The sequence below is a fragment of the Meles meles genome, chromosome 6 (assembly GCF_922984935.1).
Source record: "Meles meles chromosome 6, mMelMel3.1 paternal haplotype, whole genome shotgun sequence".
Classification (NCBI taxonomy): Eukaryota; Metazoa; Chordata; class Mammalia; order Carnivora; family Mustelidae; genus Meles; species Meles meles.
Window position 1 is genome coordinate 29,664,992 of NC_060071.1, and position 141,715 is coordinate 29,806,706.

Genomic DNA, 141,715 nt, shown 5'->3' on the forward strand with positions numbered 1-141,715 from the left:
TGTTCCCGGTTCTGGAAAGAGCTTAGAACAAGGGCAGACTGGAAGCCAGTTGAATACTCTGCGTTAAGTGCACGTCCAGTCCCTTCGACTTCCAAAATGGGTCAACCCTCTTAAGGCGAAGAGGCCTATACGGCCGTTTGTTCCCAGTTCAAGAAAGAACTCAGAACAAGGGTAGACTAGAAGCCAGTTGGAGACTCTGAGTTAAGTGCACATCCAGTCCATTGTGCTTCCAATACGTATAAATGTTCTTTAGGCGAACAGGCCTGTGCGGCCGTGTGTTCCCAGTTCAGGAAAGACCTTAGAACCAGGGCAGACGAGGAGCCAGTTGGGTACTCTGAGTTAAGTGCACTTCTAATCCCTTAGGCTTCCAAATGTTATAAACGCTCTTAAGGCGAACAGGCCTATGCGGCCGTGTGTTCCCAGTTCTGCAAAGAACTTAGTACAAGGGCAGACAGGAATCTTGTTGGATACTCTGAGTTCGGGCACACAACGACGCTTATGCTTCCCAAACCTAAACGCGATCTTCAAGTGAAGATTCACAAATGGCAGTTTGTTCCCAGTTATGGAATGAAGTTAGAACCTGGGCGCACTGAAGGCAAGTTGAATACTCTAAGGTAAGTGCACGCTGTCCCTTCTGCTGCCAAAACGCGTATAATCGCTCTGAAGGTTAAGTCCCATAAGTGGCAGCCAGTTCCTCGGTGAGGAAAGATCTTAGAACAAGGGCAGACTAGAAACGTATTGGACACTCTGAGTTCAATTCAAGTGAAGGCCCTGATGCTTCCCAAACCTACAAACGCACTGAAGATGAACACTCCTAAACGGCAGGGTTTCCCCAGTGGAGGAAAGGTGTTCGAACAAGGGCGTTCTCTAGGCAGGTAGGAGACCGTGAGTTAAGTGCCGGGCAATGCACTTCTGCTTCCAAAACGTAAAATCCCGCTGAATTCTAAAACCCATTCTGGCAGTGTTTTCCCAGTTGAGGAAAGAAGTGAGAAGAAGGACGGTCTGAACGCTGCTTGTATACTCTGAGTGAACAGCACACCCAGTCCCTTTGACTGGCAAAACGTATCATCGCTCTTTAGGTGAAGTCTCATTGGAGGCAGTGTGTTCGCAATTCAAGAAAGAACGCAGAGCAAAGGTGGACCACAAGCAGTTGTAAGCTCTAAGTAAAACCAGGCTAAGGCCGTAGGCTCCCAAAATGTATAAAGGCTCTTACGGCGAGGAGGCCTATTCTGCCGCGTGGTCCCAATTCAGGAAAGAACTGAGAACAAGGGCAGACTAGAAACTAGTTGCCTACTCTGAGTTTAGTGCACGTCCAGTCCCTTACGCTTCCAATACGTATCAATGCTCTTACGGCGAACAGGCCTAGGCGGCCGTGTGTTCCCAGTTCAGGAAAGAACTTAGAACAAGGGCAGACTAGAAGCCAGTTGAATACTCCGAGTTAAGTGCACGTCCAGTCCCTTAGGCTTCCAATACGTATAAATGCTCATAAGGTGAAGAGGCCTATGCGGTCGTGTGTTCCCGGTTCTGGAAAGAGCTTAGAACAAGGGCAGACTGGAAGCCAGTTGAATACTCTGCGTTAAGTGCACGTCCAGTCCCTTCGACTTCCAAAATGGGTCAACCCTCTTAAGGCGAAGAGGCCTATACGGCCGTTTGTTCCCAGTTCAAGAAAGAACTCAGAACAAGGGTAGACTAGAAGCCAGTTGGAGACTCTGAGTTAAGTGCACATCCAGTCCATTGTGCTTCCAATACGTATAAATGTTCTTTAGGCGAACAGGCCTGTGCGGCCGTGTGTTCCCAGTTCAGGAAAGACCTTAGAACCAGGGCAGACGAGGAGCCAGTTGGGTACTCTGAGTTAAGTGCACTTCTAATCCCTTAGGCTTCCAAATGTTATAAACGCTCTTAAGGCGAACAGGCCTATGCGGCCGTGTGTTCCCAGTTCCGCAAAGAACTTAGTACAAGGGCAGACAGGAATCTTGTTGGATACTCTGAGTTCGGGCACACAACGACGCTTATGCTTCCCAAACCTAAACGCGATCTTCAAGTGAAGATTCACAAATGGCAGTTTGTTCCCAGTTATGGAATGAAGTTAGAACCTGGGCGCACTGAAGGCAAGTTGAATACTCTAAGGTAAGTGCACGCTGTCCCTTCTGCTGCCAAAACGCGTATAATCGCTCTGAAGGTTAAGTCCCATAAGTGGCAGCCAGTTCCTCGGTGAGGAAAGATCTTAGAACAAGGGCAGACTAGACACGTATTGGACACTCTGAGTTCAATTCAAGTGAAGGCCCTGATGCTTCCCAAACCTACAAACGCACTGAAGATGAACACTCCTAAACGGCAGGGTTTCCCCAGTGGAGGAAAGGTGTTCGAACAAGGGCGTTCTCTAGGCAGGTAGGAGACCGTGAGTTAAGTGCCGGGCAATGCACTTCTGCTTCCAAAACGTAAAATCCCGCTGAATTCTAAAACCCATTCTGGCAGTGTTTTCCCAGTTGAGGAAAGAAGTGAGAAGAAGGACGGTCTGAACGCTGCTTGTATACTCTGAGTGAACAGCACACCCAGTCCCTTTGACTGGCAAAACGTATCATCGCTCTTTAGGTGAAGTCTCATTGGAGGCAGTGTGTTCGCAATTCAAGAAAGAACGCAGAGCAAAGGTGGACCACAAGCAGTTGTAAGCTCTAAGTAAAACCAGTCTAAGGCCGTAGGCTCCCAAAATGTATAAAGGCTCTTACGGCGAGGAGGCCTATTCTGCCGCGTGGTCCCAATTCAGGAAAGAACTGAGAACAAGGGCAGACTAGAAGCCAGTTGAATACTCCGAGTTAAGTGCACGTCCAGTCCCTTAGGCTTCCAATACGTATAAATGCTCATAAGGTGAAGAGGCCTATGCGGTCGTGTGTTCCCGGTTCTGGAAAGAGCTTAGAACAAGGGCAGACTGGAAGCCAGTTGAATACTCTGCGTTAAGTGCACGTCCAGTCCCTTCGACTTCCAAAATGGGTCAAGCCTCTTAAGGCGAAGAGGCCTATACGGCCGTTTGTTCCCAGTTCAAGAAAGAACTTAGAACAAGGGTAGACTAGAAGCCAGTTGGAGACTCTGAGTTAAGTGCACATCCAGTCCATTGTGCTTCCAATACGTATAAATGTTCTTTAGGCGAACAGGCCTGTGCGGCCGTGTGCTCCCAGTTCAGGAAAGACCTCAGAACCAGGGCAGACGAGGAGCCAGTTGGGTACTCTGAGTTAAGTGCACTTCTAATCCCTTAGGCTTCCAAATGTTATAAACGCTCTTAAGGCGAACAGGCCTATGCGGCCGTGTGTTCCCAGTTCCGCAAAGAACTTAGTACAAGGGCAGACAGGAATCTTGTTGGATACTCTGAGTTCGGGCACACAACGACGCTTATGCTTCCCAAACCTAAACGCGATCTTCAAGTGAAGATTCACAAATGGCAGTTTGTTCCCAGTTATGGAATGAAGTTAGAACCTGGGCGCACTGAAGGCAAGTTGAATACTCTAAGGTAAGTGCACGCTGTCCCTTCTGCTGCCAAAACGCGTATAATCGCTCTTAAGGTTAAGTCCCATAAGTGGCAGCCAGTTCCTCGGTGAGGAAAGATCTTAGAACAAGGGCAGACTAGAAACGTATTGGACACTCTGAGTTCAATTCAAGTGAAGGCCCTGATGCTTCCCAAACCTACAAACGCACTGAAGATGAACACTCCTAAACGGCAGGGTTTCCCCAGTGGAGGAAAGGTGTTCGAACAAGGGCGTTCTCTAGGCAGGTAGGAGACCGTGAGTTAAGTGCCGGGCAATGCACTTCTGCTTCCAAAACGTAAAATCCCGCTGAATTCTAAAACCCATTCTGGCAGTGTTTTCCCAGTTGAGGAAAGAAGTGAGAAGAAGGACGGTCTGAACGCTGCTTGTATACTCTGAGTGAACAGCACACCCAGTCCCTTTGACTGGCAAAACGTATCATCGCTCTTTAGGTGAAGTCTCATTGGAGGCAGTGTGTTCGCAATTCAAGAAAGAACGCAGAGCAAAGGTGGACCACAAGCAGTTGTAAGCTCTAAGTAAAACCAGGCTAAGGCCGTAGGCTCCCAAAATGTATAAAGGCTCTTACGGCGAGGAGGCCTATTCTGCCGCGTGGTCCCAATTCAGGAAAGAACTGAGAACAAGGGCAGACTAGAAACTAGTTGCATACTCTGAGTTTAGTGCACGTCCAGTCCCTTACGCTTCCAATACGTATCAATGCTCTTACGGCGAACAGGCCTAGGCGGCCGTGTGTTCCCAGTTCAGGAAAGAACTTAGAACAAGGGCAGACTAGAAGCCAGTTGAATACTCCGAGTTAAGTGCACGTCCAGTCCCTTAGGCTTCCAATACGTATAAATGCTCATAAGGTGAAGAGGCCTATGCGGTCGTGTGTTCCCGGTTCTGGAAAGAGCTTAGAACAAGGGCAGACTGGAAGCCAGTTGAATACTCTGCGTTAAGTGCACGTCCAGTCCCTTCGACTTCCAAAATGGGTCAACCCTCTTAAGGCGAAGAGGCCTATACGGCCGTTTGTTCCCAGTTCAAGAAAGAACTCAGAACAAGGGTAGACTAGAAGCCAGTTGGAGACTCTGAGTTAAGTGCACATCCAGTCCATTGTGCTTCCAATACGTATAAATGTTCTTTAGGCGAACAGGCCTGTGCGGCCGTGTGTTCCCAGTTCAGGAAAGACCTTAGAACCAGGGCAGACGAGGAGCCAGTTGGGTACTCTGAGTTAAGTGCACTTCTAATCCCTTAGGCTTCCAAATGTTATAAACGCTCTGAAGGCGAACAGGCCTATGCGGCCGTGTGTTCCCAGTTCCGCAAAGAACTTAGTACAAGGGCAGACAGGAATCTTGTTGGATACTCTGAGTTCGGGCACACAACGACGCTTATGCTTCCCAAACCTAAACGCGATCTTCAAGTGAAGATTCACAAATGGCAGTTTGTTCCCAGTTATGGAATGAAGTTAGAACCTGGGCGCACTGAAGGCAAGTTGAATACTCTAAGGTAAGTGCACGCTGTCCCTTCTGCTGCCAAAACGCGTATAATCGCTCTGAAGGTTAAGTCCCATAAGTGGCAGCCAGTTCCTCGGTGAGGAAAGATCTTAGAACAAGGGCAGACTAGAAACGTATTGGACACTCTGAGTTCAATTCAAGTGAAGGCCCTGATGCTTCCCAAACCTACAAACGCACTGACGATGAACACTCCTAAACGGCAGGGTTTCCCCAGTGGAGGAAAGGTGTTCGAACAAGGGCGTTCTCTAGGCAGGTAGGAGACCGTGAGTTAAGTGCTGGGCAATGCACTTCTGCTTCCAAAACGTAAAATCCCGCTGAATTCTAAAACCCATTCTGGCAGTGTTTTCCCAGTTGAGGAAAGAAGTGAGAAGAGGGACGGTCTGAACGCTGCTTGTATACTCTGAGTGAACAGCACACCCAGTCCCTTTGACTGGCAAAACGTATCATCGCTCTTTAGGTGAAGTCTCATTGGAGGCAGTGTGTTCGCAATTCAAGAAAGAACGCAGAGCAAAGGTGGACCACAAGCAGTTGTAAGCTCTAAGTAAAACCAGGCTAAGGCCGTAGGCTCCCAAAATGTATAAAGGCTCTTACGGCGAGGAGGCCTATTCTGCCGCGTGGTCCCAATTCAGGAAAGAACTGAGAACAAGGGCAGACTAGAAACTAGTTGCATACTCTGAGTTTAGTGCACGTCCAGTCCCTTACGCTTCCAATACGTATCAATGCTCTTACGGCGAACAGGCCTAGGCGGCCGTGTGTTCCCAGTTCAGGAAAGAACTTAGAACAAGGGCAGACTAGAAGCCAGTTGAATACTCCGAGTTAAGTGCACGTCCAGTCCCTTAGGCTTCCAATACGTATAAATGCTCATAAGGTGAAGAGGCCTATGCGGTCGAGTGTTCCCGGTTCTGGAAAGAGCTTAGAACAAGGGCAGACTGGAAGCCAGTTGAATACTCTGCGTTAAGTGCACGTCCAGTCCCTTCGACTTCCAAAATGGGTCAACCCTCTTAAGGCGAAGAGGCCTATACGGCCGTTTGTTCCCAGTTCAAGAAAGAACTTAGAACAAGGGTAGACTAGAAGCCAGTTGGAGACTCTGAGTTAAGTGCACATCCAGTCCATTGTGCTTCCAATACGTATAAATGTTCTTTAGGCGAACAGGCCTGTGCGGCCGTGTGCTCCCAGTTCAGGAAAGACCTCAGAACCAGGGCAGACGAGGAGCCAGTTGGGTACTCTGAGTTAAGTGCACTTCTAATCCCTTAGGCTTCCAAATGTTATAAACGCTCTTAAGGCGAACAGGCCTATGCGGCCGTGTGTTCCCAGTTCCGAAAAGAACTTAGTACAAGGGCAGACAGGAATCTTGTTGGATACTCTGAGTTCGGGCACACAACGACGCTTATGCTTCCCAAACCTAAACGCGATCTTCAAGTGAAGATTCACAAATGGCAGTTTGTTCCCAGTTATGGAATGAAGTTAGAACCTGGGCGCACTGAAGGCAAGTTGAATACTCTAAGGTAAGTGCACGCTGTCCCTTCTGCTGCCAAAACGCGTATAATCGCTCTTAAGGTTAAGTCCCATAAGTGGCAGCCAGTTCCTCGGTGAGGAAAGATCTTAGAACAAGGGCAGACTAGAAACGTATTGGACACTCTGAGTTCAATTCAAGTGAAGGCCCTGATGCTTCCCAAACCTACAAACGCACTGAAGATGAACACTCCTAAACGGCAGGGTTTCCCCAGTGGAGGAAAGGTGTTCGAACAAGGGCGTTCTCTAGGCAGGTAGGAGACCGTGAGTTAAGTGCCGGGCAATGCACTTCTGCTTCCAAAACGTAAAATCCCGCTGAATTCTAAAACCCATTCTGGCAGTGTTTTCCCAGTTGAGGAAAGAAGTGAGAAGAAGGACGGTCTGAACGCTGCTTGTATACTCTGAGTGAACAGCACACCCAGTCCCTTTGACTGGCAAAACGTATCATCGCTCTTTAGGTGAAGTCTCATTGGAGGCAGTGTGTTCGCAATTCAAGAAAGAACGCAGAGCAAAGGTGGACCACAAGCAGTTGTAAGCTCTAAGTAAAACCAGGCTAAGGCCGTAGGCTCCCAAAATGTATAAAGGCTCTTACGGCGAGGAGGCCTATTCTGCCGCGTGGTCCCAATTCAGGAAAGAACTGAGAACAAGGGCAGACTAGAAACTAGTTGCATACTCTGAGTTTAGTGCACGTCCAGTCCCTTACGCTTCCAATACGTATCAATGCTCTTACGGCGAACAGGCCTAGGCGGCCGTGTGTTCCCAGTTCAGGAAAGAACTTAGAACAAGGGCAGACTAGAAGCCAGTTGAATACTCCGAGTTAAGTGCACGTCCAGTCCCTTAGGCTTCCAATACGTATAAATGCTCATAAGGTGAAGAGGCCTATGCGGTCGTGTGTTCCCGGTTCTGGAAAGAGCTTAGAACAAGGGCAGACTGGAAGCCAGTTGAATACTCTGCGTTAAGTGCACGTCCAGTCCCTTCGACTTCCAAAATGGGTCAACCCTCTTAAGGCGAAGAGGCCTATACGGCCGTTTGTTCCCAGTTCAAGAAAGAACTCAGAACAAGGGTAGACTAGAAGCCAGTTGGAGACTCTGAGTTAAGTGCACATCCAGTCCATTGTGCTTCCAATACGTATAAATGTTCTTTAGGCGAACAGGCCTGTGCGGCCGTGTGTTCCCAGTTCAGGAAAGACCTTAGAACCAGGGCAGACGAGGAGCCAGTTGGGTACTCTGAGTTAAGTGCACTTCTAATCCCTTAGGCTTCCAAATGTTATAAACGCTCTGAAGGCGAACAGGCCTATGCGGCCGTGTGTTCCCAGTTCCGCAAAGAACTTAGTACAAGGGCAGACAGGAATCTTGTTGGATACTCTGAGTTCGGGCACACAACGACGCTTATGCTTCCCAAACCTAAACGCGATCTTCAAGTGAAGATTCACAAATGGCAGTTTGTTCCCAGTTATGGAATGAAGTTAGAACCTGGGCGCACTGAAGGCAAGTTGAATACTCTAAGGTAAGTGCACGCTGTCCCTTCTGCTGCCAAAACGCGTATAATCGCTCTGAAGGTTAAGTCCCATAAGTGGCAGCCAGTTCCTCGGTGAGGAAAGATCTTAGAACAAGGGCAGACTAGAAACGTATTGGACACTCTGAGTTCAATTCAAGTGAAGGCCCTGATGCTTCCCAAACCTACAAACGCACTGACGATGAACACTCCTAAACGGCAGGGTTTCCCCAGTGGAGGAAAGGTGTTCGAACAAGGGCGTTCTCTAGGCAGGTAGGAGACCGTGAGTTAAGTGCTGGGCAATGCACTTCTGCTTCCAAAACGTAAAATCCCGCTGAATTCTAAAACCCATTCTGGCAGTGTTTTCCCAGTTGAGGAAAGAAGTGAGAAGAGGGACGGTCTGAACGCTGCTTGTATACTCTGAGTGAACAGCACACCCAGTCCCTTTGACTGGCAAAACGTATCATCGCTCTTTAGGTGAAGTCTCATTGGAGGCAGTGTGTTCGCAATTCAAGAAAGAACGCAGAGCAAAGGTGGACCACAAGCAGTTGTAAGCTCTAAGTAAAACCAGGCTAAGGCCGTAGGCTCCCAAAATGTATAAAGGCTCTTACGGCGAGGAGGCCTATTCTGCCGCGTGGTCCCAATTCAGGAAAGAACTGAGAACAAGGGCAGACTAGAAACTAGTTGCATACTCTGAGTTTAGTGCACGTCCAGTCCCTTACGCTTCCAATACGTATCAATGCTCTTACGGCGAACAGGCCTAGGCGGCCGTGTGTTCCCAGTTCAGGAAAGAACTTAGAACAAGGGCAGACTAGAAGCCAGTTGAATACTCCGAGTTAAGTGCACGTCCAGTCCCTTAGGCTTCCAATACGTATAAATGCTCATAAGGTGAAGAGGCCTATGCGGTCGAGTGTTCCCGGTTCTGGAAAGAGCTTAGAACAAGGGCAGACTGGAAGCCAGTTGAATACTCTGCGTTAAGTGCACGTCCAGTCCCTTCGACTTCCAAAATGGGTCAACCCTCTTAAGGCGAAGAGGCCTATACGGCCGTTTGTTCCCAGTTCAAGAAAGAACTTAGAACAAGGGTAGACTAGAAGCCAGTTGGAGACTCTGAGTTAAGTGCACATCCAGTCCATTGTGCTTCCAATACGTATAAATGTTCTTTAGGCGAACAGGCCTGTGCGGCCGTGTGCTCCCAGTTCAGGAAAGACCTCAGAACCAGGGCAGACGAGGAGCCAGTTGGGTACTCTGAGTTAAGTGCACTTCTAATCCCTTAGGCTTCCAAATGTTATAAACGCTCTTAAGGCGAACAGGCCTATGCGGCCGTGTGTTCCCAGTTCCGAAAAGAACTTAGTACAAGGGCAGACAGGAATCTTGTTGGATACTCTGAGTTCGGGCACACAACGACGCTTATGCTTCCCAAACCTAAACGCGATCTTCAAGTGAAGATTCACAAATGGCAGTTTGTTCCCAGTTATGGAATGAAGTTAGAACCTGGGCGCACTGAAGGCAAGTTGAATACTCTAAGGTAAGTGCACGCTGTCCCTTCTGCTGCCAAAACGCGTATAATCGCTCTGAAGGTTAAGTCCCATAAGTGGCAGCCAGTTCCTCGGTGAGGAAAGATCTTAGAACAAGGGCAGACTAGAAACGTATTGGACACTCTGAGTTCAATTCAAGTGAAGGCCCTGATGCTTCCCAAACCTACAAACGCACTGAAGATGAACACTCCTAAACGGCAGGGTTTCCCCAGTGGAGGAAAGGTGTTCGAACAAGGGCGTTCTCTAGGCAGGTAGGAGACCGTGAGTTAAGTGCCGGGCAATGCACTTCTGCTTCCAAAACGTAAAATCCCGCTGGATTCGAAAACCCATTCTGGCAGTGTTTTCCCAGTTGAGGAAAGAAGTGAGAAGAAGGACGGTCTGAACGCTGCTTGTATACTCTGAGTGAACAGCACACCCAGTCCCTTTTGACTGGCAAAACGTATCATCGCTCTTTAGGTGAAGTCTCAGTGGAGGCAGTGTGTTCGCAATTCAAGAAAGAACGCAGAGCAAAGGTGGACCACAAGCAGTTGTAAGCTCTAAGTAAAACCAGGCTAAGGCCGTAGGCTCCCAAAATGTATAAAGGCTCTTACGGCGAGGAGGCCTATTCTGCCGCGTGGTCCCAATTCAGGAAAGAACTGAGAACAAGGGCAGACTAGAAACTAGTTGCATACTCTGAGTTTAGTGCACGTCCAGTCCCTTACGCTTCCAATACGTATCAATGCTCTTACGGCGAACAGGCCTAGGCGGCCGTGTGTTCCCAGTTCAGGAAAGAACTTAGAACAAGGGCAGACTAGAAGCCAGTTGAATACTCCGAGTTAAGTGCACGTCCAGTCCCTTAGGCTTCCAATACGTATAAATGCTCATAAGGTGAAGAGGCCTATGCGGTCGTGTGTTCCCGGTTCTGGAAAGAGCTTAGAACAAGGGCAGACTGGAAGCCAGTTGAATACTCTGCGTTAAGTGCACGTCCAGTCCCTTCGACTTCCAAAATGGGTCAACCCTCTTAAGGCGAAGTGGCCTATACGGCCGTTTGTTCCCAGTTCAAGAAAGAACTCAGAACAAGGGTAGACTAGAAGCCAGTTGGAGACTCTGAGTTAAGTGCACATCCAGTCCATTGTGCTTCCAATACGTATAAATGTTCTTTAGGCGAACAGGCCTGTGCGGCCGTGTGTTCCCAGTTCAGGAAAGACCTTAGAACCAGGGCAGACGAGGAGCCAGTTGGGTACTCTGAGTTAAGTGCACTTCTAATCCCTTAGGCTTCCAAATGTTATAAACGCTCTTAAGGCGAACAGGCCTATGCGGCCGTGTGTTCCCAGTTCCGCAAAGAACTTAGTACAAGGGCAGACAGGAATCTTGTTGGATACTCTGAGTTCGGGCACACAACGACGCTTATGCTTCCCAAACCTAAACGCGATCTTCAAGTGAAGATTCACAAATGGCAGTTTGTTCCCAGTTATGGAATGAAGTTAGAACCTGGGCGCACTGAAGGCAAGTTGAATACTCTAAGGTAAGTGCACGCTGTCCCTTCTGCTGCCAAAACGCGTATAATCGCTCTTAAGGTTAAGTCCCATAAGTGGCAGCCAGTTCCTCGGTGAGGAAAGATCTTAGAACAAGGGCAGACTAGAAACGTATTGGACACTCTGAGTTCAATTCAAGTGAAGGCCCTGATGCTTCCCAAACCTACAAACGCACTGAAGATGAACACTCCTAAACGGCAGGGTTTCCCCAGTGGAGGAAAGGTGTTCGAACAAGGGCGTTCTCTAGGCAGGTAGGAGACCGTGAGTTAAGTGCCGGGCAATGCACTTCTGCTTCCAAAACGTAAAATCCCGCTGAATTCTAAAACCCATTCTGGCAGTGTTTTCCCAGTTGAGGAAAGAAGTGAGAAGAAGGACGGTCTGAACGCTGCTTGTATACTCTGAGTGAACAGCACACCCAGTCCCTTTGACTGGCAAAACGTATCATCGCTCTTTAGGTGAAGTCTCATTGGAGGCAGTGTGTTCGCAATTCAAGAAAGAACGCAGAGCAAAGGTGGACCACAAGCAGTTGTAAGCTCTAAGTAAAACCAGGCTAAGGCCGTAGGCTCCCAAAATGTATAAAGGCTCTTACGGCGAGGAGGCCTATTCTGCCGCGTGGTCCCAATTCAGGAAAGAACTGAGAACAAGGGCAGACTAGAAACTAGTTGCATACTCTGAGTTTAGTGCACGTCCAGTCCCTTACGCTTCCAATACGTATCAATGCTCTTACGGCGAACAGGCCTAGGCGGCCGTGTGTTCCCAGTTCAGGAAAGAACTTAGAACAAGGGCAGACTAGAAGCCAGTTGAATACTCCGAGTTAAGTGCACGTCCAGTCCCTTAGGCTTCCAATACGTATAAATGCTCATAAGGTGAAGAGGCCTATGCGGTCGTGTGTTCCCGGTTCTGGAAAGAGCTTAGAACAAGGGCAGACTGGAAGCCAGTTGAATACTCTGCGTTAAGTGCACGTCCAGTCCCTTCGACTTCCAAAATGGGTCAACCCTCTTAAGGCGAAGAGGCCTATACGGCCGTTTGTTCCCAGTTCAAGAAAGAACTCAGAACAAGGGTAGACTAGAAGCCAGTTGGAGACTCTGAGTTAAGTGCACATCCAGTCCATTGTGCTTCCAATACGTATAAATGTTCTTTAGGCGAACAGGCCTGTGCGGCCGTGTGTTCCCAGTTCAGGAAAGACCTTAGAACCAGGGCAGACGAGGAGCCAGTTGGGTAGTCTGAGTTAAGTGCACTTCTAATCCCTTAGGCTTCCAAATGTTATAAACGCTCTTAAGGCGAACAGGCCTATGCGGCCGTGTGTTCCCAGTTCCGCAAAGAACTTAGTACAAGGGCAGACAGGAATCTTGTTGGATACTCTGAGTTCGGGCACACAACGACGCTTATGCTTCCCAAACCTAAACGCGATCTTCAAGTGAAGATTCACAAATGGCAGTTTGTTCCCACTTATGGAATGAAGTTAGAACCTGGGCGCACTGAAGGCAAGTTGAATACTCTAAGGTAAGTGCACGCTGTCCCTTCTGCTGCCAAAACGCGTATAATCGCTCTGAAGGTTAAGTCCCATAAGTGGCAGCCAGTTCCTCGGTGAGGAAAGATCTTAGAACAAGGGCAGACTAGACACGTATTGGACACTCTGAGTTCAATTCAAGTGAAGGCCCTGATGCTTCCCAAACCTACAAACGCACTGAAGATGAACACTCCTAAACGGCAGGGTTTCCCCAGTGGAGGAAAGGTGTTCGAACAAGGGCGTTCTCTAGGCAGGTAGGAGACCGTGAGTTAAGTGCCGGGCAATGCACTTCTGCTTCCAAAACGTAAAATCCCGCTGAATTCTAAAACCCATTCTGGCAGTGTTTTCCCAGTTGAGGAAAGAAGTGAGAAGAAGGACGGTCTGAACGCTGCTTGTATACTCTGAGTGAACAGCACACCCAGTCCCTTTGACTGGCAAAACGTATCATCGCTCTTTAGGTGAAGTCTCATTGGAGGCAGTGTGTTCGCAATTCAAGAAAGAACGCAGAGCAAAGGTGGACCACAAGCAGTTGTAAGCTCTAAGTAAAACCAGGCTAAGGCCGTAGGCTCCCAAAATGTATAAAGGCTCTTACGGCGAGGAGGCCTATTCTGCCGCGTGGTCCCAATTCAGGAAAGAACTGAGAACAAGGGCAGACTAGAAACTAGTTGCATACTCTGAGTTTAGTGCACGTCCAGTCCCTTACGCTTCCAATACGTATCAATGCTCTTACGGCGAACAGGCCTAGGCGGCCGTGTGTTCCCAGTTCAGGAAAGAACTTAGAACAAGGGCAGACTAGAAGCCAGTTGAATACTCCGAGTTAAGTGCACGTCCAGTCCCTTAGGCTTCCAATACGTATAAATGCTCATAAGGTGAAGAGGCCTATGCGGTCGTGTGTTCCCGGTTCTGGAAAGAGCTTAGAACAAGGGCAGACTGGAAGCCAGTTGAATACTCTGCGTTAAGTGCACGTCCAGTCCCTTCGACTTCCAAAATGGGTCAACCCTCTTAAGGCGAAGAGGCCTATACGCCCGTTTGTTCCCAGTTCAAGAAAGAACTCAGAACAAGGGTAGACTAGAAGCCAGTTGGAGACTCTGAGTTAAGTGCACATCCAGTCCATTGTGCTTCCAATACGTATAAATGTTCTTTAGGCGAACAGGCCTGTGCGGCCGTGTGCTCCCAGTTCAGGAAAGACCTCAGAACCAGGGCAGACGAGGAGCCAGTTGGGTACTCTGAGTTAAGTGCACTTCTAATCCCTTAGGCTTCCAAATGTTATAAACGCTCTTAAGGCGAACAGGCCTATGCGGCCGTGTGTTCCCAGTTCCGCAAAGAACTTAGTACAAGGGCAGACAGGAATCTTGTTGGATACTCTGAGTTCGGGCACACAACGACGCTTATGCTTCCCAAACCTAAACGCGATCTTCAAGTGAAGATTCACAAATGGCAGTTTGTTCCCAGTTATGGAATGAAGTTAGAACCTGGGCGCACTGAAGGCAAGTTGAATACTCTAAGGTAAGTGCACGCTGTCCCTTCTGCTGCCAAAACGCGAATAATCGCTCTTAAGGTTAAGTCCCATAAGTGGCAGCCAGTTCCTCGGTGAGGAAAGATCTTAGAACAAGGGCAGACTAGAAACGTATTGGTCACTCTGAGTTCAATTCAAGTGAAGGCCCTGATGCTTCCCAAACCTACAAACGCACTGAAGATGAACACTCCTAAACGGCAGGGTTTCCCCAGTGGAGGAAAGGTGTTCGAACAAGGGCGTTCTCTAGGCAGGTAGGAGACCGTGAGTTAAGTGCCGGGCAATGCACTTCTGCTTCCAAAACGTAAAATCCCGCTGAATTCTAAAACCCATTCTGGCAGTGTTTTCCCAGTTGAGGAAAGAAGTGAGAAGAAGGACGGTCTGAACGCTGCTTGTATACTCTGAGTGAACAGCACACCCAGTCCCTTTGACTGGCAAAACGTATCATCGCTCTTTAGGTGAAGTCTCATTGGAGGCAGTGTGTTCGCAATTCAAGAAAGAACGCAGAGCAAAGGTGGACCACAAGCAGTTGTAAGCTCTAAGTAAAACCAGGCTAAGGCCGTAGGCTCCCAAAATGTATAAAGGCTCTTACAGCGAGGAGGCCTATTCTGCCGCGTGGTCCCAATTCAGGAAAGAACTGAGAACAAGGGCAGACTAGAAACTAGTTGCATACTCTGAGTTTAGTGCACGTCCAGTCCCTTACGCTTCCAATACGTATCAATGCTCTTACGGCGAACAGGCCTAGGCGGCCGTGTGTTCCCAGTTCAGGAAAGAACTTAGAACAAGGGCAGACTAGAAGCCAGTTGAATACTCCGAGTTAAGTGCACGTCCAGTCCCTTAGGCTTCCAATACGTATAAATGCTCATAAGGTGAAGAGGCCTATGCGGTCGTGTGTTCCCGGTTCTGGAAAGAGCTTAGAACAAGGGCAGACTGGAAGCCAGTTGAATACTCTGCGTTAAGTGCACGTCCAGTCCCTTCGACTTCCAAAATGGGTCAACCCTCTTAAGGCGAAGAGGCCTATACGGCCGTTTGTTCCCAGTTCAAGAAAGAACTCAGAACAAGGGTAGACTAGAAGCCAGTTGGAGACTCTGAGTTAAGTGCACATCCAGTCCATTGTGCTTCCAATACGTATAAATGTTCTTTAGGCGAACAGGCCTGTGCGGCCGTGTGTTCCCAGTTCAGGAAAGACCTTAGAACCAGGGCAGACGAGGAGCCAGTTGGGTACTCTGAGTTAAGTGCACTTCTAATCCCTTAGGCTTCCAAATGTTATAAACGCTCTTAAGGCGAACAGGCCTATGCGGCCGTGTGTTCCCAGTTCCGCAAAGAACTTAGTACAAGGGCAGACAGGAATCTTGTTGGATACTCTGAGTTCGGGCACACAACGACGCTTATGCTTCCCAAACCTAAACGCGATCTTCAAGTGAAGATTCACAAATGGCAGTTTGTTCCCACTTATGGAATGAAGTTAGAACCTGGGCGCACTGAAGGCAAGTTGAATACTCTAAGGTAAGTGCACGCTGTCCCTTCTGCTGCCAAAACGCGTATAATCGCTCTTAAGGTTAAGTCCCATAAGTGGCAGCCAGTTCCGAGGTGAGGAAAGATCTTAGAACAAGGGCAGACTAGAAACGTATTGGACACTCTGAGTTCAATTCAAGTGAAGGCCCTGATGCTTCCCAAACCTACAAACGCACTGAAGATGAACACTCCTAAACGGCAGGGTTTCCCCAGTGGAGGAAAGGTGTTCGAACAAGGGCGTTCTCTAGGCAGGTAGGAGACCGTGAGTTAAGTGCCGGGCAATGCACTTCTGCTTCCAAAACGTAAAATCCCGCTGAATTCTAAAACCCATTCTGGCAGTGTTTTCCCAGTTGAGGAAAGAAGTGAGAAGAAGGACGGTCTGAACGCTGCTTGTATACTCTGAGTGAACAGCACACCCAGTCCCTTTTGACTGGCAAAACGTATCATCGCTCTTTAGGTGAAGTCTCAGTGGAGGCAGTGTGTTCGCAATTCAAGAAAGAACGCAGAGCAAAGGTGGACCACAAGCAGTTGTAAGCTCTAAGTAAAACCAGGCTAAGGCCGTAGGCTCCCAAAATGTATAAAGGCTCTTACGGCGAGGAGGCCTATTCTGCCGCGTGGTCCCAATTCAGGAAAGAACTGAGAACAAGGGCAGACTAGAAACTAGTTGCCTACTCTGAGTTTAGTGCACGTCCAGTCCCTTACGCTTCCAATACGTATCAATGCTCTTACGGCGAACAGGCCTAGGCGGCCGTGTGTTCCCAGTTCAGGAAAGAACTTAGAACAAGGGCAGACTAGAAGCCAGTTGAATACTCCGAGTTAAGTGCACGTCCAGTCCCTTAGGCTTCCAATACGTATAAATGCTCATAAGGTGAAGAGGCCTATGCGGTCGTGTGTTCCCGGTTCTGGAAAGAGCTTAGAACAAGGGCAGACTGGAAGCCAGTTGAATACTCTGCGTTAAGTGCACGTCCAGTCCCTTCGACTTCCAAAATGGGTCAACCCTCTTAAGGCGAAGAGGCCTATACGCCCGTTTGTTCCCAGTTCAAGAAAGAACTTAGAACAAGGGTAGACTAGAAGCCAGTTGGAGACTCTGAGTTAAGTGCACATCCAGTCCATTGTGCTTCCAATACGTATAAATGTTCTTTAGGCGAACAGGCCTGTGCGGCCGTGTGTTCCCAGTTCAGGAAAGACCTTAGAACCAGGGCAGACGAGGAGCCAGTTGGGTACTCTGAGTTAAGTGCACTTCTAATCCCTTAGGCTTCCAAATGTTATAAACGCTCTTAAGGCGAACAGGCCTATGCGGCCGTGTGTTCCCAGTTCCGCAAAGAACTTAGTACAAGGGCAGACAGGAATCTTGTTGGATACTCTGAGTTCGGGCACACAACGACGCTTATGCTTCCCAAACCTAAACGCGATCTTCAAGTGAAGATTCACAAATGGCAGTTTGTTCCCAGTTATGGAATGAAGTTAGAACCTGGGCGCACTGAAGGCAAGTTGAATACTCTAAGGTAAGTGCACGCTGTCCCTTCTGCTGCCAAAACGCGTATAATCGCTCTGAAGGTTAAGTCTCATAAGTGGCAGCCAGTTCCTAGGTGAGGAAAGATCTTAGAACAAGGGCAGACTAGAAACGTATTGGACACTCTGAGTTCAATTGAAGTGAAGGCCCTGATGCTTCCCAAACCTACAAACGCACTGAAGATGAACACTCCTAAACGGCAGGGTTTCCCCAGTGGAGGAAAGGTGTTCGAACAAGGGCGTTCTCTAGGCAGGTAGGAGACCGTGAGTTAAGTGCCGGGCAATGCACTTCTGCTTCCAAAACGTAAAATCCCGCTGAATTCTAAAACCCATTCTGGCAGTGTTTTCCCAGTTGAGGAAAGAAGTGAGAAGAAGGACGGTCTGAACGCTGCTTGTATACTCTGAGTGAACAGCACACCCAGTCCCTTTGACTGGCAAAACGTATCATCGCTCTTTAGGTGAAGTCTCATTGGAGGCAGTGTGTTCGCAATTCAAGAAAGAACGCAGAGCAAAGGTGGACCACAAGCAGTTGTAAGCTCTAAGTAAAACCAGGCTAAGGCCGTAGGCTCCCAAAATGTATAAAGGCTCTTACGGCGAGGAGGCCTATTCTGCCGCGTGGTCCCAATTCAGGAAAGAACTGAGAACAAGGGCAGACTAGAAACTAGTTGCATACTCTGAGTTTAGTGCACGTCCAGTCCCTTACGCTTCCAATACGTATCAATGCTCTTACGGCGAACAGGCCTAGGCGGCCGTGTGTTCCCAGTTCAGGAAAGAACTTAGAACAAGGGCAGACTAGAAGCCAGTTGAATACTCCGAGTTAAGTGCACGTCCAGTCCCTTAGGCTTCCAATACGTATAAATGCTCATAAGGTGAAGAGGCCTATGCGGTCGTGTGTTCCCGGTTCTGGAAAGAGCTTAGAACAAGGGCAGACTGGAAGCCAGTTGAATACTCTGCGTTAAGTGCACGTCCAGTCCCTTCGACTTCCAAAATGGGTCAACCCTCTTAAGGCGAAGAGGCCTATACGGCCGTTTGTTCCCAGTTCAAGAAAGAACTTAGAACAAGGGTAGACTAGAAGCCAGTTGGAGACTCTGAGTTAAGTGCACATCCAGTCCATTGTGCTTCCAATACGTATAAATGTTCTTTAGGCGAACAGGCCTGTGCGGCCGTGTGCTCCCAGTTCAGGAAAGACCTCAGAACCAGGGCAGACGAGGAGCCAGTTGGGTACTCTGAGTTAAGTGCACTTCTAATCCCTTAGGCTTCCAAATGTTATAAACGCTCTTAAGGCGAACAGGCCTATGCGGCCGTGTGTTCCCAGTTCCGCAAAGAACTTAGTACAAGGGCAGACAGGAATCTTGTTGGATACTCTGAGTTCGGGCACACAACGACGCTTATGCTTCCCAAACCTAAACGCGATCTTCAAGTGAAGATTCACAAATGGCAGTTTGTTCCCAGTTATGGAATGAAGTTAGAACCTGGGCGCACTGAAGGCAAGTTGAATACTCTAAGGTAAGTGCACGCTGTCCCTTCTGCTGCCAAAACGCGTATAATCGCTCTGAAGGTTAAGTCCCATAAGTGGCAGCCAGTTCCTCGGTGAGGAAAGATCTTAGAACAAGGGCAGACTAGAAACGTATTGGACACTCTGAGTTCAATTCAAGTGAAGGCCCTGATGCTTCCCAAACCTACAAACGCACTGAAGATGAACACTCCTAAACGGCAGGGTTTCCCCAGTGGAGGAAAGGTGTTCGAACAAGGGCGTTCTCTAGGCAGGTAGGAGACCGTGAGTTAAGTGCCGGGCAATGCACTTCTGCTTCCAAAACGTAAAATCCCGCTGAATTCTAAAACCCATTCTGGCAGTGTTTTCCCAGTTGAGGAAAGAAGTGAGAAGAAGGACGGTCTGAACGCTGCTTGTATACTCTGAGTGAACAGCACACCCAGTCCCTTTGACTGGCAAAACGTATCATCGCTCTTTAGGTGAAGTCTCATTGGAGGCAGTGTGTTCGCAATTCAAGAAAGAACGCAGAGCAAAGGTGGACCACAAGCAGTTGTAAGCTCTAAGTAAAACCAGGCTAAGGCCGTAGGCTCCCAAAATGTATAAAGGCTCTTACGGCGAGGAGGCCTATTCTGCCGCGTGGTCCCAATTCAGGAAAGAACTGAGAACAAGGGCAGACTAGAAACTAGTTGCATACTCTGAGTTTAGTGCACGTCCAGTCCCTTACGCTTCCAATACGTATCAATGCTCTTACGGCGAACAGGCCTAGGCGGCCGTGTGTTCCCAGTTCAGGAAAGAACTTAGAACAAGGGCAGACTAGAAGCCAGTTGAATACTCCGAGTTAAGTGCACGTCCAGTCCCTTAGGCTTCCAATACGTATAAATGCTCATAAGGTGAAGAGGCCTATGCGGTCGTGTGTTCCCGGTTCTGGAAAGAGCTTAGAACAAGGGCAGACTGGAAGCCAGTTGAATACTCTGCGTTAAGTGCACGTCCAGTCCCTTCGACTTCCAAAATGGGTCAACCCTCTTAAGGCGAAGAGGCCTATACGGCCGTTTGTTCCCAGTTCAAGAAAGAACTCAGAACAAGGGTAGACTAGAAGCCAGTTGGAGACTCTGAGTTAAGTGCACATCCAGTCCATTGTGCTTCCAATACGTATAAATGTTCTTTAGGCGAACAGGCCTGTGCGGCCGTGTGCTCCCAGTTCAGGAAAGACCTCAGAACCAGGGCAGACGAGGAGCCAGTTGGGTACTCTGAGTTAAGTGCACTTCTAATCCCTTAGGCTTCCAAATGTTATAAACGCTCTTAAGGCGAACAGGCCTATGCGGCCGTGTGTTCCCAGTTCCGCAAAGAACTTAGTACAAGGGCAGACAGGAATCTTGTTGGATACTCTGAGTTCGGGCACACAACGACGCTTATGCTTCCCAAACCTAAACGCGATCTTCAAGTGAAGATTCACAAATGGCAGTTTGTTCCCAGTTATGGAATGAAGTTAGAACCTGGGCGCACTGAAGGCAAGTTGAATACTCTAAGGTAAGTGCACGCTGTCCCTTCTGCTGCCAAAACGCGTATAATCGCTCTTAAGGTTAAGTCCCATAAGTGGCAGCCAGTTCCTCGGTGAGGAAAGATCTTAGAACAAGGGCAGACTAGAAACGTATTGGACACTCTGAGTTCAATTCAAGTGAAGGCCCTGATGCTTCCCAAACCTACAAACGCACTGAAGATGAACACTCCTAAACGGCAGGGTTTCCCCAGTGGAGGAAAGGTGTTCGAACAAGGGCGTTCTCTAGGCAGGTAGGAGACCGTGAGTTAAGTGCCGGGCAATGCACTTCTGCTTCCAAAACGTAAAATCCCGCTGAATTCTAAAACCCATTCTGGCAGTGTTTTCCCAGTTGAGGAAAGAAGTGAGAAGAAGGACGGTCTGAACGCTGCTTGTATACTCTGAGTGAACAGCACACCCAGTCCCTTTGACTGGCAAAACGTATCATCGCTCTTTAGGTGAAGTCTCATTGGAGGCAGTGTGTTCGCAATTCAAGAAAGAACGCAGAGCAAAGGTGGACCACAAGCAGTTGTAAGCTCTAAGTAAAACCAGGCTAAGGCCGTAGGCTCCCAAAATGTATAAAGGCTCTTACGGCGAGGAGGCCTATTCTGCCGCGTGGTCCCAATTCAGGAAAGAACTGAGAACAAGGGCAGACTAGAAACTAGTTGCATACTCTGAGTTTAGTGCACGTCCAGTCCCTTACGCTTCCAATACGTATCAATGCTCTTACGGCGAACAGGCCTAGGCGGCCGTGTGTTCCCAGTTCAGGAAAGAACTTAGAACAAGGGCAGACTAGAAGCCAGTTGAATACTCCGAGTTAAGTGCACGTCCAGTCCCTTAGGCTTCCAATACGTATAAATGCTCATAAGGTGAAGAGGCCTATGCGGTCGTGTGTTCCCGGTTCTGGAAAGAGCTTAGAACAAGGGCAGACTGGAAGCCAGTTGAATACTCTGCGTTAAGTGCACGTCCAGTCCCTTCGACTTCCAAAATGGGTCAACCCTCTTAAGGCGAAGAGGCCTATACGGCCGTTTGTTCCCAGTTCAAGAAAGAACTTAGAACAAGGGTAGACTAGAAGCCAGTTGGAGACTCTGAGTTAAGTGCACATCCAGTCCATTGTGCTTCCAATACGTATAAATGTTCTTTAGGCGAACAGGCCTGTGCGGCCGTGTGCTCCCAGTTCAGGAAAGACCTCAGAACCAGGGCAGACGAGGAGCCAGTTGGGTACTCTGAGTTAAGTGCACTTCTAATCCCTTAGGCTTCCAAATGTTATAAACGCTCTTAAGGCGAACAGGCCTATGCGGCCGTGTGTTCCCAGTTCCGAAAAGAACTTAGTACAAGGGCAGACAGGAATCTTGTTGTATACTCTGAGTTCGGGCACACAACGACGCTTATGCTTCCCAAACCTAAACGCGATCTTCAAGTGAAGATTCACAAATGGCAGTTTGTTCCCAGTTATGGAATGAAGTTAGAACCTGGGCGCACTGAAGGCAAGTTGAATACTCTAAGGTAAGTGCACGCTGTCCCTTCTGCTGCCAAAACGCGTATAATCGCTCTGAAGGTTAAGTCCCATAAGTGGCAGCCAGTTCCTCGGTGAGGAAAGATCTTAGAACAAGGGCAGACTAGAAACGTATTGGACACTCTGAGTTCAATTCAAGTGAAGGCCCTGATGCTTCCCAAACCTACAAACGCACTGAAGATGAACACTCCTAAACGGCAGGGTTTCCCCAGTGGAGGAAAGGTGTTCGAACAAGGGCGTTCTCTAGGCAGGTAGGAGACCGTGAGTTAAGTGCCGGGCAATGCACTTCTGCTTCCAAAACGTAAAATCCCGCTGAATTCTAAAACCCATTCTGGCAGTGTTTTCCCAGTTGAGGAAAGAAGTGAGAAGAAGGACGGTCTGAACGCTGCTTGTATACTCTGAGTGAACAGCACACCCAGTCCCTTTGACTGGCAAAACGTATCATCGCTCTTTAGGTGAAGTCTCATTGGAGGCAGTGTGTTCGCAATTCAAGAAAGAACGCAGAGCAAAGGTGGACCACAAGCAGTTGTAAGCTCTAAGTAAAACCAGGCTAAGGCCGTAGGCTCCCAAAATGTATAAAGGCTCTTACGGCGAGGAGGCCTATTCTGCCGCGTGGTCCCAATTCAGGAAAGAACTGAGAACAAGGGCAGACTAGAAACTAGTTGCATACTCTGAGTTTAGTGCACGTCCAGTCCCTTACGCTTCCAATACGTATCAATGCTCTTACGGCGAACAGGCCTAGGCGGCCGTGTGTTCCCAGTTCAGGAAAGAACTTAGAACAAGGGCAGACTAGAAGCCAGTTGAATACTCCGAGTTAAGTGCACGTCCAGTCCCTTAGGCTTCCAATACGTATAAATGCTCATAAGGTGAAGAGGCCTATGCGGTCGTGTGTTCCCGGTTCTGGAAAGAGCTTAGAACAAGGGCAGACTGGAAGCCAGTTGAATACTCTGCGTTAAGTGCACGTCCAGTCCCTTCGACTTCCAAAATGGGTCAACCCTCTTAAGGCGAAGAGGCCTATACGGCCGTTTGTTCCCAGTTCAAGAAAGAACTCAGAACAAGGGTAGACTAGAAGCCAGTTGGAGACTCTGAGTTAAGTGCACATCCAGTCCATTGTGCTTCCAATACGTATAAATGTTCTTTAGGCGAACAGGCCTGTGCGGCCGTGTGCTCCCAGTTCAGGAAAGACCTCAGAACCAGGGCAGACGAGGAGCCAGTTGGGTACTCTGAGTTAAGTGCACTTCTAATCCCTTAGGCTTCCAAATGTTATAAACGCTCTTAAGGCGAACAGGCCTATGCGGCCGTGTGTTCCCAGTTCCGCAAAGAACTTAGTACAAGGGCAGACAGGAATCTTGTTGGATACTCTGAGTTCGGGCACACAACGACGCTTATGCTTCCCAAACCTAAACGCGATCTTCAAGTGAAGATTCACAAATGGCAGTTTGTTCCCAGTTATGGAATGAAGTTAGAACCTGGGCGCACTGAAGGCAAGTTGAATACTCTAAGGTAAGTGCACGCTGTCCCTTCTGCTGCCAAAACGCGTATAATCGCTCTGAAGGTTAAGTCCCATAAGTGGCAGCCAGTTCCTCGGTGAGGAAAGATCTTAGAACAAGGGCAGACTAGAAACGTATTGGACACTCTGAGTTCAATTCAAGTGAAGGCCCTGATGCTTCCCAAACCTACAAACGCACTGAAGATGAACACTCCTAAACGGCAGGGTTTCCCCAGTGGAGGAAAGGTGTTCGAACAAGGGCGTTCTCTAGGCAGGTAGGAGACCGTGAGTGAAGTGCCGGGCAATGCACTTCTGCTTCCAAAACGTAAAATCCCGCTGAATTCTAAAACCCATTCTGGCAGTGTTTTCCCAGTTGAGGAAAGAAGTGAGAAGAAGGACGGTCTGAACGCTGCTTGTATATTCTGAGTGAACAGCACACCCAGTCCCTTTGACTGGCAAAACGTATCATCGCTCTTTAGGTGAAGTCTCATTGGAGGCAGTGTGTTCGCAATTCAAGAAAGAACGCAGAGCAAAGGTGGACCACAAGCAGTTGTAAGCTCTAAGTAAAACCAGGCTAAGGCCGTAGGCTCCCAAAATGTATAAAGGCTCTTACGGCGAGGAGGCCTATTCTGCCGCGTGGTCCCAATTCAGGAAAGAACTGAGAACAAGGGCAGACTAGAAACTAGTTGCATACTCTGAGTTTAGTGCACGTCCAGTCCCTTACGCTTCCAATACGTATCAATGCTCTTACGGCGAACAGGCCTAGGCGGCCGTGTGTTCCCAGTTCAGGAAAGAACTTAGAACAAGGGCAGACTAGAAGCCAGTTGAATACTCCGAGTTAAGTGCACGTCCAGTCCCTTAGGCTTCCAATACGTATAAATGCTCATAAGGTGAAGAGGCCTATGCGGTCGTGTGTTCCCGGTTCTGGAAAGAGCTTAGAACAAGGGCAGACTGGAAGCCAGTTGAATACTCTGCGTTAAGTGCACGTCCAGTCCCTTCGACTTCCAAAATGGGTCAACCCTCTTAAGGCGAAGAGGCCTATACGGCCGTTTGTTCCCAGTTCAAGAAAGAACTCAGAACAAGGGTAGACTAGAAGCCAGTTGGAGACTCTGAGTTAAGTGCACATCCAGTCCATTGTGCTTCCAATACGTATAAATGTTCTTTAGGCGAACAGGCCTGTGCGGCCGTGTGCTCCCAGTTCAGGAAAGACCTCAGAACCAGGGCAGACGAGGAGCCAGTTGGGTACTCTGAGTTAAGTGCACTTCTAATCCCTTAGGCTTCCAAATGTTATAAACGCTCTTAAGGCGAACAGGCCTATGCGGCCGTGTGTTCCCAGTTCCGCAAAGAACTTAGTACAAGGGCAGACAGGAATCTTGTTGGATACTCTGAGTTCGGGCACACAACGACGCTTATGCTTCCCAAACCTAAACGCGATCTTCAAGTGAAGATTCACAAATGGCAGTTTGTTCCCAGTTATGGAATGAAGTTAGAACCTGGGCGCACTGAAGGCAAGTTGAATACTCTAAGGTAAGTGCACGCTGTCCCTTCTGCTGCCAAAACGCGTATAATCGCTCTGAAGGTTAAGTCCCATAAGTGGCAGCCAGTTCCTCGGTGAGGAAAGATCTTAGAACAAGGGCAGACTAGAAACGTATTGGACACTCTGAGTTCAATTCAAGTGAAGGCCCTGATGCTTCCCAAACCTACAAACGCACTGAAGATGAACACTCCTAAACGGCAGGGTTTCCCCAGTGGAGGAAAGGTGTTCGAACAAGGGCGTTCTCTAGGCAGGTAGGAGACCGTGAGTTAAGTGCCGGGCAATGCACTTCTGCTTCCAAAACGTAAAATCCCGCTGAATTCTAAAACCCATTCTGGCAGTGTTTTCCCAGTTGAGGAAAGAAGTGAGAAGAAGGACGGTCTGAACGCTGCTTGTATACTCTGAGTGAACAGCACACCCAGTCCCTTTGACTGGCAAAACGTATCATCGCTCTTTAGGTGAAGTCTCAGTGGAGGCAGTGTGTTCGCAATTCAAGAAAGAACGCAGAGCAAAGGTGGACCACAAGCAGTTGTAAGCTCTAAGTAAAACCAGGCTAAGGCCGTAGGCTCCCAAAATGTATAAAGGCTCTTACGGCGAGGAGGCCTATTCTGCCGCGTGGTCCCAATTCAGGAAAGAACTGAGAACAAGGGCAGACTAGAAACTAGTTGCATACTCTGAGTTTAGTGCACGTCCAGTCCCTTACGCTTCCAATACGTATCAATGCTCTTACGGCGAACAGGCCTAGGCGGCCGTGTGTTCCCAGTTCAGGAAAGAACTTAGAACAAGGGCAGACTAGAAGCCAGTTGAATACTCCGAGTTAAGTGCACGTCCAGTCCCTTAGGCTTCCAATACGTATAAATGCTCATAAGGTGAAGAGGCCTATGCGGTCGTGTGTTCCCGGTTCTGGAAAGAGCTTAGAACAAGGGCAGACTGGAAGCCAGTTGAATACTCTGCGTTAAGTGCACGTCCAGTCCCTTCGACTTCCAAAATGGGTCAACCCTCTTAAGGCGAAGAGGCCTATACGGCTGTTTGTTCCCAGTTCAAGAAAGAACTTAGAACAAGGGTAGACTAGAAGCCAGTTGGAGACTCTGAGTTAAGTGCACATCCAGTCCATTGTGCTTCCAATACGTATAAATGTTCTTTAGGCGAACAGGCCTGTGCGGCCGTGTGCTCCCTGTTCAGGAAAGACCTCAGAACCAGGGCAGACGAGGAGCCAGTTGGGTACTCTGAGTTAAGTGCACTTCTAATCCCTTAGGCTTCCAAATGTTATAAACGCTCTTAAGGCGAACAGGCCTATGCGGCCGTGTGTTCCCAGTTCCGCAAAGAACTTAGTACAAGGGCAGACAGGAATCTTGTTGGATACTCTGAGTTCGGGCACACAACGACGCTTATGCTTCCCAAACCTAAACGCGATCTTCAAGTGAAGATTCACAAATGGCAGTTTGTTCCCAGTTATGGAATGAAGTTAGAACCTGGGCGCACTGAAGGCAAGTTGAATACTCTAAGGTAAGTGCACGCTGTCCCTTCTGCTGCCAAAACGCGTATAATCGCTCTGAAGGTTAAGTCCCATAAGTGGCAGCCAGTTCCTCGGTGAGGAAAGATCTTAGAACAAGGGCAGACTAGAAACGTATTGGACACTCTGAGTTCAATTCAAGTGAAGGCCCTGATGCTTCCCAAACCTACAAACGCACTGACGATGAACACTCCTAAACGGCAGGGTTTCCCCAGTGGAGGAAAGGTGTTCGAACAAGGGCGTTCTCTAGGCAGGTAGGAGACCGTGAGTGAAGTGCCGGGCAATGCACTTCTGCTTCCAAAACGTAAAATCCCGCTGAATTCTAAAACCCATTCTGGCAGTGTTTTCCCAGTTGAGGAAAGAAGTGAGAAGAAGGACGGTCTGAACGCTGCTTGTATACTCTGAGTGAACAGCACACCCAGTCCCTTTTGACTGGCAAAACGTATCATCGCTCTTTAGGTGAAGTCTCAGTGGAGGCAGTGTGTTCGCAATTCAAGAAAGAACGCAGAGCAAAGGTGGACCACAAGCAGTTGTAAGCTCTAAGTAAAACCAGGCTAAGGCCGTAGGCTCCCAAAATGTATAAAGGCTCTTACGGCGAGGAGGCCTATTCTGCCGCGTGGTCCCAATTCAGGAAAGAACTGAGAACAAGGGCAGACTAGAAACTAGTTGCCTACTCTGAGTTTAGTGCACGTCCAGTCCCTTACGCTTCCAATACGTATCAATGCTCTTACGGCGAACAGGCCTAGGCGGCCGTGTGTTCCCAGTTCAGGAAAGAACTTAGAACAAGGGCAGACTAGAAGCCAGTTGAATACTCCGAGTTAAGTGCACGTCCAGTCCCTTAGGCTTCCAATACGTATAAATGCTCATAAGGTGAAGAGGCCTATGCGGTCGTGTGTTCCCGGTTCTGGAAAGAGCTTAGAACAAGGGCAGACTGGAAGCCAGTTGAATACTCTGCGTTAAGTGCACGTCCAGTCCCTTCGACTTCCAAAATGGGTCAACCCTCTTAAGGCGAAGAGGCCTATACGGCCGTTTGTTCCCAGTTCAAGAAAGAACTCAGAACAAGGGTAGACTAGAAGCCAGTTGGAGACTCTGAGTTAAGTGCACATCCAGTCCATTGTGCTTCCAATACGTATAAATGTTCTTTAGGCGAACAGGCCTGTGCGGCCGTGTGCTCCCAGTTCAGGAAAGACCTCAGAACCAGGGCAGACGAGGAGCCAGTTGGGTACTCTGAGTTAAGTGCACTTCTAATCCCTTAGGCTTCCAAATGTTATAAACGCTCTTAAGGCGAACAGGCCTATGCGGCCGTGTGTTCCCAGTTCCGCAAAGAACTTAGTACAAGGGCAGACAGGAATCTTGTTGGATACTCTGAGTTCGGGCACACAACGACGCTTATGCTTCCCAAACCTAAACGCGATCTTCAAGTGAAGATTCACAAATGGCAGTTTGTTCCCAGTTATGGAATGAAGTTAGAACCTGGGCGCACTGAAGGCAAGTTGAATACTCTAAGGTAAGTGCACGCTGTCCCTTCTGCTGCCAAAACGCGTATAATCGCTCTGAAGGTTAAGTCCCATAAGTGGCAGCCAGTTCCTCGGTGAGGAAAGATCTTAGAACAAGGGCAGACTAGAAACGTATTGGACACTCTGAGTTCAATTCAAGTGAAGGCCCTGATGCTTCCCAAACCTACAAACGCACTGAAGATGAACACTCCTAAACGGCAGGGTTTCCCCAGTGGAGGAAAGGTGTTCGAACAAGGGCGTTCTCTAGGCAGGTAGGAGACCGTGAGTTAAGTGCCGGGCAATGCACTTCTGCTTCCAAAACGTAAAATCCCGCTGAATTCTAAAACCCATTCTGGCAGTGTTTTCCCAGTTGAGGAAAGAAGTGAGAAGAAGGACGGTCTGAACGCTGCTTGTATACTCTGAGTGAACAGCACACCCAGTCCCTTTGACTGGCAAAACGTATCATCGCTCTTTAGGTGAAGTCTCAGTGGAGGCAGTGTGTTCGCAATTCAAGAAAGAACGCAGAGCAAAGGTGGACCACAAGCAGTTGTAAGCTCTAAGTAAAACCAGGCTAAGGCCGTAGGCTCCCAAAATGTATAAAGGCTCTTACGGCGAGGAGGCCTATTCTGCCGCGTGGTCCCAATTCAGGAAAGAACTGAGAACAAGGGCAGACTAGAAACTAGTTGCATACTCTGAGTTTAGTGCACGTCCAGTCCCTTACGCTTCCAATACGTATCAATGCTCTTACGGCGAACAGGCCTAGGCGGCCGTGTGTTCCCAGTTCAGGAAAGAACTTAGAACAAGGGCAGACTAGAAGCCAGTTGAATACTCCGAGTTAAGTGCACGTCCAGTCCCTTAGGCTTCCAATACGTATAAATGCTCATAAGGTGAAGAGGCCTATGCGGTCGTGTGTTCCCGGTTCTGGAAAGAGCTTAGAACAAGGGCAGACTGGAAGCCAGTTGAATACTCTGCGTTAAGTGCACGTCCAGTCCCTTCGACTTCCAAAATGGGTCAACCCTCTTAAGGCGAAGAGGCCTATACGGCCGTTTGTTCCCAGTTCAAGAAAGAACTCAGAACAAGGGTAGACTAGAAGCCAGTTGGAGACTCTGAGTTAAGTGCACATCCAGTCCATTGTGCTTCCAATACGTATAAATGTTCTTTAGGCGAACAGGCCTGTGCGGCCGTGTGCTCCCAGTTCAGGAAAGACCTCAGAACCAGGGCAGACGAGGAGCCAGTTGGGTACTCTGAGTTAAGTGCACTTCTAATCCCTTAGGCTTCCAAATGTTATAAACGCTCTTAAGGCGAACAGGCCTATGCGGCCGTGTGTTCCCAGTTCCGCAAAGAACTTAGTACAAGGGCAGACAGGAATCTTGTTGGATACTCTGAGTTCGGGCACACAACGACGCTTATGCTTCCCAAACCTAAACGCGATCTTCAAGTGAAGATTCACAAATGGCAGTTTGTTCCCAGTTATGGAATGAAGTTAGAACCTGGGCGCACTGAAGGCAAGTTGAATACTCTAAGGTAAGTGCACGCTGTCCCTTCTGCTGCCAAAACGCGTATAATCGCTCTGAAGGTTAAGTCCCATAAGTGGCAGCCAGTTCCTCGGTGAGGAAAGATCTTAGAACAAGGGCAGACTAGAAACGTATTGGACACTCTGAGTTCAATTCAAGTGAAGGCCCTGATGCTTCCCAAACCTACAAACGCACTGAAGATGAACACTCCTAAACGGCAGGGTTTCCCCAGTGGAGGAAAGGTGTTCGAACAAGGGCGTTCTCTAGGCAGGTAGGAGACCGTGAGTTAAGTGCCGGGCAATGCACTTCTGCTTCCAAAACGTAAAATCCCGCTGAATTCTAAAACCCATTCTGGCAGTGTTTTCCCAGTTGAGGAAAGAAGTGAGAAGAAGGACGGTCTGAACGCTGCTTGTATACTCTGAGTGAACAGCACACCCAGTCCCTTTGACTGGCAAAACGTATCATCGCTCTTTAGGTGAAGTCTCAGTGGAGGCAGTGTGTTCGCAATTCAAGAAAGAACGCAGAGCAAAGGTGGACCACAAGCAGTTGTAAGCTCTAAGTAAAACCAGGCTAAGGCCGTAGGCTCCCAAAATGTATAAAGGCTCTTACGGCGAGGAGGCCTATTCTGCCGCGTGGTCCCAATTCAGGAAAGAACTGAGAACAAGGGCAGACTAGAAACTAGTTGCATACTCTGAGTTTAGTGCACGTCCAGTCCCTTACGCTTCCAATACGTATCAATGCTCTTACGGCGAACAGGCCTAGGCGGCCGTGTGTTCCCAGTTCAGGAAAGAACTTAGAACAAGGGCAGACTAGAAGCCAGTTGAATACTCCGAGTTAAGTGCACGTCCAGTCCCTTAGGCTTCCAATACGTATAAATGCTCATAAGGTGAAGAGGCCTATGCGGTCGTGTGTTCCCGGTTCTGGAAAGAGCTTAGAACAAGGGCAGACTGGAAGCCAGTTGAATACTCTGCGTTAAGTGCACGTCCAGTCCCTTCGACTTCCAAAATGGGTCAACCCTCTTAAGGCGAAGAGGCCTATACGGCCGTTTGTTCCCAGTTCAAGAAAGAACTCAGAACAAGGGTAGACTAGAAGCCAGTTGGAGACTCTGAGTTAAGTGCACATCCAGTCCATTGTGCTTCCAATACGTATAAATGTTCTTTAGGCGAACAGGCCTGTGCGGCCGTGTGCTCCCAGTTCAGGAAAGACCTCAGAACCAGGGCAGACGAGGAGCCAGTTGGGTAGTCTGAGTTAAGTGCACTTCTAATCCCTTAGGCTTCCAAATGTTATAAACGCTCTTAAGGCGAACAGGCCTATGCGGCCGTGTGTTCCCAGTTCCGCAAAGAACTTAGTACAAGGGCAGACAGGAATCTTGTTGGATACTCTGAGTTCGGGCACACAACGACGCTTATGCTTCCCAAACCTAAACGCGATCTTCAAGTGAAGATTCACAAATGGCAGTTTGTTCCCAGTTATGGAATGAAGTTAGAACCTGGGCGCACTGAAGGCAAGTTGAATACTCTAAGGTAAGTGCACGCTGTCCCTTCTGCTGCCAAAACGCGTATAATCGCTCTGAAGGTTAAGTCCCATAAGTGGCAGCCAGTTCCTCGGTGAGGAAAGATCTTAGAACAAGGGCAGACTAGAAACGTATTGGACACTCTGAGTTCAATTCAAGTGAAGGCCCTGATGCTTCCCAAACCTACAAACGCACTGAAGATGAACACTCCTAAACGGCAGGGTTTCCCCAGTGGAGGAAAGGTGTTCGAACAAGGGCGTTCTCTAGGCAGGTAGGAGACCGTGAGTGAAGTGCCGGGCAATGCACTTCTGCTTCCAAAACGTAAAATCCCGCTGAATTCTAAAACCCCTTCTGGCAGTGTTTTCCCAGTTGAGGAAAGAAGTGAGAAGAAGGACGGTCTGAACGCTGCTTGTATACTCTGAGTGAACAGCACACCCAGTCCCTTTTGACTGGCAAAACGTATCATCGCTCTTTAGGTGAAGTCTCAGTGGAGGCAGTGTGTTCGCAATTCAAGAAAGAACGCAGAGCAAAGGTGGACCACAAGCAGTTGTAAGCTCTAAGTAAAACCAGGCTAAGGCCGTAGGCTCCCAAAATGTATAAAGGCTCTTACGGCGAGGAGGCCTATTCTGCCGCGTGGTCCCAATTCAGGAAAGAACTGAGAACAAGGGCAGACTAGAAACTAGTTGCATACTCTGAGTTTAGTGCACGTCCAGTCCCTTACGCTTCCAATACGTATCAATGCTCTTACGGCGAACAGGCCTAGGCGGCCGTGTGTTCCCAGTTCAGGAAAGAACTTAGAACAAGGGCAGACTAGAAGCCAGTTGAATACTCCGAGTTAAGTGCACGTCCAGTCCCTTAGGCTTCCAATACGTATAAATGCTCATAAGGTGAAGAGGCCTATGCGGTCGTGTGTTCCCGGTTCTGGAAAGAGCTTAGAACAAGGGCAGACTGGAAGCCAGTTGAATACTCTGCGTTAAGTGCACGTCCAGTCCCTTCGACTTCCAAAATGGGTCAACCCTCTTAAGGCGAAGAGGCCTATACGGCCGTTTGTTCCCAGTTCAAGAAAGAACTCAGAACAAGGGTAGACTAGAAGCCAGTTGGAGACTCTGAGTTAAGTGCACATCCAGTCCATTGTGCTTCCAATACGTATAAATGTTCTTTAGGCGAACAGGCCTGTGCGGCCGTGTGCTCCCAGTTCAGGAAAGACCTCAGAACCAGGGCAGACGAGGAGCCAGTTGGGTACTCTGAGTTAAGTGCACTTCTAATCCCTTAGGCTTCCAAATGTTATAAACGCTCTTAAGGCGAACAGGCCTATGCGGCCGTGTGTTCCCAGTTCCGCAAAGAACTTAGTACAAGGGCAGACAGGAATCTTGTTGGATACTCTGAGTTCGGGCACACAACGACGCTTATGCTTCCCAAACCTAAACGCGATCTTCAAGTGAAGATTCACAAATGGCAGTTTGTTCCCAGTTATGGAATGAAGTTAGAACCTGGGCGCACTGAAGGCAAGTTGAATACTCTAAGGTAAGTGCACGCTGTCCCTTCTGCTGCCAAAACGCGTATAATCGCTCTGAAGGTTAAGTCCCATAAGTGGCAGCCAGTTCCTCGGTGAGGAAAGATCTTAGAACAAGGGCAGACTAGAAACGTATTGGACACTCTGAGTTCAATTCAAGTGAAGGCCCTGATGCTTCCCAAACCTACAAACGCACTGAAGATGAACACTCCTAAACGGCAGGGTTTCCCCAGTGGAGGAAAGGTGTTCGAACAAGGGCGTTCTCTAGGCAGGTAGGAGACCGTGAGTTAAGTGCCGGGCAATGCACTTCTGCTTCCAAAACGTAAAATCCCGCTGAATTCTAAAACCCATTCTGGCAGTGTTTTCCCAGTTGAGGAAAGAAGTGAGAAGAAGGACGGTCTGAACGCTGCTTGTATACTCTGAGTGAACAGCACACCCAGTCCCTTTGACTGGCAAAACGTATCATCGCTCTTTAGGTGAAGTCTCAGTGGAGGCAGTGTGTTCGCAATTCAAGAAAGAACGCAGAGCAAAGGTGGACCACAAGCAGTTGTAAGCTCTAAGTAAAACCAGGCTAAGGCCGTAGGCTCCCAAAATGTATAAAGGCTCTTACGGCGAGGAGGCCTATTCTGCCGCGTGGTCCCAATTCAGGAAAGAACTGAGAACAAGGGCAGACTAGAAACTAGTTGCATACTCTGAGTTTAGTGCACGTCCAGTCCCTTACGCTTCCAATACGTATCAATGCTCTTACGGCGAACAGGCCTAGGCGGCCGTGTGTTCCCAGTTCAGGAAAGAACTTAGAACAAGGGCAGACTAGAAGCCAGTTGAATACTCCGAGTTAAGTGCACGTCCAGTCCCTTAGGCTTCCAATACGTATAAATGCTCATAAGGTGAAGAGGCCTATGCGGTCGTGTGTTCCCGGTTCTGGAAAGAGCTTAGAACAAGGGCAGACTGGAAGCCAGTTGAATACTCTGCGTTAAGTGCACGTCCAGTCCCTTCGACTTCCAAAATGGGTCAACCCTCTTAAGGCGAAGAGGCCTATACGGCCGTTTGTTCCCAGTTCAAGAAAGAACTCAGAACAAGGGTAGACTAGAAGCCAGTTGGAGACTCTGAGTTAAGTGCACATCCAGTCCATTGTGCTTCCAATACGTATAAATGTTCTTTAGGCGAACAGGCCTGTGCGGCCGTGTGCTCCCAGTTCAGGAAAGACCTCAGAACCAGGGCAGACGAGGAGCCAGTTGGGTACTCTGAGTTAAGTGCACTTCTAATCCCTTAGGCTTCCAAATGTTATAAACGCTCTTAAGGCGAACAGGCCTATGCGGCCGTGTGTTCCCAGTTCCGCAAAGAACTTAGTACAAGGGCAGACAGGAATCTTGTTGGATACTCTGAGTTCGGGCACACAACGACGCTTATGCTTCCCAAACCTAAACGCGATCTTCAAGTGAAGATTCACAAATGGCAGTTTGTTCCCAGTTATGGAATGAAGTTAGAACCTGGGCGCACTGAAGGCAAGTTGAATACTCTAAGGTAAGTGCACGCTGTCCCTTCTGCTGCCAAAACGCGTATAATCGCTCTGAAGGTTAAGTCCCATAAGTGGCAGCCAGTTCCTCGGTGAGGAAAGATCTTAGAACAAGGGCAGACTAGAAACGTATTGGACACTCTGAGTTCAATTCAAGTGAAGGCCCTGATGCTTCCCAAACCTACAAACGCACTGAAGATGAACACTCCTAAACGGCAGGGTTTCCCCAGTGGAGGAAAGGTGTTCGAACAAGGGCGTTCTCTAGGCAGGTAGGAGACCGTGAGTTAAGTGCCGGGCAATGCACTTCTGCTTCCAAAACGTAAAATCCCGCTGAATTCTAAAACCCATTCTGGCAGTGTTTTCCCAGTTGAGGAAAGAAGTGAGAAGAAGGACGGTCTGAACGCTGCTTGTATACTCTGAGTGAACAGCACACCCAGTCCCTTTTGACTGGCAAAACGTATCATCGCTCTTTAGGTGAAGTCTCAGTGGAGGCAGTGTGTTCGCAATTCAAGAAAGAACGCAGAGCAAAGGTGGACCACAAGCAGTTGTAAGCTCTAAGTAAAACCAGGCTAAGGCCGTAGGCTCCCAAAATGTATAAAGGCTCTTACGGCGAGGAGGCCTATTCTGCCGCGTGGTCCCAATTCAGGAAAGAACTGAGAACAAGGGCAGACTAGAAACTAGTTGCATACTCTGAGTTTAGTGCACGTCCAGTCCCTTACGCTTCCAATACGTATCAATGCTCTTACGGCGAACAGGCCTAGGCGGCCGTGTGTTCCCAGTTCAGGAAAGAACTTAGAACAAGGGCAGACTAGAAGCCAGTTGAATACTCCGAGTTAAGTGCACGTCCAGTCCCTTAGGCTTCCAATACGTATAAATGCTCATAAGGTGAAGAGGCCTATGCGGTCGTGTGTTCCCGGTTCTGGAAAGAGCTTAGAACAAGGGCAGACTGGAAGCCAGTTGAATACTCTGCGTTAAGTGCACGTCCAGTCCCTTCGACTTCCAAAATGGGTCAACCCTCTTAAGGCGAAGAGGCCTATACGGCCGTTTGTTCCCAGTTCAAGAAAGAACTCAGAACAAGGGTAGACTAGAAGCCAGTTGGAGACTCTGAGTTAAGTGCACATCCAGTCCATTGTGCTTCCAATACGTATAAATGTTCTTTAGGCGAACAGGCCTGTGCGGCCGTGTGCTCCCAGTTCAGGAAAGACCTTAGAACCAGGGCAGACGAGGAGCCAGTTGGGTAGTCTGAGTTAAGTGCACTTCTAATCCCTTAGGCTTCCAAATGTTATAAACGCTCTTAAGGCGAACAGGCCTATGCGGCCGTGTGTTCCCAGTTCCGCAAAGAACTTAGTACAAGGGCAGACAGGAATCTTGTTGGATACTCTGAGTTCGGGCACACAACGACGCTTATGCTTCCCAAACCTAAACGCGATCTTCAAGTGAAGATTCACAAATGGCAGTTTGTTCCCAGTTATGGAATGAAGTTAGAACCTGGGCGCACTGAAGGCAAGTTGAATACTCTAAGGTAAGTGCACGCTGTCCCTTCTGCTGCCAAAACGCGTATAATCGCTCTGAAGGTTAAGTCCCATAAGTGGCAGCCAGTTCCTCGGTGAGGAAAGATCTTAGAACAAGGGCAGACTAGAAACGTATTGGACACTCTGAGTTCAATTCAAGTGAAGGCCCTGATGCTTCCCAAACCTACAAACGCACTGAAGATGAACACTCCTAAACGGCAGGGTTTCCCCAGTGGAGGAAAGGTGTTCGAACAAGGGCGTTCTCTAGGCAGGTAGGAGACCGTGAGTTAAGTGCCGGGCAATGCACTTCTGCTTCCAAAACGTAAAATCCCGCTGAATTCTAAAACCCATTCTGGCAGTGTTTTCCCAGTTGAGGAAAGAAGTGAGAAGAAGGACGGTCTGAACGCTGCTTGTATACTCTGAGTGAACAGCACACCCAGTCCCTTTGACTGGCAAAACGTATCATCGCTCTTTAGGTGAAGTCTCAGTGGAGGCAGTGTGTTCGCAATTCAAGAAAGAACGCAGAGCAAAGGTGGACCACAAGCAGTTGTAAGCTCTAAGTAAAACCAGGCTAAGGCCGTAGGCTCCCAAAATGTATAAAGGCTCTTACGGCGAGGAGGCCTATTCTGCCGCGTGGTCCCAATTCAGGAAAGAACTGAGAACAAGGGCAGACTAGAAACTAGTTGCATACTCTGAGTTTAGTGCACGTCCAGTCCCTTACGCTTCCAATACGTATCAATGCTCTTACGGCGAACAGGCCTAGGCGGCCGTGTGTTCCCAGTTCAGGAAAGAACTTAGAACAAGGGCAGACTAGAAGCCAGTTGAATACTCCGAGTTAAGTGCACGTCCAGTCCCTTAGGCTTCCAATACGTATAAATGCTCATAAGGTGAAGAGGCCTATGCGGTCGTGTGTTCCCGGTTCTGGAAAGAGCTTAGAACAAGGGCAGACTGGAAGCCAGTTGAATACTCTGCGTTAAGTGCACGTCCAGTCCCTTCGACTTCCAAAATGGGTCAACCCTCTTAAGGCGAAGAGGCCTATACGGCCGTTTGTTCCCAGTTCAAGAAAGAACTCAGAACAAGGGTAGACTAGAAGCCAGTTGGAGACTCTGAGTTAAGTGCACATCCAGTCCATTGTGCTTCCAATACGTATAAATGTTCTTTAGGCGAACAGGCCTGTGCGGCCGTGTGCTCCCAGTTCAGGAAAGACCTCAGAACCAGGGCAGACGAGGAGCCAGTTGGGTACTCTGAGTTAAGTGCACTTCTAATCCCTTAGGCTTCCAAATGTTATAAACGCTCTTAAGGCGAACAGGCCTATGCGGCCGTGTGTTCCCAGTTCCGCAAAGAACTTAGTACAAGGGCAGACAGGAATCTTGTTGGATACTCTGAGTTCGGGCACACAACGACGCTTATGCTTCCCAAACCTAAACGCGATCTTCAAGTGAAGATTCACAAATGGCAGTTTGTTCCCAGTTATGGAATGAAGTTAGAACCTGGGCGCACTGAAGGCAAGTTGAATACTCTAAGGTAAGTGCACGCTGTCCCTTCTGCTGCCAAAACGCGTATAATCGCTCTGAAGGTTAAGTCCCATAAGTGGCAGCCAGTTCCTCGGTGAGGAAAGATCTTAGAACAAGGGCAGACTAGAAACGTATTGGACACTCTGAGTTCAATTCAAGTGAAGGCCCTGATGCTTCCCAAACCTACAAACGCACTGAAGATGAACACTCCTAAACGGCAGGGTTTCCCCAGTGGAGGAAAGGTGTTCGAACAAGGGCGTTCTCTAGGCAGGTAGGAGACCGTGAGTTAAGTGCCGGGCAATGCACTTCTGCTTCCAAAACGTAAAATCCCGCTGAATTCTAAAACCCATTCTGGCAGTGTTTTCCCAGTTGAGGAAAGAAGTGAGAAGAAGGACGGTCTGAACGCTGCTTGTATACTCTGAGTGAACAGCACACCCAGTCCCTTTTGACTGGCAAAACGTATCATCGCTCTTTAGGTGAAGTCTCAGTGGAGGCAGTGTGTTCGCAATTCAAGAAAGAACGCAGAGCAAAGGTGGACCACAAGCAGTTGTAAGCTCTAAGTAAAACCAGGCTAAGGCCGTAGGCTCCCAAAATGTATAAAGGCTCTTACGGCGAGGAGGCCTATTCTGCCGCGTGGTCCCAATTCAGGAAAGAACTGAGAACAAGGGCAGACTAGAAACTAGTTGCCTACTCTGAGTTTAGTGCACGTCCAGTCCCTTACGCTTCCAATACGTATCAATGCTCTTACGGCGAACAGGCCTAGGCGGCCGTGTGTTCCCAGTTCAGGAAAGAACTTAGAACAAGGGCAGACTAGAAGCCAGTTGAATACTCCGAGTTAAGTGCACGTCCAGTCCCTTAGGCTTCCAATACGTATAAATGCTCATAAGGTGAAGAGGCCTATGCGGTCGTGTGTTCCCGGTTCTGGAAAGAGCTTAGAACAAGGGCAGACTGGAAGCCAGTTGAATACTCTGCGTTAAGTGCACGTCCAGTCCCTTCGACTTCCAAAATGGGTCAACCCTCTTAAGGCGAAGAGGCCTATACGGCCGTTTGTTCCCAGTTCAAGAAAGAACTCAGAACAAGGGTAGACTAGAAGCCAGTTGGAGACTCTGAGTTAAGTGCACATCCAGTCCATTGTGCTTCCAATACGTATAAATGTTCTTTAGGCGAACAGGCCTGTGCGGCCGTGTGCTCCCAGTTCAGGAAAGACCTCAGAACCAGGGCAGACGAGGAGCCAGTTGGGTACTCTGAGTTAAGTGCACTTCTAATACCTTAGGCTTCCAAATGTTATAAACGCTCTTAAGGCGAACAGGCCTATGCGGCCGTGTGTTCCCAGTTCCGCAAAGAACTTAGTACAAGGGCAGACAGGAATCTTGTTGGATACTCTGAGTTCGGGCACACAACGACGCTTATGCTTCCCAAACCTAAACGCGATCTTCAAGTGAAGATTCACAAATGGCAGTTTGTTCCCAGTTATGGAATGAAGTTAGAACCTGGGCGCACTGAAGGCAAGTTGAATACTCTAAGGTAAGTGCACGCTGTCCCTTCTGCTGCCAAAACGCGTATAATCGCTCTGAAGGTTAAGTCCCATAAGTGGCAGCCAGTTCCTCGGTGAGGAAAGATCTTAGAACAAGGGCAGACTAGAAACGTATTGGACACTCTGAGTTCAATTCAAGTGAAGGCCCTGATGCTTCCCAAACCTACAAACGCACTGAAGATGAACACTCCTAAACGGCAGGGTTTCCCCAGTGGAGGAAAGGTGTTCGAACAAGGGCGTTCTCTAGGCAGGTAGGAGACCGTGAGTTAAGTGCCGGGCAATGCACTTCTGCTTCCAAAACGTAAAATCCCGCTGAATTCTAAAACCCATTCTGGCAGTGTTTTCCCAGTTGAGGAAAGAAGTGAGAAGAAGGACGGTCTGAACGCTGCTTGTATACTCTGAGTGAACAGCACACCCAGTCCCTTTGACTGGCAAAACGTATCATCGCTCTTTAGGTGAAGTCTCATTGGAGGCAGTGTGTTCGCAATTCAAGAAAGAACGCAGAGCAAAGGTGGACCACAAGCAGTTGTAAGCTCTAAGTAAAACCAGGCTAAGGCCGTAGGCTCCCAAAATGTATAAAGGCTCTTACGGCGAGGAGGCCTATTCTGCCGCGTGGTCCCAATTCAGGAAAGAACTGAGAACAAGGGCAGACTAGAAACTAGTTGCATACTCTGAGTTTAGTGCACGTCCAGTCCCTTACGCTTCCAATACGTATCAATGCTCTTACGGCGAACAGGCCTAGGCGGCCGTGTGTTCCCAGTTCAGGAAAGAACTTAGAACAAGGGCAGACTAGAAGCCAGTTGAATACTCCGAGTTAAGTGCACGTCCAGTCCCTTAGGCTTCCAATACGTATAAATGCTCATAAGGTGAAGAGGCCTATGCGGTCGTGTGTTCCCGGTTCTGGAAAGAGCTTAGAACAAGGGCAGACTGGAAGCCAGTTGAATACTCTGCGTTAAGTGCACGTCCAGTCCCTTCGACTTCCAAAATGGGTCAACCCTCTTAAGGCGAAGAGGCCTATACGGCCGTTTGTTCCCAGTTCAAGAAAGAACTCAGAACAAGGGTAGACTAGAAGCCAGTTGGAGACTCTGAGTTAAGTGCACATCCAGTCCATTGTGCTTCCAATACGTATAAATGTTCTTTAGGCGAACAGGCCTGTGCGGCCGTGTGCTCCCAGTTCAGGAAAGACCTCAGAACCAGGGCAGACGAGGAGCCAGTTGGGTACTCTGAGTTAAGTGCACTTCTAATCCCTTAGGCTTCCAAATGTTATAAACGCTCTTAAGGCGAACAGGCCTATGCGGCCGTGTGTTCCCAGTTCCGCAAAGAACTTAGTACAAGGGCAGACAGGAATCTTGTTGGATACTCTGAGTTCGGGCACACAACGACGCTTATGCTTCCCAAACCTAAACGCGATCTTCAAGTGAAGATTCACAAATGGCAGTTTGTTCCCAGTTATGGAATGAAGTTAGAACCTGGGCGCACTGAAGGCAAGTTGAATACTCTAAGGTAAGTGCACGCTGTCCCTTCTGCTGCCAAAACGCGTATAATCGCTCTGAAGGTTAAGTCCCATAAGTGGCAGCCAGTTCCTCGGTGAGGAAAGATCTTAGAACAAGGGCAGACTAGAAACGTATTGGACACTCTGAGTTCAATTCAAGTGAAGGCCCTGATGCTTCCCAAACCTACAAACGCACTGAAGATGAACACTCCTAAACGGCAGGGTTTCCCCAGTGGAGGAAAGGTGTTCGAACAAGGGCGTTCTCTAGGCAGGTAGGAGACCGTGAGTTAAGTGCCGGGCAATGCACTTCTGCTTCCAAAACGTAAAATCCCGCTGAATTCTAAAACCCATTCTGGCAGTGTTTTCCCAGTTGAGGAAAGAAGTGAGAAGAAGGACGGTCTGAACGCTGCTTGTATACTCTGAGTGAACAGCACACCCAGTCCCTTTTGACTGGCAAAACGTATCATCGCTCTTTAGGTGAAGTCTCAGTGGAGGCAGTGTGTTCGCAATTCAAGAAAGAACGCAGAGCAAAGGTGGACCACAAGCAGTTGTAAGCTCTAAGTAAAACCAGGCTAAGGCCGTAGGCTCCCAAAATGTATAAAGGCTCTTACGGCGAGGAGGCCTATTCTGCCGCGTGGTCCCAATTCAGGAAAGAACTGAGAACAAGGGCAGACTAGAAACTAGTTGCATACTCTGAGTTTAGTGCACGTCCAGTCCCTTACGCTTCCAATACGTATCAATGCTCTTACGGCGAACAGGCCTAGGCGGCCGTGTGTTCCCAGTTCAGGAAAGAACTTAGAACAAGGGCAGACTAGAAGCCAGTTGAATACTCCGAGTTAAGTGCACGTCCAGTCCCTTAGGCTTCCAATACGTATAAATGCTCATAAGGTGAAGAGGCCTATGCGGTCGTGTGTTCCCGGTTCTGGAAAGAGCTTAGAACAAGGGCAGACTGGAAGCCAGTTGAATACTCTGCGTTAAGTGCACGTCCAGTCCCTTCGACTTCCAAAATGGGTCAACCCTCTTAAGGCGAAGAGGCCTATACGGCCGTTTGTTCCCAGTTCAAGAAAGAACTCAGAACAAGGGTAGACTAGAAGCCAGTTGGAGACTCTGAGTTAAGTGCACATCCAGTCCATTGTGCTTCCAATACGTATAAATGTTCTTTAGGCGAACAGGCCTGTGCGGCCGTGTGCTCCCAGTTCAGGAAAGACCTCAGAACCAGGGCAGACGAGGAGCCAGTTGGGTACTCTGAGTTAAGTGCACTTCTAATCCCTTAGGCTTCCAAATGTTATAAACGCTCTTAAGGCGAACAGGCCTATGCGGCCGTGTGTTCCCAGTTCCGCAAAGAACTTAGTACAAGGGCAGACAGGAATCTTGTTGGATACTCTGAGTTCGGGCACACAACGACGCTTATGCTTCCCAAACCTAAACGCGATCTTCAAGTGAAGATTCACAAATGGCAGTTTGTTCCCAGTTATGGAATGAAGTTAGAACCTGGGCGCACTGAAGGCAAGTTGAATACTCTAAGGTAAGTGCACGCTGTCCCTTCTGCTGCCAAAACGCGTATAATCGCTCTGAAGGTTAAGTCCCATAAGTGGCAGCCAGTTCCTCGGTGAGGAAAGATCTTAGAACAAGGGCAGACTAGAAACGTATTGGACACTCTGAGTTCAATTCAAGTGAAGGCCCTGATGCTTCCCAAACCTACAAACGCACTGAAGATGAACACTCCTAAACGGCAGGGTTTCCCCAGTGGAGGAAAGGTGTTCGAACAAGGGCGTTCTCTAGGCAGGTAGGAGACCGTGAGTTAAGTGCCGGGCAATGCACTTCTGCTTCCAAAACGTAAAATCCCGCTGAATTCTAAAACCCATTCTGGCAGTGTTTTCCCAGTTGAGGAAAGAAGTGAGAAGAAGGACGGTCTGAACGCTGCTTGTATACTCTGAGTGAACAGCACACCCAGTCCCTTTGACTGGCAAAACGTATCATCGCTCTTTAGGTGAAGTCTCAGTGGAGGCAGTGTGTTCGCAATTCAAGAAAGAACGCAGAGCAAAGGTGGACCACAAGCAGTTGTAAGCTCTAAGTAAAACCAGGCTAAGGCCGTAGGCTCCCAAAATGTATAAAGGCTCTTACGGCGAGGAGGCCTATTCTGCCGCGTGGTCCCAATTCAGGAAAGAACTGAGAACAAGGGCAGACTAGAAACTAGTTGCATACTCTGAGTTTAGTGCACGTCCAGTCCCTTACGCTTCCAATACGTATCAATGCTCTTACGGCGAACAGGCCTAGGCGGCCGTGTGTTCCCAGTTCAGGAAAGAACTTAGAACAAGGGCAGACTAGAAGCCAGTTGAATACTCCGAGTTAAGTGCACGTCCAGTCCCTTAGGCTTCCAATACGTATAAATGCTCATAAGGTGAAGAGGCCTATGCGGTCGTGTGTTCCCGGTTCTGGAAAGAGCTTAGAACAAGGGCAGACTGGAAGCCAGTTGAATACTCTGCGTTAAGTGCACGTCCAGTCCCTTCGACTTCCAAAATGGGTCAAGCCTCTTAAGGCGAAGAGGCCTATACGGCCGTTTGTTCCCAGTTCAAGAAAGAACTCAGAACAAGGGTAGACTAGAAGCCAGTTGGAGACTCTGAGTTAAGTGCACATCCAGTCCATTGTGCTTCCAATACGTATAAATGTTCTTTAGGCGAACAGGCCTGTGCGGCCGTGTGTTCCCAGTTCAGGAAAGACCTCAGAACCAGGGCAGACGAGGAGCCAGTTGGGTACTCTGAGTTAAGTGCACTTCTAATCCCTTAGGCTTCCAAATGTTATAAACGCTCTTAAGGCGAACAGGCCTATGCGGCCGTGTGTTCCCAGTTCCGCAAAGAACTTAGTACAAGGGCAGACAGGAATCTTGTTGGATACTCTGAGTTCGGGCACACAACGACGCTTATGCTTCCCAAACCTAAACGCGATCTTCAAGTGAAGATTCACAAATGGCAGTTTGTTCCCAGTTATGGAATGAAGTTAGAACCTGGGCGCACTGAAGGCAAGTTGAATACTCTAAGGTAAGTGCACGCTGTCCCTTCTGCTGCCAAAACGCGTATAATCGCTCTGAAGGTTAAGTCCCATAAGTGGCAGCCAGTTCCTCGGTGAGGAAAGATCTTAGAACAAGGGCAGACTAGAAACGTATTGGACACTCTGAGTTCAATTCAAGTGAAGGCCCTGATGCTTCCCAAACCTACAAACGCACTGAAGATGAACACTCCTAAACGGCAGGGTTTCCCCAGTGGAGGAAAGGTGTTCGAACAAGGGCGTTCTCTAGGCAGGTAGGAGACCGTGAGTTAAGTGCCGGGCAATGCACTTCTGCTTCCAAAACGTAAAATCCCGCTGAATTCTAAAACCCCTTCTGGCAGTGTTTTCCCAGTTGAGGAAAGAAGTGAGAAGAAGGACGGTCTGAACGCTGCTTGTATACTCTGAGTGAACAGCACACCCAGTCCCTTTTGACTGGCAAAACGTATCATCGCTCTTTAGGTGAAGTCTCAGTGGAGGCAGTGTGTTCGCAATTCAAGAAAGAACGCAGAGCAAAGGTGGACCACAAGCAGTTGTAAGCTCTAAGTAAAACCAGGCTAAGGCCGTAGGCTCCCAAAATGTATAAAGGCTCTGACGGCGAGGAGGCCTATTCTGCCGCGTGGTCCCAATTCAGGAAAGAACTGAGAACAAGGGCAGACTAGAAACTAGTTGCCTACTCTGAGTTTAGTGCACGTCCAGTCCCTTACGCTTCCAATACGTATCAATGCTCTGACGGCGAACAGGCCTAGGCGGCCGTGTGTTCCCAGTTCAGGAAAGAACTTAGAACAAGGGCAGACTAGAAGCCAGTTGAATACTCCGAGTTAAGTGCACGTCCAGTCCCTTAGGCTTCCAATACGTATAAATGCTCATAAGGTGAAGAGGCCTATGCGGTCGTGTGTTCCCGGTTCTGGAAAGAGCTTAGAACAAGGGCAGACTGGAAGCCAGTTGAATACTCTGCGTTAAGTGCACGTCCAGTCCCTTCGACTTCCAAAATGGGTCAACCCTCTTAAGGCGAAGAGGCCTATACGGCCGTTTGTTCCCAGTTCAAGAAAGAACTCAGAACAAGGGTAGACTAGAAGCCAGTTGGAGACTCTGAGTTAAGTGCACATCCAGTCCATTGTGCTTCCAATACGTATAAATGTTCTTTAGGCGAACAGGCCTGTGCGGCCGTGTGCTCCCTGTTCAGGAAAGACCTCAGAACCAGGGCAGACGAGGAGCCAGTTGGGTACTCTGAGTTAAGTGCACTTCTAATCCCTTAGGCTTCCAAATGTTATAAACGCTCTTAAGGCGAACAGGCCTATGCGGCCGTGTGTTCCCAGTTCCGCAAAGAACTTAGTACAAGGGCAGACAGGAATCTTGTTGGATACTCTGAGTTCGGGCACACAACGACGCTTATGCTTCCCAAACCTAAACGCGATCTTCAAGTGAAGATTCACAAATGGCAGTTTGTTCCCAGTTATGGAATGAAGTTAGAACCTGGGCGCACTGAAGGCAAGTTGAATACTCTAAGGTAAGTGCACGCTGTCCCTTCTGCTGCCAAAACGCGTATAATCGCTCTGAAGGTTAAGTCCCATAAGTGGCAGCCAGTTCCTCGGTGAGGAAAGATCTTAGAACAAGGGCAGACTAGAAACGTATTGGACACTCTGAGTTCAATTCAAGTGAAGGCCCTGATGCTTCCCAAACCTACAAACGCACTGAAGATGAACACTCCTAAACGGCAGGGTTTCCCCAGTGGAGGAAAGGTGTTCGAACAAGGGCGTTCTCTAGGCAGGTAGGAGACCGTGAGTTAAGTGCCGGGCAATGCACTTCTGCTTCCAAAACGTAAAATCCCGCTGAATTCTAAAACCCATTCTGGCAGTGTTTTCCCAGTTGAGGAAAGAAGTGAGAAGAAGGACGATCTGAACGCTGCTTGTATACTCTGAGTGAACAGCACACCCAGTCCCTTTTGACTGGCAAAACGTATCATCGCTCTTTAGGTGAAGTCTCAGTGGAGGCAGTGTGTTCGCAATTCAAGAAAGAACGCAGAGCAAAGGTGGACCACAAGCAGTTGTAAGCTCTAAGTAAAACCAGGCTAAGGCCGTAGGCTCCCAAAATGTATAAAGGCTCTTACGGCGAGGAGGCCTATTCTGCCGCGTGGTCCCAATTCAGGAAAGAACTGAGAACAAGGGCAGACTAGAAACTAGTTGCATACTCTGAGTTTAGTGCACGTCCAGTCCCTTACGCTTCCAATACGTATCAATGCTCTTACGGCGAACAGGCCTAGGCGGCCGTGTGTTCCCAGTTCAGGAAAGAACTTAGAACAAGGGCAGACTAGAAGCCAGTTGAATACTCCGAGTTAAGTGCACGTCCAGTCCCTTAGGCTTCCAATACGTATAAATGCTCATAAGGTGAAGAGGCCTATGCGGTCGTGTGTTCCCGGTTCTGGAAAGAGCTTAGAACAAGGGCAGACTGGAAGCCAGTTGAATACTCTGCGTTAAGTGCACGTCCAGTCCCTTCGACTTCCAAAATGGGTCAACCCTCGTAAGGCGAAGAGGCCTATACGGCCGTTTGTTCCCAGTTCAAGAAAGAACTCAGAACAAGGGTAGACTAGAAGCCAGTTGGAGACTCTGAGTTAAGTGCACATCCAGTCCATTGTGCTTCCAATACGTATAAATGTTCTTTAGGCGAACAGGCCTGTGCGGCCGTGTGCTCCCAGTTCAGGAAAGACCTCAGAACCAGGGCAGACGAGGAGCCAGTTGGGTACTCTGAGTTAAGTGCACTTCTAATCCCTTAGGCTTCCAAATGTTATAAACGCTCTTAAGGCGAACAGGCCTATGCGGCCGTGTGTTCCCAGTTCCGCAAAGAACTTAGTACAAGGGCAGACAGGAATCTTGTTGGATACTCTGAGTTCGGGCACACAACGACGCTTATGCTTCCCAAACCTAAACGCGATCTTCAAGTGAAGATTCACAAATGGCAGTTTGTTCCCAGTTATGGAATGAAGTTAGAACCTGGGCGCACTGAAGGCAAGTTGAATACTCTAAGGTAAGTGCACGCTGTCCCTTCTGCTGCCAAAACGCGTATAATCGCTCTGAAGGTTAAGTCCCATAAGTGGCAGCCAGTTCCTCGGTGAGGAAAGATCTTAGAACAAGGGCAGACTAGAAACGTATTGGACACTCTGAGTTCAATTCAAGTGAAGGCCCTGATGCTTCCCAAACCTACAAACGCACTGACGATGAACACTCCTAAACGGCAGGGTTTCCCCAGTGGAGGAAAGGTGTTCGAACAAGGGCGTTCTCTAGGCAGGTAGGAGACCGTGAGTTAAGTGCCGGGCAATGCACTTCTGCTTCCAAAACGTAAAATCCCGCTGAATTCTAAAACCTCTTCTGGCAGTGTTTTCCCAGTTGAGGAAAGAAGTGAGAAGAAGGACGGTCTGAACGCTGCTTGTATACTCTGAGTGAACAGCACACCCAGTCCCTTTTGACTGGCAAAACGTATCATCGCTCTTTAGGTGAAGTCTCAGTGGAGGCAGTGTGTTCGCAATTCAAGAAAGAACGCAGAGCAAAGGTGGACCACAAGCAGTTGTAAGCTCTAAGTAAAACCAGGCTAAGGCCGTAGGCTCCCAAAATGTATAAAGGCTCTTAGTGCGAGGAGGCCTATTCTGCCGCGTGGTCCCAATTCAGGAAAGAACTGAGAACAAGGGCAGACTAGAAACTAGTTGCCTACTCTGAGTTTAGTGCACGTCCAGTCCCTTACGCTTCCAATACGTATCAATGCTCTGACGGCGAACAGGCCTAGGCGGCCGTGTGTTCCCAGTTCAGGAAAGAACTTAGAACAAGGGCAGACTAGAAGCCAGTTGAATACTCCGAGTTAAGTGCACGTCCAGTCCCTTAGGCTTCCAATACGTATAAATGCTCATAAGGTGAAGAGGCCTATGCGGTCGTGTGTTCCCGGTTCTGGAAAGAGCTTAGAACAAGGGCAGACTGGAAGCCAGTTGAATACTCTGCGTTAAGTGCACGTCCAGTCCCTTCGACTTCCAAAATGGGTCAACCCTCTTAAGGCGAAGAGGCCTATACGGCCGTTTGTTCCCAGTTCAAGAAAGAACTCAGAACAAGGGTAGACTAGAAGCCAGTTGGAGACTCTGAGTTAAGTGCACATCCAGTCCATTGTGCTTCCAATACGTATAAATGTTCTTTAGGCGAACAGGCCTGTGCGGCCGTGTGCTCCCTGTTCAGGAAAGACCTCAGAACCAGGGCAGACGAGGAGCCAGTTGGGTACTCTGAGTTAAGTGCACTTCTAATCCCTTAGGCTTCCAAATGTTATAAACGCTCTTAAGGCGAACAGGCCTATGCGGCCGTGTGTTCCCAGTTCCGCAAAGAACTTAGTACAAGGGCAGACAGGAATCTTGTTGGATACTCTGAGTTCGGGCACACAACGACGCTTATGCTTCCCAAACCTAAACGCGATCTTCAAGTGAAGATTCACAAATGGCAGTTTGTTCCCAGTTATGGAATGAAGTTAGAACCTGGGCGCACTGAAGGCAAGTTGAATACTCTAAGGTAAGTGCACGCTGTCCCTTCTGCTGCCAAAACGCGTATAATCGCTCTGAAGGTTAAGTCCCATAAGTGGCAGCCAGTTCCTCGGTGAGGAAAGATCTTAGAACAAGGGCAGACTAGACACGTATTGGACACTCTGAGTTCAATTCAAGTGAAGGCCCTGATGCTTCCCAAACCTACAAACGCACTGAAGATGAACACTCCTAAACGGCAGGGTTTCCCCAGTGGAGGAAAGGTGTTCGAACAAGGGCGTTCTCTAGGCAGGTAGGAGACCGTGAGTTAAGTGCCGGGCAATGCACTTCTGCTTCCAAAACGTAAAATCCCGCTGAATTCTAAAACCCATTCTGGCAGTGTTTTCCCAGTTGAGGAAAGAAGTGAGAAGAAGGACGGTCTGAACGCTGCTTGTATACTCTGAGTGAACAGCACACCCAGTCCCTTTGACTGGCAAAACGTATCATCGCTCTTTAGGTGAAGTCTCATTGGAGGCAGTGTGTTCGCAATTCAAGAAAGAACGCTGAGCAAAGGTGGACCACAAGCAGTTGTAAGCTCTAAGTAAAACCAGGCTAAGGCCGTAGGCTCCCAAAATGTATAAAGGCTCTTACGGCGAGGAGGCCTATTCTGCCGCGTGGTCCCAATTCAGGAAAGAACTGAGAACAAGGGCAGACTAGAAACTAGTTGCATACTCTGAGTTTAGTGCACGTCCAGTCCCTTACGCTTCCAATACGTAGCAATGCTCTTACGGCGAACAGGCCTAGGCGGCCGTGTGTTCCCAGTTCAGGAAAGAACTTAGAACAAGGGCAGACTAGAAGCCAGTTGAATACTCCGAGTTAAGTGCACGTCCAGTCCCTTAGGCTTCCAATACGTATAAATGCTCATAAGGTGAAGAGGCCTATGCGGTCGTGTGTTCCCGGTTCTGGAAAGAGCTTAGAACAAGGGCAGACTGGAAGCCAGTTGAATACTCTGCGTTAAGTGCACGTCCAGTCCCTTCGACTTCCAAAATGGGTCAACCCTCTTAAGGCGAAGAGGCCTATACGGCCGTTTGTTCCCAGTTCAAGAAAGAACTCAGAACAAGGGTAGACTAGAAGCCAGTTGGAGACTCTGAGTTAAGTGCACATCCAGTCCATTGTGCTTCCAATACGTATAAATGTTCTTTAGGCGAACAGGCCTGTGCGGCCGTGTGCTCCCAGTTCAGGAAAGACCTCAGAACCAGGGCAGACGAGGAGCCAGTTGGGTACTCTGAGTTAAGTGCACTTCTAATCCCTTAGGCTTCCAAATGTTATAAACGCTCTTAAGGCGAACAGGCCTATGCGGCCGTGTGTTCCCAGTTCCGCAAAGAACTTAGTACAAGGGCAGACAGGAATCTTGTTGGATACTCTGAGTTCGGGCACACAACGACGCTTATGCTTCCCAAACCTAAACGCGATCTTCAAGTGAAGATTCACAAATGGCAGTTTGTTCCCAGTTATGGAATGAAGTTAGAACCTGGGCGCACTGAAGGCAAGTTGAATACTCTAAGGTAAGTGCACGCTGTCCCTTCTGCTGCCAAAACGCGTATAATCGCTCTGAAGGTTAAGTCCCATAAGTGGCAGCCAGTTCCTCGGTGAGGAAAGATCTTAGAACAAGGGCAGACTAGAAACGTATTGGACACTCTGAGTTCAATTCAAGTGAAGGCCCTGATGCTTCCCAAACCTACAAACGCACTGACGATGAACACTCCTAAACGGCAGGGTTTCCCCAGTGGAGGAAAGGTGTTCGAACAAGGGCGTTCTCTAGGCAGGTAGGAGACCGTGAGTTAAGTGCCGGGCAATGCACTTCTGCTTCCAAAACGTAAAATCCCGCTGAATTCTAAAACCCATTCTGGCAGTGTTTTCCCAGTTGAGGAAAGAAGTGAGAAGAAGGACGGTCTGAACGCTGCTTGTATACTCTGAGTGAACAGCACACCCAGTCCCTTTTGACTGGCAAAACGTATCATCGCTCTTTAGGTGAAGTCTCAGTGGAGGCAGTGTGTTCGCAATTCAAGAAAGAACGCAGAGCAAAGGTGGACCACAAGCAGTTGTAAGCTCTAAGTAAAACCAGGCTAAGGCCGTAGGCTCCCAAAATGTATAAAGGCTCTTACGGCGAGGAGGCCTATTCTGCCGCGTGGTCCCAATTCAGGAAAGAACTGAGAACAAGGGCAGACTAGAAACTAGTTGCATACTCTGAGTTTAGTGCACGTCCAGTCCCTTACGCTTCCAATACGTATCAATGCTCTTACGGCGAACAGGCCTAGGCGGCCGTGTGTTCCCAGTTCAGGAAAGAACTTAGAACAAGGGCAGACTAGAAGCCAGTTGAATACTCCGAGTTAAGTGCACGTCCAGTCCCTTAGGCTTCCAATACGTATAAATGCTCATAAGGTGAAGAGGCCTATGCGGTCGTGTGTTCCCGGTTCTGGAAAGAGCTTAGAACAAGGGCAGACTGGAAGCCAGTTGAATACTCTGCGTTAAGTGCACGTCCAGTCCCTTCGACTTCCAAAATGGGTCAACCCTCTTAAGGCGAAGAGGCCTATACGGCCGTTTGTTCCCAGTTCAAGAAAGAACTTAGAACAAGGGTAGACTAGAAGCCAGTTGGAGACTCTGAGTTAAGTGCACATCCAGTCCATTGTGCTTCCAATACGTATAAATGTTCTTTAGGCGAACAGGCCTGTGCGGCCGTGTGCTCCCTGTTCAGGAAAGACCTCAGAACCAGGGCAGACGAGGAGCCAGTTGGGTACTCTGAGTTAAGTGCACTTCTAATCCCTTAGGCTTCCAAATGTTATAAACGCTCTTAAGGCGAACAGGCCTATGCGGCCGTGTGTTCCCAGTTCCGCAAAGAACTTAGTACAAGGGCAGACAGGAATCTTGTTGGATACTCTGAGTTCGGGCACACAACGACGCTTATGCTTCCCAAACCTAAACGCGATCTTCAAGTGAAGATTCACAAATGGCAGTTTGTTCCCAGTTATGGAATGAAGTTAGAACCTGGGCGCACTGAAGGCAAGTTGAATACTCTAAGGTAAGTGCACGCTGTCCCTTCTGCTGCCAAAACGCGTATAATCGCTCTGAAGGTTAAGTCCCATAAGTGGCAGCCAGTTCCTCGGTGAGGAAAGATCTTAGAACAAGGGCAGACTAGAAACGTATTGGACACTCTGAGTTCAATTCAAGTGAAGGCCCTGATGCTTCCCAAACCTACAAACGCACTGAAGATGAACACTCCTAAACGGCAGGGTTTCCCCAGTGGAGGAAAGGTGTTCGAACAAGGGCGTTCTCTAGGCAGGTAGGAGACCGTGAGTTAAGTGCCGGGCAATGCACTTCTGCTTCCAAAACGTAAAATCCCGCTGAATTCTAAAACCCATTCTGGCAGTGTTTTCCCAGTTGAGGAAAGAAGTGAGAAGAAGGACGGTCTGAACGCTGCTTGTATACTCTGAGTGAACAGCACACCCAGTCCCTTTTGACTGGCAAAACGTATCATCGCTCTTTAGGTGAAGTCTCAGTGGAGGCAGTGTGTTCGCAATTCAAGAAAGAACGCAGAGCAAAGGTGGACCACAAGCAGTTGTAAGCTCTAAGTAAAACCAGGCTAAGGCCGTAGGCTCCCAAAATGTATAAAGGCTCTTAGTGCGAGGAGGCCTATTCTGCCGCGTGGTCCCAATTCAGGAAAGAACTGAGAACAAGGGCAGACTAGAAACTAGTTGCCTACTCTGAGTTTAGTGCACGTCCAGTCCCTTACGCTTCCAATACGTATCAATGCTCTGACGGCGAACAGGCCTAGGCGGCCGTGTGTTCCCAGTTCAGGAAAGAACTTAGAACAAGGGCAGACTAGAAGCCAGTTGAATACTCCGAGTTAAGTGCACGTCCAGTCCCTTAGGCTTCCAATACGTATAAATGCTCATAAGGTGAAGAGGCCTATGCGGTCGTGTGTTCCCGGTTCTGGAAAGAGCTTAGAACAAGGGCAGACTGGAAGCCAGTTGAATACTCTGCGTTAAGTGCACGTCCAGTCCCTTCGACTTCCAAAATGGGTCAACCCTCTTAAGGCGAAGAGGCCTATACGGCCGTTTGTTCCCAGTTCAAGAAAGAACTCAGAACAAGGGTAGACTAGAAGCCAGTTGGAGACTCTGAGTTAAGTGCACATCCAGTCCATTGTGCTTCCAATACGTATAAATGTTCTTTAGGCGAACAGGCCTGTGCGGCCGTGTGCTCCCAGTTCAGGAAAGACCTCAGAACCAGGGCAGACGAGGAGCCAGTTGGGTAGTCTGAGTTAAGTGCACTTCTAATCCCTTAGGCTTCCAAATGTTATAAACGCTCTTAAGGCGAACAGGCCTATGCGGCCGTGTGTTCCCAGTTCCGCAAAGAACTTAGTACAAGGGCAGACAGGAATCTTGTTGGATACTCTGAGTTCGGGCACACAACGACGCTTATGCTTCCCAAACCTAAACGCGATCTTCAAGTGAAGATTCACAAATGGCAGTTTGTTCCCAGTTATGGAATGAAGTTAGAACCTGGGCGCACTGAAGGCAAGTTGAATACTCTAAGGTAAGTGCACGCTGTCCCTTCTGCTGCCAAAACGCGTATAATCGCTCTGAAGGTTAAGTCCCATAAGTGGCAGCCAGTTCCTCGGTGAGGAAAGATCTTAGAACAAGGGCAGACTAGAAACGTATTGGACACTCTGAGTTCAATTCAAGTGAAGGCCCTGATGCTTCCCAAACCTACAAACGCACTGAAGATGAACACTCCTAAACGGCAGGGTTTCCCCAGTGGAGGAAAGGTGTTCGAACAAGGGCGTTCTCTAGGCAGGTAGGAGACCGTGAGTTAAGTGCCGGGCAATGCACTTCTGCTTCCAAAACGTAAAATCCCGCTGAATTCTAAAACCCATTCTGGCAGTGTTTTCCCAGTTGAGGAAAGAAGTGAGAAGAAGGACGGTCTGAACGCTGCTTGTATACTCTGAGTGAACAGCACACCCAGTCCCTTTGACTGGCAAAACGTATCATCGCTCTTTAGGTGAAGTCTCATTGGAGGCAGTGTGTTCGCAATTCAAGAAAGAACGCAGAGCAAAGGTGGACCACAAGCAGTTGTAAGCTCTAAGTAAAACCAGGCTAAGGCCGTAGGCTCCCAAAATGTATAAAGGCTCTTACGGCGAGGAGGCCTATTCTGCCGCGTGGTCCCAATTCAGGAAAGAACTGAGAACAAGGGCAGACTAGAAACTAGTTGCATACTCTGAGTTTAGTGCACGTCCAGTCCCTTACGCTTCCAATACGTATCAATGCTCTTACGGCGAACAGGCCTAGGCGGCCGTGTGTTCCCAGTTCAGGAAAGAACTTAGAACAAGGGCAGACTAGAAGCCAGTTGAATACTCCGAGTTAAGTGCACGTCCAGTCCCTTAGGCTTCCAATACGTATAAATGCTCATAAGGTGAAGAGGCCTATGCGGTCGTGTGTTCCCGGTTCTGGAAAGAGCTTAGAACAAGGGCAGACTGGAAGCCAGTTGAATACTCTGCGTTAAGTGCACGTCCAGTCCCTTCGACTTCCAAAATGGGTCAACCCTCTTAAGGCGAAGAGGCCTATACGGCCGTTTGTTCCCAGTTCAAGAAAGAACTTAGAACAAGGGTAGACTAGAAGCCAGTTGGAGACTCTGAGTTAAGTGCACATCCAGTCCATTGTGCTTCCAATACGTATAAATGTTCTTTAGGCGAACAGGCCTGTGCGGCCGTGTGCTCCCAGTTCAGGAAAGACCTCAGAACCAGGGCAGACGAGGAGCCAGTTGGGTACTCTGAGTTAAGTGCACTTCTAATCCCTTAGGCTTCCAAATGTTATAAACGCTCTGAAGGCGAACAGGCCTATGCGGCCGTGTGTTCCCAGTTCCGCAAAGAACTTAGTACAAGGGCAGACAGGAATCTTGTTGGATACTCTGAGTTCGGGCACACAACGACGCTTATGCTTCCCAAACCTAAACGCGATCTTCAAGTGAAGATTCACAAATGGCAGTTTGTTCCCAGTTATGGAATGAAGTTAGAACCTGGGCGCACTGAAGGCAAGTTGAATACTCTAAGGTAAGTGCACGCTGTCCCTTCTGCTGCCAAAACGCGTATAATCGCTCTGAAGGTTAAGTCCCATAAGTGGCAGCCAGTTCCTCGGTGAGGAAAGATCTTAGAACAAGGGCAGACTAGAAACGTATTGGACACTCTGAGTTCAATTCAAGTGAAGGCCCTGATGCTTCCCAAACCTACAAACGCACTGAAGATGAACACTCCTAAACGGCAGGGTTTCCCCAGTGGAGGAAAGGTGTTCGAACAAGGGCGTTCTCTAGGCAGGTAGGAGACCGTGAGTTAAGTGCCGGGCAATGCACTTCTGCTTCCAAAACGTAAAATCCCGCTGAATTCTAAAACCCATTCTGGCAGTGTTTTCCCAGTTGAGGAAAGAAGTGAGAAGAAGGACGGTCTGAACGCTGCTTGTATACTCTGAGTGAACAGCACACCCAGTCCCTTTGACTGGCAAAACGTATCATCGCTCTTTAGGTGAAGTCTCATTGGAGGCAGTGTGTTCGCAATTCAAGAAAGAACGCAGAGCAAAGGTGGACCACAAGCAGTTGTAAGCTCTAAGTAAAACCAGGCTAAGGCCGTAGGCTCCCAAAATGTATAAAGGCTCTTAGTGCGAGGAGGCCTATTCTGCCGCGTGGTCCCAATTCAGGAAAGAACTGAGAACAAGGGCAGACTAGAAACTAGTTGCCTACTCTGAGTTTAGTGCACGTCCAGTCCCTTACGCTTCCAATACGTATCAATGCTCTTACGGCGAACAGGCCTAGGCGGCCGTGTGTTCCCAGTTCAGGAAAGAACTTAGAACAAGGGCAGACTAGAAGCCAGTTGAATACTCCGAGTTAAGTGCACGTCCAGTCCCTTAGGCTTCCAATACGTATAAATGCTCATAAGGTGAAGAGGCCTATGCGGTCGTGTGTTCCCGGTTCTGGAAAGAGCTTAGAACAAGGGCAGACTGGAAGCCAGTTGAATACTCTGCGTTAAGTGCACGTCCAGTCCCTTCGACTTCCAAAATGGGTCAAGCCTCTTAAGGCGAAGAGGCCTATACGGCCGTTTGTTCCCAGTTCAAGAAAGAACTCAGAACAAGGGTAGACTAGAAGCCAGTTGGAGACTCTGAGTTAAGTGCACATCCAGTCCATTGTGCTTCCAATACGTATAAATGTTCTTTAGGCGAACAGGCCTGTGCGGCCGTGTGCTCCCAGTTCAGGAAAGACCTCAGAACCAGGGCAGACGAGGAGCCAGTTGGGTACTCTGAGTTAAGTGCACTTCTAATCCCTTAGGCTTCCAAATGTTTATAAACGCTCTTAAGGCGAACAGGCCTATGCGGCCGTGTGTTCCCAGTTCCGCAAAGAACTTAGTACAAGGGCAGACAGGAATCTTGTTGGATACTCTGAGTTCGGGCACACAACGACGCTTATGCTTCCCAAACCTAAACGCGATCTTCAAGTGAAGATTCACAAATGGCAGTTTGTTCCCAGTTATGGAATGAAGTTAGAACCTGGGCGCACTGAAGGCAAGTTGAATACTCTAAGGTAAGTGCACGCTGTCCCTTCTGCTGCCAAAACGCGTATAATCGCTCTGAAGGTTAAGTCCCATAAGTGGCAGCCAGTTCCTCGGTGAGGAAAGATCTTAGAACAAGGGCAGACTAGAAACGTATTGGACACTCTGAGTTCAATTCAAGTGAAGGCCCTGATGCTTCCCAAACCTACAAACGCACTGAAGATGAACACTCCTAAACGGCAGGGTTTCCCCAGTGGAGGAAAGGTGTTCGAACAAGGGCGTTCTCTAGGCAGGTAGGAGACCGTGAGTTAAGTGCCGGGCAATGCACTTCTGCTTCCAAAACGTAAAATCCCGCTGAATTCTAAAACCCCTTCTGGCAGTGTTTTCCCAGTTGAGGAAAGAAGTGAGAAGAAGGACGGTCTGAACGCTGCTTGTATACTCTGAGTGAACAGCACACCCAGTCCCTTTTGACTGGCAAAACGTATCATCGCTCTTTAGGTGAAGTCTCAGTGGAGGCAGTGTGTTCGCAATTCAAGAAAGAACGCAGAGCAAAGGTGGACCACAAGCAGTTGTAAGCTCTAAGTAAAACCAGGCTAAGGCCGTAGGCTCCCAAAATGTATAAAGGCTCTTAGTGCGAGGAGGCCTATTCTGCCGCGTGGTCCCAATTCAGGAAAGAACTGAGAACAAGGGCAGACTAGAAACTAGTTGCCTACTCTGAGTTTAGTGCACGTCCAGTCCCTTACGCTTCCAATACGTATCAATGCTCTTACGGCGAACAGGCCTAGGCGGCCGTGTGTTCCCAGTTCAGGAAAGAACTTAGAACAAGGGCAGACTAGAAGCCAGTTGAATACTCCGAGTTAAGTGCACGTCCAGTCCCTTAGGCTTCCAATACGTATAAATGCTCATAAGGTGAAGAGGCCTATGCGGTCGTGTGTTCCCGGTTCTGGAAAGAGCTTAGAACAAGGGCAGACTGGAAGCCAGTTGAATACTCTGCGTTAAGTGCACGTCCAGTCCCTTCGACTTCCAAAATGGGTCAAGCCTCTTAAGGCGAAGAGGCCTATACGGCCGTTTGTTCCCAGTTCAAGAAAGAACTCAGAACAAGGGTAGACTAGAAGCCAGTTGGAGACTCTGAGTTAAGTGCACATCCAGTCCATTGTGCTTCCAATACGTATAAATGTTCTTTAGGCGAACAGGCCTGTGCGGCCGTGTGTTCCCAGTTCAGGAAAGACCTTAGAACCAGGGCAGACGAGGAGCCAGTTGGGTACTCTGAGTTAAGTGCACTTCTAATCCCTTAGGCTTCCAAATGTTTATAAACGCTCTTAAGGCGAACAGGCCTATGCGGCCGTGTGTTCCCAGTTCCGCAAAGAACTTAGTACAAGGGCAGACAGGAATCTTGTTGGATACTCTGAGTTCGGGCACACAACGACGCTTATGCTTCCCAAACCTAAACGCGATCTTCAAGTGAAGATTCACAAATGGCAGTTTGTTCCCAGTTATGGAATGAAGTTAGAACCTGGGCGCACTGAAGGCAAGTTGAATACTCTAAGGTAAGTGCACGCTGTCCCTTCTGCTGCCAAAACGCGTATAATCGCTCTGAAGGTTAAGTCCCATAAGTGGCAGCCAGTTCCTCGGTGAGGAAAGATCTTAGAACAAGGGCAGACTAGAAACGTATTGGACACTCTGAGTTCAATTCAAGTGAAGGCCCTGATGCTTCCCAAACCTACAAACGCACTGAAGATGAACACTCCTAAACGGCAGGGTTTCCCCAGTGGAGGAAAGGTGTTCGAACAAGGGCGTTCTCTAGGCAGGTAGGAGACCGTGAGTTAAGTGCCGGGCAATGCACTTCTGCTTCCAAAACGTAAAATCCCGCTGAATTCTAAAACCCCTTCTGGCAGTGTTTTCCCAGTTGAGGAAAGAAGTGAGAAGAAGGACGGTCTGAACGCTGCTTGTATACTCTGAGTGAACAGCACACCCAGTCCCTTTTGACTGGCAAAACGTATCATCGCTCTTTAGGTGAAGTCTCAGTGGAGGCAGTGTGTTCGCAATTCAAGAAAGAACGCAGAGCAAAGGTGGACCACAAGCAGTTGTAAGCTCTAAGTAAAACCAGGCTAAGGCCGTAGGCTCCCAAAATGTATAAAGGCTCTTAGTGCGAGGAGGCCTATTCTGCCGCGTGGTCCCAATTCAGGAAAGAACTGAGAACAAGGGCAGACTAGAAACTAGTTGCCTACTCTGAGTTTAGTGCACGTCCAGTCCCTTACGCTTCCAATACGTATCAATGCTCTTACGGCGAACAGGCCTAGGCGGCCGTGTGTTCCCAGTTCAGGAAAGAACTTAGAACAAGGGCAGACTAGAAGCCAGTTGAATACTCCGAGTTAAGTGCACGTCCAGTCCCTTAGGCTTCCAATACGTATAAATGCTCATAAGGTGAAGAGGCCTATGCGGTCGTGTGTTCCCGGTTCTGGAAAGAGCTTAGAACAAGGGCAGACTGGAAGCCAGTTGAATATTCTGCGTTAAGTGCACGTCCAGTCCCTTCGACTTCCAAAATGGGTCAAGCCTCTTAAGGCGAAGAGGCCTATACGGCCGTTTGTTCCCAGTTCAAGAAAGAACTCAGAACAAGGGTAGACTAGAAGCCAGTTGGAGACTCTGAGTTAAGTGCACATCCAGTCCATTGTGCTTCCAATACGTATAAATGTTCTTTAGGCGAACAGGCCTGTGCGGCCGTGTGTTCCCAGTTCAGGAAAGACCTTAGAACCAGGGCAGACGAGGAGCCAGTTGGGTACTCTGAGTTAAGTGCACTTCTAATCCCTTAGGCTTCCAAATGTTTATAAACGCTCTGAAGGCGAACAGGCCTATGCGGCCGTGTGTTCCCAGTTCCGCAAAGAACTTAGTACAAGGGCAGACAGGAATCTTGTTGGATACTCTGAGTTCGGGCACACAACGACGCTTATGCTTCCCAAACCTAAACGCGATCTTCAAGTGAAGATTCACAAATGGCAGTTTGTTCCCAGTTATGGAATGAAGTTAGAACCTGGGCGCACTGAAGGCAAGTTGAATACTCTAAGGTAAGTGCACGCTGTCCCTTCTGCTGCCAAAACGCGTATAATCGCTCTGAAGGTTAAGTCCCATAAGTGGCAGCCAGTTCCTCGGTGAGGAAAGATCTTAGAACAAGGGCAGACTAGAAACGTATTGGACACTCTGAGTTCAATTCAAGTGAAGGCCCTGATGCTTCCCAAACCTACAAACGCACTGAAGATGAACACTCCTAAACGGCAGGGTTTCCCCAGTGGAGGAAAGGTGTTCGAACAAGGGCGTTCTCTAGGCAGGTAGGAGACCGTGAGTTAAGTGCCGGGCAATGCACTTCTGCTTCCAAAACGTAAAATCCCGCTGAATTCTAAAACCCCTTCTGGCAGTGTTTTCCCAGTTGAGGAAAGAAGTGAGAAGAAGGACGGTCTGAACGCTGCTTGTATACTCTGAGTGAACAGCACACCCAGTCCCTTTTGACTGGCAAAACGTATCATCGCTCTTTAGGTGAAGTTTCAGTGGAGGCAGTGTGTTCGCAATTCAAGAAAGAACGCAGAGCAAAGGTGGACCACAAGCAGTTGTAAGCTCTAAGTAAAACCAGGCTAAGGCCGTAGGCTCCCAAAATGTATAAAGGCTCTTAGTGCGAGGAGGCCTATTCTGCCGCGTGGTCCCAATTCAGGAAAGAACTGAGAACAAGGGCAGACTAGAAACTAGTTGCCTACTCTGAGTTTAGTGCACGTCCAGTCCCTTACGCTTCCAATACGTATCAATGCTCTTACGGCGAACAGGCCTAGGCGGCCGTGTGTTCCCAGTTCAGGAAAGAACTTAGAACAAGGGCAGACTAGAAGCCAGTTGAATACTCCGAGTTAAGTGCACGTCCAGTCCCTTAGGCTTCCAATACGTATAAATGCTCATAAGGTGAAGAGGCCTATGCGGTCGTGTGTTCCCGGTTCTGGAAAGAGCTTAGAACAAGGGCAGACTGGAAGCCAGTTGAATACTCTGCGTTAAGTGCACGTCCAGTCCCTTCGACTTCCAAAATGGGTCAAGCCTCTTAAGGCGAAGAGGCCTATACGGCCGTTTGTTCCCAGTTCAAGAAAGAACTCAGAACAAGGGTAGACTAGAAGCCAGTTGGAGACTCTGAGTTAAGTGCACATCCAGTCCATTGTGCTTCCAATACGTATAAATGTTCTTTAGGCGAACAGGCCTGTGCGGCCGTGTGTTCCCAGTTCAGGAAAGACCTTAGAACCAGGGCAGACGAGGAGCCAGTTGGGTACTCTGAGTTAAGTGCACTTCTAATCCCTTAGGCTTCCAAATGTTTATAAACGCTCTTAAGGCGAACAGGCCTATGCGGCCGTGTGTTCCCAGTTCCGCAAAGAACTTAGTACAAGGGCAGACAGGAATCTTGTTGGATACTCTGAGTTCGGGCACACAACGACGCTTATGCTTCCCAAACCTAAACGCGATCTTCAAGTGAAGATTCACAAATGGCAGTTTGTTCCCAGTTATGGAATGAAGTTAGAACCTGGGCGCACTGAAGGCAAGTTGAATACTCTAAGGTAAGTGCACGCTGTCCCTTCTGCTGCCAAAACGCGTATAATCGCTCTGAAGGTTAAGTCCCATAAGTGGCAGCCAGTTCCTCGGTGAGGAAAGATCTTAGAACAAGGGCAGACTAGAAACGTATTGGACACTCTGAGTTCAATTCAAGTGAAGGCCCTGATGCTTCCCAAACCTACAAACGCACTGAAGATGAACACTCCTAAACGGCAGGGTTTCCCCAGTGGAGGAAAGGTGTTCGAACAAGGGCGTTCTCTAGGCAGGTAGGAGACCGTGAGTTAAGTGCCGGGCAATGCACTTCTGCTTCCAAAACGTAAAATCCCGCTGAATTCTAAAACCCCTTCTGGCAGTGTTTTCCCAGTTGAGGAAAGAAGTGAGAAGAAGGACGGTCTGAACGCTGCTTGTATACTCTGAGTGAACAGCACACCCAGTCCCTTTTGACTGGCAAAACGTATCATCGCTCTTTAGGTGAAGTTTCAGTGGAGGCAGTGTGTTCGCAATTCAAGAAAGAACGCAGAGCAAAGGTGGACCACAAGCAGTTGTAAGCTCTAAGTAAAACCAGGCTAAGGCCGTAGGCTCCCAAAATGTATAAAGGCTCTTAGTGCGAGGAGGCCTATTCTGCCGCGTGGTCCCAATTCAGGAAAGAACTGAGAACAAGGGCAGACTAGAAACTAGTTGCCTACTCTGAGTTTAGTGCACGTCCAGTCCCTTACGCTTCCAATACGTATCAATGCTCTTACGGCGAACAGGCCTAGGCGGCCGTGTGTTCCCAGTTCAGGAAAGAACTTAGAACAAGGGCAGACTAGAAGCCAGTTGAATACTCCGAGTTAAGTGCACGTCCAGTCCCTTAGGCTTCCAATACGTATAAATGCTCATAAGGTGAAGAGGCCTATGCGGTCGTGTGTTCCCGGTTCTGGAAAGAGCTTAGAACAAGGGCAGACTGGAAGCCAGTTGAATACTCTGCGTTAAGTGCACGTCCAGTCCCTTCGACTTCCAAAATGGGTCAAGCCTCTTAAGGCGAAGAGGCCTATACGGCCGTTTGTTCCCAGTTCAAGAAAGAACTCAGAACAAGGGTAGACTAGAAGCCAGTTGGAGACTCTGAGTTAAGTGCACATCCAGTCCATTGTGCTTCCAATACGTATAAATGTTCTTTAGGCGAACAGGCCTGTGCGGCCGTGTGTTCCCAGTTCAGGAAAGACCTTAGAACCAGGGCAGACGAGGAGCCAGTTGGGTACTCTGAGTTAAGTGCACTTCTAATCCCTTAGGCTTCCAAATGTTTATAAACGCTCTTAAGGCGAACAGGCCTATGCGGCCGTGTGTTCCCAGTTCCGCAAAGAACTTAGTACAAGGGCAGACAGGAATCTTGTTGGATACTCTGAGTTCGGGCACACAACGACGCTTATGCTTCCCAAACCTAAACGCGATCTTCAAGTGAAGATTCACAAATGGCAGTTTGTTCCCAGTTATGGAATGAAGTTAGAACCTGGGCGCACTGAAGGCAAGTTGAATACTCTAAGGTAAGTGCACGCTGTCCCTTCTGCTGCCAAAACGCGTATAATCGCTCTGAAGGTTAAGTCCCATAAGTGGCAGCCAGTTCCTCGGTGAGGAAAGATCTTAGAACAAGGGCAGACTAGAAACGTATTGGACACTCTGAGTTCAATTCAAGTGAAGGCCCTGATGCTTCCCAAACCTACAAACGCACTGACGATGAACACTCCTAAACGGCAGGGTTTCCCCAGTGGAGGAAAGGTGTTCGAACAAGGGCGTTCTCTAGGCAGGTAGGAGACCGTGAGTTAAGTGCCGGGCAATGCACTTCTGCTTCCAAAACGTAAAATCCCGCTGAATTCTAAAACCCCTTCTGGCAGTGTTTTCCCAGTTGAGGAAAGAAGTGAGAAGAAGGACGGTCTGAACGCTGCTTGTATACTCTGAGTGAACAGCACACCCAGTCCCTTTTGACTGGCAAAACGTATCATCGCTCTTTAGGTGAAGTCTCAGTGGAGGCAGTGTGTTCGCAATTCAAGAAAGAACGCAGAGCAAAGGTGGACCACAAGCAGTTGTAAGCTCTAAGTAAAACCAGGCTAAGGCCGTAGGCTCCCAAAATGTATAAAGGCTCTTAGTGCGAGGAGGCCTATTCTGCCGCGTGGTCCCAATTCAGGAAAGAACTGAGAACAAGGGCAGACTAGAAACTAGTTGCCTACTCTGAGTTTAGTGCACGTCCAGTCCCTTACGCTTCCAATACGTATCAATGCTCTTACGGCGAACAGGCCTAGGCGGCCGTGTGTTCCCAGTTCAGGAAAGAACTTAGAACAAGGGCAGACTAGAAGCCAGTTGAATACTCCGAGTTAAGTGCACGTCCAGTCCCTTAGGCTTCCAATACGTATAAATGCTCATAAGGTGAAGAGGCCTATGCGGTCGTGTGTTCCCGGTTCTGGAAAGAGCTTAGAACAAGGGCAGACTGGAAGCCAGTTGAATACTCTGCGTTAAGTGCACGTCCAGTCCCTTCGACTTCCAAAATGGGTCAAGCCTCTTAAGGCGAAGAGGCCTATACGGCCGTTTGTTCCCAGTTCAAGAAAGAACTCAGAACAAGGGTAGACTAGAAGCCAGTTGGAGACTCTGAGTTAAGTGCACATCCAGTCCATTGTGCTTCCAATACGTATAAATGTTCTTTAGGCGAACAGGCCTGTGCGGCCGTGTGTTCCCAGTTCAGGAAAGACCTTAGAACCAGGGCAGACGAGGAGCCAGTTGGGTACTCTGAGTTAAGTGCACTTCTAATCCCTTAGGCTTCCAAATGTTTATAAACGCTCTTAAGGCGAACAGGCCTATGCGGCCGTGTGTTCCCAGTTCCGCAAAGAACTTAGTACAAGGGCAGACAGGAATCTTGTTGGATACTCTGAGTTCGGGCACACAACGACGCTTATGCTTCCCAAACCTAAACGCGATCTTCAAGTGAAGATTCACAAATGGCAGTTTGTTCCCAGTTATGGAATGAAGTTAGAACCTGGGCGCACTGAAGGCAAGTTGAATACTCTAAGGTAAGTGCACGCTGTCCCTTCTGCTGCCAAAACGCGTATAATCGCTCTGAAGGTTAAGTCCCATAAGTGGCAGCCAGTTCCTCGGTGAGGAAAGATCTTAGAACAAGGGCAGACTAGAAACGTATTGGACACTCTGAGTTCAATTCAAGTGAAGGCCCTGATGCTTCCCAAACCTACAAACGCACTGACGATGAACACTCCTAAACGGCAGGGTTTCCCCAGTGGAGGAAAGGTGTTCGAACAAGGGCGTTCTCTAGGCAGGTAGGAGACCGTGAGTTAAGTGCCGGGCAATGCACTTCTGCTTCCAAAACGTAAAATCCCGCTGAATTCTAAAACCCCTTCTGGCAGTGTTTTCCCAGTTGAGGAAAGAAGTGAGAAGAAGGACGGTCTGAACGCTGCTTGTATACTCTGAGTGAACAGCACACCCAGTCCCTTTTGACTGGCAAAACGTATCATCGCTCTTTAGGTGAAGTCTCAGTGGAGGCAGTGTGTTCGCAATTCAAGAAAGAACGCAGAGCAAAGGTGGACCACAAGCAGTTGTAAGCTCTAAGTAAAACCAGGCTAAGGCCGTAGGCTCCCAAAATGTATAAAGGCTCTTAGTGCGAGGAGGCCTATTCTGCCGCGTGGTCCCAATTCAGGAAAGAACTGAGAACAAGGGCAGACTAGAAACTAGTTGCCTACTCTGAGTTTAGTGCACGTCCAGTCCCTTACGCTTCCAATACGTATCAATGCTCTTACGGCGAACAGGCCTAGGCGGCCGTGTGTTCCCAGTTCAGGAAAGAACTTAGAACAAGGGCAGACTAGAAGCCAGTTGAATACTCCGAGTTAAGTGCACGTCCAGTCCCTTAGGCTTCCAATACGTATAAATGCTCATAAGGTGAAGAGGCCTATGCGGTCGTGTGTTCCCGGTTCTGGAAAGAGCTTAGAACAAGGGCAGACTGGAAGCCAGTTGAATACTCTGCGTTAAGTGCACGTCCAGTCCCTTCGACTTCCAAAATGGGTCAAGCCTCTTAAGGCGAAGAGGCCTATACGGCCGTTTGTTCCCAGTTCAAGAAAGAACTCAGAACAAGGGTAGACTAGAAGCCAGTTGGAGACTCTGAGTTAAGTGCACATCCAGTCCATTGTGCTTCCAATACGTATAAATGTTCTTTAGGCGAACAGGCCTGTGCGGCCGTGTGTTCCCAGTTCAGGAAAGACCTTAGAACCAGGGCAGACGAGGAGCCAGTTGGGTACTCTGAGTTAAGTGCACTTCTAATCCCTTAGGCTTCCAAATGTTTATAAACGCTCTGAAGGCGAACAGGCCTATGCGGCCGTGTGTTCCCAGTTCCGCAAAGAACTTAGTACAAGGGCAGACAGGAATCTTGTTGGATACTCTGAGTTCGGGCACACAACGACGCTTATGCTTCCCAAACCTAAACGCGATCTTCAAGTGAAGATTCACAAATGGCAGTTTGTTCCCAGTTATGGAATGAAGTTAGAACCTGGGCGCACTGAAGGCAAGTTGAATACTCTAAGGTAAGTGCACGCTGTCCCTTCTGCTGCCAAAACGCGTATAATCGCTCTGAAGGTTAAGTCCCATAAGTGGCAGCCAGTTCCTCGGTGAGGAAAGATCTTAGAACAAGGGCAGACTAGAAACGTATTGGACACTCTGAGTTCAATTCAAGTGAAGGCCCTGATGCTTCCCAAACCTACAAACGCACTGACGATGAACACTCCTAAACGGCAGGGTTTCCCCAGTGGAGGAAAGGTGTTCGAACAAGGGCGTTCTCTAGGCAGGTAGGAGACCGTGAGTGAAGTGCCGGGCAATGCACTTCTGCTTCCAAAACGTAAAATCCCGCTGAATTCTAAAACCCCTTCTGGCAGTGTTTTCCCAGTTGAGGAAAGAAGTGAGAAGAAGGACGGTCTGAACGCTGCTTGTATACTCTGAGTGAACAGCACACCCAGTCCCTTTTGACTGGCAAAACGTATCATCGCTCTTTAGGTGAAGTCTCAGTGGAGGCAGTGTGTTCGCCATTCAAGAAAGAACGCAGAGCAAAGGTGGACCACAAGCAGTTGTAAGCTCTAAGTAAAACCAGGCTAAGGCCGTAGGCTCCCAAAATGTATAAAGGCTCTTAGTGCGAGGAGGCCTATTCTGCCGCGTGGTCCCAATTCAGGAAAGAACTGAGAACAAGGGCAGACTAGAAACTAGTTGCCTACTCTGAGTTTAGTGCACGTCCAGTCCCTTACGCTTCCAATACGTATCAATGCTCTGACGGCGAACAGGCCTAGGCGGCCGTGTGTTCCCAGTTCAGGAAAGAACTTAGAACAAGGGCAGACTAGAAGCCAGTTGAATACTCCGAGTTAAGTGCACGTCCAGTCCCTTAGGCTTCCAATACGTATAAATGCTCATAAGGTGAAGAGGCCTATGCGGTCGTGTGTTCCCGGTTCTGGAAAGAGCTTAGAACAAGGGCAGACTGGAAGCCAGTTGAATACTCTGCGTTAAGTGCACGTCCAGTCCCTTCGACTTCCAAAATGGGTCAAGCCTCTTAAGGCGAAGAGGCCTATACGGCCGTTTGTTCCCAGTTCAAGAAAGAACTCAGAACAAGGGTAGACTAGAAGCCAGTTGGAGACTCTGAGTTAAGTGCACATCCAGTCCATTGTGCTTCCAATACGTATAAATGTTCTTTAGGCGAACAGGCCTGTGCGGCCGTGTGTTCCCAGTTCAGGAAAGACCTTAGAACCAGGGCAGACGAGGAGCCAGTTGGGTACTCTGAGTTAAGTGCACTTCTAATCCCTTAGGCTTCCAAATGTTTATAAACGCTCTGAAGGCGAACAGGCCTATGCGGCCGTGTGTTCCCAGTTACCCAAAGAACTTAGTACAAGGGCAGACAGGAATCTTGTTGGATACTCTGAGTTCGGGCACACAACGACGCTTATGCTTCCCAAACCTAAACGCGATCTTCAAGTGAAGATTCACAAATGGCAGTTTGTTCCCAGTTATGGAATGAAGTTAGAACCTGGGCGCACTGAAGGCAAGTTGAATACTCTAAGGTAAGTGCACGCTGTCCCTTCTGCTGCCAAAACGCGTATAATCGCTCTGAAGGTTAAGTCCCATAAGTGGCAGCCAGTTCCTCGGTGAGGAAAGATCTTAGAACAAGGGCAGACTAGAAACGTATTGGACACTCTGAGTTCAATTCAAGTGAAGGCCCTGATGCTTCCCAAACCTACAAACGCACTGACGATGAACACTCCTAAACGGCAGGGTTTCCCCAGTGGAGGAAAGGTGTTCGAACAAGGGCGTTCTCTAGGCAGGTAGGAGACCGTGAGTGAAGTGCCGGGCAATGCACTTCTGCTTCCAAAACGTAAAATCCCGCTGAATTCTAAAACCCCTTCTGGCAGTGTTTTCCCAGTTGAGGAAAGAAGTGAGAAGAAGGACGGTCTGAACGCTGCTTGTATACTCTGAGTGAACAGCACACCCAGTCCCTTTTGACTGGCAAAACGTATCATCGCTCTTTAGGTGAAGTCTCAGTGGAGGCAGTGTGTTCGCCATTCAAGAAAGAACGCAGAGCAAAGGTGGACCACAAGCAGTTGTAAGCTCTAAGTAAAACCAGGCTAAGGCCGTAGGCTCCCAAAATGTATAAAGGCTCTTACGGCGAGGAGGCCTATTCTGCCGCGTGGTCCCAATTCAGGAAAGAACTGAGAACAAGGGCAGACTAGAAACTAGTTGCCTACTCTGAGTTTAGTGCACGTCCAGTCCCTTACGCTTCCAATACGTATCAATGCTCTGACGGCGAACAGGCCTAGGCGGCCGTGTGTTCCCAGTTCAGGAAAGAACTTAGAACAAGGGCAGACTAGAAGCCAGTTGAATACTCCGAGTTAAGTGCACGTCCAGTCCCTTAGGCTTCCAATACGTATAAATGCTCATAAGGTGAAGAGGCCTATGCGGTCGTGTGTTCCCGGTTCTGGAAAGAGCTTAGAACAAGGGCAGACTGGAAGCCAGTTGAATACTCTGCGTTAAGTGCACGTCCAGTCCCTTCGACTTCCAAAATGGGTCAAGCCTCTTAAGGCGAAGAGGCCTATACGGCCGTTTGTTCCCAGTTCAAGAAAGAACTCAGAACAAGGGTAGACTAGAAGCCAGTTGGAGACTCTGAGTTAAGTGCACATCCAGTCCATTGTGCTTCCAATACGTATAAATGTTCTTTAGGCGAACAGGCCTGTGCGGCCGTGTGTTCCCAGTTCAGGAAAGACCTTAGAACCAGGGCAGACGAGGAGCCAGTTGGGTACTCTGAGTTAAGTGCACTTCTAATCCCTTAGGCTTCCAAATGTTTATAAACGCTCTTCAGGCGAACAGGCCTATGCGGCCGTGTGTTCCCAGTTCCGCAAAGAACTTAGTACAAGGGCAGACAGGAATCTTGTTGGATACTCTGAGTTCGGGCACACAACGACGCTTATGCTTCCCAAACCTAAACGCGATCTTCAAGTGAAGATTCACAAATGGCAGTTTGTTCCCAGTTATGGAATGAAGTTAGAACCTGGGCGCACTGAAGGCAAGTTGAATACTCTAAGGTAAGTGCACGCTGTCCCTTCTGCTGCCAAAACGCGTATAATCGCTCTGAAGGTTAAGTCCCATAAGTGGCAGCCAGTTCCTCGGTGAGGAAAGATCTTAGAACAAGGGCAGACTAGAAACGTATTGGACACTCTGAGTTCAATTCAAGTGAAGGCCCTGATGCTTCCCAAACCTACAAACGCACTGACGATGAACACTCCTAAACGGCAGGGTTTCCCCAGTGGAGGAAAGGTGTTCGAACAAGGGCGTTCTCTAGGCAGGTAGGAGACCGTGAGTGAAGTGCCGGGCAATGCACTTCTGCTTCCAAAACGTAAAATCCCGCTGAATTCTAAAACCCCTTCTGGCAGTGTTTTCCCAGTTGAGGAAAGAAGTGAGAAGAAGGACGGTCTGAACGCTGCTTGTATACTCTGAGTGAACAGCACACCCAGTCCCTTTTGACTGGCAAAACGTATCATCGCTCTTTAGGTGAAGTCTCAGTGGAGGCAGTGTGTTCGCCATTCAAGAAAGAACGCAGAGCAAAGGTGGACCACAAGCAGTTGTAAGCTCTAAGTAAAACCAGGCTAAGGCCGTAGGCTCCCAAAATGTATAAAGGCTCTTACGGCGAGGAGGCCTATTCTGCCGCGTGGTCCCAATTCAGGAAAGAACTGAGAACAAGGGCAGACTAGAAACTAGTTGCCTACTCTGAGTTTAGTGCACGTCCAGTCCCTTACGCTTCCAATACGTATCAATGCTCTGACGGCGAACAGGCCTAGGCGGCCGTGTGTTCCCAGTTCAGGAAAGAACTTAGAACAAGGGCAGACTAGAAGCCAGTTGAATACTCCGAGTTAAGTGCACGTCCAGTCCCTTAGGCTTCCAATACGTATAAATGCTCATAAGGTGAAGAGGCCTATGCGGTCGTGTGTTCCCGGTTCTGGAAAGAGCTTAGAACAAGGGCAGACTGGAAGCCAGTTGAATACTCTGCGTTAAGTGCACGTCCAGTCCCTTCGACTTCCAAAATGGGTCAAGCCTCTTAAGGCGAAGAGGCCTATACGGCCGTTTGTTCCCAGTTCAAGAAAGAACTCAGAACAAGGGTAGACTAGAAGCCAGTTGGAGACTCTGAGTTAAGTGCACATCCAGTCCATTGTGCTTCCAATACGTATAAATGTTCTTTAGGCGAACAGGCCTGTGCGGCCGTGTGTTCCCAGTTCAGGAAAGACCTTAGAACCAGGGCAGACGAGGAGCCAGTTGGGTACTCTGAGTTAAGTGCACTTCTAATCCCTTAGGCTTCCAAATGTTTATAAACGCTCTTCAGGCGAACAGGCCTATGCGGCCGTGTGTTCCCAGTTCCGCAAAGAACTTAGTACAAGGGCAGACAGGAATCTTGTTGGATACTCTGAGTTCGGGCACACAACGACGCTTATGCTTCCCAAACCTAAACGCGATCTTCAAGTGAAGATTCACAAATGGCAGTTTGTTCCCAGTTATGGAATGAAGTTAGAACCTGGGCGCACTGAAGGCAAGTTGAATACTCTAAGGTAAGTGCACGCTGTCCCTTCTGCTGCCAAAACGCGTATAATCGCTCTGAAGGTTAAGTCCCATAAGTGGCAGCCAGTTCCTCGGTGAGGAAAGATCTTAGAACAAGGGCAGACTAGAAACGTATTGGACACTCTGAGTTCAATTCAAGTGAAGGCCCTGATGCTTCCCAAACCTACAAACGCACTGACGATGAACACTCCTAAACGGCAGGGTTTCCCCAGTGGAGGAAAGGTGTTCGAACAAGGGCGTTCTCTAGGCAGGTAGGAGACCGTGAGTGAAGTGCCGGGCAATGCACTTCTGCTTCCAAAACGTAAAATCCCGCTGAATTCTAAAACCCCTTCTGGCAGTGTTTTCCCAGTTGAGGAAAGAAGTGAGAAGAAGGACGGTCTGAACGCTGCTTGTATACTCTGAGTGAACAGCACACCCAGTCCCTTTTGACTGGCAAAACGTATCATCGCTCTTTAGGTGAAGTCTCAGTGGAGGCAGTGTGTTCGCCATTCAAGAAAGAACGCAGAGCAAAGGTGGACCACAAGCAGTTGTAAGCTCTAAGTAAAACCAGGCTAAGGCCGTAGGCTCCCAAAATGTATAAAGGCTCTTACGGCGAGGAGGCCTATTCTGCCGCGTGGTCCCAATTCAGGAAAGAACTGAGAACAAGGGCAGACTAGAAACTAGTTGCCTACTCTGAGTTTAGTGCACGTCCAGTCCCTTACGCTTCCAATACGTATCAATGCTCTGACGGCGAACAGGCCTAGGCGGCCGTGTGTTCCCAGTTCAGGAAAGAACTTAGAACAAGGGCAGACTAGAAGCCAGTTGAATACTCCGAGTTAAGTGCACGTCCAGTCCCTTAGGCTTCCAATACGTATAAATGCTCATAAGGTGAAGAGGCCTATGCGGTCGTGTGTTCCCGGTTCTGGAAAGAGCTTAGAACAAGGGCAGACTGGAAGCCAGTTGAATACTCTGCGTTAAGTGCACGTCCAGTCCCTTCGACTTCCAAAATGGGTCAAGCCTCTTAAGGCGAAGAGGCCTATACGGCCGTTTGTTCCCAGTTCAAGAAAGAACTCAGAACAAGGGTAGACTAGAAGCCAGTTGGAGACTCTGAGTTAAGTGCACATCCAGTCCATTGTGCTTCCAATACGTATAAATGTTCTTTAGGCGAACAGGCCTGTGCGGCCGTGTGTTCCCAGTTCAGGAAAGACCTCAGAACCAGGGCAGACGAGGAGCCAGTTGGGTACTCTGAGTTAAGTGCACTTCTAATCCCTTAGGCTTCCAAATGTTATAAACGCTCTTCAGGCGAACAGGCCTATGCGGCCGTGTGTTCCCAGTTCCGCAAAGAACTTAGTACAAGGGCAGACAGGAATCTTGTTGGATACTCTGAGTTCGGGCACACAACGACGCTTATGCTTCCCAAACCTAAACGCGATCTTCAAGTGAAGATTCACAAATGGCAGTTTGTTCCCAGTTATGGAATGAAGTTAGAACCTGGGCGCACTGAAGGCAAGTTGAATACTCTAAGGTAAGTGCACGCTGTCCCTTCTGCTGCCAAAACGCGTATAATCGCTCTGAAGGTTAAGTCCCATAAGTGGCAGCCAGTTCCTCGGTGAGGAAAGATCTTAGAACAAGGGCAGACTAGAAACGTATTGGACACTCTGAGTTCAATTCAAGTGAAGGCCCTGATGCTTCCCAAACCTACAAACGCACTGACGATGAACACTCCTAAACGGCAGGGTTTCCCCAGTGGAGGAAAGGTGTTCGAACAAGGGCGTTCTCTAGGCAGGTAGGAGACCGTGAGTGAAGTGCCGGGCAATGCACTTCTGCTTCCAAAACGTAAAATCCCGCTGAATTCTAAAACCCCTTCTGGCAGTGTTTTCCCAGTTGAGGAAAGAAGTGAGAAGAAGGACGGTCTGAACGCTGCTTGTATACTCTGAGTGAACAGCACACCCAGTCCCTTTTGACTGGCAAAACGTATCATCGCTCTTTAGGTGAAGTCTCAGTGGAGGCAGTGTGTTCGCCATTCAAGAAAGAACGCAGAGCAAAGGTGGACCACAAGCAGTTGTAAGCTCTAAGTAAAACCAGGCTAAGGCCGTAGGCTCCCAAAATGTATAAAGGCTCTTACGGCGAGGAGGCCTATTCTGCCGCGTGGTCCCAATTCAGGAAAGAACTGAGAACAAGGGCAGACTAGAAACTAGTTGCCTACTCTGAGTTTAGTGCACGTCCAGTCCCTTACGCTTCCAATACGTATCAATGCTCTGACGGCGAACAGGCCTAGGCGGCCGTGTGTTCCCAGTTCAGGAAAGAACTTAGAACAAGGGCAGACTAGAAGCCAGTTGAATACTCCGAGTTAAGTGCACGTCCAGTCCCTTAGGCTTCCAATACGTATAAATGCTCATAAGGTGAAGAGGCCTATGCGGTCGTGTGTTCCCGGTTCTGGAAAGAGCTTAGAACAAGGGCAGACTGGAAGCCAGTTGAATACTCTGCGTTAAGTGCACGTCCAGTCCCTTCGACTTCCAAAATGGGTCAAGCCTCTTAAGGCGAAGAGGCCTATACGGCCGTTTGTTCCCAGTTCAAGAAAGAACTCAGAACAAGGGTAGACTAGAAGCCAGTTGGAGACTCTGAGTTAAGTGCACATCCAGTCCATTGTGCTTCCAATACGTATAAATGTTCTTTAGGCGAACAGGCCTGTGCGGCCGTGTGTTCCCAGTTCAGGAAAGACCTCAGAACCAGGGCAGACGAGGAGCCAGTTGGGTACTCTGAGTTAAGTGCACTTCTAATCCCTTAGGCTTCCAAATGTTTATAAACGCTCTTAAGGCGAACAGGCCTATGCGGCCGTGTGTTCCCAGTTCCGCAAAGAACTTAGTACAAGGGCAGACAGGAATCTTGTTGGATACTCTGAGTTCGGGCACACAACGACGCTTATGCTTCCCAAACCTAAACGCGATCTTCAAGTGAAGATTCACAAATGGCAGTTTGTTCCCAGTTATGGAATGAAGTTAGAACCTGGGCGCACTGAAGGCAAGTTGAATACTCTAAGGTAAGTGCACGCTGTCCCTTCTGCTGCCAAAACGCGTATAATCGCTCTGAAGGTTAAGTCCCATAAGTGGCAGCCAGTTCCTCGGTGAGGAAAGATCTTAGAACAAGGGCAGACTAGAAACGTATTGGACACTCTGAGTTCAATTCAAGTGAAGGCCCTGATGCTTCCCAAACCTACAAACGCACTGACGATGAACACTCCTAAACGGCAGGGTTTCCCCAGTGGAGGAAAGGTGTTCGAACAAGGGCGTTCTCTAGGCAGGTAGGAGACCGTGAGTGAAGTGCCGGGCAATGCACTTCTGCTTCCAAAACGTAAAATCCCGCTGAATTCTAAAACCCCTTCTGGCAGTGTTTTCCCAGTTGAGGAAAGAAGTGAGAAGAAGGACGGTCTGAACGCTGCTTGTATACTCTGAGTGAACAGCACACCCAGTCCCTTTTGACTGGCAAAACGTATCATCGCTCTTTAGGTGAAGTCTCAGTGGAGGCAGTGTGTTCGCCATTCAAGAAAGAACGCAGAGCAAAGGTGGACCACAAGCAGTTGTAAGCTCTAAGTAAAACCAGGCTAAGGCCGTAGGCTCCCAAAATGTATAAAGGCTCTTACGGCGAGGAGGCCTATTCTGCCGCGTGGTCCCAATTCAGGAAAGAACTGAGAACAAGGGCAGACTAGAAACTAGTTGCCTACTCTGAGTTTAGTGCACGTCCAGTCCCTTACGCTTCCAATACGTATCAATGCTCTGACGGCGAACAGGCCTAGGCGGCCGTGTGTTCCCAGTTCAGGAAAGAACTTAGAACAAGGGCAGACTAGAAGCCAGTTGAATACTCCGAGTTAAGTGCACGTCCAGTCCCTTAGGCTTCCAATACGTATAAATGCTCATAAGGTGAAGAGGCCTATGCGGTCGTGTGTTCCCGGTTCTGGAAAGAGCTTAGAACAAGGGCAGACTGGAAGCCAGTTGAATACTCTGCGTTAAGTGCACGTCCAGTCCCTTCGACTTCCAAAATGGGTCAAGCCTCTTAAGGCGAAGAGGCCTATACGGCCGTTTGTTCCCAGTTCAAGAAAGAACTCAGAACAAGGGTAGACTAGAAGCCAGTTGGAGACTCTGAGTTAAGTGCACATCCAGTCCATTGTGCTTCCAATACGTATAAATGTTCTTTAGGCGAACAGGCCTGTGCGGCCGTGTGTTCCCAGTTCAGGAAAGACCTCAGAACCAGGGCAGACGAGGAGCCAGTTGGGTACTCTGAGTTAAGTGCACTTCTAATCCCTTAGGCTTCCAAATGTTTATAAACGCTCTTAAGGCGAACAGGCCTATGCGGCCGTGTGTTCCCAGTTCCGCAAAGAACTTAGTACAAGGGCAGACAGGAATCTTGTTGGATACTCTGAGTTCGGGCACACAACGACGCTTATGCTTCCCAAACCTAAACGCGATCTTCAAGTGAAGATTCACAAATGGCAGTTTGTTCCCAGTTATGGAATGAAGTTAGAACCTGGGCGCACTGAAGGCAAGTTGAATACTCTAAGGTAAGTGCACGCTGTCCCTTCTGCTGCCAAAACGCGTATAATCGCTCTGAAGGTTAAGTCCCATAAGTGGCAGCCAGTTCCTCGGTGAGGAAAGATCTTAGAACAAGGGCAGACTAGAAACGTATTGGACACTCTGAGTTCAATTCAAGTGAAGGCCCTGATGCTTCCCAAACCTACAAACGCACTGACGATGAACACTCCTAAACGGCAGGGTTTCCCCAGTGGAGGAAAGGTGTTCGAACAAGGGCGTTCTCTAGGCAGGTAGGAGACCGTGAGTGAAGTGCCGGGCAATGCACTTCTGCTTCCAAAACGTAAAATCCCGCTGAATTCTAAAACCCCTTCTGGCAGTGTTTTCCCAGTTGAGGAAAGAAGTGAGAAGAAGGACGGTCTGAACGCTGCTTGTATACTCTGAGTGAACAGCACACCCAGTCCCTTTTGACTGGCAAAACGTATCATCGCTCTTTAGGTGAAGTCTCAGTGGAGGCAGTGTGTTCGCCATTCAAGAAAGAACGCAGAGCAAAGGTGGACCACAAGCAGTTGTAAGCTCTAAGTAAAACCAGGCTAAGGCCGTAGGCTCCCAAAATGTATAAAGGCTCTTACGGCGAGGAGGCCTATTCTGCCGCGTGGTCCCAATTCAGGAAAGAACTGAGAACAAGGGCAGACTAGAAACTAGTTGCCTACTCTGAGTTTAGTGCACGTCCAGTCCCTTACGCTTCCAATACGTATCAATGCTCTGACGGCGAACAGGCCTAGGCGGCCGTGTGTTCCCAGTTCAGGAAAGAACTTAGAACAAGGGCAGACTAGAAGCCAGTTGAATACTCCGAGTTAAGTGCACGTCCAGTCCCTTAGGCTTCCAATACGTATAAATGCTCATAAGGTGAAGAGGCCTATGCGGTCGTGTGTTCCCGGTTCTGGAAAGAGCTTAGAACAAGGGCAGACTGGAAGCCAGTTGAATACTCTGCGTTAAGTGCACGTCCAGTCCCTTCGACTTCCAAAATGGGTCAAGCCTCTTAAGGCGAAGAGGCCTATACGGCCGTTTGTTCCCAGTTCAAGAAAGAACTCAGAACAAGGGTAGACTAGAAGCCAGTTGGAGACTCTGAGTTAAGTGCACATCCAGTCCATTGTGCTTCCAATACGTATAAATGTTCTTTAGGCGAACAGGCCTGTGCGGCCGTGTGTTCCCAGTTCAGGAAAGACCTCAGAACCAGGGCAGACGAGGAGCCAGTTGGGTACTCTGAGTTAAGTGCACTTCTAATCCCTTAGGCTTCCAAATGTTTATAAACGCTCTTAAGGCGAACAGGCCTATGCGGCCGTGTGTTCCCAGTTCCGCAAAGAACTTAGTACAAGGGCAGACAGGAATCTTGTTGGATACTCTGAGTTCGGGCACACAACGACGCTTATGCTTCCCAAACCTAAACGCGATCTTCAAGTGAAGATTCACAAATGGCAGTTTGTTCCCAGTTATGGAATGAAGTTAGAACCTGGGCGCACTGAAGGCAAGTTGAATACTCTAAGGTAAGTGCACGCTGTCCCTTCTGCTGCCAAAACGCGTATAATCGCTCTGAAGGTTAAGTCCCATAAGTGGCAGCCAGTTCCTCGGTGAGGAAAGATCTTAGAACAAGGGCAGACTAGAAACGTATTGGACACTCTGAGTTCAATTCAAGTGAAGGCCCTGATGCTTCCCAAACCTACAAACGCACTGACGATGAACACTCCTAAACGGCAGGGTTTCCCCAGTGGAGGAAAGGTGTTCGAACAAGGGCGTTCTCTAGGCAGGTAGGAGACCGTGAGTGAAGTGCCGGGCAATGCACTTCTGCTTCCAAAACGTAAAATCCCGCTGAATTCTAAAACCCCTTCTGGCAGTGTTTTCCCAGTTGAGGAAAGAAGTGAGAAGAAGGACGGTCTGAACGCTGCTTGTATACTCTGAGTGAACAGCACACCCAGTCCCTTTTGACTGGCAAAACGTATCATTGCTCTTTAGGTGAAGTCTCAGTGGAGGCAGTGTGTTCGCCATTCAAGAAAGAACGCAGAGCAAAGGTGGACCACAAGCAGTTGAAAGCTCTAAGTAAAACCAGGCTAAGGCCGTAGGCTCCCAAAATGTATAAAGGCTCTTACGGCGAGGAGGCCTATTCTGCCGCGTGGTCCCAATTCAGGAAAGAACTGAGAACAAGGGCAGACTAGAAACTAGTTGCCTACTCTGAGTTTAGTGCACGTCCAGTCCCTTACGCTTCCAATACGTATCAATGCTCTGACGGCGAACAGGCCTAGGCGGCCGTGTGTTCCCAGTTCAGGAAAGAACTTAGAACAAGGGCAGACTAGAAGCCAGTTGAATACTCCGAGTTAAGTGCACGTCCAGTCCCTTAGGCTTCCAATACGTATAAATGCTCATAAGGTGAAGAGGCCTATGCGGTCGTGTGTTCCCGGTTCTGGAAAGAGCTTAGAACAAGGGCAGACTGGAAGCCAGTTGAATACTCTGCGTTAAGTGCACGTCCAGTCCCTTCGACTTCCAAAATGGGTCAAGCCTCTTAAGGCGAAGAGGCCTATACGGCCGTTTGTTCCCAGTTCAAGAAAGAACTCAGAACAAGGGTAGACTAGAAGCCAGTTGGAGACTCTGAGTTAAGTGCACATCCAGTCCATTGTGCTTCCAATACGTATAAATGTTCTTTAGGCGAACAGGCCTGTGCGGCCGTGTGTTCCCAGTTCAGGAAAGACCTCAGAACCAGGGCAGACGAGGAGCCAGTTGGGTACTCTGAGTTAAGTGCACTTCTAATCCCTTAGGCTTCCAAATGTTTATAAACGCTCTTAAGGCGAACAGGCCTATGCGGCCGTGTGTTCCCAGTTCCGCAAAGAACTTAGTACAAGGGCAGACAGGAATCTTGTTGGATACTCTGAGTTCGGGCACACAACGACGCTTATGCTTCCCAAACCTAAACGCGATCTTCAAGTGAAGATTCACAAATGGCAGTTTGTTCCCAGTTATGGAATGAAGTTAGAACCTGGGCGCACTGAAGGCAAGTTGAATACTCTAAGGTAAGTGCACGCTGTCCCTTCTGCTGCCAAAACGCGTATAATCGCTCTGAAGGTTAAGTCCCATAAGTGGCAGCCAGTTCCTCGGTGAGGAAAGATCTTAGAACAAGGGCAGACTAGAAACGTATTGGACACTCTGAGTTCAATTCAAGTGAAGGCCCTGATGCTTCCCAAACCTACAAACGCACTGACGATGAACACTCCTAAACGGCAGGGTTTCCCCAGTGGAGGAAAGGTGTTCGAACAAGGGCGTTCTCTAGGCAGGTAGGAGACCGTGAGTGAAGTGCCGGGCAATGCACTTCTGCTTCCAAAACGTAAAATCCCGCTGAATTCTAAAACCCCTTCTGGCAGTGTTTTCCCAGTTGAGGAAAGAAGTGAGAAGAAGGACGGTCTGAACGCTGCTTGTATACTCTGAGTGAACAGCACACCCAGTCCCTTTTGACTGGCAAAACGTATCATCGCTCTTTAGGTGAAGTCTCAGTGGAGGCAGTGTGTTCGCCATTCAAGAAAGAACGCAGAGCAAAGGTGGACCACAAGCAGTTGAAAGCTCTAAGTAAAACCAGGCTAAGGCCGTAGGCTCCCAAAATGTATAAAGGCTCTTACGGCGAGGAGGCCTATTCTGCCGCGTGGTCCCAATTCAGGAAAGAACTGAGAACAAGGGCAGACTAGAAACTAGTTGCCTACTCTGAGTTTAGTGCACGTCCAGTCCCTTACGCTTCCAATACGTATCAATGCTCTGACGGCGAACAGGCCTAGGCGGCCGTGTGTTCCCAGTTCAGGAAAGAACTTAGAACAAGGGCAGACTAGAAGCCAGTTGAATACTCCGAGTTAAGTGCACGTCCAGTCCCTTAGGCTTCCAATACGTATAAATGCTCATAAGGTGAAGAGGCCTATGCGGTCGTGTGTTCCCGGTTCTGGAAAGAGCTTAGAACAAGGGCAGACTGGAAGCCAGTTGAATACTCTGCGTTAAGTGCACGTCCAGTCCCTTCGACTTCCAAAATGGGTCAAGCCTCTTAAGGCGAAGAGGCCTATACGGCCGTTTGTTCCCAGTTCAAGAAAGAACTCAGAACAAGGGTAGACTAGAAGCCAGTTGGAGACTCTGAGTTAAGTGCACATCCAGTCCATTGTGCTTCCAATACGTATAAATGTTCTTTAGGCGAACAGGCCTGTGCGGCCGTGTGTTCCCAGTTCAGGAAAGACCTCAGAACCAGGGCAGACGAGGAGCCAGTTGGGTACTCTGAGTTAAGTGCACTTCTAATCCCTTAGGCTTCCAAATGTTTATAAACGCTCTTAAGGCGAACAGGCCTATGCGGCCGTGTGTTCCCAGTTCCGCAAAGAACTTAGTACAAGGGCAGACAGGAATCTTGTTGGATACTCTGAGTTCGGGCACACAACGACGCTTATGCTTCCCAAACCTAAACGCGATCTTCAAGTGAAGATTCACAAATGGCAGTTTGTTCCCAGTTATGGAATGAAGTTAGAACCTGGGCGCACTGAAGGCAAGTTGAATACTCTAAGGTAAGTGCACGCTGTCCCTTCTGCTGCCAAAACGCGTATAATCGCTCTGAAGGTTAAGTCCCATAAGTGGCAGCCAGTTCCTCGGTGAGGAAAGATCTTAGAACAAGGGCAGACTAGAAACGTATTGGACACTCTGAGTTCAATTCAAGTGAAGGCCCTGATGCTTCCCAAACCTACAAACGCACTGACGATGAACACTCCTAAACGGCAGGGTTTCCCCAGTGGAGGAAAGGTGTTCGAACAAGGGCGTTCTCTAGGCAGGTAGGAGACCGTGAGTGAAGTGCCGGGCAATGCACTTCTGCTTCCAAAACGTAAAATCCCGCTGAATTCTAAAACCCCTTCTGGCAGTGTTTTCCCAGTTGAGGAAAGAAGTGAGAAGAAGGACGGTCTGAACGCTGCTTGTATACTCTGAGTGAACAGCACACCCAGTCCCTTTTGACTGGCAAAACGTATCATCGCTCTTTAGGTGAAGTCTCAGTGGAGGCAGTGTGTTCGCCATTCAAGAAAGAACGCAGAGCAAAGGTGGACCACAAGCAGTTGAAAGCTCTAAGTAAAACCAGGCTAAGGCCGTAGGCTCCCAAAATGTATAAAGGCTCTTACGGCGAGGAGGCCTATTCTGCCGCGTGGTCCCAATTCAGGAAAGAACTGAGAACAAGGGCAGACTAGAAACTAGTTGCCTACTCTGAGTTTAGTGCACGTCCAGTCCCTTACGCTTCCAATACGTATCAATGCTCTGACGGCGAACAGGCCTAGGCGGCCGTGTGTTCCCAGTTCAGGAAAGAACTTAGAACAAGGGCAGACTAGAAGCCAGTTGAATACTCCGAGTTAAGTGCACGTCCAGTCCCTTAGGCTTCCAATACGTATAAATGCTCATAAGGTGAAGAGGCCTATGCGGTCGTGTGTTCCCGGTTCTGGAAAGAGCTTAGAACAAGGGCAGACTGGAAGCCAGTTGAATACTCTGCGTTAAGTGCACGTCCAGTCCCTTCGACTTCCAAAATGGGTCAAGCCTCTTAAGGCGAAGAGGCCTATACGGCCATTTGTTCCCAGTTCAAGAAAGAACTCAGAACAAGGGTAGACTAGAAGCCAGTTGGAGACTCTGAGTTAAGTGCACATCCAGTCCATTGTGCTTCCAATACGTATAAATGTTCTTTAGGCGAACAGGCCTGTGCGGCCGTGTGTTCCCAGTTCAGGAAAGACCTCAGAACCAGGGCAGACGAGGAGCCAGTTGGGTACTCTGAGTTAAGTGCACTTCTAATCCCTTAGGCTTCCAAATGTTTATAAACGCTCTTAAGGCGAACAGGCCTATGCGGCCGTGTGTTCCCAGTTCCGCAAAGAACTTAGTACAAGGGCAGACAGGAATCTTGTTGGATACTCTGAGTTCGGGCACACAACGACGCTTATGCTTCCCAAACCTAAACGCGATCTTCAAGTGAAGATTCACAAATGGCAGTTTGTTCCCAGTTATGGAATGAAGTTAGAACCTGGGCGCACTGAAGGCAAGTTGAATACTCTAAGGTAAGTGCACGCTGTCCCTTCTGCTGCCAAAACGCGTATAATCGCTCTGAAGGTTAAGTCCCATAAGTGGCAGCCAGTTCCTCGGTGAGGAAAGATCTTAGAACAAGGGCAGACTAGAAACGTATTGGACACTCTGAGTTCAATTCAAGTGAAGGCCCTGATGCTTCCCAAACCTACAAACGCACTGACGATGAACACTCCTAAACGGCAGGGTTTCCCCAGTGGAGGAAAGGTGTTCGAACAAGGGCGTTCTCTAGGCAGGTAGGAGACCGTGAGTGAAGTGCCGGGCAATGCACTTCTGCTTCCAAAACGTAAAATCCCGCTGAATTCTAAAACCCCTTCTGGCAGTGTTTTCCCAGTTGAGGAAAGAAGTGAGAAGAAGGACGGTCTGAACGCTGCTTGTATACTCTGAGTGAACAGCACACCCAGTCCCTTTTGACTGGCAAAACGTATCATCGCTCTTTAGGTGAAGTCTCAGTGGAGGCAGTGTGTTCGCCATTCAAGAAAGAACGCAGAGCAAAGGTGGACCACAAGCAGTTGTAAGCTCTAAGTAAAACCAGGCTAAGGCCGTAGGCTCCCAAAATGTATAAAGGCTCTTACGGCGAGGAGGCCTATTCTGCCGCGTGGTCCCAATTCAGGAAAGAACTGAGAACAAGGGCAGACTAGAAACTAGTTGCCTACTCTGAGTTTAGTGCACGTCCAGTCCCTTACGCTTCCAATACGTATCAATGCTCTGACGGCGAACAGGCCTAGGCGGCCGTGTGTTCCCAGTTCAGGAAAGAACTTAGAACAAGGGCAGACTAGAAGCCAGTTGAATACTCCGAGTTAAGTGCACGTCCAGTCCCTTAGGCTTCCAATACGTATAAATGCTCATAAGGTGAAGAGGCCTATGCGGTCGTGTGTTCCCGGTTCTGGAAAGAGCTTAGAACAAGGGCAGACTGGAAGCCAGTTGAATACTCTGCGTTAAGTGCACGTCCAGTCCCTTCGACTTCCAAAATGGGTCAAGCCTCTTAAGGCGAAGAGGCCTATACGGCCGTTTGTTCCCAGTTCAAGAAAGAACTCAGAACAAGGGTAGACTAGAAGCCAGTTGGAGACTCTGAGTTAAGTGCACATCCAGTCCATTGTGCTTCCAATACGTATAAATGTTCTTTAGGCGAACAGGCCTGTGCGGCCGTGTGTTCCCAGTTCAGGAAAGACCTTAGAACCAGGGCAGACGAGGAGCCAGTTGGGTACTCTGAGTTAAGTGCACTTCTAATCCCTTAGGCTTCCAAATGTTTATAAACGCTCTTAAGGCGAACAGGCCTATGCGGCCGTGTGTTCCCAGTTCCGCAAAGAACTTAGTACAAGGGCAGACAGGAATCTTGTTGGATACTCTGAGTTCGGGCACACAACGACGCTTATGCTTCCCAAACCTAAACGCGATCTTCAAGTGAAGATTCACAAATGGCAGTTTGTTCCCAGTTATGGAATGAAGTTAGAACCTGGGCGCACTGAAGGCAAGTTGAATACTCTAAGGTAAGTGCACGCTGTCCCTTCTGCTGCCAAAACGCGTATAATCGCTCTGAAGGTTAAGTCCCATAAGTGGCAGCCAGTTCCTCGGTGAGGAAAGATCTTAGAACAAGGGCAGACTAGAAACGTATTGGACACTCTGAGTTCAATTCAAGTGAAGGCCCTGATGCTTCCCAAACCTACAAACGCACTGACGATGAACACTCCTAAACGGCAGGGTTTCCCCAGTGGAGGAAAGGTGTTCGAACAAGGGCGTTCTCTAGGCAGGTAGGAGACCGTGAGTGAAGTGCCGGGCAATGCACTTCTGCTTCCAAAACGTAAAATCCCGCTGAATTCTAAAACCCCTTCTGGCAGTGTTTTCCCAGTTGAGGAAAGAAGTGAGAAGAAGGACGGTCTGAACGCTGCTTGTATACTCTGAGTGAACAGCACACCCAGTCCCTTTTGACTGGCAAAACGTATCATCGCTCTTTAGGTGAAGTCTCAGTGGAGGCAGTGTGTTCGCCATTCAAGAAAGAACGCAGAGCAAAGGTGGACCACAAGCAGTTGTAAGCTCTAAGTAAAACCAGGCTAAGGCCGTAGGCTCCCAAAATGTATAAAGGCTCTTACGGCGAGGAGGCCTATTCTGCCGCGTGGTCCCAATTCAGGAAAGAACTGAGAACAAGGGCAGACTAGAAACTAGTTGCCTACTCTGAGTTTAGTGCACGTCCAGTCCCTTACGCTTCCAATACGTATCAATGCTCTGACGGCGAACAGGCCGAGGCGGCCGTGTGTTCCCAGTTCAGGAAAGAACTTAGAACAAGGGCAGACTAGAAGCCAGTTGAATACTCCGAGTTAAGTGCACGTCCAGTCCCTTAGGCTTCCAATACGTATAAATGCTCATAAGGTGAAGAGGCCTATGCGGTCGTGTGTTCCCGGTTCTGGAAAGAGCTTAGAACAAGGGCAGACTGGAAGCCAGTTGAATACTCTGCGTTAAGTGCACGTCCAGTCCCTTCGACTTCCAAAATGGGTCAAGCCTCTTAAGGCGAAGAGGCCTATACGGCCGTTTGTTCCCAGTTCAAGAAAGAACTCAGAACAAGGGTAGACTAGAAGCCAGTTGGAGACTCTGAGTTAAGTGCACATCCAGTCCATTGTGCTTCCAATACGTATAAATGTTCTTTAGGCGAACAGGCCTGTGCGGCCGTGTGTTCCCAGTTCAGGAAAGACCTTAGAACCAGGGCAGACGAGGAGCCAGTTGGGTACTCTGAGTTAAGTGCACTTCTAATCCCTTAGGCTTCCAAATGTTTATAAACGCTCTTAAGGCGAACAGGCCTATGCGGCCGTGTGTTCCCAGTTCCGCAAAGAACTTAGTACAAGGGCAGACAGGAATCTTGTTGGATACTCTGAGTTCGGGCACACAACGACGCTTATGCTTCCCAAACCTAAACGCGATCTTCAAGTGAAGATTCACAAATGGCAGTTTGTTCCCAGTTATGGAATGAAGTTAGAACCTGGGCGCACTGAAGGCAAGTTGAATACTCTAAGGTAAGTGCACGCTGTCCCTTCTGCTGCCAAAACGCGTATAATCGCTCTGAAGGTTAAGTCCCATAAGTGGCAGCCAGTTCCTCGGTGAGGAAAGATCTTAGAACAAGGGCAGACTAGAAACGTATTGGACACTCTGAGTTCAATTCAAGTGAAGGCCCTGATGCTTCCCAAACCTACAAACGCACTGAAGATGAACACTCCTAAACGGCAGGGTTTCCCCAGTGGAGGAAAGGTGTTCGAACAAGGGCGTTCTCTAGGCAGGTAGGAGACCGTGAGTGAAGTGCCGGGCAATGCACTTCTGCTTCCAAAACGTAAAATCCCGCTGAATTCTAAAACCCCTTCTGGCAGTGTTTTCCCAGTTGAGGAAAGAAGTGAGAAGAAGGACGGTCTGAACGCTGCTTGTATACTCTGAGTGAACAGCACACCCAGTCCCTTTTGACTGGCAAAACGTATCATCGCTCTTTAGGTGAAGTCTCAGTGGAGGCAGTGTGTTCGCCATTCAAGAAAGAACGCAGAGCAAAGGTGGACCACAAGCAGTTGTAAGCTCTAAGTAAAACCAGGCTAAGGCCGTAGGCTCCCAAAATGTATAAAGGCTCTTACGGCGAGGAGGCCTATTCTGCCGCGTGGTCCCAATTCAGGAAAGAACTGAGAACAAGGGCAGACTAGAAACTAGTTGCCTACTCTGAGTTTAGTGCACGTCCAGTCCCTTACGCTTCCAATACGTATCAATGCTCTGACGGCGAACAGGCCTAGGCGGCCGTGTGTTCCCAGTTCAGGAAAGAACTTAGAACAAGGGCAGACTAGAAGCCAGTTGAATACTCCGAGTTAAGTGCACGTCCAGTCCCTTAGGCTTCCAATACGTATAAATGCTCATAAGGTGAAGAGGCCTATGCGGTCGTGTGTTCCCGGTTCTGGAAAGAGCTTAGAACAAGGGCAGACTGGAAGCCAGTTGAATACTCTGCGTTAAGTGCACGTCCAGTCCCTTCGACTTCCAAAATGGGTCAAGCCTCTTAAGGCGAAGAGGCCTATACGGCCGTTTGTTCCCAGTTCAAGAAAGAACTCAGAACAAGGGTAGACTAGAAGCCAGTTGGAGACTCTGAGTTAAGTGCACATCCAGTCCATTGTGCTTCCAATACGTATAAATGTTCTTTAGGCGAACAGGCCTGTGCGGCCGTGTGTTCCCAGTTCAGGAAAGACCTTAGAACCAGGGCAGACGAGGAGCCAGTTGGGTACTCTGAGTTAAGTGCACTTCTAATCCCTTAGGCTTCCAAATGTTTATAAACGCTCTTAAGGCGAACAGGCCTATGCGGCCGTGTGTTCCCAGTTCCGCAAAGAACTTAGTACAAGGGCAGACAGGAATCTTGTTGGATACTCTGAGTTCGGGCACACAACGACGCTTATGCTTCCCAAACCTAAACGCGATCTTCAAGTGAAGATTCACAAATGGCAGTTTGTTCCCAGTTATGGAATGAAGTTAGAACCTGGGCGCACTGAAGGCAAGTTGAATACTCTAAGGTAAGTGCACGCTGTCCCTTCTGCTGCCAAAACGCGTATAATCGCTCTGAAGGTTAAGTCCCATAAGTGGCAGCCAGTTCCTCGGTGAGGAAAGATCTTAGAACAAGGGCAGACTAGAAACGTATTGGACACTCTGAGTTCAATTCAAGTGAAGGCCCTGATGCTTCCCAAACCTACAAACGCACTGACGATGAACACTCCTAAACGGCAGGGTTTCCCCAGTGGAGGAAAGGTGTTCGAACAAGGGCGTTCTCTAGGCAGGTAGGAGACCGTGAGTGAAGTGCCGGGCAATGCACTTCTGCTTCCAAAACGTAAAATCCCGCTGAATTCTAAAACCCCTTCTGGCAGTGTTTTCCCAGTTGAGGAAAGAAGTGAGAAGAAGGACGGTCTGAACGCTGCTTGTATACTCTGAGTGAACAGCACACCCAGTCCCTTTTGACTGGCAAAACGTATCATCGCTCTTTAGGTGAAGTCTCAGTGGAGGCAGTGTGTTCGCCATTCAAGAAAGAACGCAGAGCAAAGGTGGACCACAAGCAGTTGTAAGCTCTAAGTAAAACCAGGCTAAGGCCGTAGGCTCCCAAAATGTATAAAGGCTCTTACGGCGAGGAGGCCTATTCTGCCGCGTGGTCCCAATTCAGGAAAGAACTGAGAACAAGGGCAGACTAGAAACTAGTTGCCTACTCTGAGTTTAGTGCACGTCCAGTCCCTTACGCTTCCAATACGTATCAATGCTCTGACGGCGAACAGGCCGAGGCGGCCGTGTGTTCCCAGTTCAGGAAAGAACTTAGAACAAGGGCAGACTAGAAGCCAGTTGAATACTCCGAGTTAAGTGCACGTCCAGTCCCTTAGGCTTCCAATACGTATAAATGCTCATAAGGTGAAGAGGCCTATGCGGTCGTGTGTTCCCGGTTCTGGAAAGAGCTTAGAACAAGGGCAGACTGGAAGCCAGTTGAATACTCTGCGTTAAGTGCACGTCCAGTCCCTTCGACTTCCAAAATGGGTCAAGCCTCTTAAGGCGAAGAGGCCTATACGGCCGTTTGTTCCCAGTTCAAGAAAGAACTCAGAACAAGGGTAGACTAGAAGCCAGTTGGAGACTCTGAGTTAAGTGCACATCCAGTCCATTGTGCTTCCAATACGTATAAATGTTCTTTAGGCGAACAGGCCTGTGCGGCCGTGTGTTCCCAGTTCAGGAAAGACCTCAGAACCAGGGCAGACGAGGAGCCAGTTGGGTACTCTGAGTTAAGTGCACTTCTAATCCCTTAGGCTTCCAAATGTTATAAACGCTCTTAAGGCGAACAGGCCTATGCGGCCGTGTGTTCCCAGTTCCGCAAAGAACTTAGTACAAGGGCAGACAGGAATCTTGTTGGATACTCTGAGTTCGGGCACACAACGACGCTTATGCTTCCCAAACCTAAACGCGATCTTCAAGTGAAGATTCACAAATGGCAGTTTGTTCCCAGTTATGGAATGAAGTTAGAACCTGGGCGCACTGAAGGCAAGTTGAATACTCTAAGGTAAGTGCACGCTGTCCCTTCTGCTGCCAAAACGCGTATAATCGCTCTGAAGGTTAAGTCCCATAAGTGGCAGCCAGTTCCTCGGTGAGGAAAGATCTTAGAACAAGGGCAGACTAGAAACGTATTGGACACTCTGAGTTCAATTCAAGTGAAGGCCCTGATGCTTCCCAAACCTACAAACGCACTGAAGATGAACACTCCTAAACGGCAGGGTTTCCCCAGTGGAGGAAAGGTGTTCGAACAAGGGCGTTCTCTAGGCAGGTAGGAGACCGTGAGTGAAGTGCCGGGCAATGCACTTCTGCTTCCAAAACGTAAAATCCCGCTGAATTCTAAAACCCCTTCTGGCAGTGTTTTCCCAGTTGAGGAAAGAAGTGAGAAGAAGGACGGTCTGAACGCTGCTTGTATACTCTGAGTGAACAGCACACCCAGTCCCTTTTGACTGGCAAAACGTATCATCGCTCTTTAGGTGAAGTCTCAGTGGAGGCAGTGTGTTCGCCATTCAAGAAAGAACGCAGAGCAAAGGTGGACCACAAGCAGTTGTAAGCTCTAAGTAAAACCAGGCTAAGGCCGTAGGCTCCCAAAATGTATAAAGGCTCTTACGGCGAGGAGGCCTATTCTGCCGCGTGGTCCCAATTCAGGAAAGAACTGAGAACAAGGGCAGACTAGAAACTAGTTGCCTACTCTGAGTTTAGTGCACGTCCAGTCCCTTACGCTTCCAATACGTATCAATGCTCTGACGGCGAACAGGCCGAGGCGGCCGTGTGTTCCCAGTTCAGGAAAGAACTTAGAACAAGGGCAGACTAGAAGCCAGTTGAATACTCCGAGTTAAGTGCACGTCCAGTCCCTTAGGCTTCCAATACGTATAAATGCTCATAAGGTGAAGAGGCCTATGCGGTCGTGTGTTCCCGGTTCTGGAAAGAGCTTAGAACAAGGGCAGACTGGAAGCCAGTTGAATACTCTGCGTTAAGTGCACGTCCAGTCCCTTCGACTTCCAAAATGGGTCAAGCCTCTTAAGGCGAAGAGGCCTATACGGCCGTTTGTTCCCAGTTCAAGAAAGAACTCAGAACAAGGGTAGACTAGAAGCCAGTTGGAGACTCTGAGTTAAGTGCACATCCAGTCCATTGTGCTTCCAATACGTATAAATGTTCTTTAGGCGAACAGGCCTGTGCGGCCGTGTGTTCCCAGTTCAGGAAAGACCTCAGAACCAGGGCAGACGAGGAGCCAGTTGGGTACTCTGAGTTAAGTGCACTTCTAATCCCTTAGGCTTCCAAATGTTATAAACGCTCTTAAGGCGAACAGGCCTATGCGGCCGTGTGTTCCCAGTTCCGCAAAGAACTTAGTACAAGGGCAGACAGGAATCTTGTTGGATACTCTGAGTTCGGGCACACAACGACGCTTATGCTTCCCAAACCTAAACGCGATCTTCAAGTGAAGATTCACAAATGGCAGTTTGTTCCCAGTTATGGAATGAAGTTAGAACCTGGGCGCACTGAAGGCAAGTTGAATACTCTAAGGTAAGTGCACGCTGTCCCTTCTGCTGCCAAAACGCGTATAATCGCTCTGAAGGTTAAGTCCCATAAGTGGCAGCCAGTTCCTCGGTGAGGAAAGATCTTAGAACAAGGGCAGACTAGAAACGTATTGGACACTCTGAGTTCAATTCAAGTGAAGGCCCTGATGCTTCCAAAACCTACAAACGCACTGAAGATGAACACTCCTAAACGGCAGGGTTTCCCCAGTGGAGGAAAGGTGTTCGAACAAGGGCGTTCTCTAGGCAGGTAGGAGACCGTGAGTGAAGTGCCGGGCAATGCACTTCTGCTTCCAAAACGTAAAATCCCGCTGAATTCTAAAACCCCTTCTGGCAGTGTTTTCCCAGTTGAGGAAAGAAGTGAGAAGAAGGACGGTCTGAACGCTGCTTGTATACTCTGAGTGAACAGCACACCCAGTCCCTTTTGACTGGCAAAACGTATCATCGCTCTTTAGGTGAAGTCTCAGTGGAGGCAGTGTGTTCGCCATTCAAGAAAGAACGCAGAGCAAAGGTGGACCACAAGCAGTTGTAAGCTCTAAGTAAAACCAGGCTAAGGCCGTAGGCTCCCAAAATGTATAAAGGCTCTTACGGCGAGGAGGCCTATTCTGCCGCGTGGTCCCAATTCAGGAAAGAACTGAGAACAAGGGCAGACTAGAAACTAGTTGCCTACTCTGAGTTTAGTGCACGTCCAGTCCCTTACGCTTCCAATACGTATCAATGCTCTGACGGCGAACAGGCCGAGGCGGCCGTGTGTTCCCAGTTCAGGAAAGAACTTAGAACAAGGGCAGACTAGAAGCCAGTTGAATACTCCGAGTTAAGTGCACGTCCAGTCCCTTAGGCTTCCAATACGTATAAATGCTCATAAGGTGAAGAGGCCTATGCGGTCGTGTGTTCCCGGTTCTGGAAAGAGCTTAGAACAAGGGCAGACTGGAAGCCAGTTGAATACTCTGCGTTAAGTGCACGTCCAGTCCCTTCGACTTCCAAAATGGGTCAAGCCTCTTAAGGCGAAGAGGCCTATACGGCCGTTTGTTCCCAGTTCAAGAAAGAACTCAGAACAAGGGTAGACTAGAAGCCAGTTGGAGACTCTGAGTTAAGTGCACATCCAGTCCATTGTGCTTCCAATACGTATAAATGTTCTTTAGGCGAACAGGCCTGTGCGGCCGTGTGCTCCCAGTTCAGGAAAGACCTCAGAACCAGGGCAGACGAGGAGCCAGTTGGGTACTCTGAGTTAAGTGCACTTCTAATCCCTTAGGCTTCCAAATGTTATAAACGCTCTTAAGGCGAACAGGCCTATGCGGCCGTGTGTTCCCAGTTCCGCAAAGAACTTAGTACAAGGGCAGACAGGAATCTTGTTGGATACTCTGAGTTCGGGCACACAACGACGCTTATGCTTCCCAAACCTAAACGCGATCTTCAAGTGAAGATTCACAAATGGCAGTTTGTTCCCAGTTATGGAATGAAGTTAGAACCTGGGCGCACTGAAGGCAAGTTGAATACTCTAAGGTAAGTGCACGCTGTCCCTTCTGCTGCCAAAACGCGTATAATCGCTCTGAAGGTTAAGTCCCATAAGTGGCAGCCAGTTCCTCGGTGAGGAAAGATCTTAGAACAAGGGCAGACTAGAAACGTATTGGACACTCTGAGTTCAATTCAAGTGAAGGCCCTGATGCTTCCCAAACCTACAAACGCACTGACGATGAACACTCCTAAACGGCAGGGTTTCCCCAGTGGAGGAAAGGTGTTCGAACAAGGGCGTTCTCTAGGCAGGTAGGAGACCGTGAGTGAAGTGCCGGGCAATGCACTTCTGCTTCCAAAACGTAAAATCCCGCTGAATTCTAAAACCCCTTCTGGCAGTGTTTTCCCAGTTGAGGAAAGAAGTGAGAAGAAGGACGGTCTGAACGCTGCTTGTATACTCTGAGTGAACAGCACACCCAGTCCCTTTTGACTGGCAAAACGTATCATCGCTCTTTAGGTGAAGTCTCAGTGGAGGCAGTGTGTTCGCCATTCAAGAAAGAACGCAGAGCAAAGGTGGACCACAAGCAGTTGTAAGCTCTAAGTAAAACCAGGCTAAGGCCGTAGGCTCCCAAAATGTATAAAGGCTCTTACGGCGAGGAGGCCTATTCTGCCGCGTGGTCCCAATTCAGGAAAGAACTGAGAACAAGGGCAGACTAGAAACTAGTTGCCTACTCTGAGTTTAGTGCACGTCCAGTCCCTTACGCTTCCAATACGTATCAATGCTCTGACGGCGAACAGGCCTAGGCGGCCGTGTGTTCCCAGTTCAGGAAAGAACTTAGAACAAGGGCAGACTAGAAGCCAGTTGAATACTCCGAGTTAAGTGCACGTCCAGTCCCTTAGGCTTCCAATACGTATAAATGCTCATAAGGTGAAGAGGCCTATGCGGTCGTGTGTTCCCGGTTCTGGAAAGAGCTTAGAACAAGGGCAGACTGGAAGCCAGTTGAATACTCTGCGTTAAGTGCACGTCCAGTCCCTTCGACTTCCAAAATGGGTCAAGCCTCTTAAGGCGAAGAGGCCTATACGGCCGTTTGTTCCCAGTTCAAGAAAGAACTCAGAACAAGGGTAGACTAGAAGCCAGTTGGAGACTCTGAGTTAAGTGCACATCCAGTCCATTGTGCTTCCAATACGTATAAATGTTCTTTAGGCGAACAGGCCTGTGCGGCCGTGTGCTCCCAGTTCAGGAAAGACCTCAGAACCAGGGCAGACGAGGAGCCAGTTGGGTACTCTGAGTTAAGTGCACTTCTAATCCCTTAGGCTTCCAAATGTTATAAACGCTCTTAAGGCGAACAGGCCTATGCGGCCGTGTGTTCCCAGTTCCGCAAAGAACTTAGTACAAGGGCAGACAGGAATCTTGTTGGATACTCTGAGTTCGGGCACACAACGACGCTTATGCTTCCCAAACCTAAACGCGATCTTCAAGTGAAGATTCACAAATGGCAGTTTGTTCCCAGTTATGGAATGAAGTTAGAACCTGGGCGCACTGAAGGCAAGTTGAATACTCTAAGGTAAGTGCACGCTGTCCCTTCTGCTGCCAAAACGCGTATAATCGCTCTGAAGGTTAAGTCCCATAAGTGGCAGCCAGTTCCTCGGTGAGGAAAGATCTTAGAACAAGGGCAGACTAGAAACGTATTGGACACTCTGAGTTCAATTCAAGTGAAGGCCCTGATGCTTCCCAAACCTACAAACGCACTGACGATGAACACTCCTAAACGGCAGGGTTTCCCCAGTGGAGGAAAGGTGTTCGAACAAGGGCGTTCTCTAGGCAGGTAGGAGACCGTGAGTGAAGTGCCGGGCAATGCACTTCTGCTTCCAAAACGTAAAATCCCGCTGAATTCTAAAACCCCTTCTGGCAGTGTTTTCCCAGTTGAGGAAAGAAGTGAGAAGAAGGACGGTCTGAACGCTGCTTGTATACTCTGAGTGAACAGCACACCCAGTCCCTTTTGACTGGCAAAACGTATCATCGCTCTTTAGGTGAAGTCTCAGTGGAGGCAGTGTGTTCGCCATTCAAGAAAGAACGCAGAGCAAAGGTGGACCACAAGCAGTTGTAAGCTCTAAGTAAAACCAGGCTAAGGCCGTAGGCTCCCAAAATGTATAAAGGCTCTTACGGCGAGGAGGCCTATTCTGCCGCGTGGTCCCAATTCAGGAAAGAACTGAGAACAAGGGCAGACTAGAAACTAGTTGCCTACTCTGAGTTTAGTGCACGTCCAGTCCCTTACGCTTCCAATACGTATCAATGCTCTGACGGCGAACAGGCCGAGGCGGCCGTGTGTTCCCAGTTCAGGAAAGAACTTAGAACAAGGGCAGACTAGAAGCCAGTTGAATACTCCGAGTTAAGTGCACGTCCAGTCCCTTAGGCTTCCAATACGTATAAATGCTCATAAGGTGAAGAGGCCTATGCGGTCGTGTGTTCCCGGTTCTGGAAAGAGCTTAGAACAAGGGCAGACTGGAAGCCAGTTGAATACTCTGCGTTAAGTGCACGTCCAGTCCCTTCGACTTCCAAAATGGGTCAAGCCTCTTAAGGCGAAGAGGCCTATACGGCCGTTTGTTCCCAGTTCAAGAAAGAACTCAGAACAAGGGTAGACTAGAAGCCAGTTGGAGACTCTGAGTTAAGTGCACATCCAGTCCATTGTGCTTCCAATACGTATAAATGTTCTTTAGGCGAACAGGCCTGTGCGGCCGTGTGTTCCCAGTTCAGGAAAGACCTCAGAACCAGGGCAGACGAGGAGCCAGTTGGGTACTCTGAGTTAAGTGCACTTCTAATCCCTTAGGCTTCCAAATGTTATAAACGCTCTTAAGGCGAACAGGCCTATGCGGCCGTGTGTTCCCAGTTCCGCAAAGAACTTAGTACAAGGGCAGACAGGAATCTTGTTGGATACTCTGAGTTCGGGCACACAACGACGCTTATGCTTCCCAAACCTAAACGCGATCTTCAAGTGAAGATTCACAAATGGCAGTTTGTTCCCAGTTATGGAATGAAGTTAGAACCTGGGCGCACTGAAGGCAAGTTGAATACTCTAAGGTAAGTGCACGCTGTCCCTTCTGCTGCCAAAACGCGTATAATCGCTCTGAAGGTTAAGTCCCATAAGTGGCAGCCAGTTCCTCGGTGAGGAAAGATCTTAGAACAAGGGCAGACTAGAAACGTATTGGACACTCTGAGTTCAATTCAAGTGAAGGCCCTGATGCTTCCCAAACCTACAAACGCACTGACGATGAACACTCCTAAACGGCAGGGTTTCCCCAGTGGAGGAAAGGTGTTCGAACAAGGGCGTTCTCTAGGCAGGTAGGAGACCGTGAGTGAAGTGCCGGGCAATGCACTTCTGCTTCCAAAACGTAAAATCCCGCTGAATTCTAAAACCCCTTCTGGCAGTGTTTTCCCAGTTGAGGAAAGAAGTGAGAAGAAGGACGGTCTGAACGCTGCTTGTATACTCTGAGTGAACAGCACACCCAGTCCCTTTTGACTGGCAAAACGTATCATCGCTCTTTAGGTGAAGTCTCAGTGGAGGCAGTGTGTTCGCCATTCAAGAAAGAACGCAGAGCAAAGGTGGACCACAAGCAGTTGTAAGCTCTAAGTAAAACCAGGCTAAGGCCGTAGGCTCCCAAAATGTATAAAGGCTCTTACGGCGAGGAGGCCTATTCTGCCGCGTGGTCCCAATTCAGGAAAGAACTGAGAACAAGGGCAGACTAGAAACTAGTTGCCTACTCTGAGTTTAGTGCACGTCCAGTCCCTTACGCTTCCAATACGTATCAATGCTCTGACGGCGAACAGGCCGAGGCGGCCGTGTGTTCCCAGTTCAGGAAAGAACTTAGAACAAGGGCAGACTAGAAGCCAGTTGAATACTCCGAGTTAAGTGCACGTCCAGTCCCTTAGGCTTCCAATACGTATAAATGCTCATAAGGTGAAGAGGCCTATGCGGTCGTGTGTTCCCGGTTCTGGAAAGAGCTTAGAACAAGGGCAGACTGGAAGCCAGTTGAATACTCTGCGTTAAGTGCACGTCCAGTCCCTTCGACTTCCAAAATGGGTCAAGCCTCTTAAGGCGAAGAGGCCTATACGGCCGTTTGTTCCCAGTTCAAGAAAGAACTCAGAACAAGGGTAGACTAGAAGCCAGTTGGAGACTCTGAGTTAAGTGCACATCCAGTCCATTGTGCTTCCAATACGTATAAATGTTCTTTAGGCGAACAGGCCTGTGCGGCCGTGTGTTCCCAGTTCAGGAAAGACCTCAGAACCAGGGCAGACGAGGAGCCAGTTGGGTACTCTGAGTTAAGTGCACTTCTAATCCCTTAGGCTTCCAAATGTTATAAACGCTCTTAAGGCGAACAGGCCTATGCGGCCGTGTGTTCCCAGTTCCGCAAAGAACTTAGTACAAGGGCAGACAGGAATCTTGTTGGATACTCTGAGTTCGGGCACACAACGACGCTTATGCTTCCCAAACCTAAACGCGATCTTCAAGTGAAGATTCACAAATGGCAGTTTGTTCCCAGTTATGGAATGAAGTTAGAACCTGGGCGCACTGAAGGCAAGTTGAATACTCTAAGGTAAGTGCACGCTGTCCCTTCTGCTGCCAAAACGCGTATAATCGCTCTGAAGGTTAAGTCCCATAAGTGGCAGCCAGTTCCTCGGTGAGGAAAGATCTTAGAACAAGGGCAGACTAGAAACGTATTGGACACTCTGAGTTCAATTCAAGTGAAGGCCCTGATGCTTCCCAAACCTACAAACGCACTGACGATGAACACTCCTAAACGGCAGGGTTTCCCCAGTGGAGGAAAGGTGTTCGAACAAGGGCGTTCTCTAGGCAGGTAGGAGACCGTGAGTGAAGTGCCGGGCAATGCACTTCTGCTTCCAAAACGTAAAATCCCGCTGAATTCTAAAACCCCTTCTGGCAGTGTTTTCCCAGTTGAGGAAAGAAGTGAGAAGAAGGACGGTCTGAACGCTGCTTGTATACTCTGAGTGAACAGCACACCCAGTCCCTTTTGACTGGCAAAACGTATCATCGCTCTTTAGGTGAAGTCTCAGTGGAGGCAGTGTGTTCGCCATTCAAGAAAGAACGCAGAGCAAAGGTGGACCACAAGCAGTTGTAAGCTCTAAGTAAAACCAGGCTAAGGCCGTAGGCTCCCAAAATGTATAAAGGCTCTTAGTGCGAGGAGGCCTATTCTGCCGCGTGGTCCCAATTCAGGAAAGAACTGAGAACAAGGGCAGACTAGAAACTAGTTGCCTACTCTGAGTTTAGTGCACGTCCAGTCCCTTACGCTTCCAATACGTATCAATGCTCTGACGGCGAACAGGCCGAGGCGGCCGTGTGTTCCCAGTTCAGGAAAGAACTTAGAACAAGGGCAGACTAGAAGCCAGTTGAATACTCCGAGTTAAGTGCACGTCCAGTCCCTTAGGCTTCCAATACGTATAAATGCTCATAAGGTGAAGAGGCCTATGCGGTCGTGTGTTCCCGGTTCTGGAAAGAGCTTAGAACAAGGGCAGACTGGAAGCCAGTTGAATACTCTGCGTTAAGTGCACGTCCAGTCCCTTCGACTTCCAAAATGGGTCAAGCCTCTTAAGGCGAAGAGGCCTATACGGCCGTTTGTTCCCAGTTCAAGAAAGAACTCAGAACAAGGGTAGACTAGAAGCCAGTTGGAGACTCTGAGTTAAGTGCACATCCAGTCCATTGTGCTTCCAATACGTATAAATGTTCTTTAGGCGAACAGGCCTGTGCGGCCGTGTGTTCCCAGTTCAGGAAAGACCTCAGAACCAGGGCAGACGAGGAGCCAGTTGGGTACTCTGAGTTAAGTGCACTTCTAATCCCTTAGGCTTCCAAATGTTATAAACGCTCTTAAGGCGAACAGGCCTATGCGGCCGTGTGTTCCCAGTTCCGCAAAGAACTTAGTACAAGGGCAGACAGGAATCTTGTTGGATACTCTGAGTTCGGGCACACAACGACGCTTATGCTTCCCAAACCTAAACGCGATCTTCAAGTGAAGATTCACAAATGGCAGTTTGTTCCCAGTTATGGAATGAAGTTAGAACCTGGGCGCACTGAAGGCAAGTTGAATACTCTAAGGTAAGTGCACGCTGTCCCTTCTGCTGCCAAAACGCGTATAATCGCTCTGAAGGTTAAGTCCCATAAGTGGCAGCCAGTTCCTCGGTGAGGAAAGATCTTAGAACAAGGGCAGACTAGAAACGTATTGGACACTCTGAGTTCAATTCAAGTGAAGGCCCTGATGCTTCCCAAACCTACAAACGCACTGACGATGAACACTCCTAAACGGCAGGGTTTCCCCAGTGGAGGAAAGGTGTTCGAACAAGGGCGTTCTCTAGGCAGGTAGGAGACCGTGAGTGAAGTGCCGGGCAATGCACTTCTGCTTCCAAAACGTAAAATCCCGCTGAATTCTAAAACCCCTTCTGGCAGTGTTTTCCCAGTTGAGGAAAGAAGTGAGAAGAAGGATGGTCTGAACGCTGCTTGTATACTCTGAGTGAACAGCACACCCAGTCCCTTTTGACTGGCAAAACGTATCATCGCTCTTTAGGTGAAGTCTCAGTGGAGGCAGTGTGTTCGCCATTCAAGAAAGAACGCAGAGCAAAGGTGGACCACAAGCAGTTGTAAGCTCTAAGTAAAACCAGGCTAAGGCCGTAGGCTCCCAAAATGTATAAAGGCTCTTACGGCGAGGAGGCCTATTCTGCCGCGTGGTCCCAATTCAGGAAAGAACTGAGAACAAGGGCAGACTAGAAACTAGTTGCCTACTCTGAGTTTAGTGCACGTCCAGTCCCTTACGCTTCCAATACGTATCAATGCTCTGACGGCGAACAGGCCGAGGCGGCCGTGTGTTCCCAGTTCAGGAAAGAACTTAGAACAAGGGCAGACTAGAAGCCAGTTGAATACTCCGAGTTAAGTGCACGTCCAGTCCCTTAGGCTTCCAATACGTATAAATGCTCATAAGGTGAAGAGGCCTATGCGGTCGTGTGTTCCCGGTTCTGGAAAGAGCTTAGAACAAGGGCAGACTGGAAGCCAGTTGAATACTCTGCGTTAAGTGCACGTCCAGTCCCTTCGACTTCCAAAATGGGTCAAGCCTCTTAAGGCGAAGAGGCCTATACGGCCGTTTGTTCCCAGTTCAAGAAAGAACTCAGAACAAGGGTAGACTAGAAGCCAGTTGGAGACTCTGAGTTAAGTGCACATCCAGTCCATTGTGCTTCCAATACGTATAAATGTTCTTTAGGCGAACAGGCCTGTGCGGCCGTGTGTTCCCAGTTCAGGAAAGACCTCAGAACCAGGGCAGACGAGGAGCCAGTTGGGTACTCTGAGTTAAGTGCACTTCTAATCCCTTAGGCTTCCAAATGTTATAAACGCTCTTAAGGCGAACAGGCCTATGCGGCCGTGTGTTCCCAGTTCCGCAAAGAACTTAGTACAAGGGCAGACAGGAATCTTGTTGGATACTCTGAGTTCGGGCACACAACGACGCTTATGCTTCCCAAACCTAAACGCGATCTTCAAGTGAAGATTCACAAATGGCAGTTTGTTCCCAGTTATGGAATGAAGTTAGAACCTGGGCGCACTGAAGGCAAGTTGAATACTCTAAGGTAAGTGCACGCTGTCCCTTCTGCTGCCAAAACGCGTATAATCGCTCTGAAGGTTAAGTCCCATAAGTGGAAGCCAGTTCCTCGGTGAGGAAAGATCTTAGAACAAGGGCAGACTAGAAACGTATTGGACACTCTGAGTTCAATTCAAGTGAAGGCCCTGATGCTTCCCAAACCTACAAACGCACTGACGATGAACACTCCTAAACGGCAGGGTTTCCCCAGTGGAGGAAAGGTGTTCGAACAAGGGCGTTCTCTAGGCAGGTAGGAGACCGTGAGTGAAGTGCCGGGCAATGCACTTCTGCTTCCAAAACGTAAAATCCCGCTGAATTCTAAAACCCCTTCTGGCAGTGTTTTCCCAGTTGAGGAAAGAAGTGAGAAGAAGGACGGTCTGAACGCTGCTTGTATACTCTGAGTGAACAGCACACCCAGTCCCTTTTGACTGGCAAAACGTATCATCGCTCTTTAGGTGAAGTCTCAGTGGAGGCAGTGTGTTCGCCATTCAAGAAAGAACGCAGAGCAAAGGTGGACCACAAGCAGTTGTAAGCTCTAAGTAAAACCAGGCTAAGGCCGTAGGCTCCCAAAATGTATAAAGGCTCTTACGGCGAGGAGGCCTATTCTGCCGCGTGGTCCCAATTCAGGAAAGAACTGAGAACAAGGGCAGACTAGAAACTAGTTGCCTACTCTGAGTTTAGTGCACGTCCAGTCCCTTACGCTTCCAATACGTATCAATGCTCTGACGGCGAACAGGCCGAGGCGGCCGTGTGTTCCCAGTTCAGGAAAGAACTTAGAACAAGGGCAGACTAGAAGCCAGTTGAATACTCCGAGTTAAGTGCACGTCCAGTCCCTTAGGCTTCCAATACGTATAAATGCTCATAAGGTGAAGAGGCCTATGCGGTCGTGTGTTCCCGGTTCTGGAAAGAGCTTAGAACAAGGGCAGACTGGAAGCCAGTTGAATACTCTGCGTTAAGTGCACGTCCAGTCCCTTCGACTTCCAAAATGGGTCAAGCCTCTTAAGGCGAAGAGGCCTATACGGCCGTTTGTTCCCAGTTCAAGAAAGAACTCAGAACAAGGGTAGACTAGAAGCCAGTTGGAGACTCTGAGTTAAGTGCACATCCAGTCCATTGTGCTTCCAATACGTATAAATGTTCTTTAGGCGAACAGGCCTGTGCGGCCGTGTGTTCCCAGTTCAGGAAAGACCTCAGAACCAGGGCAGACGAGGAGCCAGTTGGGTACTCTGAGTTAAGTGCACTTCTAATCCCTTAGGCTTCCAAATGTTATAAACGCTCTTAAGGCGAACAGGCCTATGCGGCCGTGTGTTCCCAGTTCCGCAAAGAACTTAGTACAAGGGCAGACAGGAATCTTGTTGGATACTCTGAGTTCGGGCACACAACGACGCTTATGCTTCCCAAACCTAAACGCGATCTTCAAGTGAAGATTCACAAATGGCAGTTTGTTCCCAGTTATGGAATGAAGTTAGAACCTGGGCGCACTGAAGGCAAGTTGAATACTCTAAGGTAAGTGCACGCTGTCCCTTCTGCTGCCAAAACGCGTATAATCGCTCTGAAGGTTAAGTCCCATAAGTGGCAGCCAGTTCCTCGGTGAGGAAAGATCTTAGAACAAGGGCAGACTAGAAACGTATTGGACACTCTGAGTTCAATTCAAGTGAAGGCCCTGATGCTTCCCAAACCTACAAACGCACTGACGATGAACACTCCTAAACGGCAGGGTTTCCCCAGTGGAGGAAAGGTGTTCGAACAAGGGCGTTCTCTAGGCAGGTAGGAGACCGTGAGTGAAGTGCCGGGCAATGCACTTCTGCTTCCAAAACGTAAAATCCCGCTGAATTCTAAAACCCCTTCTGGCAGTGTTTTCCCAGTTGAGGAAAGAAGTGAGAAGAAGGACGGTCTGAACGCTGCTTGTATACTCTGAGTGAACAGCACACCCAGTCCCTTTTGACTGGCAAAACGTATCATCGCTCTTTAGGTGAAGTCTCAGTGGAGGCAGTGTGTTCGCCATTCAAGAAAGAACGCAGAGCAAAGGTGGACCACAAGCAGTTGTAAGCTCTAAGTAAAACCAGGCTAAGGCCGTAGGCTCCCAAAATGTATAAAGGCTCTTACGGCGAGGAGGCCTATTCTGCCGCGTGGTCCCAATTCAGGAAAGAACTGAGAACAAGGGCAGACTAGAAACTAGTTGCCTACTCTGAGTTTAGTGCACGTCCAGTCCCTTACGCTTCCAATACGTATCAATGCTCTGACGGCGAACAGGCCGAGGCGGCCGTGTGTTCCCAGTTCAGGAAAGAACTTAGAACAAGGGCAGACTAGAAGCCAGTTGAATACTCCGAGTTAAGTGCACGTCCAGTCCCTTAGGCTTCCAATACGTATAAATGCTCATAAGGTGAAGAGGCCTATGCGGTCGTGTGTTCCCGGTTCTGGAAAGAGCTTAGAACAAGGGCAGACTGGAAGCCAGTTGAATACTCTGCGTTAAGTGCACGTCCAGTCCCTTCGACTTCCAAAATGGGTCAAGCCTCTTAAGGCGAAGAGGCCTATACGGCCGTTTGTTCCCAGTTCAAGAAAGAACTCAGAACAAGGGTAGACTAGAAGCCAGTTGGAGACTCTGAGTTAAGTGCACATCCAGTCCATTGTGCTTCCAATACGTATAAATGTTCTTTAGGCGAACAGGCCTGTGCGGCCGTGTGTTCCCAGTTCAGGAAAGACCTCAGAACCAGGGCAGACGAGGAGCCAGTTGGGTACTCTGAGTTAAGTGCACTTCTAATCCCTTAGGCTTCCAAATGTTATAAACGCTCTTAAGGCGAACAGGCCTATGCGGCCGTGTGTTCCCAGTTCCGCAAAGAACTTAGTACAAGGGCAGACAGGAATCTTGTTGGATACTCTGAGTTCGGGCACACAACGACGCTTATGCTTCCCAAACCTAAACGCGATCTTCAAGTGAAGATTCACAAATGGCAGTTTGTTCCCAGTTATGGAATGAAGTTAGAACCTGGGCGCACTGAAGGCAAGTTGAATACTCTAAGGTAAGTGCACGCTGTCCCTTCTGCTGCCAAAACGCGTATAATCGCTCTGAAGGTTAAGTCCCATAAGTGGCAGCCAGTTCCTCGGTGAGGAAAGATCTTAGAACAAGGGCAGACTAGAAACGTATTGGACACTCTGAGTTCAATTCAAGTGAAGGCCCTGATGCTTCCCAAACCTACAAACGCACTGACGATGAACACTCCTAAACGGCAGGGTTTCCCCAGTGGAGGAAAGGTGTTCGAACAAGGGCGTTCTCTAGGCAGGTAGGAGACCGTGAGTGAAGTGCCGGGCAATGCACTTCTGCTTCCAAAACGTAAAATCCCGCTGAATTCTAAAACCCCTTCTGGCAGTGTTTTCCCAGTTGAGGAAAGAAGTGAGAAGAAGGACGGTCTGAACGCTGCTTGTATACTCTGAGTGAACAGCACACCCAGTCCCTTTTGACTGGCAAAACGTATCATCGCTCTTTAGGTGAAGTCTCAGTGGAGGCAGTGTGTTCGCCATTCAAGAAAGAACGCAGAGCAAAGGTGGACCACAAGCAGTTGTAAGCTCTAAGTAAAACCAGGCTAAGGCCGTAGGCTCCCAAAATGTATAAAGGCTCTTACGGCGAGGAGGCCTATTCTGCCGCGTGGTCCCAATTCAGGAAAGAACTGAGAACAAGGGCAGACTAGAAACTAGTTGCCTACTCTGAGTTTAGTGCACGTCCAGTCCCTTACGCTTCCAATACGTATCAATGCTCTGACGGCGAACAGGCCGAGGCGGCCGTGTGTTCCCAGTTCAGGAAAGAACTTAGAACAAGGGCAGACTAGAAGCCAGTTGAATACTCCGAGTTAAGTGCACGTCCAGTCCCTTAGGCTTCCAATACGTATAAATGCTCATAAGGTGAAGAGGCCTATGCGGTCGTGTGTTCCCGGTTCTGGAAAGAGCTTAGAACAAGGGCAGACTGGAAGCCAGTTGAATACTCTGCGTTAAGTGCACGTCCAGTCCCTTCGACTTCCAAAATGGGTCAAGCCTCTTAAGGCGAAGAGGCCTATACGGCCGTTTGTTCCCAGTTCAAGAAAGAACTCAGAACAAGGGTAGACTAGAAGCCAGTTGGAGACTCTGAGTTAAGTGCACATCCAGTCCATTGTGCTTCCAATACGTATAAATGTTCTTTAGGCGAACAGGCCTGTGCGGCCGTGTGTTCCCAGTTCAGGAAAGACCTCAGAACCAGGGCAGACGAGGAGCCAGTTGGGTACTCTGAGTTAAGTGCACTTCTAATCCCTTAGGCTTCCAAATGTTATAAACGCTCTTAAGGCGAACAGGCCTATGCGGCCGTGTGTTCCCAGTTCCGCAAAGAACTTAGTACAAGGGCAGACAGGAATCTTGTTGGATACTCTGAGTTCGGGCACACAACGACGCTTATGCTTCCCAAACCTAAACGCGATCTTCAAGTGAAGATTCACAAATGGCAGTTTGTTCCCAGTTATGGAATGAAGTTAGAACCTGGGCGCACTGAAGGCAAGTTGAATACTCTAAGGTAAGTGCACGCTGTCCCTTCTGCTGCCAAAACGCGTATAATCGCTCTGAAGGTTAAGTCCCATAAGTGGCAGCCAGTTCCTCGGTGAGGAAAGATCTTAGAACAAGGGCAGACTAGAAACGTATTGGACACTCTGAGTTCAATTCAAGTGAAGGCCCTGATGCTTCCCAAACCTACAAACGCACTGACGATGAACACTCCTAAACGGCAGGGTTTCCCCAGTGGAGGAAAGGTGTTCGAACAAGGGCGTTCTCTAGGCAGGTAGGAGACCGTGAGTGAAGTGCCGGGCAATGCACTTCTGCTTCCAAAACGTAAAATCCCGCTGAATTCTAAAACCCCTTCTGGCAGTGTTTTCCCAGTTGAGGAAAGAAGTGAGAAGAAGGACGGTCTGAACGCTGCTTGTATACTCTGAGTGAACAGCACACCCAGTCCCTTTTGACTGGCAAAACGTATCATCGCTCTTTAGGTGAAGTCTCAGTGGAGGCAGTGTGTTCGCCATTCAAGAAAGAACGCAGAGCAAAGGTGGACCACAAGCAGTTGTAAGCTCTAAGTAAAACCAGGCTAAGGCCGTAGGCTCCCAAAATGTATAAAGGCTCTTACGGCGAGGAGGCCTATTCTGCCGCGTGGTCCCAATTCAGGAAAGAACTGAGAACAAGGGCAGACTAGAAACTAGTTGCCTACTCTGAGTTTAGTGCACGTCCAGTCCCTTACGCTTCCAATACGTATCAATGCTCTGACGGCGAACAGGCCTAGGCGGCCGTGTGTTCCCAGTTCAGGAAAGAACTTAGAACAAGGGCAGACTAGAAGCCAGTTGAATACTCCGAGTTAAGTGCACGTCCAGTCCCTTAGGCTTCCAATACGTATAAATGCTCATAAGGTGAAGAGGCCTATGCGGTCGTGTGTTCCCGGTTCTGGAAAGAGCTTAGAACAAGGGCAGACTGGAAGCCAGTTGAATACTCTGCGTTAAGTGCACGTCCAGTCCCTTCGACTTCCAAAATGGGTCAAGCCTCTTAAGGCGAAGAGGCCTATACGGCCGTTTGTTCCCAGTTCAAGAAAGAACTCAGAACAAGGGTAGACTAGAAGCCAGTTGGAGACTCTGAGTTAAGTGCACATCCAGTCCATTGTGCTTCCAATACGTATAAATGTTCTTTAGGCGAACAGGCCTGTGCGGCCGTGTGTTCCCAGTTCAGGAAAGACCTCAGAACCAGGGCAGACGAGGAGCCAGTTGGGTACTCTGAGTTAAGTGCACTTCTAATCCCTTAGGCTTCCAAATGTTATAAACGCTCTTAAGGCGAACAGGCCTATGCGGCCGTGTGTTCCCAGTTCCGCAAAGAACTTAGTACAAGGGCAGACAGGAATCTTGTTGGATACTCTGAGTTCGGGCACACAACGACGCTTATGCTTCCCAAACCTAAACGCGATCTTCAAGTGAAGATTCACAAATGGCAGTTTGTTCCCAGTTATGGAATGAAGTTAGAACCTGGGCGCACTGAAGGCAAGTTGAATACTCTAAGGTAAGTGCACGCTGTCCCTTCTGCTGCCAAAACGCGTATAATCGCTCTGAAGGTTAAGTCCCATAAGTGGCAGCCAGTTCCTCGGTGAGGAAAGATCTTAGAACAAGGGCAGACTAGAAACGTATTGGACACTCTGAGTTCAATTCAAGTGAAGGCCCTGATGCTTCCCAAACCTACAAACGCACTGACGATGAACACTCCTAAACGGCAGGGTTTCCCCAGTGGAGGAAAGGTGTTCGAACAAGGGCGTTCTCTAGGCAGGTAGGAGACCGTGAGTGAAGTGCCGGGCAATGCACTTCTGCTTCCAAAACGTAAAATCCCGCTGAATTCTAAAACCCCTTCTGGCAGTGTTTTCCCAGTTGAGGAAAGAAGTGAGAAGAAGGACGGTCTGAACGCTGCTTGTATACTCTGAGTGAACAGCACACCCAGTCCCTTTTGACTGGCAAAACGTATCATCGCTCTTTAGGTGAAGTCTCAGTGGAGGCAGTGTGTTCGCCATTCAAGAAAGAACGCAGAGCAAAGGTGGACCACAAGCAGTTGTAAGCTCTAAGTAAAACCAGGCTAAGGCCGTAGGCTCCCAAAATGTATAAAGGCTCTTACGGCGAGGAGGCCTATTCTGCCGCGTGGTCCCAATTCAGGAAAGAACTGAGAACAAGGGCAGACTAGAAACTAGTTGCCTACTCTGAGTTTAGTGCACGTCCAGTCCCTTACGCTTCCAATACGTATCAATGCTCTGACGGCGAACAGGCCGAGGCGGCCGTGTGTTCCCAGTTCAGGAAAGAACTTAGAACAAGGGCAGACTAGAAGCCAGTTGAATACTCCGAGTTAAGTGCACGTCCAGTCCCTTAGGCTTCCAATACGTATAAATGCTCATAAGGTGAAGAGGCCTATGCGGTCGTGTGTTCCCGGTTCTGGAAAGAGCTTAGAACAAGGGCAGACTGGAAGCCAGTTGAATACTCTGCGTTAAGTGCACGTCCAGTCCCTTCGACTTCCAAAATGGGTCAAGCCTCTTAAGGCGAAGAGGCCTATACGGCCGTTTGTTCCCAGTTCAAGAAAGAACTCAGAACAAGGGTAGACTAGAAGCCAGTTGGAGACTCTGAGTTAAGTGCACATCCAGTCCATTGTGCTTCCAATACGTATAAATGTTCTTTAGGCGAACAGGCCTGTGCGGCCGTGTGTTCCCAGTTCAGGAAAGACCTCAGAACCAGGGCAGACGAGGAGCCAGTTGGGTACTCTGAGTTAAGTGCACTTCTAATCCCTTAGGCTTCCAAATGTTATAAACGCTCTTAAGGCGAACAGGCCTATGCGGCCGTGTGTTCCCAGTTCCGCAAAGAACTTAGTACAAGGGCAGACAGGAATCTTGTTGGATACTCTGAGTTCGGGCACACAACGACGCTTATGCTTCCCAAACCTAAACGCGATCTTCAAGTGAAGATTCACAAATGGCAGTTTGTTCCCAGTTATGGAATGAAGTTAGAACCTGGGCGCACTGAAGGCAAGTTGAATACTCTAAGGTAAGTGCACGCTGTCCCTTCTGCTGCCAAAACGCGTATAATCGCTCTGAAGGTTAAGTCCCATAAGTGGCAGCCAGTTCCTCGGTGAGGAAAGATCTTAGAACAAGGGCAGACTAGAAACGTATTGGACACTCTGAGTTCAATTCAAGTGAAGGCCCTGATGCTTCCCAAACCTACAAACGCACTGACGATGAACACTCCTAAACGGCAGGGTTTCCCCAGTGGAGGAAAGGTGTTCGAACAAGGGCGTTCTCTAGGCAGGTAGGAGACCGTGAGTGAAGTGCCGGGCAATGCACTTCTGCTTCCAAAACGTAAAATCCCGCTGAATTCTAAAACCCCTTCTGGCAGTGTTTTCCCAGTTGAGGAAAGAAGTGAGAAGAAGGACGGTCTGAACGCTGCTTGTATACTCTGAGTGAACAGCACACCCAGTCCCTTTTGACTGGCAAAACGTATCATCGCTCTTTAGGTGAAGTCTCAGTGGAGGCAGTGTGTTCGCAATTCAAGAAAGAACGCAGAGCAAAGGTGGACCACAAGCAGTTGTAAGCTCTAAGTAAAACCAGGCTAAGGCCGTAGGCTCCCAAAATGTATAAAGGCTCTTACGGCGAGGAGGCCTATTCTGCCGCGTGGTCCCAATTCAGGAAAGAACTGAGAACAAGGGCAGACTAGAAACTAGTTGCCTACTCTGAGTTTAGTGCACGTCCAGTCCCTTACGCTTCCAATACGTATCAATGCTCTGACGGCGAACAGGCCGAGGCGGCCGTGTGTTCCCAGTTCAGGAAAGAACTTAGAACAAGGGCAGACTAGAAGCCAGTTGAATACTCCGAGTTAAGTGCACGTCCAGTCCCTTAGGCTTCCAATACGTATAAATGCTCATAAGGTGAAGAGGCCTATGCGGTCGTGTGTTCCCGGTTCTGGAAAGAGCTTAGAACAAGGGCAGACTGGAAGCCAGTTGAATACTCTGCGTTAAGTGCACGTCCAGTCCCTTCGACTTCCAAAATGGGTCAAGCCTCTTAAGGCGAAGAGGCCTATACGGCCGTTTGTTCCCAGTTCAAGAAAGAACTCAGAACAAGGGTAGACTAGAAGCCAGTTGGAGACTCTGAGTTAAGTGCACATCCAGTCCATTGTGCTTCCAATACGTATAAATGTTCTTTAGGCGAACAGGCCTGTGCGGCCGTGTGTTCCCAGTTCAGGAAAGACCTCAGAACCAGGGCAGACGAGGAGCCAGTTGGGTACTCTGAGTTAAGTGCACTTCTAATCCCTTAGGCTTCCAAATGTTATAAACGCTCTTAAGGCGAACAGGCCTATGCGGCCGTGTGTTCCCAGTTCCGCAAAGAACTTAGTACAAGGGCAGACAGGAATCTTGTTGGATACTCTGAGTTCGGGCACACAACGACGCTTATGCTTCCCAAACCTAAACGCGATCTTCAAGTGAAGATTCACAAATGGCAGTTTGTTCCCAGTTATGGAATGAAGTTAGAACCTGGGCGCACTGAAGGCAAGTTGAATACTCTAAGGTAAGTGCACGCTGTCCCTTCTGCTGCCAAAACGCGTATAATCGCTCTGAAGGTTAAGTCCCATAAGTGGCAGCCAGTTCCTCGGTGAGGAAAGATCTTAGAACAAGGGCAGACTAGAAACGTATTGGACACTCTGAGTTCAATTCAAGTGAAGGCCCTGATGCTTCCCAAACCTACAAACGCACTGACGATGAACACTCCTAAACGGCAGGGTTTCCCCAGTGGAGGAAAGGTGTTCGAACAAGGGCGTTCTCTAGGCAGGTAGGAGACCGTGAGTGAAGTGCCGGGCAATGCACTTCTGCTTCCAAAACGTAAAATCCCGCTGAATTCTAAAACCCCTTCTGGCAGTGTTTTCCCAGTTGAGGAAAGAAGTGAGAAGAAGGACGGTCTGAACGCTGCTTGTATACTCTGAGTGAACAGCACACCCAGTCCCTTTTGACTGGCAAAACGTATCATCGCTCTTTAGGTGAAGTCTCAGTGGAGGCAGTGTGTTCGCCATTCAAGAAAGAACGCAGAGCAAAGGTGGACCACAAGCAGTTGTAAGCTCTAAGTAAAACCAGGCTAAGGCCGTAGGCTCCCAAAATGTATAAAGGCTCTTACGGCGAGGAGGCCTATTCTGCCGCGTGGTCCCAATTCAGGAAAGAACTGAGAACAAGGGCAGACTAGAAACTAGTTGCCTACTCTGAGTTTAGTGCACGTCCAGTCCCTTACGCTTCCAATACGTATCAATGCTCTGACGGCGAACAGGCCGAGGCGGCCGTGTGTTCCCAGTTCAGGAAAGAACTTAGAACAAGGGCAGACTAGAAGCCAGTTGAATACTCCGAGTTAAGTGCACGTCCAGTCCCTTAGGCTTCCAATACGTATAAATGCTCATAAGGTGAAGAGGCCTATGCGGTCGTGTGTTCCCGGTTCTGGAAAGAGCTTAGAACAAGGGCAGACTGGAAGCCAGTTGAATACTCTGCGTTAAGTGCACGTCCAGTCCCTTCGACTTCCAAAATGGGTCAAGCCTCTTAAGGCGAAGAGGCCTATACGGCCGTTTGTTCCCAGTTCAAGAAAGAACTCAGAACAAGGGTAGACTAGAAGCCAGTTGGAGACTCTGAGTTAAGTGCACATCCAGTCCATTGTGCTTCCAATACGTATAAATGTTCTTTAGGCGAACAGGCCTGTGCGGCCGTGTGTTCCCAGTTCAGGAAAGACCTCAGAACCAGGGCAGACGAGGAGCCAGTTGGGTACTCTGAGTTAAGTGCACTTCTAATCCCTTAGGCTTCCAAATGTTATAAACGCTCTTAAGGCGAACAGGCCTATGCGGCCGTGTGTTCCCAGTTCCGCAAAGAACTTAGTACAAGGGCAGACAGGAATCTTGTTGGATACTCTGAGTTCGGGCACACAACGACGCTTATGCTTCCCAAACCTAAACGCGATCTTCAAGTGAAGATTCACAAATGGCAGTTTGTTCCCAGTTATGGAATGAAGTTAGAACCTGGGCGCACTGAAGGCAAGTTGAATACTCTAAGGTAAGTGCACGCTGTCCCTTCTGCTGCCAAAACGCGTATAATCGCTCTGAAGGTTAAGTCCCATAAGTGGCAGCCAGTTCCTCGGTGAGGAAAGATCTTAGAACAAGGGCAGACTAGAAACGTATTGGACACTCTGAGTTCAATTCAAGTGAAGGCCCTGATGCTTCCCAAACCTACAAACGCACTGACGATGAACACTCCTAAACGGCAGGGTTTCCCCAGTGGAGGAAAGGTGTTCGAACAAGGGCGTTCTCTAGGCAGGTAGGAGACCGTGAGTGAAGTGCCGGGCAATGCACTTCTGCTTCCAAAACGTAAAATCCCGCTGAATTCTAAAACCCCTTCTGGCAGTGTTTTCCCAGTTGAGGAAAGAAGTGAGAAGAAGGACGGTCTGAACGCTGCTTGTATACTCTGAGTGAACAGCACACCCAGTCCCTTTTGACTGGCAAAACGTATCATCGCTCTTTAGGTGAAGTCTCAGTGGAGGCAGTGTGTTCGCCATTCAAGAAAGAACGCAGAGCAAAGGTGGACCACAAGCAGTTGTAAGCTCTAAGTAAAACCAGGCTAAGGCCGTAGGCTCCCAAAATGTATAAAGGCTCTTACGGCGAGGAGGCCTATTCTGCCGCGTGGTCCCAATTCAGGAAAGAACTGAGAACAAGGGCAGACTAGAAACTAGTTGCCTACTCTGAGTTTAGTGCACGTCCAGTCCCTTACGCTTCCAATACGTATCAATGCTCTGACGGCGAACAGGCCTAGGCGGCCGTGTGTTCCCAGTTCAGGAAAGAACTTAGAACAAGGGCAGACTAGAAGCCAGTTGAATACTCCGAGTTAAGTGCACGTCCAGTCCCTTAGGCTTCCAATACGTATAAATGCTCATAAGGTGAAGAGGCCTATGCGGTCGTGTGTTCCCGGTTCTGGAAAGAGCTTAGAACAAGGGCAGACTGGAAGCCAGTTGAATACTCTGCGTTAAGTGCACGTCCAGTCCCTTCGACTTCCAAAATGGGTCAAGCCTCTTAAGGCGAAGAGGCCTATACGGCCGTTTGTTCCCAGTTCAAGAAAGAACTCAGAACAAGGGTAGACTAGAAGCCAGTTGGAGACTCTGAGTTAAGTGCACATCCAGTCCATTGTGCTTCCAATACGTATAAATGTTCTTTAGGCGAACAGGCCTGTGCGGCCGTGTGTTCCCAGTTCAGGAAAGACCTCAGAACCAGGGCAGACGAGGAGCCAGTTGGGTACTCTGAGTTAAGTGCACTTCTAATCCCTTAGGCTTCCAAATGTTATAAACGCTCTTAAGGCGAACAGGCCTATGCGGCCGTGTGTTCCCAGTTCCGCAAAGAACTTAGTACAAGGGCAGACAGGAATCTTGTTGGATACTCTGAGTTCGGGCACACAACGACGCTTATGCTTCCCAAACCTAAACGCGATCTTCAAGTGAAGATTCACAAATGGCAGTTTGTTCCCAGTTATGGAATGAAGTTAGAACCTGGGCGCACTGAAGGCAAGTTGAATACTCTAAGGTAAGTGCACGCTGTCCCTTCTGCTGCCAAAACGCGTATAATCGCTCTGAAGGTTAAGTCCCATAAGTGGCAGCCAGTTCCTCGGTGAGGAAAGATCTTAGAACAAGGGCAGACTAGAAACGTATTGGACACTCTGAGTTCAATTCAAGTGAAGGCCCTGATGCTTCCCAAACCTACAAACGCACTGACGATGAACACTCCTAAACAGCAGGGTTTCCCCAGTGGAGGAAAGGTGTTCGAACAAGGGCGTTCTCTAGGCAGGTAGGAGACCGTGAGTGAAGTGCCGGGCAATGCACTTCTGCTTCCAAAACGTAAAATCCCGCTGAATTCTAAAACCCCTTCTGGCAGTGTTTTCCCAGTTGAGGAAAGAAGTGAGAAGAAGGACGGTCTGAACGCTGCTTGTATACTCTGAGTGAACAGCACACCCAGTCCCTTTTGACTGGCAAAACGTATCATCGCTCTTTAGGTGAAGTCTCAGTGGAGGCAGTGTGTTCGCCATTCAAGAAAGAACGCAGAGCAAAGGTGGACCACAAGCAGTTGTAAGCTCTAAGTAAAACCAGGCTAAGGCCGTAGGCTCCCAAAATGTATAAAGGCTCTTACGGCGAGGAGGCCTATTCTGCCGCGTGGTCCCAATTCAGGAAAGAACTGAGAACAAGGGCAGACTAGAAACTAGTTGCCTACTCTGAGTTTAGTGCACGTCCAGTCCCTTACGCTTCCAATACGTATCAATGCTCTGACGGCGAACAGGCCTAGGCGGCCGTGTGTTCCCAGTTCAGGAAAGAACTTAGAACAAGGGCAGACTAGAAGCCAGTTGAATACTCCGAGTTAAGTGCACGTCCAGTCCCTTAGGCTTCCAATACGTATAAATGCTCATAAGGTGAAGAGGCCTATGCGGTCGTGTGTTCCCGGTTCTGGAAAGAGCTTAGAACAAGGGCAGACTGGAAGCCAGTTGAATACTCTGCGTTAAGTGCACGTCCAGTCCCTTCGACTTCCAAAATGGGTCAAGCCTCTTAAGGCGAAGAGGCCTATACGGCCGTTTGTTCCCAGTTCAAGAAAGAACTCAGAACAAGGGTAGACTAGAAGCCAGTTGGAGACTCTGAGTTAAGTGCACATCCAGTCCATTGTGCTTCCAATACGTATAAATGTTCTTTAGGCGAACAGGCCTGTGCGGCCGTGTGTTCCCAGTTCAGGAAAGACCTCAGAACCAGGGCAGACGAGGAGCCAGTTGGGTACTCTGAGTTAAGTGCACTTCTAATCCCTTAGGCTTCCAAATGTTATAAACGCTCTTCAGGCGAACAGGCCTATGCGGCCGTGTGTTCCCAGTTCCGCAAAGAACTTAGTACAAGGGCAGACAGGAATCTTGTTGGATACTCTGAGTTCGGGCACACAACGACGCTTATGCTTCCCAAACCTAAACGCGATCTTCAAGTGAAGATTCACAAATGGCAGTTTGTTCCCAGTTATGGAATGAAGTTAGAACCTGGGCGCACTGAAGGCAAGTTGAATACTCTAAGGTAAGTGCACGCTGTCCCTTCTGCTGCCAAAACGCGTATAATCGCTCTGAAGGTTAAGTCCCATAAGTGGCAGCCAGTTCCTCGGTGAGGAAAGATCTTAGAACAAGGGCAGACTAGAAACGTATTGGACACTCTGAGTTCAATTCAAGTGAAGGCCCTGATGCTTCCCAAACCTACAAACGCACTGACGATGAACACTCCTAAACGGCAGGGTTTCCCCAGTGGAGGAAAGGTGTTCGAACAAGGGCGTTCTCTAGGCAGGTAGGAGACCGTGAGTTAAGTGCCGGGCAATGCACTTCTGCTTCCAAAACGTAAAATCCCGCTGAATTCTAAAACCCCTTCTGGCAGTGTTTTCCCAGTTGAGGAAAGAAGTGAGAAGAAGGACGGTCTGAACGCTGCTTGTATACTCTGAGTGAACAGCACACCCAGTCCCTTTTGACTGGCAAAACGTATCATCGCTCTTTAGGTGAAGTCTCAGTGGAGGCAGTGTGTTCGCCATTCAAGAAAGAACGCAGAGCAAAGGTGGACCACAAGCAGTTGTAAGCTCTAAGTAAAACCAGGCTAAGGCCGTAGGCTCCCAAAATGTATAAAGGCTCTTACGGCGAGGAGGCCTATTCTGCCGCGTGGTCCCAATTCAGGAAAGAACTGAGAACAAGGGCAGACTAGAAACTAGTTGCCTACTCTGAGTTTAGTGCACGTCCAGTCCCTTACGCTTCCAATACGTATCAATGCTCTGACGGCGAACAGGCCTAGGCGGCCGTGTGTTCCCAGTTCAGGAAAGAACTTAGAACAAGGGCAGACTAGAAGCCAGTTGAATACTCCGAGTTAAGTGCACGTCCAGTCCCTTAGGCTTCCAATACGTATAAATGCTCATAAGGTGAAGAGGCCTATGCGGTCGTGTGTTCCCGGTTCTGGAAAGAGCTTAGAACAAGGGCAGACTGGAAGCCAGTTGAATACTCTGCGTTAAGTGCACGTCCAGTCCCTTCGACTTCCAAAATGGGTCAAGCCTCTTAAGGCGAAGAGGCCTATACGGCCGTTTGTTCCCAGTTCAAGAAAGAACTCAGAACAAGGGTAGACTAGAAGCCAGTTGGAGACTCTGAGTTAAGTGCACATCCAGTCCATTGTGCTTCCAATACGTATAAATGTTCTTTAGGCGAACAGGCCTGTGCGGCCGTGTGTTCCCAGTTCAGGAAAGACCTCAGAACCAGGGCAGACGAGGAGCCAGTTGGGTACTCTGAGTTAAGTGCACTTCTAATCCCTTAGGCTTCCAAATGTTATAAACGCTCTTAAGGCGAACAGGCCTATGCGGCCGTGTGTTCCCAGTTCCGCAAAGAACTTAGTACAAGGGCAGACAGGAATCTTGTTGGATACTCTGAGTTCGGGCACACAACGACGCTTATGCTTCCCAAACCTAAACGCGATCTTCAAGTGAAGATTCACAAATGGCAGTTTGTTCCCAGTTATGGAATGAAGTTAGAACCTGGGCGCACTGAAGGCAAGTTGAATACTCTAAGGTAAGTGCACGCTGTCCCTTCTGCTGCCAAAACGCGTATAATCGCTCTGAAGGTTAAGTCCCATAAGTGGCAGCCAGTTCCTCGGTGAGGAAAGATCTTAGAACAAGGGCAGACTAGAAACGTATTGGACACTCTGAGTTCAATTCAAGTGAAGGCCCTGATGCTTCCCAAACCTACAAACGCACTGACGATGAACACTCCTAAACGGCAGGGTTTCCCCAGTGGAGGAAAGGTGTTCGAACAAGGGCGTTCTCTAGGCAGGTAGGAGACCGTGAGTTAAGTGCCGGGCAATGCACTTCTGCTTCCAAAACGTAAAATCCCGCTGAATTCTAAAACCCCTTCTGGCAGTGTTTTCCCAGTTGAGGAAAGAAGTGAGAAGAAGGACGGTCTGAACGCTGCTTGTATACTCTGAGTGAACAGCACACCCAGTCCCTTTTGACTGGCAAAACGTATCGTCGCTCTTTAGGTGAAGTCTCAGTGGAGGCAGTGTGTTCGCAATTCAAGAAAGAACGCAGAGCAAAGGTGGACCACAAGCAGTTGTAAGCTCTAAGTAAAACCAGGCTAAGGCCGTAGGCTCCCAAAATGTATAAAGGCTCTTACGGCGAGGAGGCCTATTCTGCCGCGTGGTCCCAATTCAGGAAAGAACTGAGAACAAGGGCAGACTAGAAACTAGTTGCCTACTCTGAGTTTAGTGCACGTCCAGTCCCTTACGCTTCCAATACGTATCAATGCTCTGACGGCGAACAGGCCTAGGCGGCCGTGTGTTCCCAGTTCAGGAAAGAACTTAGAACAAGGGCAGACTAGAAGCCAGTTGAATACTCCGAGTTAAGTGCACGTCCAGTCCCTTAGGCTTCCAATACGTATAAATGCTCATAAGGTGAAGAGGCCTATGCGGTCGTGTGTTCCCGGTTCTGGAAAGAGCTTAGAACAAGGGCAGACTGGAAGCCAGTTGAATACTCTGCGTTAAGTGCACGTCCAGTCCCTTCGACTTCCAAAATGGGTCAAGCCTCTTAAGGCGAAGAGGCCTATACGGCCGTTTGTTCCCAGTTCAAGAAAGAACTCAGAACAAGGGTAGACTAGAAGCCAGTTGGAGACTCTGAGTTAAGTGCACATCCAGTCCATTGTGCTTCCAATACGTATAAATGTTCTTTAGGCGAACAGGCCTGTGCGGCCGTGTGTTCCCAGTTCAGGAAAGACCTCAGAACCAGGGCAGACGAGGAGCCAGTTGGGTACTCTGAGTTAAGTGCACTTCTAATCCCTTAGGCTTCCAAATGTTATAAACGCTCTTCAGGCGAACAGGCCTATGCGGCCGTGTGTTCCCAGTTCCGCAAAGAACTTAGTACAAGGGCAGACAGGAATCTTGTTGGATACTCTGAGTTCGGGCACACAACGACGCTTATGCTTCCCAAACCTAAACGCGATCTTCAAGTGAAGATTCACAAATGGCAGTTTGTTCCCAGTTATGGAATGAAGTTAGAACCTGGGCGCACTGAAGGCAAGTTGAATACTCTAAGGTAAGTGCACGCTGTCCCTTCTGCTGCCAAAACGCGTATAATCGCTCTGAAGGTTAAGTCCCATAAGTGGCAGCCAGTTCCTCGGTGAGGAAAGATCTTAGAACAAGGGCAGACTAGAAACGTATTGGACACTCTGAGTTCAATTCAAGTGAAGGCCCTGATGCTTCCCAAACCTACAAACGCACTGACGATGAACACTCCTAAACGGCAGGGTTTCCCCAGTGGAGGAAAGGTGTTCGAACAAGGGCGTTCTCTAGGCAGGTAGGAGACCGTGAGTTAAGTGCCGGGCAATGCACTTCTGCTTCCAAAACGTAAAATCCCGCTGAATTCTAAAACCCCTTCTGGCAGTGTTTTCCCAGTTGAGGAAAGAAGTGAGAAGAAGGACGGTCTGAACGCTGCTTGTATACTCTGAGTGAACAGCACACCCAGTCCCTTTTGACTGGCAAAACGTATCGTCGCTCTTTAGGTGAAGTCTCAGTGGAGGCAGTGTGTTCGCAATTCAAGAAAGAACGCAGAGCAAAGGTGGACCACAAGCAGTTGTAAGCTCTAAGTAAAACCAGGCTAAGGCCGTAGGCTCCCAAAATGTATAAAGGCTCTTACGGCGAGGAGGCCTATTCTGCCGCGTGGTCCCAATTCAGGAAAGAACTGAGAACAAGGGCAGACTAGAAACTAGTTGCCTACTCTGAGTTTAGTGCACGTCCAGTCCCTTACGCTTCCAATACGTATCAATGCTCTGACGGCGAACAGGCCTAGGCGGCCGTGTGTTCCCAGTTCAGGAAAGAACTTAGAACAAGGGCAGACTAGAAGCCAGTTGAATACTCCGAGTTAAGTGCACGTCCAGTCCCTTAGGCTTCCAATACGTATAAATGCTCATAAGGTGAAGAGGCCTATGCGGTCGTGTGTTCCCGGTTCTGGAAAGAGCTTAGAACAAGGGCAGACTGGAAGCCAGTTGAATACTCTGCGTTAAGTGCACGTCCAGTCCCTTCGACTTCCAAAATGGGTCAAGCCTCTTAAGGCGAAGAGGCCTATACGGCCGTTTGTTCCCAGTTCAAGAAAGAACTCAGAACAAGGGTAGACTAGAAGCCAGTTGGAGACTCTGAGTTAAGTGCACATCCAGTCCATTGTGCTTCCAATACGTATAAATGTTCTTTAGGCGAACAGGCCTGTGCGGCCGTGTGTTCCCAGTTCAGGAAAGACCTCAGAACCAGGGCAGACGAGGAGCCAGTTGGGTACTCTGAGTTAAGTGCACTTCTAATCCCTTAGGCTTCCAAATGTTATAAACGCTCTTCAGGCGAACAGGCCTATGCGGCCGTGTGTTCCCAGTTCCGCAAAGAACTTAGTACAAGGGCAGACAGGAATCTTGTTGGATACTCTGAGTTCGGGCACACAACGACGCTTATGCTTCCCAAACCTAAACGCGATCTTCAAGTGAAGATTCACAAATGGCAGTTTGTTCCCAGTTATGGAATGAAGTTAGAACCTGGGCGCACTGAAGGCAAGTTGAATACTCTAAGGTAAGTGCACGCTGTCCCTTCTGCTGCCAAAACGCATATAATCGCTCTGAAGGTTAAGTCCCATAAGTGGCAGCCAGTTCCTCGGTGAGGAAAGATCTTAGAACAAGGGCAGACTAGAAACGTATTGGACACTCTGAGTTCAATTCAAGTGAAGGCCCTGATGCTTCCCAAACCTACAAACGCACTGACGATGAACACTCCTAAACGGCAGGGTTTCCCCAGTGGAGGAAAGGTGTTCGAACAAGGGCGTTCTCTAGGCAGGTAGGAGACCGTGAGTTAAGTGCCGGGCAATGCACTTCTGCTTCCAAAACGTAAAATCCCGCTGAATTCTAAAACCCCTTCTGGCAGTGTTTTCCCAGTTGAGGAAAGAAGTGAGAAGAAGGACGGTCTGAACGCTGCTTGTATACTCTGAGTGAACAGCACACCCAGTCCCTTTTGACTGGCAAAACGTATCGTCGCTCTTTAGGTGAAGTCTCAGTGGAGGCAGTGTGTTCGCAATTCAAGAAAGAACGCAGAGCAAAGGTGGACCACAAGCAGTTGTAAGCTCTAAGTAAAACCAGGCTAAGGCCGTAGGCTCCCAAAATGTATAAAGGCTCTTACGGCGAGGAGGCCTATTCTGCCGCGTGGTCCCAATTCAGGAAAGAACTGAGAACAAGGGCAGACTAGAAACTAGTTGCCTACTCTGAGTTTAGTGCACGTCCAGTCCCTTACGCTTCCAATACGTATCAATGCTCTGACGGCGAACAGGCCTAGGCGGCCGTGTGTTCCCAGTTCAGGAAAGAACTTAGAACAAGGGCAGACTAGAAGCCAGTTGAATACTCCGAGTTAAGTGCACGTCCAGTCCCTTAGGCTTCCAATACGTATAAATGCTCATAAGGTGAAGAGGCCTATGCGGTCGTGTGTTCCCGGTTCTGGAAAGAGCTTAGAACAAGGGCAGACTGGAAGCCAGTTGAATACTCTGCGTTAAGTGCACGTCCAGTCCCTTCGACTTCCAAAATGGGTCAAGCCTCTTAAGGCGAAGAGGCCTATACGGCCGTTTGTTCCCAGTTCAAGAAAGAACTCAGAACAAGGGTAGACTAGAAGCCAGTTGGAGACTCTGAGTTAAGTGCACATCCAGTCCATTGTGCTTCCAATACGTATAAATGTTCTTTAGGCGAACAGGCCTGTGCGGCCGTGTGTTCCCAGTTCAGGAAAGACCTCAGAACCAGGGCAGACGAGGAGCCAGTTGGGTACTCTGAGTTAAGTGCACTTCTAATCCCTTAGGCTTCCAAATGTTATAAACGCTCTTAAGGCGAACAGGCCTATGCGGCCGTGTGTTCCCAGTTCCGCAAAGAACTTAGTACAAGGGCAGACAGGAATCTTGTTGGATACTCTGAGTTCGGGCACACAACGACGCTTATGCTTCCCAAACCTAAACGCGATCTTCAAGTGAAGATTCACAAATGGCAGTTTGTTCCCAGTTATGGAATGAAGTTAGAACCTGGGCGCACTGAAGGCAAGTTGAATACTCTAAGGTAAGTGCACGCTGTCCCTTCTGCTGCCAAAACGCGTATAATCGCTCTGAAGGTTAAGTCCCATAAGTGGCAGCCAGTTCCTCGGTGAGGAAAGATCTTAGAACAAGGGCAGACTAGAAACGTATTGGACACTCTGAGTTCAATTCAAGTGAAGGCCCTGATGCTTCCCAAACCTACAAACGCACTGACGATGAACACTCCTAAACGGCAGGGTTTCCCCAGTGGAGGAAAGGTGTTCGAACAAGGGCGTTCTCTAGGCAGGTAGGAGACCGTGAGTTAAGTGCCGGGCAATGCACTTCTGCTTCCAAAACGTAAAATCCCGCTGAATTCTAAAACCCCTTCTGGCAGTGTTTTCCCAGTTGAGGAAAGAAGTGAGAAGAAGGACGGTCTGAACGCTGCTTGTATACTCTGAGTGAACAGCACACCCAGTCCCTTTTGACTGGCAAAACGTATCGTCGCTCTTTAGGTGAAGTCTCAGTGGAGGCAGTGTGTTCGCAATTCAAGAAAGAACGCAGAGCAAAGGTGGACCACAAGCAGTTGTAAGCTCTAAGTAAAACCAGGCTAAGGCCGTAGGCTCCCAAAATGTATAAAGGCTCTTACGGCGAGGAGGCCTATTCTGCCGCGTGGTCCCAATTCAGGAAAGAACTGAGAACAAGGGCAGACTAGAAACTAGTTGCCTACTCTGAGTTTAGTGCACGTCCAGTCCCTTACGCTTCCAATACGTATCAATGCTCTGACGGCGAACAGGCCTAGGCGGCCGTGTGTTCCCAGTTCAGGAAAGAACTTAGAACAAGGGCAGACTAGAAGCCAGTTGAATACTCCGAGTTAAGTGCACGTCCAGTCCCTTAGGCTTCCAATACGTATAAATGCTCATAAGGTGAAGAGGCCTATGCGGTCGTGTGTTCCCGGTTCTGGAAAGAGCTTAGAACAAGGGCAGACTGGAAGCCAGTTGAATACTCTGCGTTAAGTGCACGTCCAGTCCCTTCGACTTCCAAAATGGGTCAAGCCTCTTAAGGCGAAGAGGCCTATACGGCCGTTTGTTCCCAGTTCAAGAAAGAACTCAGAACAAGGGTAGACTAGAAGCCAGTTGGAGACTCTGAGTTAAGTGCACATCCAGTCCATTGTGCTTCCAATACGTATAAATGTTCTTTAGGCGAACAGGCCTGTGCGGCCGTGTGTTCCCAGTTCAGGAAAGACCTCAGAACCAGGGCAGACGAGGAGCCAGTTGGGTACTCTGAGTTAAGTGCACTTCTAATCCCTTAGGCTTCCAAATGTTATAAACGCTCTTAAGGCGAACAGGCCTATGCGGCCGTGTGTTCCCAGTTCCGCAAAGAACTTAGTACAAGGGCAGACAGGAATCTTGTTGGATACTCTGAGTTCGGGCACACAACGACGCTTATGCTTCCCAAACCTAAACGCGATCTTCAAGTGAAGATTCACAAATGGCAGTTTGTTCCCAGTTATGGAATGAAGTTAGAACCTGGGCGCACTGAAGGCAAGTTGAATACTCTAAGGTAAGTGCACGCTGTCCCTTCTGCTGCCAAAACGCGTATAATCGCTCTGAAGGTTAAGTCCCATAAGTGGCAGCCAGTTCCTCGGTGAGGAAAGATCTTAGAACAAGGGCAGACTAGAAACGTATTGGACACTCTGAGTTCAATTCAAGTGAAGGCCCTGATGCTTCCCAAACCTACAAACGCACTGACGATGAACACTCCTAAACGGCAGGGTTTCCCCAGTGGAGGAAAGGTGTTCGAACAAGGGCGTTCTCTAGGCAGGTAGGAGACCGTGAGTTAAGTGCCGGGCAATGCACTTCTGCTTCCAAAACGTAAAATCCCGCTGAATTCTAAAACCCCTTCTGGCAGTGTTTTCCCAGTTGAGGAAAGAAGTGAGAAGAAGGACGGTCTGAACGCTGCTTGTATACTCTGAGTGAACAGCACACCCAGTCCCTTTTGACTGGCAAAACGTATCGTCGCTCTTTAGGTGAAGTCTCAGTGGAGGCAGTGTGTTCGCAATTCAAGAAAGAACGCAGAGCAAAGGTGGACCACAAGCAGTTGTAAGCTCTAAGTAAAACCAGGCTAAGGCCGTAGGCTCCCAAAATGTATAAAGGCTCTTACGGCGAGGAGGCCTATTCTGCCGCGTGGTCCCAATTCAGGAAAGAACTGAGAACAAGGGCAGACTAGAAACTAGTTGCCTACTCTGAGTTTAGTGCACGTCCAGTCCCTTACGCTTCCAATACGTATCAATGCTCTGACGGCGAACAGGCCTAGGCGGCCGTGTGTTCCCAGTTCAGGAAAGAACTTAGAACAAGGGCAGACTAGAAGCCAGTTGAATACTCCGAGTTAAGTGCACGTCCAGTCCCTTAGGCTTCCAATACGTATAAATGCTCATAAGGTGAAGAGGCCTATGCGGTCGTGTGTTCCCGGTTCTGGAAAGAGCTTAGAACAAGGGCAGACTGGAAGCCAGTTGAATACTCTGCGTTAAGTGCACGTCCAGTCCCTTCGACTTCCAAAATGGGTCAAGCCTCTTAAGGCGAAGAGGCCTATACGGCCGTTTGTTCCCAGTTCAAGAAAGAACTCAGAACAAGGGTAGACTAGAAGCCAGTTGGAGACTCTGAGTTAAGTGCACATCCAGTCCATTGTGCTTCCAATACGTATAAATGTTCTTTAGGCGAACAGGCCTGTGCGGCCGTGTGTTCCCAGTTCAGGAAAGACCTCAGAACCAGGGCAGACGAGGAGCCAGTTGGGTACTCTGAGTTAAGTGCACTTCTAATCCCTTAGGCTTCCAAATGTTATAAACGCTCTTAAGGCGAACAGGCCTATGCGGCCGTGTGTTCCCAGTTCCGCAAAGAACTTAGTACAAGGGCAGACAGGAATCTTGTTGGATACTCTGAGTTCGGGCACACAACGACGCTTATGCTTCCCAAACCTAAACGCGATCTTCAAGTGAAGATTCACAAATGGCAGTTTGTTCCCAGTTATGGAATGAAGTTAGAACCTGGGCGCACTGAAGGCAAGTTGAATACTCTAAGGTAAGTGCACGCTGTCCCTTCTGCTGCCAAAACGCGTATAATCGCTCTGAAGGTTAAGTCCCATAAGTGGCAGCCAGTTCCTCGGTGAGGAAAGATCTTAGAACAAGGGCAGACTAGAAACGTATTGGACACTCTGAGTTCAATTCAAGTGAAGGCCCTGATGCTTCCCAAACCTACAAACGCACTGACGATGAACACTCCTAAACGGCAGGGTTTCCCCAGTGGAGGAAAGGTGTTCGAACAAGGGCGTTCTCTAGGCAGGTAGGAGACCGTGAGTTAAGTGCCGGGCAATGCACTTCTGCTTCCAAAACGTAAAATCCCGCTGAATTCTAAAACCCCTTCTGGCAGTGTTTTCCCAGTTGAGGAAAGAAGTGAGAAGAAGGACGGTCTGAACGCTGCTTGTATACTCTGAGTGAACAGCACACCCAGTCCCTTTTGACTGGCAAAACGTATCGTCGCTCTTTAGGTGAAGTCTCAGTGGAGGCAGTGTGTTCGCAATTCAAGAAAGAACGCAGAGCAAAGGTGGACCACAAGCAGTTGTAAGCTCTAAGTAAAACCAGGCTAAGGCCGTAGGCTCCCAAAATGTATAAAGGCTCTTACGGCGAGGAGGCCTATTCTGCCGCGTGGTCCCAATTCAGGAAAGAACTGAGAACAAGGGCAGACTAGAAACTAGTTGCCTACTCTGAGTTTAGTGCACGTCCAGTCCCTTACGCTTCCAATACGTATCAATGCTCTTACGGCGAACAGGCCGAGGCGGCCGTGTGTTCCCAGTTCAGGAAAGAACTTAGAACAAGGGCAGACTAGAAGCCAGTTGAATACTCCGAGTTAAGTGCACGTCCAGTCCCTTAGGCTTCCAATACGTATAAATGCTCATAAGGTGAAGAGGCCTATGCGGTCGTGTGTTCCCGGTTCTGGAAAGAGCTTAGAACAAGGGCAGACTGGAAGCCAGTTGAATACTCTGCGTTAAGTGCACGTCCAGTCCCTTCGACTTCCAAAATGGGTCAAGCCTCTTAAGGCGAAGAGGCCTATACGGCCGTTTGTTCCCAGTTCAAGAAAGAACTTAGAACAAGGGTAGACTAGAAGCCAGTTGGAGACTCTGAGTTAAGTGCACATCCAGTCCATTGTGCTTCCAATACGTATAAATGTTCTTTAGGCGAACAGGCCTGTGCGGCCGTGTGTTCCCAGTTCAGGAAAGACCTTAGAACCAGGGCAGACGAGGAGCCAGTTGGGTACTCTGAGTTAAGTGCACTTCTAATCCCTTAGGCTTCCAAATGTTATAAACGCTCTTAAGGCGAACAGGCCTATGCGGCCGTGTGTTCCCAGTTCCGCAAAGAACTTAGTACAAGGGCAGACAGGAATCTTGTTGGATACTCTGAGTTCGGGCACACAACGACGCTTATGCTTCCCAAACCTAAACGCGATCTTCAAGTGAAGATTCACAAATGGCAGTTTGTTCCCAGTTATGGAATGAAGTTAGAACCTGGGCGCACTGAAGGCAAGTTGAATACTCTAAGGTAAGTGCACGCTGTCCCTTCTGCTGCCAAAACGCGTATAATCGCTCTGAAGGTTAAGTCCCATAAGTGGCAGCCAGTTCCTCGGTGAGGAAAGATCTTAGAACAAGGGCAGACTAGAAACGTATTGGACACTCTGAGTTCAATTCAAGTGAAGGCCCTGATGCTTCCCAAACCTACAAACGCACTGACGATGAACACTCCTAAACGGCAGGGTTTCCCCAGTGGAGGAAAGGTGTTCGAACAAGGGCGTTCTCTAGGCAGGTAGGAGACCGTGAGTTAAGTGCCGGGCAATGCACTTCTGCTTCCAAAACGTAAAATCCCGCTGAATTCTAAAACCCATTCTGGCAGTGTTTTCCCAGTTGAGGAAAGAAGTGAGAAGAAGGACGGTCTGAACGCTGCTTGTATACTCTGAGTGAACAGCACACCCAGTCCCTTCTGACTGGCAAAACGTATCATCGCTCTTTAGGTGAAGTCTCAGTGGAGGCAGTGTGTTCGCAATTCAAGAAAGAACGCAGAGCAAAGGTGGACCACAAGCAGTTGTAAGCTCTAAGTAAAACCAGGCTAAGGCCGTAGGCTCCCAAAATGTATAAAGGCTCTTAGTGCGAGGAGGCCTATTCTGCCGCGTGGTCCCAATTCAGGAAAGAACTGAGAACAAGGGCAGACTAGAAACTAGTTGCCTACTCTGAGTTTAGTGCACGTCCAGTCCCTTACGCTTCCAATACGTATCAATGCTCTGACGGCGAACAGGCCTAGGCGGCCGTGTGTTCCCAGTTCAGGAAAGAACTTAGAACAAGGGCAGACTAGAAGCCAGTTGAATACTCCGAGTTAAGTGCACGTCCAGTCCCTTAGGCTTCCAATACGTATAAATGCTCATAAGGTGAAGAGGCCTATGCGGTCGTGTGTTCCCGGTTCTGGAAAGAGCTTAGAACAAGGGCAGACTGGAAGCCAGTTGAATACTCTGCGTTAAGTGCACGTCCAGTCCCTTCGACTTCCAAAATGGGTCAAGCCTCTTAAGGCGAAGAGGCCTATACGGCCGTTTGTTCCCAGTTCAAGAAAGAACTCAGAACAAGGGTAGACTAGAAGCCAGTTGGAGACTCTGAGTTAAGTGCACATCCAGTCCATTGTGCTTCCAATACGTATAAATGTTCTTTAGGCGAACAGGCCTGTGCGGCCGTGTGTTCCCAGTTCAGGAAAGACCTCAGAACCAGGGCAGACGAGGAGCCAGTTGGGTACTCTGAGTTAAGTGCACTTCTAATCCCTTAGGCTTCCAAATGTTATAAACGCTCTTAAGGCGAACAGGCCTATGCGGCCGTGTGTTCCCAGTTCCGCAAAGAACTTAGTACAAGGGCAGACAGGAATCTTGTTGGATACTCTGAGTTCGGGCACACAACGACGCTTATGCTTCCCAAACCTAAACGCGATCTTCAAGTGAAGATTCACAAATGGCAGTTTGTTCCCAGTTATGGAATGAAGTTAGAACCTGGGCGCACTGAAGGCAAGTTGAATACTCTAAGGTAAGTGCACGCTGTCCCTTCTGCTGCCAAAACGCGTATAATCGCTCTGAAGGTTAAGTCCCATAAGTGGCAGCCAGTTCCTCGGTGAGGAAAGATCTTAGAACAAGGGCAGACTAGAAACGTATTGGACACTCTGAGTTCAATTCAAGTGAAGGCCCTGATGCTTCCCAAACCTACAAACGCACTGACGATGAACACTCCTAAACGGCAGGGTTTCCCCAGTGGAGGAAAGGTGTTCGAACAAGGGCGTTCTCTAGGCAGGTAGGAGACCGTGAGTTAAGTGCCGGGCAATGCACTTCTGCTTCCAAAACGTAAAATCCCGCTGAATTCTAAAACCCCTTCTGGCAGTGTTTTCCCAGTTGAGGAAAGAAGTGAGAAGAAGGACGGTCTGAACGCTGCTTGTATACTCTGAGTGAACAGCACACCCAGTCCCTTTTGACTGGCAAAACGTATCGTCGCTCTTTAGGTGAAGTCTCAGTGGAGGCAGTGTGTTCGCAATTCAAGAAAGAACGCAGAGCAAAGGTGGACCACAAGCAGTTGTAAGCTCTAAGTAAAACCAGGCTAAGGCCGTAGGCTCCCAAAATGTATAAAGGCTCTTAGTGCGAGGAGGCCTATTCTGCCGCGTGGTCCCAATTCAGGAAAGAACTGAGAACAAGGGCAGACTAGAAACTAGTTGCCTACTCTGAGTTTAGTGCACGTCCAGTCCCTTACGCTTCCAATACGTATCAATGCTCTTACGGCGAACAGGCCGAGGCGGCCGTGTGTTCCCAGTTCAGGAAAGAACTTAGAACAAGGGCAGACTAGAAGCCAGTTGAATACTCCGAGTTAAGTGCACGTCCAGTCCCTTAGGCTTCCAATACGTATAAATGCTCATAAGGTGAAGAGGCCTATGCGGTCGTGTGTTCCCGGTTCTGGAAAGAGCTTAGAACAAGGGCAGACTGGAAGCCAGTTGAATACTCTGCGTTAAGTGCACGTCCAGTCCCTTCGACTTCCAAAATGGGTCAAGCCTCTTAAGGCGAAGAGGCCTATACGGCCGTTTGTTCCCAGTTCAAGAAAGAACTTAGAACAAGGGTAGACTAGAAGCCAGTTGGAGACTCTGAGTTAAGTGCACATCCAGTCCATTGTGCTTCCAATACGTATAAATGTTCTTTAGGCGAACAGGCCTGTGCGGCCGTGTGTTCCCAGTTCAGGAAAGACCTTAGAACCAGGGCAGACGAGGAGCCAGTTGGGTACTCTGAGTTAAGTGCACTTCTAATCCCTTAGGCTTCCAAATGTTATAAACGCTCTTAAGGCGAACAGGCCTATGCGGCCGTGTGTTCCCAGTTCCGCAAAGAACTTAGTACAAGGGCAGACAGGAATCTTGTTGGATACTCTGAGTTCGGGCACACAACGACGCTTATGCTTCCCAAACCTAAACGCGATCTTCAAGTGAAGATTCACAAATGGCAGTTTGTTCCCAGTTATGGAATGAAGTTAGAACCTGGGCGCACTGAAGGCAAGTTGAATACTCTAAGGTAAGTGCACGCTGTCCCTTCTGCTGCCAAAACGCGTATAATCGCTCTGAAGGTTAAGTCCCATAAGTGGCAGCCAGTTCCTCGGTGAGGAAAGATCTTAGAACAAGGGCAGACTAGAAACGTATTGGACACTCTGAGTTCAATTCAAGTGAAGGCCCTGATGCTTCCCAAACCTACAAACGCACTGACGATGAACACTCCTAAACGGCAGGGTTTCCCCAGTGGAGGAAAGGTGTTCGAACAAGGGCGTTCTCTAGGCAGGTAGGAGACCGTGAGTTAAGTGCCGGGCAATGCACTTCTGCTTCCAAAACGTAAAATCCCGCTGAATTCTAAAACCCATTCTGGCAGTGTTTTCCCAGTTGAGGAAAGAAGTGAGAAGAAGGACGGTCTGAACGCTGCTTGTATACTCTGAGTGAACAGCACACCCAGTCCCTTCTGACTGGCAAAACGTATCATCGCTCTTTAGGTGAAGTCTCAGTGGAGGCAGTGTGTTCGCAATTCAAGAAAGAACGCAGAGCAAAGGTGGACCACAAGCAGTTGTAAGCTCTAAGTAAAACCAGGCTAAGGCCGTAGGCTCCCAAAATGTATAAAGGCTCTTACGGCGAGGAGGCCTATTCTGCCGCGTGGTCCCAATTCAGGAAAGAACTGAGAACAAGGGCAGACTAGAAACTAGTTGCCTACTCTGAGTTTAGTGCACGTCCAGTCCCTTACGCTTCCAATACGTATCAATGCTCTGACGGCGAACAGGCCTAGGCGGCCGTGTGTTCCCAGTTCAGGAAAGAACTTAGAACAAGGGCAGACTAGAAGCCAGTTGAATACTCCGAGTTAAGTGCACGTCCAGTCCCTTAGGCTTCCAATACGTATAAATGCTCATAAGGTGAAGAGGCCTATGCGGTCGTGTGTTCCCGGTTCTGGAAAGAGCTTAGAACAAGGGCAGACTGGAAGCCAGTTGAATACTCTGCGTTAAGTGCACGTCCAGTCCCTTCGACTTCCAAAATGGGTCAAGCCTCTTAAGGCGAAGAGGCCTATACGGCCGTTTGTTCCCAGTTCAAGAAAGAACTCAGAACAAGGGTAGACTAGAAGCCAGTTGGAGACTCTGAGTTAAGTGCACATCCAGTCCATTGTGCTTCCAATACGTATAAATGTTCTTTAGGCGAACAGGCCTGTGCGGCCGTGTGTTCCCAGTTCAGGAAAGACCTCAGAACCAGGGCAGACGAGGAGCCAGTTGGGTACTCTGAGTTAAGTGCACTTCTAATCCCTTAGGCTTCCAAATGTTATAAACGCTCTTAAGGCGAACAGGCCTATGCGGCCGTGTGTTCCCAGTTCCGCAAAGAACTTAGTACAAGGGCAGACAGGAATCTTGTTGGATACTCTGAGTTCGGGCACACAACGACGCTTATGCTTCCCAAACCTAAACGCGATCTTCAAGTGAAGATTCACAAATGGCAGTTTGTTCCCAGTTATGGAATGAAGTTAGAACCTGGGCGCACTGAAGGCAAGTTGAATACTCTAAGGTAAGTGCACGCTGTCCCTTCTGCTGCCAAAACGCGTATAATCGCTCTGAAGGTTAAGTCCCATAAGTGGCAGCCAGTTCCTCGGTGAGGAAAGATCTTAGAACAAGGGCAGACTAGACACGTATTGGACACTCTGAGTTCAATTCAAGTGAAGGCCCTGATGCTTCCCAAACCTACAAACGCACTGACGATGAACACTCCTAAACGGCAGGGTTTCCCCAGTGGAGGAAAGGTGTTCGAACAAGGGCGTTCTCTAGGCAGGTAGGAGACCGTGAGTTAAGTGCCGGGCAATGCACTTCTGCTTCCAAAACGTAAAATCCCGCTGAATTCTAAAACCCCTTCTGGCAGTGTTTTCCCAGTTGAGGAAAGAAGTGAGAAGAAGGACGGTCTGAACGCTGCTTGTATACTCTGAGTGAACAGCACACCCAGTCCCTTTTGACTGGCAAAACGTATCATCGCTCTTTAGGTGAAGTCTCAGTGGAGGCAGTGTGTTCGCAATTCAAGAAAGAACGCAGAGCAAAGGTGGACCACAAGCAGTTGTAAGCTCTAAGTAAAACCAGGCTAAGGCCGTAGGCTCCCAAAATGTATAAAGGCTCTTACGGCGAGGAGGCCTATTCTGCCGCGTGGTCCCAATTCAGGAAAGAACTGAGAACAAGGGCAGACTAGAAACTAGTTGCCTACTCTGAGTTTAGTGCACGTCCAGTCCCTTACGCTTCCAATACGTATCAATGCTCTGACGGCGAACAGGCCTAGGCGGCCGTGTGTTCCCAGTTCAGGAAAGAACTTAGAACAAGGGCAGACTAGAAGCCAGTTGAATACTCCGAGTTAAGTGCACGTCCAGTCCCTTAGGCTTCCAATACGTATAAATGCTCATAAGGTGAAGAGGCCTATGCGGTCGTGTGTTCCCGGTTCTGGAAAGAGCTTAGAACAAGGGCAGACTGGAAGCCAGTTGAATACTCTGCGTTAAGTGCACGTCCAGTCCCTTCGACTTCCAAAATGGGTCAAGCCTCTTAAGGCGAAGAGGCCTATACGGCCGTTTGTTCCCAGTTCAAGAAAGAACTCAGAACAAGGGTAGACTAGAAGCCAGTTGGAGACTCTGAGTTAAGTGCACATCCAGTCCATTGTGCTTCCAATACGTATAAATGTTCTTTAGGCGAACAGGCCTGTGCGGCCGTGTGTTCCCAGTTCAGGAAAGACCTCAGAACCAGGGCAGACGAGGAGCCAGTTGGGTACTCTGAGTTAAGTGCACTTCTAATCCCTTAGGCTTCCAAATGTTATAAACGCTCTTAAGGCGAACAGGCCTATGCGGCCGTGTGTTCCCAGTTCCGCAAAGAACTTAGTACAAGGGCAGACAGGAATCTTGTTGGATACTCTGAGTTCGGGCACACAACGACGCTTATGCTTCCCAAACCTAAACGCGATCTTCAAGTGAAGATTCACAAATGGCAGTTTGTTCCCAGTTATGGAATGAAGTTAGAACCTGGGCGCACTGAAGGCAAGTTGAATACTCTAAGGTAAGTGCACGCTGTCCCTTCTGCTGCCAAAACGCGTATAATCGCTCTGAAGGTTAAGTCCCATAAGTGGCAGCCAGTTCCTCGGTGAGGAAAGATCTTAGAACAAGGGCAGACTAGAAACGTATTGGACACTCTGAGTTCAATTCAAGTGAAGGCCCTGATGCTTCCCAAACCTACAAACGCACTGACGATGAACACTCCTAAACGGCAGGGTTTCCCCAGTGGAGGAAAGGTGTTCGAACAAGGGCGTTCTCTAGGCAGGTAGGAGACCGTGAGTTAAGTGCCGGGCAATGCACTTCTGCTTCCAAAACGTAAAATCCCGCTGAATTCTAAAACCCATTCTGGCAGTGTTTTCCCAGTTGAGGAAAGAAGTGAGAAGAAGGACGGTCTGAACGCTGCTTGTATACTCTGAGTGAACAGCACACCCAGTCCCTTCTGACTGGCAAAACGTATCATCGCTCTTTAGGTGAAGTCTCAGTGGAGGCAGTGTGTTCGCAATTCAAGAAAGAACGCAGAGCAAAGGTGGACCACAAGCAGTTGTAAGCTCTAAGTAAAACCAGGCTAAGGCCGTAGGCTCCCAAAATGTATAAAGGCTCTTAGTGCGAGGAGGCCTATTCTGCCGCGTGGTCCCAATTCAGGAAAGAACTGAGAACAAGGGCAGACTAGAAACTAGTTGCCTACTCTGAGTTTAGTGCACGTCCAGTCCCTTACGCTTCCAATACGTATCAATGCTCTGACGGCGAACAGGCCTAGGCGGCCGTGTGTTCCCAGTTCAGGAAAGAACTTAGAACAAGGGCAGACTAGAAGCCAGTTGAATACTCCGAGTTAAGTGCACGTCCAGTCCCTTAGGCTTCCAATACGTATAAATGCTCATAAGGTGAAGAGGCCTATGCGGTCGTGTGTTCCCGGTTCTGGAAAGAGCTTAGAACAAGGGCAGACTGGAAGCCAGTTGAATACTCTGCGTTAAGTGCACGTCCAGTCCCTTCGACTTCCAAAATGGGTCAAGCCTCTTAAGGCGAAGAGGCCTATACGGCCGTTTGTTCCCAGTTCAAGAAAGAACTCAGAACAAGGGTAGACTAGAAGCCAGTTGGAGACTCTGAGTTAAGTGCACATCCAGTCCATTGTGCTTCCAATACGTATAAATGTTCTTTAGGCGAACAGGCCTGTGCGGCCGTGTGTTCCCAGTTCAGGAAAGACCTCAGAACCAGGGCAGACGAGGAGCCAGTTGGGTACTCTGAGTTAAGTGCACTTCTAATCCCTTAGGCTTCCAAATGTTATAAACGCTCTTAAGGCGAACAGGCCTATGCGGCCGTGTGTTCCCAGTTCCGCAAAGAACTTAGTACAAGGGCAGACAGGAATCTTGTTGGATACTCTGAGTTCGGGCACACAACGACGCTTATGCTTCCCAAACCTAAACGCGATCTTCAAGTGAAGATTCACAAATGGCAGTTTGTTCCCAGTTATGGAATGAAGTTAGAACCTGGGCGCACTGAAGGCAAGTTGAATACTCTAAGGTAAGTGCACGCTGTCCCTTCTGCTGCCAAAACGCGTATAATCGCTCTGAAGGTTAAGTCCCATAAGTGGCAGCCAGTTCCTCGGTGAGGAAAGATCTTAGAACAAGGGCAGACTAGAAACGTATTGGACACTCTGAGTTCAATTCAAGTGAAGGCCCTGATGCTTCCCAAACCTACAAACGCACTGACGATGAACACTCCTAAACGGCAGGGTTTCCCCAGTGGACGAAAGGTGTTCGAACAAGGGCGTTCTCTAGGCAGGTAGGAGACCGTGAGTTAAGTGCCGGGCAATGCACTTCTGCTTCCAAAACGTAAAATCCCGCTGAATTCTAAAACCCCTTCTGGCAGTGTTTTCCCAGTTGAGGAAAGAAGTGAGAAGAAGGACGGTCTGAACGCTGCTTGTATACTCTGAGTGAACAGCACACCCAGTCCCTTCTGACTGGCAAAACGTATCATCGCTCTTTAGGTGAAGTCTCAGTGGAGGCAGTGTGTTCGCAATTCAAGAAAGAACGCAGAGCAAAGGTGGACCACAAGCAGTTGTAAGCTCTAAGTAAAACCAGGCTAAGGCCGTAGGCTCCCAAAATGTATAAAGGCTCTTAGTGCGAGGAGGCCTATTCTGCCGCGTGGTCCCAATTCAGGAAAGAACTGAGAACAAGGGCAGACTAGAAACTAGTTGCCTACTCTGAGTTTAGTGCACGTCCAGTCCCTTACGCTTCCAATACGTATCAATGCTCTTACGGCGAACAGGCCGAGGCGGCCGTGTGTTCCCAGTTCAGGAAAGAACTTAGAACAAGGGCAGACTAGAAGCCAGTTGAATACTCCGAGTTAAGTGCACGTCCAGTCCCTTAGGCTTCCAATACGTATAAATGCTCATAAGGTGAAGAGGCCTATGCGGTCGTGTGTTCCCGGTTCTGGAAAGAGCTTAGAACAAGGGCAGACTGGAAGCCAGTTGAATACTCTGCGTTAAGTGCACGTCCAGTCCCTTCGACTTCCAAAATGGGTCAAGCCTCTTAAGGCGAAGAGGCCTATACGGCCGTTTGTTCCCAGTTCAAGAAAGAACTTAGAACAAGGGTAGACTAGAAGCCAGTTGGAGACTCTGAGTTAAGTGCACATCCAGTCCATTGTGCTTCCAATACGTATAAATGTTCTTTAGGCGAACAGGCCTGTGCGGCCGTGTGTTCCCAGTTCAGGAAAGACCTTAGAACCAGGGCAGACGAGGAGCCAGTTGGGTACTCTGAGTTAAGTGCACTTCTAATCCCTTAGGCTTCCAAATGTTATAAACGCTCTTAAGGCGAACAGGCCTATGCGGCCGTGTGTTCCCAGTTCCGCAAAGAACTTAGTACAAGGGCAGACAGGAATCTTGTTGGATACTCTGAGTTCGGGCACACAACGACGCTTATGCTTCCCAAACCTAAACGCGATCTTCAAGTGAAGATTCACAAATGGCAGTTTGTTCCCAGTTATGGAATGAAGTTAGAACCTGGGCGCACTGAAGGCAAGTTGAATACTCTAAGGTAAGTGCACGCTGTCCCTTCTGCTGCCAAAACGCGTATAATCGCTCTGAAGGTTAAGTCCCATAAGTGGCAGCCAGTTCCTCGGTGAGGAAAGATCTTAGAACAAGGGCAGACTAGAAACGTATTGGACACTCTGAGTTCAATTCAAGTGAAGGCCCTGATGCTTCCCAAACCTACAAACGCACTGACGATGAACACTCCTAAACGGCAGGGTTTCCCCAGTGGAGGAAAGGTGTTCGAACAAGGGCGTTCTCTAGGCAGGTAGGAGACCGTGAGTTAAGTGCCGGGCAATGCACTTCTGCTTCCAAAACGTAAAATCCCGCTGAATTCTAAAACCCATTCTGGCAGTGTTTTCCCAGTTGAGGAAAGAAGTGAGAAGAAGGACGGTCTGAACGCTGCTTGTATACTCTGAGTGAACAGCACACCCAGTCCCTTCTGACTGGCAAAACGTATCATCGCTCTTTAGGTGAAGTCTCAGTGGAGGCAGTGTGTTCGCAATTCAAGAAAGAACGCAGAGCAAAGGTGGACCACAAGCAGTTGTAAGCTCTAAGTAAAACCAGGCTAAGGCCGTAGGCTCCCAAAATGTATAAAGGCTCTTACGGCGAGGAGGCCTATTCTGCCGCGTGGTCCCAATTCAGGAAAGAACTGAGAACAAGGGCAGACTAGAAACTAGTTGCCTACTCTGAGTTTAGTGCACGTCCAGTCCCTTACGCTTCCAATACGTATCAATGCTCTGACGGCGAACAGGCCTAGGCGGCCGTGTGTTCCCAGTTCAGGAAAGAACTTAGAACAAGGGCAGACTAGAAGCCAGTTGAATACTCCGAGTTAAGTGCACGTCCAGTCCCTTAGGCTTCCAATACGTATAAATGCTCATAAGGTGAAGAGGCCTATGCGGTCGTGTGTTCCCGGTTCTGGAAAGAGCTTAGAACAAGGGCAGACTGGAAGCCAGTTGAATACTCTGCGTTAAGTGCACGTCCAGTCCCTTCGACTTCCAAAATGGGTCAAGCCTCTTAAGGCGAAGAGGCCTATACGGCCGTTTGTTCCCAGTTCAAGAAAGAACTCAGAACAAGGGTAGACTAGAAGCCAGTTGGAGACTCTGAGTTAAGTGCACATCCAGTCCATTGTGCTTCCAATACGTATAAATGTTCTTTAGGCGAACAGGCCTGTGCGGCCGTGTGTTCCCAGTTCAGGAAAGACCTCAGAACCAGGGCAGACGAGGAGCCAGTTGGGTACTCTGAGTTAAGTGCACTTCTAATCCCTTAGGCTTCCAAATGTTATAAACGCTCTTAAGGCGAACAGGCCTATGCGGCCGTGTGTTCCCAGTTCCGCAAAGAACTTAGTACAAGGGCAGACAGGAATCTTGTTGGATACTCTGAGTTCGGGCACACAACGACGCTTATGCTTCCCAAACCTAAACGCGATCTTCAAGTGAAGATTCACAAATGGCAGTTTGTTCCCAGTTATGGAATGAAGTTAGAACCTGGGCGCACTGAAGGCAAGTTGAATACTCTAAGGTAAGTGCACGCTGTCCCTTCTGCTGCCAAAACGCGTATAATCGCTCTGAAGGTTAAGTCCCATAAGTGGCAGCCAGTTCCTCGGTGAGGAAAGATCTTAGAACAAGGGCAGACTAGACACGTATTGGACACTCTGAGTTCAATTCAAGTGAAGGCCCTGATGCTTCCCAAACCTACAAACGCACTGACGATGAACACTCCTAAACGGCAGGGTTTCCCCAGTGGAGGAAAGGTGTTCGAACAAGGGCGTTCTCTAGGCAGGTAGGAGACCGTGAGTTAAGTGCCGGGCAATGCACTTCTGCTTCCAAAACGTAAAATCCCGCTGAATTCTAAAACCCCTTCTGGCAGTGTTTTCCCAGTTGAGGAAAGAAGTGAGAAGAAGGACGGTCTGAACGCTGCTTGTATACTCTGAGTGAACAGCACACCCAGTCCCTTTTGACTGGCAAAACGTATCATCGCTCTTTAGGTGAAGTCTCAGTGGAGGCAGTGTGTTCGCAATTCAAGAAAGAACGCAGAGCAAAGGTGGACCACAAGCAGTTGTAAGCTCTAAGTAAAACCAGGCTAAGGCCGTAGGCTCCCAAAATGTATAAAGGCTCTTACGGCGAGGAGGCCTATTCTGCCGCGTGGTCCCAATTCAGGAAAGAACTGAGAACAAGGGCAGACTAGAAACTAGTTGCCTACTCTGAGTTTAGTGCACGTCCAGTCCCTTACGCTTCCAATACGTATCAATGCTCTGACGGCGAACAGGCCTAGGCGGCCGTGTGTTCCCAGTTCAGGAAAGAACTTAGAACAAGGGCAGACTAGAAGCCAGTTGAATACTCCGAGTTAAGTGCACGTCCAGTCCCTTAGGCTTCCAATACGTATAAATGCTCATAAGGTGAAGAGGCCTATGCGGTCGTGTGTTCCCGGTTCTGGAAAGAGCTTAGAACAAGGGCAGACTGGAAGCCAGTTGAATACTCTGCGTTAAGTGCACGTCCAGTCCCTTCGACTTCCAAAATGGGTCAAGCCTCTTAAGGCGAAGAGGCCTATACGGCCGTTTGTTCCCAGTTCAAGAAAGAACTCAGAACAAGGGTAGACTAGAAGCCAGTTGGAGACTCTGAGTTAAGTGCACATCCAGTCCATTGTGCTTCCAATACGTATAAATGTTCTTTAGGCGAACAGGCCTGTGCGGCCGTGTGTTCCCAGTTCAGGAAAGACCTCAGAACCAGGGCAGACGAGGAGCCAGTTGGGTACTCTGAGTTAAGTGCACTTCTAATCCCTTAGGCTTCCAAATGTTATAAACGCTCTTAAGGCGAACAGGCCTATGCGGCCGTGTGTTCCCAGTTCCGCAAAGAACTTAGTACAAGGGCAGACAGGAATCTTGTTGGATACTCTGAGTTCGGGCACACAACGACGCTTATGCTTCCCAAACCTAAACGCGATCTTCAAGTGAAGATTCACAAATGGCAGTTTGTTCCCAGTTATGGAATGAAGTTAGAACCTGGGCGCACTGAAGGCAAGTTGAATACTCTAAGGTAAGTGCACGCTGTCCCTTCTGCTGCCAAAACGCGTATAATCGCTCTGAAGGTTAAGTCCCATAAGTGGCAGCCAGTTCCTCGGTGAGGAAAGATCTTAGAACAAGGGCAGACTAGAAACGTATTGGACACTCTGAGTTCAATTCAAGTGAAGGCCCTGATGCTTCCCAAACCTACAAACGCACTGACGATGAACACTCCTAAACGGCAGGGTTTCCCCAGTGGAGGAAAGGTGTTCGAACAAGGGCGTTCTCTAGGCAGGTAGGAGACCGTGAGTTAAGTGCCGGGCAATGCACTTCTGCTTCCAAAACGTAAAATCCCGCTGAATTCTAAAACCCATTCTGGCAGTGTTTTCCCAGTTGAGGAAAGAAGTGAGAAGAAGGACGGTCTGAACGCTGCTTGTATACTCTGAGTGAACAGCACACCCAGTCCCTTCTGACTGGCAAAACGTATCATCGCTCTTTAGGTGAAGTCTCAGTGGAGGCAGTGTGTTCGCAATTCAAGAAAGAACGCAGAGCAAAGGTGGACCACAAGCAGTTGTAAGCTCTAAGTAAAACCAGGCTAAGGCCGTAGGCTCCCAAAATGTATAAAGGCTCTTAGTGCGAGGAGGCCTATTCTGCCGCGTGGTCCCAATTCAGGAAAGAACTGAGAACAAGGGCAGACTAGAAACTAGTTGCCTACTCTGAGTTTAGTGCACGTCCAGTCCCTTACGCTTCCAATACGTATCAATGCTCTGACGGCGAACAGGCCGAGGCGGCCGTGTGTTCCCAGTTCAGGAAAGAACTTAGAACAAGGGCAGACTAGAAGCCAGTTGAATACTCCGAGTTAAGTGCACGTCCAGTCCCTTAGGCTTCCAATACGTATAAATGCTCATAAGGTGAAGAGGCCTATGCGGTCGTGTGTTCCCGGTTCTGGAAAGAGCTTAGAACAAGGGCAGACTGGAAGCCAGTTGAATACTCTGCGTTAAGTGCACGTCCAGTCCCTTCGACTTCCAAAATGGGTCAAGCCTCTTAAGGCGAAGAGGCCTATACGGCCGTTTGTTCCCAGTTCAAGAAAGAACTCAGAACAAGGGTAGACTAGAAGCCAGTTGGAGACTCTGAGTTAAGTGCACATCCAGTCCATTGTGCTTCCAATACGTATAAATGTTCTTTAGGCGAACAGGCCTGTGCGGCCGTGTGTTCCCAGTTCAGGAAAGACCTCAGAACCAGGGCAGACGAGGAGCCAGTTGGGTACTCTGAGTTAAGTGCACTTCTAATCCCTTAGGCTTCCAAATGTTATAAACGCTCTTAAGGCGAACAGGCCTATGCGGCCGTGTGTTCCCAGTTCCGCAAAGAACTTAGTACAAGGGCAGACAGGAATCTTGTTGGATACTCTGAGTTCGGGCACACAACGACGCTTATGCTTCCCAAACCTAAACGCGATCTTCAAGTGAAGATTCACAAATGGCAGTTTGTTCCCAGTTATGGAATGAAGTTAGAACCTGGGCGCACTGAAGGCAAGTTGAATACTCTAAGGTAAGTGCACGCTGTCCCTTCTGCTGCCAAAACGCGTATAATCGCTCTGAAGGTTAAGTCCCATAAGTGGCAGCCAGTTCCTCGGTGAGGAAAGATCTTAGAACAAGGGCAGACTAGAAACGTATTGGACACTCTGAGTTCAATTCAAGTGAAGGCCCTGATGCTTCCCAAACCTACAAACGCACTGACGATGAACACTCCTAAACGGCAGGGTTTCCCCAGTGGAGGAAAGGTGTTCGAACAAGGGCGTTCTCTAGGCAGGTAGGAGACCGTGAGTTAAGTGCCGGGCAATGCACTTCTGCTTCCAAAACGTAAAATCCCGCTGAATTCTAAAACCCATTCTGGCAGTGTTTTCCCAGTTGAGGAAAGAAGTGAGAAGAAGGACGGTCTGAACGCTGCTTGTATACTCTGAGTGAACAGCACACCCAGTCCCTTCTGACTGGCAAAACGTATCATCGCTCTTTAGGTGAAGTCTCAGTGGAGGCAGTGTGTTCGCAATTCAAGAAAGAACGCAGAGCAAAGGTGGACCACAAGCAGTTGTAAGCTCTAAGTAAAACCAGGCTAAGGCCGTAGGCTCCCAAAATGTATAAAGGCTCTTAGTGCGAGGAGGCCTATTCTGCCGCGTGGTCCCAATTCAGGAAAGAACTGAGAACAAGGGCAGACTAGAAACTAGTTGCCTACTCTGAGTTTAGTGCACGTCCAGTCCCTTACGCTTCCAATACGTATCAATGCTCTTACGGCGAACAGGCCGAGGCGGCCGTGTGTTCCCAGTTCAGGAAAGAACTTAGAACAAGGGCAGACTAGAAGCCAGTTGAATACTCCGAGTTAAGTGCACGTCCAGTCCCTTAGGCTTCCAATACGTATAAATGCTCATAAGGTGAAGAGGCCTATGCGGTCGTGTGTTCCCGGTTCTGGAAAGAGCTTAGAACAAGGGCAGACTGGAAGCCAGTTGAATACTCTGCGTTAAGTGCACGTCCAGTCCCTTCGACTTCCAAAATGGGTCAAGCCTCTTAAGGCGAAGAGGCCTATACGGCCGTTTGTTCCCAGTTCAAGAAAGAACTTAGAACAAGGGTAGACTAGAAGCCAGTTGGAGACTCTGAGTTAAGTGCACATCCAGTCCATTGTGCTTCCAATACGTATAAATGTTCTTTAGGCGAACAGGCCTGTGCGGCCGTGTGTTCCCAGTTCAGGAAAGACCTTAGAACCAGGGCAGACGAGGAGCCAGTTGGGTACTCTGAGTTAAGTGCACTTCTAATCCCTTAGGCTTCCAAATGTTATAAACGCTCTTAAGGCGAACAGGCCTATGCGGCCGTGTGTTCCCAGTTCCGCAAAGAACTTAGTACAAGGGCAGACAGGAATCTTGTTGGATACTCTGAGTTCGGGCACACAACGACGCTTATGCTTCCCAAACCTAAACGCGATCTTCAAGTGAAGATTCACAAATGGCAGTTTGTTCCCAGTTATGGAATGAAGTTAGAACCTGGGCGCACTGAAGGCAAGTTGAATACTCTAAGGTAAGTGCACGCTGTCCCTTCTGCTGCCAAAACGCGTATAATCGCTCTGAAGGTTAAGTCCCATAAGTGGCAGCCAGTTCCTCGGTGAGGAAAGATCTTAGAACAAGGGCAGACTAGAAACGTATTGGACACTCTGAGTTCAATTCAAGTGAAGGCCCTGATGCTTCCCAAACCTACAAACGCACTGACGATGAACACTCCTAAACGGCAGGGTTTCCCCAGTGGAGGAAAGGTGTTCGAACAAGGGCGTTCTCTAGGCAGGTAGGAGACCGTGAGTTAAGTGCCGGGCAATGCACTTCTGCTTCCAAAACGTAAAATCCCGCTGAATTCTAAAACCCATTCTGGCAGTGTTTTCCCAGTTGAGGAAAGAAGTGAGAAGAAGGACGGTCTGAACGCTGCTTGTATACTCTGAGTGAACAGCACACCCAGTCCCTTCTGACTGGCAAAACGTATCATCGCTCTTTAGGTGAAGTCTCAGTGGAGGCAGTGTGTTCGCAATTCAAGAAAGAACGCAGAGCAAAGGTGGACCACAAGCAGTTGTAAGCTCTAAGTAAAACCAGGCTAAGGCCGTAGGCTCCCAAAATGTATAAAGGCTCTTACGGCGAGGAGGCCTATTCTGCCGCGTGGTCCCAATTCAGGAAAGAACTGAGAACAAGGGCAGACTAGAAACTAGTTGCCTACTCTGAGTTTAGTGCACGTCCAGTCCCTTACGCTTCCAATACGTATCAATGCTCTGACGGCGAACAGGCCGAGGCGGCCGTGTGTTCCCAGTTCAGGAAAGAACTTAGAACAAGGGCAGACTAGAAGCCAGTTGAATACTCCGAGTTAAGTGCACGTCCAGTCCCTTAGGCTTCCAATACGTATAAATGCTCATAAGGTGAAGAGGCCTATGCGGTCGTGTGTTCCCGGTTCTGGAAAGAGCTTAGAACAAGGGCAGACTGGAAGCCAGTTGAATACTCTGCGTTAAGTGCACGTCCAGTCCCTTCGACTTCCAAAATGGGTCAAGCCTCTTAAGGCGAAGAGGCCTATACGGCCGTTTGTTCCCAGTTCAAGAAAGAACTCAGAACAAGGGTAGACTAGAAGCCAGTTGGAGACTCTGAGTTAAGTGCACATCCAGTCCATTGTGCTTCCAATACGTATAAATGTTCTTTAGGCGAACAGGCCTGTGCGGCCGTGTGTTCCCAGTTCAGGAAAGACCTTAGAACCAGGGCAGACGAGGAGCCAGTTGGGTACTCTGAGTTAAGTGCACTTCTAATCCCTTAGGCTTCCAAATGTTATAAACGCTCTTAAGGCGAACAGGCCTATGCGGCCGTGTGTTCCCAGTTCCGCAAAGAACTTAGTACAAGGGCAGACAGGAATCTTGTTGGATACTCTGAGTTCGGGCACACAACGACGCTTATGCTTCCCAAACCTAAACGCGATCTTCAAGTGAAGATTCACAAATGGCAGTTTGTTCCCAGTTATGGAATGAAGTTAGAACCTGGGCGCACTGAAGGCAAGTTGAATACTCTAAGGTAAGTGCACGCTGTCCCTTCTGCTGCCAAAACGCGTATAATCGCTCTGAAGGTTAAGTCCCATAAGTGGCAGCCAGTTCCTCGGTGAGGAAAGATCTTAGAACAAGGGCAGACTAGAAACGTATTGGACACTCTGAGTTCAATTCAAGTGAAGGCCCTGATGCTTCCCAAACCTACAAACGCACTGACGATGAACACTCCTAAACGGCAGGGTTTCCCCAGTGGAGGAAAGGTGTTCGAACAAGGGCGTTCTCTAGGCAGGTAGGAGACCGTGAGTTAAGTGCCGGGCAATGCACTTCTGCTTCCAAAACGTAAAATCCCGCTGAATTCTAAAACCCATTCTGGCAGTGTTTTCCCAGTTGAGGAAAGAAGTGAGAAGAAGGACGGTCTGAACGCTGCTTGTATACTCTGAGTGAACAGCACACCCAGTCCCTTCTGACTGGCAAAACGTATCATCGCTCTTTAGGTGAAGTCTCAGTGGAGGCAGTGTGTTCGCAATTCAAGAAAGAACGCAGAGCAAAGGTGGACCACAAGCAGTTGTAAGCTCTAAGTAAAACCAGGCTAAGGCCGTAGGCTCCCAAAATGTATAAAGGCTCTTACGGCGAGGAGGCCTATTCTGCCGCGTGGTCCCAATTCAGGAAAGAACTGAGAACAAGGGCAGACTAGAAACTAGTTGCCTACTCTGAGTTTAGTGCACGTCCAGTCCCTTACGCTTCCAATACGTATCAATGCTCTTACGGCGAACAGGCCGAGGCGGCCGTGTGTTCCCAGTTCAGGAAAGAACTTAGAACAAGGGCAGACTAGAAGCCAGTTGAATACTCCGAGTTAAGTGCACGTCCAGTCCCTTAGGCTTCCAATACGTATAAATGCTCATAAGGTGAAGAGGCCTATGCGGTCGTGTGTTCCCGGTTCTGGAAAGAGCTTAGAACAAGGGCAGACTGGAAGCCAGTTGAATACTCTGCGTTAAGTGCACGTCCAGTCCCTTCGACTTCCAAAATGGGTCAAGCCTCTTAAGGCGAAGAGGCCTATACGGCCGTTTGTTCCCAGTTCAAGAAAGAACTCAGAACAAGGGTAGACTAGAAGCCAGTTGGAGACTCTGAGTTAAGTGCACATCCAGTCCATTGTGCTTCCAATACGTATAAATGTTCTTTAGGCGAACAGGCCTGTGCGGCTGTGTGTTCCCAGTTCAGGAAAGACCTTAGAACCAGGGCAGACGAGGAGCCAGTTGGGTACTCTGAGTTAAGTGCACTTCTAATCCCTTAGGCTTCCAAATGTTATAAACGCTCTTAAGGCGAACAGGCCTATGCGGCCGTGTGTTCCCAGTTCCGCAAAGAACTTAGTACAAGGGCAGACAGGAATCTTGTTGGATACTCTGAGTTCGGGCACACAACGACGCTTATGCTTCCCAAACCTAAACGCGATCTTCAAGTGAAGATTCACAAATGGCAGTTTGTTCCCAGTTATGGAATGAAGTTAGAACCTGGGCGCACTGAAGGCAAGTTGAATACTCTAAGGTAAGTGCACGCTGTCCCTTCTGCTGCCAAAACGCGTATAATCGCTCTGAAGGTTAAGTCCCATAAGTGGCAGCCAGTTCCTCGGTGAGGAAAGATCTTAGAACAAGGGCAGACTAGAAACGTATTGGACACTCTGAGTTCAATTCAAGTGAAGGCCCTGATGCTTCCCAAACCTACAAACGCACTGACGATGAACACTCCTAAACGGCAGGGTTTCCCCAGTGGAGGAAAGGTGTTCGAACAAGGGCGTTCTCTAGGCAGGTAGGAGACCGTGAGTTAAGTGCCGGGCAATGCACTTCTGCTTCCAAAACGTAAAATCCCGCTGAATTCTAAAACCCATTCTGGCAGTGTTTTCCCAGTTGAGGAAAGAAGTGAGAAGAAGGACGGTCTGAACGCTGCTTGTATACTCTGAGTGAACAGCACACCCAGTCCCTTCTGACTGGCAAAACGTATCATCGCTCTTTAGGTGAAGTCTCAGTGGAGGCAGTGTGTTCGCAATTCAAGAAAGAACGCAGAGCAAAGGTGGACCACAAGCAGTTGTAAGCTCTAAGTAAAACCAGGCTAAGGCCGTAGGCTCCCAAAATGTATAAAGGCTCTTAGTGCGAGGAGGCCTATTCTGCCGCGTGGTCCCAATTCAGGAAAGAACTGAGAACAAGGGCAGACTAGAAACTAGTTGCCTACTCTGAGTTTAGTGCACGTCCAGTCCCTTACGCTTCCAATACGTATCAATGCTCTTACGGCGAACAGGCCGAGGCGGCCGTGTGTTCCCAGTTCAGGAAAGAACTTAGAACAAGGGCAGACTAGAAGCCAGTTGAATACTCCGAGTTAAGTGCACGTCCAGTCCCTTAGGCTTCCAATACGTATAAATGCTCATAAGGTGAAGAGGCCTATGCGGTCGTGTGTTCCCGGTTCTGGAAAGAGCTTAGAACAAGGGCAGACTGGAAGCCAGTTGAATACTCTGCGTTAAGTGCACGTCCAGTCCCTTCGACTTCCAAAATGGGTCAAGCCTCTTAAGGCGAAGAGGCCTATACGGCCGTTTGTTCCCAGTTCAAGAAAGAACTCAGAACAAGGGTAGACTAGAAGCCAGTTGGAGACTCTGAGTTAAGTGCACATCCAGTCCATTGTGCTTCCAATACGTATAAATGTTCTTTAGGCGAACAGGCCTGTGCGGCTGTGTGTTCCCAGTTCAGGAAAGACCTTAGAACCAGGGCAGACGAGGAGCCAGTTGGGTACTCTGAGTTAAGTGCACTTCTAATCCCTTAGGCTTCCAAATGTTATAAACGCTCTTAAGGCGAACAGGCCTATGCGGCCGTGTGTTCCCAGTTCCGCAAAGAACTTAGTACAAGGGCAGACAGGAATCTTGTTGGATACTCTGAGTTCGGGCACACAACGACGCTTATGCTTCCCAAACCTAAACGCGATCTTCAAGTGAAGATTCACAAATGGCAGTTTGTTCCCAGTTATGGAATGAAGTTAGAACCTGGGCGCACTGAAGGCAAGTTGAATACTCTAAGGTAAGTGCACGCTGTCCCTTCTGCTGCCAAAACGCGTATAATCGCTCTGAAGGTTAAGTCCCATAAGTGGCAGCCAGTTCCTCGGTGAGGAAAGATCTTAGAACAAGGGCAGACTAGAAACGTATTGGACACTCTGAGTTCAATTCAAGTGAAGGCCCTGATGCTTCCCAAACCTACAAACGCACTGACGATGAACACTCCTAAACGGCAGGGTTTCCCCAGTGGAGGAAAGGTGTTCGAACAAGGGCGTTCTCTAGGCAGGTAGGAGACCGTGAGTTAAGTGCCGGGCAATGCACTTCTGCTTCCAAAACGTAAAATCCCGCTGAATTCTAAAACCCATTCTGGCAGTGTTTTCCCAGTTGAGGAAAGAAGTGAGAAGAAGGACGGTCTGAACGCTGCTTGTATACTCTGAGTGAACAGCACACCCAGTCCCTTCTGACTGGCAAAACGTATCATCGCTCTTTAGGTGAAGTCTCAGTGGAGGCAGTGTGTTCGCAATTCAAGAAAGAACGCAGAGCAAAGGTGGACCACAAGCAGTTGTAAGCTCTAAGTAAAACCAGGCTAAGGCCGTAGGCTCCCAAAATGTATAAAGGCTCTTAGTGCGAGGAGGCCTATTCTGCCGCGTGGTCCCAATTCAGGAAAGAACTGAGAACAAGGGCAGACTAGAAACTAGTTGCCTACTCTGAGTTTAGTGCACGTCCAGTCCCTTACGCTTCCAATACGTATCAATGCTCTTACGGCGAACAGGCCGAGGCGGCCGTGTGTTCCCAGTTCAGGAAAGAACTTAGAACAAGGGCAGACTAGAAGCCAGTTGAATACTCCGAGTTAAGTGCACGTCCAGTCCCTTAGGCTTCCAATACGTATAAATGCTCATAAGGTGAAGAGGCCTATGCGGTCGTGTGTTCCCGGTTCTGGAAAGAGCTTAGAACAAGGGCAGACTGGAAGCCAGTTGAATACTCTGCGTTAAGTGCACGTCCAGTCCCTTCGACTTCCAAAATGGGTCAAGCCTCTTAAGGCGAAGAGGCCTATACGGCCGTTTGTTCCCAGTTCAAGAAAGAACTCAGAACAAGGGTAGACTAGAAGCCAGTTGGAGACTCTGAGTTAAGTGCACATCCAGTCCATTGTGCTTCCAATACGTATAAATGTTCTTTAGGCGAACAGGCCTGTGCGGCCGTGTGTTCCCAGTTCAGGAAAGACCTTAGAACCAGGGCAGACGAGGAGCCAGTTGGGTACTCTGAGTTAAGTGCACTTCTAATCCCTTAGGCTTCCAAATGTTATAAACGCTCTTAAGGCGAACAGGCCTATGCGGCCGTGTGTTCCCAGTTCCGCAAAGAACTTAGTACAAGGGCAGACAGGAATCTTGTTGGATACTCTGAGTTCGGGCACACAACGACGCTTATGCTTCCCAAACCTAAACGCGATCTTCAAGTGAAGATTCACAAATGGCAGTTTGTTCCCAGTTATGGAATGAAGTTAGAACCTGGGCGCACTGAAGGCAAGTTGAATACTCTAAGGTAAGTGCACGCTGTCCCTTCTGCTGCCAAAACGCGTATAATCGCTCTGAAGGTTAAGTCCCATAAGTGGCAGCCAGTTCCTCGGTGAGGAAAGATCTTAGAACAAGGGCAGACTAGAAACGTATTGGACACTCTGAGTTCAATTCAAGTGAAGGCCCTGATGCTTCCCAAACCTACAAACGCACTGACGATGAACACTCCTAAACGGCAGGGTTTCCCCAGTGGAGGAAAGGTGTTCGAACAAGGGCGTTCTCTAGGCAGGTAGGAGACCGTGAGTTAAGTGCCGGGCAATGCACTTCTGCTTCCAAAACGTAAAATCCCGCTGAATTCTAAAACCCATTCTGGCAGTGTTTTCCCAGTTGAGGAAAGAAGTGAGAAGAAGGACGGTCTGAACGCTGCTTGTATACTCTGAGTGAACAGCACACCCAGTCCCTTCTGACTG